Source organism: Polyodon spathula, chromosome 19, assembly GCF_017654505.1.
Source record: "Polyodon spathula isolate WHYD16114869_AA chromosome 19, ASM1765450v1, whole genome shotgun sequence".
Lineage (NCBI taxonomy): Eukaryota > Metazoa > Chordata > Actinopteri > Acipenseriformes > Polyodontidae > Polyodon > Polyodon spathula.
Window position 1 is genome coordinate 27,190,907 of NC_054552.1, and position 109,094 is coordinate 27,300,000.

Below are 109,094 nucleotides of genomic sequence, written 5' to 3' on the forward strand. Positions count from 1 at the left end.
ACTAATCATTAAAACTGATTAACTAATCATTAAAACTGATTCCTTCCAATCTTTAATCAGCTTGCTTATTTAAACCCTTAAGCCAGTCATTCTTTATTTTTCATGTGCCCCATTACCATCTCTGCAACTACATCTCCTTATATGTATGTGGTTGGCATTCAGAGCTTCCCCACTTGCAGGACAAGTCACCCAGCTCAGCTCTTCCAGGGTCACTCTCAGCGAATGGAGGAGGAACCCCAAATCCATCCAAACCATTGAAAGTACAAAAGCACTACAACACAATCCTATCTGACTTTTGCAGACATTGCTCCAGTCCACTGAATGCATGCATGTAAATGTTGACATAATAAGTAAGTAACTGTTCATTCACACATGTTAATTGAATTATATGCAGTCATTTAAAACATGCTTTACAATAAAACAAAACATTCTTTGACCGATTCACAGAAAGGCAACGCAGGAGTAGTTTCATTAATATGGAAAACCCCAGGTTTTGTGTGGGACTATACTCAAAATCATCCATTGCTAAAACATACCAGGAAACTTTGACTGTAGCTTATTCATGTCATAGAATTTCAGCGCTAGAAATAATACAACAAGCTCACTATAAAGATTCACTATAAAGATGTCTGATTGAACAAAATAAATTCCTAGACCATAGTGTAGGAGTGAAGTGAAATCACAAAATGAATACTGATTAAATGTGAGGCCAAGCACTTCTAGTTTTACAACGTGCTTTTGTAAAACACATAGGAAAATCTTCACAGGTTTGAACATTTGATTTTAAAATCAGTGGCATTGTTGGCATTATGATAGCACAACATACAGTATAAAAACACAGCTGTAAACTTCTCACATGTCTGCAGTTTTATCAAGTTTGGGTTTCTTTTAACAATTCTAAATGCTTCCTTCAAGACGTTCTGTCAGGAAGCTCAGTAAGTATGGTTTAAGCCAGCAAACCTTTCAGTAAGGCTAGTTCTTCAAATTCCCTAATATTCAGGTAGGCGTTTCAACCAGATCTATTTTGTCTTTTATGCTTGTATCGTACTCCGTTGATGAGTCTACAGCAATATTATTTGATTCTGCTAAAATGTCACATCAAGCATGTCAGCAACTGTGTTTTGTATTTTATTTTGTTGTACAATTATTTTTGTTAGAGGAGGCCAAACAGCAATGTGATAGGAGCAGAATAAAAATGTGCTCTACTGCGCCATCTGGTGGTCTGACTAAAGAATATCTTACTAGTTCAACACACTGATGTCATCTCTGCTGTGCGTCTTATTATGGAGATCATGATCCTAGTTCTCCGCAATAAAAAGAACAATTCTTAGATAAATAAATATATAAAATCCGCGTTATTCCGCAATTAAAATAAAGGGTTAAAATCTCCCGTCCGTCCGTTACATTATAAAATACGCAAAGTAATATTGAATAACGAGTATTTATTGGTACACTTAGCAATTTTAAGGACGTTGCATCAGTGGAAATTGGAGAAACATCATTAATAGTCGGAGAAACACCAGATCCCCAAGACCACAACAAAGTAATAAAGAACAAGGATGGGGCTCGTCTATTCGGTATAGGAGGTAATTTATAACACTGTGTACCTATCAACTTAGAACTGCCATAACTTAATAAACACATGGTCATTATTAGTGATAGTGAACAGCGAATTTTAAAATATCAGACTAATGTTACTGTAATTCAATAAGCAGCGGCATAAACAGAAAACATTAAGAAATTAATGTGCTGGGAAAACAGAGATCATTAAGATCATTAAGAAAAAATACAATTGCGTGCGCATGGGTAAATCATAATTCGCACCTGTCAGTTAAACTAATTGTGTGTGTCGGCTATTCGATGACATCACAGCTGCAACATTAAATACAGTAGCCTAATAAAAACATCCTAATCAGTGAACAATTTAAAGTAATTGCACAATAACTAAACCATCATGTGCGTATTTATGTGAGCGATTAAGTTCAATTATAAATAAGGCATTTTAAAAAGTTACATAGTAACGAGACAAAAGCCACCTTGTTGGCCTGCCATTTGACGATGCTGTTGCAGCAAAGGTTCTCACGGGCTCACTGCTAATAAACAATAAATGTCGCAAAATTGCACCTCACGCGGTTTCGAAAGGTCATTCTGATGGCAATTCCTCCGTTAAGTCTATCAGCAGAGTACATGATCACAAATATAGAGCTTTTTTTTTTTTCAATTTTATTTGCAACTTTATTAGAATCTTTCAAAATAAAATTTAAGAAATGCGTTAAGATAGATATTCGATTAAACGTCAGGAATTTCAATCTTCACTATTTCCGGTTTTTGAAATTATTCTAAATTTGACCAAAACAACAACTTGCAGATATCTGGTATTTTATTGTTTAAGTATTTAAATAAAAATCACTGAATTGTATTAAATGAAAAATTGCCATGGTTAAACAAATGAAAACACGTAGTGGCAATCTTGGAAATGTTTATGAGAATGGCCAAAAGTACTACGAAATATATCAGCAAAGGCATTTAACCTAGAAATTCTCATTAGTGTGGTGTTTGTTCTAGGTTTTGCCTGAAACACAAACAACATTAGAAGTCTTTAGTGAAAATGGCTCAGTCAGTAGTACAAGGCCATTCATCTATTCTTGAACACACTGCTTCTGGAATGTCAGTCTGCTATAACACACCTGTTTCACAAACTGTAGAGTCAAGAATTGATGCAAAAGAGGGCATAGATGTGAGTATATCAAATGCATACTAAGACTTACAAATAATGTACTTTTAGTACATCAAGTCACCCATCTAGAGTCATAGCGACTTTAGCCAATTCAAAATAAGGGCTGGGCTATAACAACTTACTTTTTATATATATACAGCGCAGAACACTTACCTAAATTCTAGGCTATTGTTAGAACTATTCCAAATGTTGGAATGCCATTGTTCTTGTTTTTAAGAAACCAAGGAACTCTAACTTGAGATTAAAACAGCATTTGTAAAATCATTGTAGATTAAGAAAAATAACTAGTCAAAAAGTAGGAGTGTGTACTTAAAGGCAATGTGTGCTTGTAAAGTTGTAAACATCAATATTAAGAATGTTATGAAATAGAAAAAACATTCTTAACCCCCTTTAAAGCATGTGAAATGGATGTGATTACTGACCCTTAATTATTTCAAAACAGTTCTTAATTAAGGATTCCTTAAATAAATAACGTCCGTTAAAGTTTGGGAAGTTTTCATGAGTATAATTCATGAGTATCCATTTAGTGGCTTTACTATTTATACTCAGGTTTCTAATAAAGTGTACTTTCTAATTATTTTTTTTTTTTACATTTCATCACTGCAGAACTTTTACAAAAATGTGCCTGCTATTCTGCCCAGAAGTTTGTGAATGAGCTGATGCATGGCACCACAGAATATATGTGGAGACACAGTGCAACTGGAGGGCGGGCATCACAGTGCGGCGTGTAAGCAAATATTAAAACAAGTATTCCGAAGAATTATTTGCTTGCATTCATTTGTCAGTTGCAATATAACTGATTGACAATTTCAGTATTTAATGTTGTATAGTGAGATAACATGATTTAAGTAAGGAATATGACTGGCATTGCAAGTGTTTATAAACAGTTAAGTTAGTTGTTTTATTTTCTTTGCATTTCATAAACATTTCCTTTTTCAGTAGATGTATTTTTTGTCATAAGCATACACTCCATTAAACCTTCTAAAGGGCCCCAAAAGATTAGCTTTAAAATTTTGAAATTACGCATGTTCAATAATGTGCATTTTCAATTGGCATTTCGTTTTCAGTGTGACATGGATTAATTAAGTCGATTGCCTTTATATTTTTATAGATGCAGTAAAAGGGGAATTACTTGACAAGGAAGTTTCAGTAAAAAGTTTAATATGGCAAAACTTAAAACAACTGTACAAAGGTGGTGCAGAGGCAGCAGATGGATGGAACTGTCCACCCTGAGTACTGAATAAAAAACACAATACAATGTATATGTTAAATTTAATAAAACGAATTTATGATTTGTGTTTTACTATTTTGCCTCATGTCTTTTTCATGTAACAATAGAAAAAAATGGTTCAAAGTAATTTTGTCTGTATTTAGGTGTTTAATAGATTTAAATAACTGAAAACTGATACATTGTCTTGTGTAGTAAAACATATATTGTAAGTGATTTTCTGCTTAATTGTGTTCATGGCCGTGATTCAGAAGAATAGTGTAGTATTAAACAACAACAACCCCTTATAAAGAATACAATCATTCATTTTAAGAAATGCAAAACAGCCACAGAACCAGTACCTTCTGCAGTAGGACCAGCTTTACAAAGGTATTTTAAAGCAGTACTCGGAAAGTACTAGAGTACACAGAAGTACTATAGTATTCTATAGAATCTGTCAACAATCCTTTAGGACCTTTACTGTAGTGTTCTATAGTAATTCTACTGTTGAATTCTATAGAAACATTTCACATGGGCAGGAGGGCAGACAGGTGCATTGTACAAAGTCTTAGTAAAGAGGACACGCTTTAGAATCCCTGGGAAATCGAGCAGTATTCCGGCTTGGTTTCCCCGACTACAAGGAAACAGTCGTTGTGTGTCTCTCCAAATCTTTTGTTTGTTTGTACAAAAAGCCGAACCAATGCTAAGCCAAGGGCTTTATTAACTGTGGGTACAAGGGGCATAGCCTTTAAATATCAGCTTTCCTTTAAATAAATAGGTGGGCAGCGATTTAGTTCAAAATATGCACCATGTACTACAGCCCTTTATCTGTCTAGGATGTAGAAATACTTCCCCATAATAATCTACGTGTCTAACAAAAAATACAAGACTTATGCCATGTAAAGCACATGCTTCAGTGCAAACGGGCGGTCATGCACAAGTAATGTCTAGTTTGTTATACATGTCAGGGATTGAATTTGCACTGTCAATATATAAAATCTTCATCTCCCTTGTTTAAAGTTTCAGTCATGATGGGCAAGACAGCATATCTGACAGATTATTGGCTGGCAGATGCTTCCAAACCCAATAAATCAAAAATGACTGATGTAGAACAGATTGTGTTATTTTTTTCACTGGCATATACAAAAGCTGCAGGATTTCCCAAAAACAAAGCAGCAAACAGAAAAAAAAAATGCCTTGAAGTAATTATTCATATTAATTTAATTAAAAATTAAAGACTCTGTTTTTTCTACATTATTACAAGACTCCTTGTAACGATTTACCCGTGGAATAGGAAGAAGGGCTGAGAGGTACGTTTTAAATCACAGCATGCACAATGTTCACTTATGAAATCATTGTTATCCGAGGATAATGAGTGCTTTTCTACTGTCAAACCCAGCAGTGAAGTTAGACTGCCCCTAAATTGAGACACAGCACTCTAATTTCCAAAGCTTTTTTCTTCTTCTTCAAATCACTTTATTCAGCATCAGTGCATCATTGTTCAAATTAAAAAGAGGCTTTCGTGCAAAATGTGGGAGAGCAAAGCTCTATTTCTGACAGTAATGGCCCTTGTACCTACGATTTACTGCAGTATCTAGGCAACCAGTAAATTAGCAACCGAGCACACTTTTATAAATAGCAGCAGAATAGGTAGAAGGAAAAAAGTTGTTCAGCAGTAAGAAAAACAGTTAGGCCGCCTTGAATAAAGATCTAAATAAAACAAGACATACAACAATCTTCTGCAGCTAAGCAGGACGACCAGTGTAACACCAGCCAGGTCGGTATTCTGAAATGTTTTTTTTGTTTTCTTAATTACTTGTATAGACAGGGTAGACTATTTGGAAACAGGCAGTGGAATTAGTTTCTCTGTATTTAAGGATTAGCTGTTTCTTTTTATAGACTGCTTTTTACATGTCTGCTGTTTCACTGTATTGAAACAGTGTTTCAGTACAGTGCGAACTGAACCCAATAGAAACGTTATGTCTGTATGGAAATGTTTCGGTTAACTATGCTTTCCTCGTGTGTGTGTGTGTGTACTCCATTCATTCACCAAGTGTCATTCATCTTTTCTGTGATTTTGCTACAGTAAACAGTTTTTTTGTTTGTTTGTTTAATTCATACTACTCATTTTATTACAAATTTCAATTTGGGGGCATAGACAGTATGAGCGAAGCATACAGTATATGAAAATATGAATTGGGGCAACACACTGTAACTGCATTATCAAACAAACAACAAAAACAAGTGACTTTTGCTTTTAAGTGTGATAGCCAATATCGTTTTGCTCTTGGGTTAATGTTTTCAGCTCTTGGTTAACCCAGCTTTGCTGATACAACCCTACTGTATATATCTCTAGTCAGGGTCTTACTACAGTGCCTGTAACAGAGAGTTAATACAGAGAGAGAACCACAGTGGATAAATTGGTTTCCCCAGAAAATACGGTCTGAAAATCAACTTGTGTTACATATAGGTCTATTCTCTTTACCAAAGATTCAGACACCGTGCCTCAGTATTAAACTGAACAGATGAACGTAACGATTAGAAGGTAACAATAAACATCAACATTGTGTTCATTTTTATTCAAGCATTTCCAAAACATCTGAGAAAACAAGCATTCAGTACAGCAAATCCATGTAGTGGCATCTTTCATGGCTTAAACAATATTTAGCTTTTATGGTGGCACTTGCTGAAACGATATCTAGTGTGTGTTTGGGTTTTTTTTTTTTTTTTTTTTTTTTTTTTTTTTTTGTATTTTGCAGCATGAGCATTTTGAAGGTCATTGTTTACCAAGGTTTGGTATTGCATGTTGCACAAGTCTAGTTTTGTTTTGCCCTTTTGAAATCTTAATGTCTCTTCCTTATTTTATGTCTCTACTTTATTGGCACACTGTACGACAACAGAGGAGTCTTTACAAAAAATAAAAAAAAATTAACTCTTCTCAATTTTAAAAGGATTCTTAAACATCAGTGAAGAGGTTTTGTTTATTTTGGGCTCTGCTAAATTGATGCCAGTATTAAATATGTTTAATAATATTTGGGTAAGGCACTAAAAGATATAAGCATGATAAAAATCACATTATGCTGAAAGACGATTGTTTAACTTGGTTCGTATAGTTTACACTTTTATTACAGGAAGAAGCTGAAAAAGATGCATCCAGGCTGAAAACACAATCAAGCAACAGGATTTTTTTTTATATAAAGCTGGAGTCAGTTATGTGTACAATAAAAACTGAAACTTGTGCTTTAAAAACAGCTGTAAAAAAAAGTACAGGTCCAAGACCAAATTCAAAACCTTTCATTTGGTATGTTTTGGTTACACATTTAACATTGTGTACTTATCGTCTCATCATTTGATCCTCAAGGACATGATAAAAAATTGTTGTGGGTAAGTCAGTGGTACTTAACATCAAGGTTACTTAAGGACTGGTTCAAGGGGAGAAGTAAACTATCTTTATTTTTGTTTTGACTTTTAAGTCACTTTGCCTTGTCTAATAACCGTAACCTGCGAGTATATAAGAGAAACCTACTGCCGAGACAACTAGACTTTGTTTGCGCAGTGGAAAGGAAATGCACAACCAGCTTTAAACATCTATCCTTAAAACAAATTCTCCACACAATGAAACAGATCCAGGTGGAGGAGCGGATTTTGAAGATGCTCGTTCCAGTTCATCACAACATCACTGACATTGTGCCAGAATGCATGTGTGGAACTACAGTGATTCTTTCGCTCCTGTTGTGTCTCTTCATGCTGGTGTGGAACTGTAAGGCTAAAGCATCTATACCAGGTGAATATTATTCTTTAAACTAAAAGCAAATGCCTGTTTGAATACACTGGAAAAATCGCATGTTTTGTTTAAATATATGTAACAAAGTTTGATTTTCATAAAATGTTCAATACCAGTGTTTTTAAAGAAGCCAACAACAATCTAGAACATTACATTCATATCCAATGATATTTCATTCAAAACCATGAGTAGGACACAGTCATTTAGCACTACATGTACAACACAAAATCGGTGAGGATAGAGGAATTGAGATTTAAAATGTGATAAAAGGAGGATACTGTACATATACACAGCACACCCCAACAGTGAATTGCTAAGGACCAAAAGTCATTTAGAAAACCGTGGCTGGTATATTCAATCTTTTTACCTTTATTTTGATGATTTGTGCTATGTTCTGCAGGTCCCATTTTCTGTATGGGTATTGGTGCACTCCTTTCATATGGCAGATTTCTATGGACAGGAATAGGAAATGCAAGCAACTACTACAATGAAAAATACGGAGATATGGTCAGGGTATGGATTGGTGGAAAAGAAACTCTCATCTTAAGCACCAAAAAAATGTGAATTTTTTTTTCACATAGGTAATATATATAGATATATATATATAATATATATATATATCATGTCCAATTATTAGCACGCAAAGTGCAGTTCGGAATAATGACCATATCATTTCCAATAATGGGTCCCCCCAATTAAATCTCATAAGTGAACATTAACAAATTCATACAACTTCTCATACTCAATGATTGGTATAATTCATCATTATCTAAATGAACACTATATGTTATGTTAACACTAACATATATTTAAAAAGGTCCTATGCAATGTACTGTGGATTCTTAAAACTCCAAATCACTTTTTCAGAAAGAAAAAACCTCAAGACATTTCATTAAAGGTCTTGCAGGTTTTTTCTCATTTGTTTTAAGTAAATTATGATAATCTGACAGATGAGTTTGAAATAACTGTACTGCATTTTCTTTTTTCTTTTTTTTTTTTAACTCCAGATCCTCTGCTGTGCATCACGTACTGAAACATGGAAAGTATGCCACGCGATTCGGAAACAAGCGTGGTCTGCAGTGTCTTGGCATGAATGACGGTGTTATTTTTAACTGTGATGTTACTCTTTGGAAGAAGTTACGCTCCTATTTTGCTAAAGGTAAGTTGTTCATTTTTTTATTAATAAAAACACAGATAGCAACATGTGATGCTGGTAGCTTTTTAGTTGCTAGGGAAAGCTAATCTTATTGCCTTGTTTTGCACCTTGCTCTAGCTCTTACAGGTCCAACATTGCAGAAAGCTGTAGCAGCCTGTATTGATTCCACTACCCTATTCTTGAACAAGCTCCCTGAGATGACCAATCACTATGGCCAGGTGGATGTCTTAATGCTACTCAGACTGATCACTGTGGATGTCTCCAACAGGCTATTTCTGAATGTTCCGATGGATGGTGTGTGTTTCATTTTAAAACGATATCCACTTTCTTAAATATATACAACTTACATTTTTTGATGGGAAAATAAAATGCAATACACTATCTTGAATGCGGTGGCTATAAAGACAATTCTACCTACTTGGTCCATGGTCAATACAATTGCATTTAAAAATCACTTTTGTAAGTCTTGCTGTATACCTCTGCCCCTCAAAAAAAAAAAAGTGTTTCTTGGAGCTGTACTTTTCTCCTCTAGAGCAATGTACAAAGACTAATGCAATGGTATTTTACGCCTCACATGGTCCAGGATGGGCTGTTGCATATTGAACTCTCACTGATTTTCTTTTCATTCATTTCAGAAAAGGAAGTGGTGTCTAAAATACAGCAGTACTTTAACACCTGGCAAGCACTACTTTTAAAGCCAGACATTTTCTTCATGTTCAAATGGATGTATCAAAGACATGAGGCTGCTGCGTAAGTAATGAATCATGTCTTGCAAAACATAAGAAATCTAATGGCTAGTACTTTAAATGAAAACTAAATAAAAATGGGCATAAATACATGTTTCCAATACTTGAGCTGTCTGCAGTTGAGTGGAGTTATCTTTCCTATATGACTAGAGCTGTCTGCAGTTTTGGGTGGAGTTATCTTTCCTATACTACTAGTGGTCTGTAGTTTTGCTATTTAATGGAATATGGGAGGAGACCCATCCAAATTTTTACTTTATGGGTTTAGCTGGCATCTGTGTAGCTTTTGCCTTCACATACTGAACCTAATTATATTTTCTTACAAGAAGTGTATGCATTGCACTTACAGCATATGGTCTTCATTTCCAGACAGGAATTACCAAAAGCTATTGATAAGCTCATTGAGAAAAAGCGAAAGGCACTTCTAGAAGCTGAGAAATTGGACGATTACATTGATTTCACGTCAGAATTAATATTTGCTCAGGTGAGTAGACCTTACAGTAAACAAAAATATATTACAAGTATTTGTGAAGCATTTTTAATGCTTATTGTACAGTGGCATGGCAATACATTTTACATACCAATCTATTACACATCTATAAAAGTGTAATATGATTTTTTACAAATGGCACTTTATGGGGACGGTGTAAGTCATTAGATTGGTTGTAATGTATGACCGGATGTTGTCTTCTGTTCTTGTAGAGTCATGGGGAGCTGTCTGCTGACAATGTGAAGCAATGTGTGCTAGAGATGCTGATAGCTGCACCTGACACCATGTCGGTCACTTTGTTGTACATGCTAATGCTTATTACCCAACACCCCGAGGTTGAGAGGAAACTGATGGAGGAAATTGACACTGTTATAGGTAAAATTTTAAAATCTTCACCAGTAAAACAGCTTAGTGTGTGTAGATTCAAAACTATCCAGACTGCTGAAAACAGCACTAAACCTTGCCAAATGTGGGATTCATTTGAAATATTTGTTGTTTATTTTGTTTATATCTGAAGAGAGATTTTTCTGTCCATGTTGCTGGAGCACGTGGGTGTGAGCCTTGTGGACCTCAGCAACACCCCTGATTGGCCAGTGCTCACAGTGTCATTTTGTTCCCCAGTGCTTTTTCTAGCACTCCAGGTCAGGTAAATACACCACACGTGATTGTACCCAATCGACTACTCTAACCCTGTATATACAAAACAGGAGTACAATGATGTATTGGGTATTTTGTTGGGCAAATCTTTTTAAAATAAGTGACTTCTCCTGCTTCTTTCCTGTTAATTACTTTTTTATATATCAAGTGGTCTCCTGGTACATTTAGAACTTGGTCTGTTTTTAGTATAGCTATTTAAATAGAAAAAACACTTCATTGTGACACAAATTCCATCAGCTTCTCCGTTTTCAGTATTGACAATTCTCATACGAAAAATTAGACACTACGATCAACACAGTCAGTACTGATTTATCACCATGACCAATTTACAAATGCAAGCTTGCCGCAATATAGTTGAATCATCCAGATACTGCTGTGTTTTGACTTTATATTAATACCCTTGGCTCTTATCATCACTAAGTATGATAGCAGAGTTTACCGGTTTAAAAATTACTTTTCACTTATTCTTTCCCACCACACTATTTCTGATGTATTTCAGATGACTTTTGCCTGATAAGCTGATGTTAAAAAAATATTTCTTGTAAAATATATCAGGAGTTGATCCTCTTCAAATCTTATTTTGCTTTCCTAAAAATGGCATTTTAAAACTCCACACAGCTGCAAGTAGTAACTGGAACATGTCTATTGAGGGCAGAGGGATGCAATAGCTATTAGATTTCACTGAGGAGTGCTAAAACATCTTAAACTCATTTGTTTTAGGGGAAAATGAAATACAAAACAAAGACTTGCAAAATTTAAAGGTCTTGGAAAACTTCATCAATGAGAGCCTGAGATTCCATCCAGTGGTGGAATTCTCCATGCGCAGAGCCATTGAAGATGATGTCATTGAAGGCTACACTGTGAGAAAGGGAACAAACATCATCCTGAACATGGGTTGGATGCATAAAATGGAATTCTTTCTCAAACCACATGAGTTCAGCCTGGATAACTTTAAAAAAACTGTAAGTAATAAATATCTACAGAACAAATATTACCCAGGTTCTTGTAAAAGTCCTTTCCTTTCCCCTCACCCCTTCTCTTTGTCCTCTGCTAGGCATCAGCTGAAAAGGTTTATCTGCAAGTTTTTTTTTTACAATTATAAAATTACAGCCTGTAGTATAAGAGTTTAGCACATACCACCTAGGAAGCACGGCTGCCACGTTAACATGGTACCTGATGTAACTGCACAGTGGGTGGGTCCTTTTAAAACAAACGGTTATGTAGTAGATTATTATAATAAGCAAATAAATACCTTTCAATTGGGCGTTACACATTATTTCACATTTACTAGAGTACTAAACCATATGTAATACACACACTACAGTAGAAAAATAAAATTAGACACAAGTTATTTGTACACATGTGCTTCTGTGTTGTAATATAGAGCATTGGGACAACCTCAGGGCAAATTAACATAAAGTACGATCTGAAGCACACCCCAACTGCTAGTTAAGCTTCACTTTTATTGAACATTCTGTAAATCTACAGGTAACATACACAACTAATACTACAAATCTTATTTTTGCCAACAAAATTGCTTTTTAGAAAAAAGTGTGCTTGCTTAAATATTATTAGCGTTGGAGGTTGGCTACATATCGTCATTTGAAACTCTTAATTGAACTTCACTTTTTTTTCCTTATACAGTCAAATTTTTCACATAATTTTTTTAATGAACAGGATTGCCATTGAGTCGGTATGCGATTGCAATAGAATACAAAAGTATATATCGGAGAAATGTGATACAGACAATGTTAGTTCATGGATTTTTTTTGTATTAAACTAAACAGGTGCTTACACCTTTAAAAGGTGTCAGACTTACTAGGAAGACATTATGCTTGTGTCTTCTAACTCAACACCTCTGATGTGTATTATTACCCAACAGCTCATAATTACACTGTAAATGCTGCTTGTGAATTGTATCAAATCTGTGTTGGTCACAGGTTCCCAGTCGGTTCTTCCAACCGTTCGGGTCTGGCCCTCGGTCCTGTATAGGGAAGCACGCAGCTCTGGTGATGATGAAAGTGATCCTGGTTACCCTTCTGAAGAGATACACTGTCCAGCTTCAGAAAGGGTGCTCTTTAAAAACCATGGAAACCAGCAACGATCTGTCTCAGCACCCCATCGAGACTCGAAACAAGCTGGACATGATTTTTATTCCGAGACAAAAAACACAGTAATGTTACTGTATGTTAAACTGAAAATTGCAAGACACAATCTTTTATTTTCCTACTGTTTGTTTGATATCACACTTTAATCTAGGAATGAGGTGTAGCACTAGTTAATCTGGCTGTGCAGAGTGTTGGGTTTGCTCAATTACAATAATGACAACAAATAAAACATTTCATAAGGAGAATAAAATATACATTGTTATTATTCAATCCATATAAATTACACCATTAAAATAGTTACACACAATATGATAATTCCACATACAACAATGTCCTATAGCTAATATTTATGCTGCATATTATGTTTTATTTTATATTAATATTTTATTACGTCCTACAATAAATTATACATCTCAAAAACAGTGTATAGCAGATCTTGTAAAAAAGTTTAAAAAAATAATGTTAAAGCTTTATAAAAAGGTATAGTGTGTATCTTTCTAACATACAAATCGTGATTCATCCTCATTTGAGTTTCTCATAAGACTCTACAGTAGGATTGCCTAAAGAGTTATGTCTTTGTTAATGTTCCTCCATAACAGCAGAATATTGATGCACATGAATTCGAATGAATTATGGTGATGGATATCCTTCTGGACTTGTTTGTCATTATGGAGTTTTGTAAGTGTTTTGTTTTTTGTTTTTTTTACATGTTTTGGTTTTGAATATTACATAAATCCTGTTTGACTACTGCTCAACAAATCTTAAATCAATCATTTCTTGTATTTTCTGGTGACACATGTTTTCAAAAGATCACACCTCACTGTAACTGTAGTCCAAGTGGACTAATGCAATATTAACAGAAGGCCATTGTACAAATACAAATTGCTAACAGTACTTATTAAACATGAATACATTGTCAAAAACCTAAAAACAAACAAGATCAGTTTGGATGGATTTATTTACTTATTTATTTTTGGGAAGGGGGTGGGGTCACTCTACTGGGCCCAGTTTTAAGTTCTGCCACACCTGTGTTTGCTTCTCTGTGCCAATGTGTTTCATTCTAGTGTCCAGGATGAGATGCATCATAATGCTGCATTACAAAAACAACGCACTGGGTTCTACTGATCTGAACAGAAGCAGAGAGAAATACTGCCCAGCATCTCTAACACTTCCTGAGTCTCAGTTGTCGTTAAACGTTACAAATTGCCAGGGTTGGTTCCATCATTCTATCATTTAGATCCCTCTCAGTTTAGATCCATTACTGAATTGACCCCACTGCCTTTTGGATTACATGAGATGCTATTCTCTCATTCAGACATCACCCTATAGAATTAACTCATTTTGCTTCATAAAGCTGAATAGAAACATGCAGAATAATGCTATGTCAACATACTGAATTACATATCGCTTTGTAGTTTTCCATAAACTTAACGAAAAACTGATGACTGAACAACAAGACATTTCAAAAATCTAACATTAAATACCGTACTACTATTATGGCTTCCGGTAGAAGGTTGCAATATCGTGTTGTACTTTCTTTGATTACATAACGTTAAATACAATACCTAAATTATGTTTATAAATGATCTCTCAATCCTAAAAATCTAGGTGATGCAAAACATTTGGCCATATGTAGGGTTATATGCACCCATTCAGAAATACAATAAAAAGTGATTTATTCTATATTACAGTATATACATTTATATTTTAATTTTCATTTACTGTAGATGGTTGTGAAAAACAAGTGTAAAAGAATGCTGTAATGTGTAACGTGGCACAGCAGGGGGAGTAATGTTCTACTGTAGCATTGGAAAGGCTATTTCTAGGGCAGACCAGTAAGAACATTAGGGAAGCCATCAATGCAAGATCTTAATAAAAGCACCCTTTTTAGAAACTGGTCTGTGATTTAATAAGAGTGAACAGGTCATTTTCTGAATAACTCTTGGGGGGGCCTGACACTTTGATACACAAAACTTTGCTGCTGCTGTCTCGGCTTGCATTCGGTCCCTAGTATTGCTTCCCTTGATGGTACTGGTCATCTTTTATAAAGTAAAGAGTTGGACCACCACAAAGCTTTAGAACCAGTGCAACTAACCTCCAATTAAAATTACAAAACAAGAGAATGGGTATTTGAAAATATTATACTTTCTGTACAAGACAAGATTTAAATCCTGGTGTTGTTAAAATAGAAATTGCTATTTTTTTTATCATTGCTATTTTAATACACCAATAATTGCTTATGATAGGGACATGACATCAACTAAACAGAATTTGTCCACCCATATTGCAGGTATATGCCAAGTAGTATAAATCCTAAAGGTATGGATTATGATAGCAAACAACTGATTTTGCATCATACTTGGTTACCAAGCAATGGTGAGAAGCAATGCTTTCTGCAGATTCTCCGAACCTTTGTGTTAACGTATTTTAGGATAGTAAAGTAGGTGGTGTAACCATGTGCATATGCACAAAGTTCCCTGCCTGTTGTGCTTTAAAATGTCAAACGGATTGGGTTTCCTAATGGGAGAGACAACCGCTAGAAATAAACATTAAAAAGAAATATAAATAAAAACATTTACAGAATATCCACTTTTATCAAAACCCAGAGCGCACCCAACTGAACCATGAACGTACCTTTGGAAATGCAGAGAGGGTCCTCAGGAGTTATTTGTTTTCACGTTTTGCATTTTAGATGGAACCAGAACAATTATTTCTGTGAATCAGGTGTTCCAACAGATGAACACCCCTCTGGTTTTCATTCATCTAATTGAGTGTTGCCTCTGCAGAATAAACAATAAACCCTAAATGATTGAAACTGCAATTTCTAAAATGGTTATTTCCTCATTCAACACAATTACACAAAATGATGTATAGTATATTTCCACTGTACTGTGATAATACAGTAAAGTATGACTGGTTTAGCTTAGTAAATGCAGAAAACGGTACTGTAATTACATGTTTCAAATGTCCCTTTCACTTATTACAATTATTCTGCATTTGCCTTATACTAGGATACACAGTTTAAATAAAGGGGCAATTTCAACATTTAATAAAGAAAAGTGGAAAATCCTTTACAAAATTGTTTGAATTTTAGACAATCAACACTGAAAGTTAATATAACGATATGCATTTTACTGTATCTTTTGCCCACAACCCCACAGTATATACAGTAAGAACCTATCATGTATATTCCTATCCAAAATAATTACATTTACTATATTTAAACACATTTTTCATACGCAGGTTTTAATAAAATAATTAAACCAGGTTTATATTAAGCTCGACCTCAAGAAGCACCAGAATTGTATTAGCTAGTATTACTAGCCAGGAAAGAGAACATTCTGTCTTTTTCTGTGTTTCATTTGGATAGGACAGAGTAAAACTCCTTTAACCTAAGGCTTACCATTACATATGAATAGGTGGCAAGAGTGCTGCTTTTAAATTCTCCCACTTCCTAAGTTATGAGGTGCAGAGTGAAAAATACAATACTGAACAACTCTGGCAATCAAAAAGGAATTTTGGTAGAATGCACACACAGTACTTGGAACCTTTCTGATTATAAAAGGCTAGAGATAGTGGAAGAATCCATATATAGTAATTGCATAAGAGAGACAGGGCCCTTAGATGTTATTAAAACATTGCCAGACACTGTACAGTGCAGTGCTTAAAACAACCCCATTATCACTGATAATGCCTTATGTGATGTATGCATCTTTTCCATACTAAATCACCATTACCTTGGTATCTATTATTCAACTGAACAGAGACACCTGCATAAACTTATAAAAACTCAGCCAAAACTAGAGAACTCTTCAGCTAAAAGTCATTTCACTGGTGTTTTCAAATAACAGTTACGCCTTACAACCATGCTGGGGCTGTGTAGGCTAGGATGTGAAAGGGAAATGGGGTTCTGAAATATACAAATAACATGACTGCCCTATATAACCAATAGACTTCACACGAGTTGTTAGGTCCCACTCTTTCCTTACCGAAAGACTGCTTTCATTTTACAATACCAGTACTGTGTATGTGTGGTCAAGATAACTGAGATCTAGAGATCTGGAGAAGAAAAAAAGGGAGATGGAGAAATCAAGACAGGTATGAGTCAGAACATGATTAAATGTAAACAGATGATGACTGGTATTAACATGCAAAACTAGCTTACACTAAAAGAAGCTTATATTTAATAATGAATATCTCTATTGAAAAATGCCAGTGCCCACCTTGGACTGTAGCATTAGTCAACACCACTAGTGCTTTGTTTGTGGGATGAATAAAATATGTTATACCTGAATAATAAAGATAAAAAGAGCAATTTCTTACAATCAGATAACCTTCAGCTCTGGTAATGAGTGTCACTGGATAACCAAATAATATTTTAAGTCATTATCTGAACTTCACAATTAACAACTGTTCTCCAATGAAAAACCACCTGCTTCTTGACGTGAATGCCTATATTATTCAGAGCAGGATGCATCACTGAAATTCTAGGTATTGCTTCATCTCACAGCTCTTCTTGTGAGATGAAGAAATACCTAGTGACGCCAGTGCCAGATACATAATAAATCCTTTAAAGTACAAAAGTCTGCTAAGGATTAAGGTGTCAGTGCTGTAGGGCAATGCTCTGTATGCAAACTGCAAAGATCCAGTTTCTAAATTTGGCTCAAGTGCTCTTTTCAAACTGCAGTATGGTTCAGAGTTGGAATGTCTAAACATAGTATTGGATTCTCTTCAAATACATGCAAAACACCAGTACCCCCAAAAAGCAGTCCTTTTCCAGGCATACCGAATGGGTTTATCTTTGGCAATTGCCCCATCTTCAAATGCATGTATTTCTGTCACGTCTGCAGTAGTACCCCCGAGCACTTCATTTACTGCTGATGCAGAACAACTCGTGTTGTCATGTTACCCCCAAAAATGTATTTTGTTTGCAATTGAAAACCAACACTGAAATGACAGTCAGTTTTATACCAGCATTGAAATGAAGGAAAGTTAGCAGCAGCAATGAAGTAAATACATTTCAGACTAACTGTTCAGTGGCTTCTGACTGCAAGCTGGATCCCTACCCCAACAGAACTCAACCATTCTGATGGGCACTAGGTAGGTATGCAGTTAAGTAGCTTTGACAGGTAAGGTCAGAGATAGCCGGGGGCCCTCGACAAAAACGCTGTGAAGTTTAACAATGCCAAGAGTTAAAAAATGTAACAATGTTATATATATATATATATATATATATATATATAATATATATATATATATATATATATATATACATTACACACACACACACACACACACACACACACACACACACACACACACTGAGTGTACAAAACATTTGGAACACCTGCTCTTTCCATGAAATAGATTGACAAGGTGAATCGAGGTGAAAGCTATGATCCCTTATTGATGTAAATCCACTTCAATCAGTGTAGATGAAGGGGAGACAGGTTAAAGAAGGATTTTTAAGCCTTGACACAATTAAGACATGGATTGTGTATGTGTGCCATTCAGAGGGTAAATGGGCAAGACAAAAGATTTAAGTGCCTTTGAACAGGGTATGGTAGTAGGTGCCAGGCACGTCGGTTTGAGTGTGTCAAGAACTGCAATGCTGCTGGGTTTTTCACGCTCAACAGTTTCCTGTGTGTATCAAGGATGTTCCACCACCCAAAGGATATCCAGCCAACGACAGGCCAGTGGTCGAAAACGGCTTATTGATGAAAGAGGCCAAAGGAGGCTGACACAAATTGTGCAGAGCAACAGACGGGCTACAGTTAATCAGCTGACAGTCCAGTACAACATTGGTGCCGAAAGACCCATAAAAGAATGCACAACTCGTCGTACCTTGACACGAATGGGGTATTGCAGCCAATGACCTAACAGAGTTCCACTTCTTTCAGCAAAACACAAGAAACTGCATTTGCAGTGGGGTAAGGAACAAAAACACTGGAGGACTGGAAAAACATTGCCTGGTCTGATTAATCCCAGTTCCTGCTGTTTCACGTTGATGGGAGGATTAGGGTATGAAGAAAACAACATGAGTACATGCATCCATCATGCCGCGTGTGAACATTGCAGGCTGGTGGTGGTGGTGTGATGGTGTGGGGTGTGTTTTGGCACACATTGGGTCCCTTGATAAAAGTGGAGCAACGTTTGAATGCCACAGGATATCAAAACATCATTGCCAATCAGGTGCATCCCTTCATGGCAACAGTGTATCAATCTGCTAATGGATTTTTTTCAGCAGGATAATGCCCTATGCCACAAGACTTGGATTGTCCAGGAATCCACGAGCATGACAGTGAATTCAGCTTACTGCAGTGGCCTGCCCAGTCACCAGATCTCAATCTGTGGGATGAGATGGAATGAGCTATTCGGAGTAGAGATCCACTACCAGCCAACTTGACACAGCTGTGGGAAGCATTGCAAACATGGGCCAGAATCCCTGTGGAACGCTTTCGACACCTTGTAGAGTCCATGCCCCGATGAATTCAGGCTGTTCTGAGGGCAAAAGGGGGTGTAACTCAATATTAGGAAGGTGTTCCTAATGTTTTGTACACTCAGTGTGTGTACATATATTATACATACACTGCATGTTTTGCGCTCCTATGCAACTTTTTTGTACAATATTCTGTATTTTAGACAGTTTCTATAATTAAATGAATGCATCAAATCCACAAAAAAAAAAAAAACATTGTGATTTAATGTCTACTTTTTTCTTTCTAAATAAAGTATGATGAGGACAGTTTAATCTGAGCATTGGACACCATATGAGAACTGGAGTTCATAACAAATCTGAACAAGAAAATCAGGTTCAGGTCTATTACAAAACCTCACATTAAAACACAAAGGTCCCTTGAGAGGTATACTTGGGAGGAATAAGTATTGTGGCTAATACACATTTTCCTGATGAAAGACAGTTCCAAAGAGCTTTTCTGAGGGGAAATATATGAATTAGAAAAAAAGTTTAGCTTAATTTACTTATTTCCTTTTTTACATCAGCAACTATTACTTTAGCAATTAACTGGAACAGCTAGTGATATTACTTACAATTGTGCTTATAGTGATACTAACAATAGACAGCAAATCCTTGAGTGATGGTCACACAATAGATTTGGTACTGTACATGTTTACAGTTTAGCCCTTTATGCATTCTACTTTAAACGACAAAGGTTGTTTGAGGTGCAGCGACACAAACTGTATCTTGTCTTAGAATCTGTTTTCCCTTATATGACTCTCTCATCCTAGAATACTTTATCAAACTTAAACTACTATCGTTAGCAGAAGGTTATAAAATGACACATTTAAGTCAAGCAATAACACAAACAGTGGAATAAAAACAAAACTCTGACACAGCTCTATAAAGGGAACAACATTTCCAAATATTTATGTTTGTTTAGTTTAGTTTCCTCTTTCAAATAAAACATATTGGCTTATTACTCACAAAAAATACCCCCCTGCTTCATTTCTTATTAAAACTCCATTGCTATATCTTCAAAGGATTCATTTTTAGGACCAAATTGTTATATACCGGACTAATATGTAGAACCAGCATTACATTATCATGCTGGGGAATAACAGTTGAAAGAAAGCTTTTAAAAAAAGGGAATTTTAAAGGGACTGACCTACAATTCAGGTTGTAGCTTCATTTAATTAAATGAAGCGAACGGGAAAATGAATTCAAAGCGTTTATAAGCCTCACCCTTTCAAAATCTCAAACAATACAACTTTAAACTCATTAGCTATTGGGACAGATTGAAGTACTAAAAAACAAATTGATGTGTAATCATCCCAATCAATATGCAATCCTGATCTGTATACTTGTTTGTAATAAAAGAGTATAATAAATTAACCTAGTCAGGTCCATGACTTCCTGGCCCACTGATAAAGTGTGGCACTGTAATTATGTGTATGTTTGCAGTTTAGCAGACAGTCCTGGAAATGATATATAAATAAAAGGCACAGATAACACCGTGTAACAATTTTGTTTTTGTTTTTTTTTTTGTTCCTGGGTAGTAAGTGTTATTTCCTAAGTGAGTAGTTTTTCGAGATTTACGATTATACTGTATTTACAGTATAATCGTAAATCTCAAAAAACTACTCGCTTCTAAATCTTCTGTAGTCATTTTTGTATTACTTTAGTATAAATACACGTTAATTTGGATTCATATGTTGTTTTTTTCTGACTTTGTGTGAACAAAAAGACACACATTTGCCAGTTTTCCCATTGGAAATAGTGATATTTCAAAATATCACTGTCCTGGTCACAAAAGCAAAGTTTGTGGGGAATAATAGCCATTTTCTATACTTTTGAGGCATAAGCAATTAGGAAATAACACTTACTACCCAGGAACCAAAATTGTGTTACATAGTGTAATCAATGGAAATACAAGAGTAATCTCTCGATCTTTAGGGGGAGGGGTGCTTAATTATTTAAAAGGTGCAGTGTGTCCCAGCCAGCTCTGATACAACTGCTGCATGTTATTCCAAGTGATTTCTCAAACCTAACCAATAAAAGACATAACAAAAAACATTGTGGGATAACCCTCCAATCATATCAAATACGTTCAGAACAACTGGCATACACGGTGTTGGACTAGCAAAACTAGCCCCTGAAACAGAAGCTACAGCTCCGTGAAATCAGTAAACTTACTAAACAAGTACCACATGTGCATTACAATATCATTCAGCAACTGTTTAGAGTCCTTAGTTTAGTAAACTGTGTTTGACGACGTTCTTTTGGAAGTGAAAGACAGTCTGAACTTTGACATAACAAACAATCCAGATAGCACACTTAAATCAAGTCGTAATCCCTGTAGAATCCAAAACTTCAGCCTGACAATTCTGTAGATTATGTACAGGATCTGTGCTGATGCATGTAATCAATACATGATTGAGAAGCAGAGGTTATCTGTGCAATGCCAAACAGAAGGACCAATTTCTGGCTTGAAAGAGGGTCTTTTGATGAAAGTTTAACCTGTCCTTTTCCCGTTCAAGTTGTATGTATGCCTTTTCACATTATTCAAGTCTGCATTCATGTATTTTCACTGCACTTTTTAGCACATAAGAAATAAAATTAGGTTACACAAGAAAAAGGTGAATAATAAACAAACTGTATTATAGTTCAGGAACAACGGTTACTAGAACACAATTCACACACACACACACACACACAGGTCACCATCAAAATAAACAACAATGGCCAAATTACAAATTATCTCTTGGGAAGACCAGACAAAATTCAACAAGGAGTAAAATAACATGAAGAGCTGAGCACAAACGTTAGCCGACAAGTCATTCCTGTTATGGGTTTCTTTATTTATGAAACAGCTGACATTGACGTCTCCAGATATACTGAACCATAGTTATTTGTAATTGGCAAACAGAAAAGCTTTGGCGTTTACATATGCTCATAAGAACCAGGGAAAACTGGCTAAAAGCCTAAGGACATATGGTCGCCATGCCATATGTCCACCGAAAAGACCTTGGTTTAGGAAACTAATTATATGAAACCTTCAAGGAGATCGACATGGATTTAAACTGACAGGAAAAGCAACTAAAGCAATGATGAGACAAACAGTCATCGCCAGGTACGGTTCCAATTCACATCATGTTCACATGTGAGTTCTAGCAATGGGGGATAAAACAAACAATTAAATGTGACCTTCACCTTAGCTCCAAATTTCTGATACATACAAAACAAAAAATACAGGTGTAACCAGATTAGCTGATTTTTAAATAATCAACAAAATTGCTAAAAGAGCAGTTCTATAAATTACGGAGTCAGAACTTTCTGCTTCACTAATAATGTCTCTGAGCTCATTGTTATTATTTATTCATTTTTTAATTAGATTATGTATGGATAAAGGGATGCGGGTTCAGTTCCGTTTTCATTTCAGGGGCTGCAAATTACATTACCATAAATACAGGAAAAACCTCCCACAGAATTTGGTCAACATGACAGGAATTACCCATATTTAACCCTGTGATTTCACTTTTGATAGTGGTAAATGCTTTGTGACTATGGATATTCTTTAAACGCATTTTATCCTCTTGCAACTCCTGGGTCTATAGAATCCATAGTTCCCCAATTATTTTGGAGTCACATCTGATTTCTTTCACTCACTTGTATCTACATGCATTTCATGGAGTATGTGCAGCTTTGGGTATCAGCACAAATAAAAGCACCAATGAATCTGTTTCTAGTATAGCCAATACAGCTATATTAACTAATCTGCTATTGTGTTCATTTTCAAGGATAGGAACAAACCATTCCCCCATTCATCAACCTCTACTGGGTCCAAAACACCTCCATTATCACTTCAATTCCCCCAGAGTGATAAATACAGTTCAATAAGTGCGAAACGAGTTATCAGGAAGGTATTTCATGACCACTTAAGCTCAAGCTGAAATACTGGGTCAATGGATAATAACTATTTTATAATAGTTTTACAAAAGCTTGTCTTTCTTACAACTGTTAAAGCCATCAAATAAAAAACACATTTCTAGAACAGAATTCCTACATTGCTCTCTGCCCTACAAGGTCAAAGGAAATTGTACAGATTTTTGTACAGCAACTAAATTCTGCTTTTAGATCATGTGCTGTATACATAGGTTATATGATTTGGAGTCTATAATTATCCTCCACAGTTGATATTTCAGATGTATTTGTCTGTGTCACTTTTCCATTTTGAGGTTATGTTTAATTATTAGCTTGCATGCTTTAATAAGCACATTTCTGCCTTATATAATTATAAATATCAGGTCACCTGGAGCGGAATAGCAAAGCCTCCTCTTCAAAGAAAGCTTTAGCTCCTGTCCCAGCTGCTAGTTGGTATTATCTAGGTATTTAAATTATGAAATACTGTAAATGTCAGAAGACATATTAAGTTATTTTCTTATATACGGAGCAGGAGGCATAAGCCTCCTGTTTAAAACAAGTACACAAAAAGTAATCTTAAAAGGTGGAGTACTTATCAACAAGAAATAAAAATAAATAGTTTTTATTGCAAAAGTTTTACATAAAAACTTTATTTGGAGGAGCACTTTCTCAGGCTCGTCTTCCAACTCATCAATAGAATGTTGGGATCATCCAACCAAACCTTTTAATTGATCTTTCAATGTCACATGCTAGGATGCTTTTACTTATTATCATCACTGACTAACATCCCCCTTAATTTTCTTAAACACTCAAAGTCCATAGCATTGCAATGGGGAGGATGGTCTTTGATGCTGTAGGATACTATACAGCAGCTTTTAACATCATAGGAATCCACATTAGGACTCCTGGCACCTCTACAACTGATCTGAGAGATATGCTTAATGCACCATAAAGTTTCAGTTATGCACCTCATTCCTGTTTTAATGATGGCTAAATATTAGATATTTTTACATATGAAAGCCCCCCCCCCCCAGTTTTGGAAAGTAATTGTCAGTGTAACTTTATTGTCCTTTCTTATTCCACATATCCTTCTTGTCATCATTTATGTTTTGTGGTCTATTAAAACAAAGAATTAATAAAACATTAGACAACATACCATAACTTAATGAAAAATATCTCTTTCTTTTGTCCAGAATAGCCCAACATCACCATACTTGACACTTGCTGTTTATTACAGGAGATCACTAGCCATAATTTCCATTACACCAGAAAAGGCACACAATTCACTGTAAATCACACTAAAAACCCCATTTATATATTAATATTAATATATATTAATATTTTTACTTGTATTTGAGTATTACGATCAGAGGACGGTTTTCAAATATTTGCTGCCAAACTTTGCTAATAAGACTGGGAAGAATGGTAGGTCTAGTTACCATTAATTTGATCCCTATTGAGCTTAACAAGTGTCCTGGGCCATGCACTTCAAGTCCAGACATTTTTTTTTAATTGGTTAAGATTAAAAATGTTTTCAATGTGAATCAAGGTTACTACCTCATTTTTGTGTTCACTGAAATCAATACCACAGTTTTTGTTGATATTAAACCCAATACCTTTGCATTTTTCCACAATCACAACTGGATTATCAAAGGTACCAAGTTTCTTATTGACAGTGATGTTTAATGCAGGAAGAGATTTAATTATTCCTTAAGAGACAGAAACTTTAGACTTCTAGGGTAAACAATAACATTCAATATGCACTGGGAAGGTTATTCTCAACTATATTTATATACAAAAACAAATTAAAACACACACACAAATAACCCTGCAATTCAGCATTCACTGGACATTTCACACACTAATTTCAGTAGCAGTAAAATCTGACTGATTACTGAATAGTATTAAAATACTATTCTGGAGTTTTGGTGCAATCATAAATGGGAGAAAAAAACTCAAGACGGCCACCAGGCAGCCATATTGAATAGGACCACAACATATACCCCTGGGGTGTGAAATACATCCAGAATGTTTAAAGCTAGTAGAATAAATAGACCCAGAGACATAAGCAAGCAGAAGCGGTGGTCTATCAACATGATAACTATCATCATGTTACTGCAACGTCTTCAATATTAGTTGTGCCACTCCATTGTAAAAATGGGATGGGACTTCATCAATGCTGACTAAAATGACTTACTGCACGTGGGAACTTGTCAGAAATGACATTGTGGGGGGGGGGGGGGGGGGCGGAGGGGGGGGGGGGGGGGGTGATCCTAGGACTGGATGCGAAAGAAGCGACTCCTTTTTGATGGCTTAAGAAGTTTTCTCCTTTTTTATGGCAAATGCTCTCATGCAAAAAAAAAAGTTATGAAATGTATTCCACCCAAATGATTTATGACCCACACTGTTTGAATAAAAAAAAACATCCAAACAATAACAGGATTATGTTTTAAAAATACAGTGTTGTTATACCGAGAACACATGATAGCCGTTTCATTTCATTCTCCAAGAACATTTGTGACATCGCAGCGTGTCAGTTCAGTGACTTGAATTTAGTAATTTTTACATATATAATATAATATAGATACATACATATATATATATATATCTCGTCCTATCATATCTCAATCCTGTCTCTCTCTCTCTCTCTCTCTCTCTCTCTCTCTCTCTCTCTCTCTCTCTCTCTCTCTCACAGACTGGCACTGTGAAAAAGACAAAAATGTGCCAACTTTACATTTTCTTCAAGTTTCTGCATCGAGTCCAAACAGTGACTTTGTTGTGTAAACAGCGTCATATGTCAGGGTTACTGGCCAGTGAGCATCTTGCATGGATGCAGTTCAATGACAAAATATGCTGTCAATCTTCCTCATGAAAAATAGACCATTACCACCTTTCATGTTAAAATCGGGGACAGCACTAAAGAGCTAATGCACTTAACAACAGTGTGCACTCTCAGACAACAATTTATCAAGGCAGAAAGCTGTGTAAAGAAGCTGAGAATATGCCAAGCCATCTTGCTGGCCAGTGACTGCCAAGATCTGCACAAAATAAGGAAAGAAAAAAAAATTTGGCAAGAAGATCACAAAGTCAACAGTACTATTCCCCTGCCTACACAGCGGAGTGTCTGGGGGAAAAAAAAAAGCAAGACAAACATATACTGTAGCAATAATGGCAACATTGTCTCATTAGACAGTGACTTTGAGGTTGCATGATCAGATTGAATTGATTTTTTTTTTGAGGCATTGACTAAACCCCAGGGTCTATAAAGAACCTTTGTCTCATTTTCCAGGTGGAAGTCTCCTTGCTCAATAAGCAAGCCTCCAGCATGGTAGCAGATGGTAAGCATTGATAGAGCCATCTGCGGTAAATATCACACAATTTTATATCCTTCCCTCTCCTGTGCTTAATTTCATCAAAATATATTGGTTAATGTATGAAGCCGTTGGATATGAATTCTACTAGCAATTCATTCATCTAACAGTCACTTTTTTTCTCTGCCAAGCATTCAGTATGTCTTATTTTTACTAATAGAATAGATCTCAGGCATCAAGATTTCAGTAATGTGTTACAAACATTCAGATTTGGTTTTCTGCATGCATTTCAATTGAAAGCAAGGCTGGAGTTTGGTAAATGTTTGTACAATGCAGGAGAGAAGTGTCTCTTTGCTTTGTCCTTCCATCCTCGGTTTGGCAATTTATTACAATTGAGCAATTGTGCATTTAGTAACAGGGTCAGCATTTCCTCCAATCTATTCTCAATCGTGTTGCTAGAAACTAGTATATCTCATTGTCTACAGAAACAGACCGTCAGATCACTAGTTCCTAAAGTGAAAATGTGTTTACCCATCACTGGTGCCACTCAGCCTTGGCAGAATACAGTGCAACATTATTTTAGGCTACTCTTAAAAAACCCCAAGGGAATTCAAACTAAATACAGCCATTTGGAAAAATGTAATGTAGTGGGAACTGTTGGGTTGATGTGAATATTAAAAGCAGATGAGGCAGTCAATAATTAGCTCATGTGAAAGTGTTCAATAGGGAAACATATCCTTAAAAACAGATGTCGAAGATTCCAGAAGTTTTATTTGAATTATATCAAATGTATGTCACTTATTTACATTTTTTAAGCAAGTAATAATCTGTAATATCGCTAAGCACTGTCTGCTTACAACAACCATTTAACAAAATTTTCAGACATTTGGCAAGAGTGCTTAGGCAGTTTGTTAAACTGAAGTTTGTTTTAAAAAAGACAGACTATTTTAAAACAAAGTTTAATCCATATCTAGCCAAGGAATATGTGTTAAATAAAACATGTTTTTGTGTCTTTTATTCAGTACAGTCCAATCATTTACCACTCAAAGTAGCCAATGGTAGAGTACTGTATACAGTAGCAGGCCAGCCTCTGCAGTGACCCTCAGAGTTGTTGCCAATGAGGAAGTGCAAGAAAGAGAGAGAGAGAGAGAAAGAGAGAAAGAGAGACAGAGAGCGAGCTACAGTCAGAGATCCGATCAAATAGCAGACTGCCTCACTGCCAGCACTGTTCTACACACAGCTACTGCTTCTCAACTAGTTCAGATTCAAGTCTACAGAAAAAAAGGTCCAACTGACAACATGGACACAGATTCTGGAGAGCTGAGTGAAGGGGAGCTTTCTCCAGGTAAGGCTTGGAATTTAAAAATCTCTGCTGTAACATTAGCTAAAGTCATCTTCACTGTGCATTGCATAGTGGTGTATAAAAGGTCTGCATGTGGTACTGTACAAGATTTTGCAAGTTCAGGCAAATGCTGTTGGGTCCTATATCAACATCTTACATTTCAAGGGAATCAGTAAGACTTGGTTAAATATAGAACACACAAAAAAATATATAATCATAGCAAGTGAATGGCTGGGAGATTGTAAATGTTTGCACTATGTGTTGCTCAACTCAAAGATAAGATGTACTGATTTGCTAGAATCCATAATCCAAAGGTTTACAATATTTCAATATAAGCTTATTAATCTTTCGACTTACTTTGGGGGGTTATGTGCAGTCATGTTGACTTTGTTTGAATAATTTTCACATAATCCATGGTATGTTATCTATTAAAGTGAACTGGTAATGGATTAATAAAATACTTCTAAAATGCTTAAACATCTTTCAAATCAAATATGTTTTGAACTTATTTCTCGGTCAGTGTTACTTGGAAACTAAAGGTCCCATAAGACATGAATACCTGTACCAAGTTCAACATTTTGATCCTGCTCTCCTTTGAGGGAGGCAGTGTTGGTGTGTCATTAATCCGTTTGAGGATAGGCTACTTTAATCATTTGGAGGATTTTTAAGTGGCATCTACCTCTTATTTTAATTCTCTCCAACTATATTGTTTGAAAATTACTCTAATTTTGTTAACCGCAAACATTAACTCTAAATGTAATGTATCAAGTAACATCAATAGAGCTTGTGTTCTGATTTTTTTTCACAGAAACGTGTTTGGTAATGAACAGGTTAATACTAAAAAATATATAAAAATATATTTTCTATTAATGAATAACTTGAGAGGAACTCCAGTCCAGCATAGCAGGTCACTCTGAAGCACACATGCAAAACGGCACAGATTTCACTAAATCAATTCAGCCAAGCAGGTTATTGTTAGAATTGTTGAACTATAGGGTATTTTACTTGGTACTGTACAGCACAATATCAGAATGATATGCAGTGTGATACCAGTTCACATTCTGGAGTGTTAAGGTTTGCCTGAAAGGAAGCTGAGATTCTGTGCCCAATGCAGTTCTTGTAAAAATTATCCTTAGATGATAGATAACAGAAGCCATTAACCCGTGCAATAGCCATACCCTTTGTACATGATCTACCCATTGAAGTCAGGAAGTTCACAAAGTCTAACAAACTCAATTTAGTACATGGAGACACGCCCCATTTAACCAAAAGGTCATATACTGTATTTCAGAAGTAAAAGTGTGCCTCTCTAGTAGTGTGTGTAATGTAGAACAGACTCGCTTACCTGGAATCTCTCCCGCCTCCCTAACTAAAACATTATACTGGTAAACTAGAATTCCTTTAAATTGTTTTGATCAACCAGAATAATACAGGAAAGTACATAATGTCTGTATACAATTTGACCAAATCTGCCATGCAGTCTTAAGCACATGGAGTGGTTGCTGTGTAACTGCAAAAATTGCAACATTTATTAATTATAAATGTTCATGCTTTTGGTCTTATTCCAAGAAAATAAAACCCTGTCTCAGTGCCTTTACCATCTCATAAGTGCAGTATTTAGCCAGTGATGTCATTGTAATGACAGATTAAGTATAATGTTATAATGTGGCCTCTGTGCTTGTTAGTTTGGAAATCTGTTATTAAATAGCTGCCTGGTGCAACTGTAACCACGTTTTGTAAGTACTTAACCAGTTGTTATTGGGCTGCTGTTATTATGGCCAGTGTAGACCATTTTCAAATGTTTTAATGTTATTTTTAAATACACGTTTGTTTTTATTAGAAGTGTCCCTCAGCCAAATCAGTTTGCCCCTTTTACTTTTGTAAAGGGGGATCCTCGTACAATCCTAAGAAAGAAGAAAACCTTAAAGAGCACTAAAAAAAAAAAAAAACTTATAAATAAGAATAACTACCTTAACCCATTTGATCAAATAGTCAGGGGAAACAGATATATTTGCAGCTGTTTTGCGGTTTCATCTGGTCCACAGATGTAGTCGTGCACCCTAGGGATCTACTGCAAATGTAACCAAAAGCAAAATCTTGAAAGACTGTTGAAACCTTAAAAAAAAAATAATAATAATAATCTGTTCAGGGGTTGGAGGGAGGAGGAGCGGGGGGTAGTGCATGGCTCCATAACAGTTCAATTAAATAACGATAACCCCAAAGATTATGCCTCCAAAACAGGCTCCAACAGTTACTAGGATTTCTGTCTGTAATGTGCGAGGCATTCAGTGAAAGTGGTGTGTAGTGCATGACTTACTTTTTTTTTTTTTTAAGTTCTTTACTGATACATTGAAATGGCAAAATTTTAAATGCAGAGCCATATGTTATCAGACTTTTAGCAGGATACATACAGTTCTTTATACTGCAATGGTGCCATTAACCCGTGTTTTATTGAGCCTATTTTTACACTGATGTTTGCAGTTAAAACCACAGTCATTTCCTCTGTAAAGCCTGGCTTTATTTTGCGAGGGAGGAGGCAGCATTGTTTAGAACTCCGATCATAGCTAAAGCTCTCAGAGATTCAAGGGTGATTTATCATATTATACCAGGAAAAAAAATCTTGAGTTGCAGCATCTCATTTAAAATGGAGTGCCTTGGGACAAGACTGGAACATACATGACAGGTACACAGGAGATCTTTGGTCAGATCTTTGCTGTTTAGTAGGTTTCACACTAACTGGGGTGATATGTTCTCAGTGACCCCACTTAAATCAGCAAGATTAGAGTGGCTCCCTTGGCAAGACATCAGATAAAGAGGGTATATGCTCAGCTTTTCTAGAAACTTGCCTTTTATTCAAGCTCCAATTGTGAATTGCAACAAGGGTGCTCTATGCACACTACTACTGCTTCCATATAAAAACATAGATGTTATTTCTGGAAAAGAAAAGGCTAATAATTATTTTTCCTTGTATTCTCATCCCAAAGTATGTTCCTTTTTTGTCTTTAACATTCTTCCTGTGATCTTCTCAAAGTCACTGGTCAGCATACCCAAGTCACACTTCTAGGGAGCTGGTCATCCAATTGTGTCCAAATATCACTCAAGTTCTTCAGGCGAACAACTTATTTTTGCTTGCGATATCTTAAAAACCAGTCACCTACATTTCATGAAATTAATACCATTCATACATGTTTACCTGTATGTTCAAAACCACATGTAGGATGGTCAACAGACTAGGTATCAAATAATTGATGTCAGTGGTCTGCAAGCCAGTCACTTAGCGATGGGGTTTCTGACAGCACTGCCTCAACCAGACAGGGGAGCATTGGGCCGCTCTCCAAAGTATTAATCGACTTAAAGCTATTTTCTGTAGCCAGTGTATAGTCTTAGACTGGGAAATTCTCAGGACTGTAGAACGAGTGTGAAGTTTCGAGCAAACAGATCTACATAATAATAATGTATTGAAAATGACTAAATATCAAGAGCTTAGCAGCTCATAACTCTACTGTATAGGAACACAAATATTTTGTGCTTTTGCCCACAAAAGCAGTCAACAATCACTCTCGTGGTCAATCATTACTGCCTTCTGATGTCACACAGTAAATAACTTGCTGTATGATATTACAGATAATTACTGGAGTTTAACATTGTATAAAAATTATATATATATATATATATATATATATTGGTTCTTGGGCTGAAAAAGTGACCTCCAGTAGGAAATATAATGCACTGTTCCACTCCTAGGACAAATGTATAGCTATTAAAAGTACGCTGCCTAGACCTTTCATAGGTTATGATAGGGACATGATTTCCACACAACTATTAAAAAGTATGGTCTTGCAGTCCTTGATGGATGTTCATGGGTGTTACTGTACAATGGCATTCATGGGATCCATCTTATATAGTAGGGGCCTTCATAAAGTTTGTCATCTCAGCTAGCCATAGCTACTACATAGCTAAAATACTAACACACAGTCACAGAAAGAAGGTATTTCATATGGTTGTCTCACTAGAGAAGGAGTATATTCTTTCAGCCTCTAAAAAACACAGTACCTGCTACTTAATATTGACTCATAATATGATCTCATGTTATAGTTGGGTTGTTTCTGCCATTATCTCTTTTTTCCTAGCAAGTGGAACAATGGTCCTTGTGTCATATGTTGGCTTCTCTTAATCTGCTCAATGACAGCCAGCAGATTGCAAACATAAGTTCAAAGGGCATCAGGGAGATCCTTTTGATAAAGTAGCACTTTTTACAACAGAAACCAGTGATTCGCAATATGCAACCCACATGGAATTGTATGACACTTTATAACCTTGATTCACAAGGACTTTCAAGATTAAATGATGGTTATCATGTGAGACAATGGATTGTATTCATTCACATGGATATTGAACATATTTTGAACATACAGAGAGCTTCTTCAAAGTTACATGTAGGTCAAAGACAAATCCTGAGATAACTGTAAGGACTTCCAGGAGAACCAGGCATCACCTGTAGATTTTAACAAAATAAACATTAGCCTCTGAAAGGGAAGCCACTGCAAATTTGCACTTTTTGTGATTTTTTTATTATTATTTTTTTTAAAGCTACTGAAGGTTATTGGAAGGACCTAATTTCTCGTTCATTCTGTAGCATTACCATTTTGTTTTGTTTTCTAATTTTGGGATAAACAGCGGCCACAGTTGCCAAAGCTATAAAACATGTAGATAAAGACGTTCTTTAGAACAAAGCATAAAGGGAAAGGAACAGAAGGTCAGATTGTAAGTTTAGATAACACGGTCATGAAGGAACATATTAAAAGAAGTCAGCTATGGCAGTAGAGACTGTTTTTATGCATTGGACTTGAGCCTATTGTAATAGAGAACAGTTAAACAACGTAGTGTTGCAGAAATTTACAAACACAATGAAGTCCAGTTGTTACAGGCCGTTTTGTTTAGAGAAATGCCAATCTCTAGTTCATTTTTACCAGTGGAGCTCCCCAGAAACAATTTCCCCTATTCTGATTTGAAGAAAGTTGTTTTGGCAGTGCTCCAATTATATAACGAAAAACTGACAAATTGAAAAATGTGACATTTCAAAATCCAAGATGAAATACTGTACTACTATTACGGCTTCCGGTAGACTTTTGTGACATCATTTTGTAGTTTCTCAATCCTAAAATTCTAGGTGATGTTAAATTTTTGGCCAGAGCCTTACTGTGCACAGCCTGTCCAGACGGGTTGGTTTTCCTCACCATGGTTATGGGATAAATAGTGCCTTCTCAGTTGGAAAATATGAAGCCTAACAGCTTCCCTCTGCCAAGCCAGAAACACGGAAACCCTTGCCTGCTCCAAATCTTTCTGAGAGATCACTGTATCTCTCCCATTACTGTTTAACTTGAAAGAGAACCTACTAGAACCATCGCCTTTAATGAACTTACCAGTAAGAATTACAAAGTAAAATGAGTAGATGTAAAGTATTGCTTGAAAACCCCAAAACAAGCAGGCAGCCCATTTTCTAAATGCATTCTGTAATACAGCAAAACTAAACCATGCAAGTAGTCCTGGTTACTTTGTGGAGGTGACACCCCACATGACAAACCAAGACCATGCCACTTATTTGTGGCTTAACAGTTTAATTTACCACTCAAGATATAACTGGATGTTCCAAATGAGCCGTTGCAGATAAATAAAATTGCTGCTTCTGGGTTTAAACTAAACTAATTTAGAATAATCCGATTGTGTTAAAAGCATATTTCTTATTGGGGCTTACAAAGATTTAATGAATGTTATTTCAGATTAGCAGAGCTGTTTTACAGCAAAAGAAGGATGTTATTACATTTATCTATTATCATTTTGAGTCTCACAGCCTTAGAAGAAAGTACATAATAAAAACAAGCGCATTTCCATGTGTTGCGCAGGATGGAAAACACTTTTTTTTTTACTCATAAATACAAATGCAATAGTAAAAAAGAAAAATATACAGACAACAGGTTCGGTTTAAGATGATGTCATTCGAGTAGATATTTAGTAATTAGTAAGATACATTTAGTAGGACTGCTTTGAAGTTGTGCCTCTTGCTGACTCTTCTTTAGACCATAAAGAAATACTCAGAATAAATAAAATACATCAAGCCGACATGTAACTTAAAACGTATTCAAAAGCATCTAGCATACAGTGGGAACAATTCAGCTTTTAATGTCCGAAAATAAACCACTAACATGACATGCATGTGTGAACAAGAGTATGGTAATAACACTTGTACGTTTTTTTTTTTGTTAATAGCATGGGCAAGTAGCCAGTTTTCTGAATCAAACATAGCTGAATGTTCAACATTTGAACTCTTCCAGGTTCCAGTGATTTAGAATTAAACATCTTGACCAGAATGCTCATTTAACCATTTGATTTTCATAATGCCTTTAAAATGAAGACAAAACTTAAGAACTGGGAAAGAGAAAGGTATGTAATTATCAGATTGCAGTATGGAATCGCAGGGCCAGCAGTAGAACTCAGGTGAACTAAAACATCTCAAAACCGATCTCTGGGTAGGCTAACAATAGGGATAGCTTAGAATCGTCGGGCTGCATTTACACTATCAACAAAAGCTGTCTTACAACCTGAAAGTGGCATATGTAAATGAATTTGTCAACTTGGAAACTGCTATTGTCCCACAAAATGCAACGGCACCGATAATGGCAACGTAACAGTTGAAGTGATCATTAAAAGTGCATGTTATCTGGTCTTGTAAATGAATTGGCTTGGCAGCAGACACGGGACTGAAGTCACACGTGTCCAACCCTTTTCTACTGAATGGTACATTGCCAAAACAAGATCTGTTGTACGAATAACACTTACTGTACAACGAACACCAATAGGGCTACTATTTTCAACACAAGCTTACAAGGTAAACAGGCTTTTAATATAAGAAATATGTTTAAACTGCATCAAAAGCACTACAACTTTAAAGTTTCAATGGACAAGTAGCAGAACATTTTAAATGCACAAAAAGTGCATTATTTTTCATAGCAGTGTACATGTAGGTAAACAAAGCAAATTCCATTTCTTTCTTTTATTTTTATCCACCAGAATTTGCAATCAACATCAACTAAAAAACTGACATTTATTTGACATTGTTGACTAATGCAATCACTATAAAGGCTGCAGAGTATTTTTAGATGCCTAACATTCACATGGGAGGGGGTCACTATGCATTTGTATAACAATACCATGCTATTTTAGTTATGTCTTGTAAATATTTACAAGAGTTCTGGAATGTGAACGCAGTGCCTTTAGAAAACCCATACATTTGTTATTTTCTCTAAGTTGGGACTGTTTTTGTATTCAATACAGTTCTTAGCCTGACAGGAGCCACTCCTTTACACAGCCTGTTAGCCAGTGCATCTCAGTGTTTAGGGACCACCAACACGCAAGTTTTTGGTTTTAAAATACACAAGCTTATGAACTTAAAATAACTACGTGAAAAGACCTCTGGTTATCAGTAGTCCAATAGTAGAACTGGGCCATTTCACTGGCTCACTCAGGCACTGACAATCCCAGAGCACGGGAATGGCTGAGCCTAGATCTGTCTTTGAAAAGCAGGGACAGGGTCAGTGGTTGTGCTTGAAGCAATGAAAAAAAAAAAAAAAAAAAAAAAAAACATAACTTACTTCATATCCTTTCCTGCCAGTCTCGGTTATTGATTTGCAAAGAACATGGTAGCTTCCTTATAACTCTCCAAGGAAACATAAAGAAAGATTCAGCTTACTGCATATTAGGTCAAGCGGAAATTGTCCAAATTAAGATTTAAACTTCAATACTGTTAGTTTGTTTGAAATGCTAATAAGCTTGTTTGATTTTATGCCACTTCCATCCTAAAAGACATTTAATTAAAGCTAGCAACTTTGGCCTGCGATATATAGACGTTATGTAAAGGCTCAGCTATGACATTTAAAACAAAGGACTCCAATCATTTTTTTTTCTTCAACTATGAGCACATCTTGAATCAAAAGCAGAACCAAAACATTAGAAAGACCAATTATTTTTTAAAAACACTTTGAATTAAATACGGATCAGTGTCTTTAATACTTATTTTAAAATTGCCTTTAGTTGTACCGACACACACACACACACACACACAACCCACATTAATTGGTCTAAGGTTTAATGAGGGAAGAAAGAGCTATAATCTTCAAGCAAATTGAATAAAGCAATAATGATATAACTATGTCAGAACTTTGACCCTCTACTAACAGCGATTAAAAAGGGAAGACTAACATGGCTAGTAAGGGTTCAGGACTCCTACGCTGAATGTATCTGTGTATTTTATTTACATGTACAGGTATTTACAGTAAAGAAAAAAAAACACACATACCAGATTTCACACCACTGGAGTAAAACAAAGTCGGACTTAAAAGCACAGTTTACACAGAACACCCAAATTCAATATTTTTAATTGCAGCTACTATTTAAACTCTAGCTAGTTAATGTTCCCAATCCAATACTGACTTTTACATTCCACAGCTATATTAAAAAATGAATGGTGACTGAACGCAGGAATTTCTTAATACTGTAGTGAGGGTACTTTTAACGCATGGGTCCACCACTTGCCTCTGCTTGTTCCAAAGTAAGTATGCCAATAAAATCATACACCCCAGACACAGACTTTACAAATGCCTTGAAGAATTACAACAGTTTACAAAACCTTGTTTGAGCACCACATTACCATTTTCTGGTGATTTTTCATTGCAAAAGAATATTTGAAAATCTAGGTGATATGAATCTAGATTCTAAACCCTTTTTTTCTGGATAGGACTATATATGGACAGCCACCATACCCACAACATAGAGCACTGTGTCAGGTTAACAGGAGATGTGTACTCCATACACACTGTTCAGCAAAATACATATTTCTCTGAATACATAAAGTTTATCCACAAATAACATATACCAGTGCACAATGTTTACTGTCAATATTGGTTTGTGTATATGATTCAAAAAAAGGTCATTCTAATAATTTCTAAATTCACAATAACCTCAGAATGAAAAAACATGTTTATTTATATTCATTTATGAACCTACTGTACAGCTTTGATCCAAGGGGAATAGGAATGCCATATAAACCATTAAAACAGGATCCTCCGCCTCAATGTATTACAGGATTTAAAGACACTGATGGTCACACAATTTTTAAATATAAAAAAGTCAGTGTGTAGATGTTGTTTAACCCAACTGAGGAGACTGCACCAGCTCTTAAACCAGTAGTAATAATGAGTTAATACATTTGTATGATTGCTACACACAAATGCACAAGTTACAGCATGAAACAGATGACAAATACATGACACCAAAAAAAATTCAGGGTGTAGCTGGTTTGTTCGCAGTGTATTATGATATTACATTGCAAGACAACAGACAGACTGTGCAGCAGGCTGTTGTATTTCTTAACAGCTGGACTTAAATGTAGAATTACATTGTGGTATAAAGTCATAGGCTCTAGTTAAGGGATCATACCCATCAACCTATTCATAAGCATGAAGGCATTTATAAAATGCAGCCTTGGCTCATCTGCAAGCCCTGTAATTACAACGCTCGCTATATATCTGCCTTATGAAATTAACAGCAGGTGCTTCATAACCACTTTCGGTTAAGTGATTCTAACTGAAGTTTTTTTTTGTTTTGTTTTTTTGTATACCCTAACCCTAAATAAAATAGATTTCAAACAGAATACTACTGTTCAAATGTTTCTACAAAAATTCAACAAGTTGCTATTTTATTCAGTTAAACTTTCCAGGAAATCCATTTTTATGTGGGATCAGTTCTCAGCATTCAGTGCAAGGTGAATTTAGTTGGAAATCAGAATATTAAAACTACAAAAAAAAACTCTGGCGACATTCCAAACATTACTGTGAAAAACAGAGATATTGAATTAAACTAGTCAGACCTTATGGTTTTAGTACCGAAACTTTACAACATGGTATTATGAATACATAGTTGATAAAAGTCCAGATTTCTGAAGGCATAGGTTGCCCCTATAACTTTTAATATAATATAATATATTACTTTTATATGTAATTGTGGGATTTAATTAATATGGGGAAAAAAAAACCTTCAACCACTACATCAATAAAACGGGGTATCAGATTAAAAATGATTAAAAAATGTTTTTAATTATTTTTTTTTTTTTTTTTGTGGGGGAAGGTTGGGGTTTTTTTCAATTGGGCGGAAACATCCTGATGAAAAAGCCTTGCCAGGTTTAGACTGATGTGAAGTGACAATGCTTCCATTGATACAGCAGTGCCTAGTCCCGGCTTTCCTGAGCCGTCACTTCTGCTAAAATGCCATGCTGGAAGCGGATGCAGTTTTATAAACCAAAAAGCAAGAATAACTTTTAGGCTCATGCAGGGTTGTTTCCAAGGAAATGAAGGAAAAATCCCTGGTTTGTTGACTTTTGGGGTGATCCTCACTTATATTACAAGATGATCTCTCTAAATCAGGAATAATGTCCCGTTTGTTTTGACGTGTCACTACTGCTTTATTAAAATACTTCTAATATTCTTTACCTTGGGCCCTTATACCTGCCCATCATATTACTATTACTTTGTGAGGTTTCTTCCAAAGAACAAGTCTATGTTACTCTGTGATATACACTCTCCATTAGTTTGAAATTAGCCTGATTGACAGAGGCGAGTCCATTTGGTTGTGGGCAGGTGTATTTCACATACTAACCCGCTGTGGTGGGGAATCGACATGTACTTGGTTTTTGGTGCTTACTTTTCTAGTGGACAGTGTAATAGATGAGTCTTGGTTTAAATTAGAGAGCCTGTACTATGGAAATATCCTTAGTCAAGCTGTTGGGTGTATGACATAATAAAATACAACGCAGTCACCAGATTATGGTGGATTTTCCCTAGAAACTATTTCTTACGGTTTTAAAAACTATTAATGAATCTTTTTAGTACTGTATAATAAACACAGAATTTACAACCTTGGACAAGTGCAGACAACTACTGTACACCCACCTCAGTACAGTATATCTTACACAGGCTGAAATCTGGTGAATAAAAATGAAACTACCAGAATCAGCCAAAACTAGTCAAAAGACCCATCTTATTCATTGCATATTTCTACTGCAGAAATAAGGACTAGGACACCAGTTGAACAAAACAGAGTTCAAACACCTCCCAACAAATAAAAATGACTGTAAAAGGAGGCATAAATTAACCAATTGATTAAATAAATGATCCCTAGTTGGTGTGCTGAATTACAAAAAATTAAAATAAAAATAATGTCCAACTTCAAGACCCTAAATCAATACTGCTTTCAGTTTGTGCTTGAGCAGAAATAACTGCTCTCCACTAAAGCCTCATTTGACTTATACAGCATGGATGTTCTAGCCTTGAACAAATCATCTACTAACTGACAAAACATGTCAGTAGAGAGTCAGATACTGTAGATATACTGACACCAATTGCATATAAGGAAGTGCTAGCAGACACTTTTCAGGGTCAGAATTCACTTTGCTTCAATCATTTCTTAACTTATAGTAAATGATTAGAGAGAATTGACATTGCTGTCACTCAGTGCTGTTGTTTGTTTAATAAACTCAGATACTTTTCCCCTAACTTCACTCACTGCCACAGTTTACAGTTACTGTAAACATGCATCATTCACAGGAGATAGGAGAATTGTATCAAGCACAATTTAGCTGTTGTGTAGTTTCCTCAAAGCCTTGCAACAGTACAGATTCAGGTTCCTGGGTTGTCTGGCTGTATTATTAATGAATATATAACCCATAGAAGGGAAAGCAAATACAAAACTGTCGGGAGACATATGTAATTAACACTCAGGGACATACATGATATATATATATATATATATATATATATATATATATATATATATATATATATATATATATATATATATATATATATATATTATAACACACACACACAGTGGTCCCTCACTATAAGGATCTCTTGGTTATAACGCTCCTACAGCATGTCCCCCTATTCCCTATACTAGTGATTCATGCAATATTTCTACAGTAAATACAGTACTGGTGTTGTTCAAACTATAAACAACTTCTCAGTCTAAATTCGGTTTCTGTCTTTCACTTTTGATACAGTATCTGAACTGAAGAAATGCTGTGCAGGCACTTTATAACACAGACATCTTACTCAGCATTCATTTTATAACTAAATAAATAGTAGGCCTATTACGTGGTTATCTTTCCTGATGTATTTACTTTTTTGCTGCGAGAGGAGCTGCGGTTTTCTCTGGGAGACTAGATGCTTCAGCCCAGCTCTGGCAGCCGAACCTGGAGCGAGCCCATTCCCTCTTCCCCTCGCTCTACCCGCTCTCCTTCTCGCACTTGGTTTGCTTGTCTGTCACATTCAACTGAACTCCTGACCACCACTTAGGTGGGCTATTTATAGTATAAAAACTGCTAATTAAAATGATTCACGAGTGAGAATAAAAAGGCACAGAAACAGTGTACACTCCTAATGCAAACACTACTATTTGTATGAAAACTGTTTATAAGTAGTTTCACGTTCCCTTGCTATTTGTCATAATTCACAAATGTGGCTATTTCATGGTGACAGTGAATTGCACTGTACTATATAAAGGCCCTTCACTAGCGCACTGTTTTTTATGTAAGACAGCAAAGGGGGCTAACTGTGGATTTAGCAGTTTATTACTCCCCTTTCTCAACTCTTGAATGTTATTAAGTTCTGATATGAAGGCTTACCCTGTCCAGGAATGCATTCTTTAAAAATAATCACACTAGATAAATTCTTCAAAATAGACTAAACAGCCATGGGCAGCAGTCACGTTAAGATAAACAGCTCTAGCCATTCTGCACGTAAAGTACAGATGAAGAGTCAAATATTGTGTGTGATGTAAATCCTCTGTAATCACAATTTTACTTCTTCATAAATCATAAGCATTATGGAAACAATTTCTTTTTCATTGTACTGAATAAGTACTTTATTTGGCAATTCCTTAATTAACTGTTACTAATTCAGCCCCCGAGCACAATCAAATAAAATTAATTAAAACCAGCCAGGTCAAGTTGAAAAAACAGAAATCAGTCCTAGACAGAGCGTATCTACTAAAAATTCAATCTGACATGAAGACGATGACTTAGCCAGGCAGCTGGAAGGATAGACCACTGCCACAATTTCCAGAAAACCAAACTAGCAAATGAAAGTAAATGAGAATACAATAGCTCTCTTTATTAAAACAAACAAGTGGAATGGTAATCAACAAAGCCAGATATTTTTACACATGAAAAACTGACAACACTGCATCTGCTCACCCTGTCAACTAGCGCGTTCTGCCAAAACAAAAAACAGCACAAAGTCAATGAGGAAGAATTAGCAATCCAAATGATTAAGTAAAGAACAAAAGACCCCTTTGATACACAGAACTTGCTAACATTTCAGCCTGATTGGAGAATATGGCACAGACAATCTCAAAGCTAATTTCATGTGTGGATTAATACTGATTCGGATTAAGGATTAAATGCAGACAAAAACCTCATGGCAGTTTTATGTAAACCTCATTAAAAATCAAAAGGAATGAACTCTTTCGTGTAAATGAGAATGACCTTTGGTTTTTGCATTCTTAAGAGGTAAAGAAAGAGCTTTTTAAATGATCGTTATCTCCAGCATGTGTTGAGTAGGGAAGGATGCAATGCCAGCAACTTGTCTTTTTGTTCTGCTCTTTTCACATGATAAACACTGAAGCGCCTAAATTAATATATTTAAATAAAACAACACACTGGTGGTGTTGTACCATATAATTAGTAAACATTACACTATTTCTTCTGAACCTCCAGAAGGTTACAGAGAATAAATGAATTATTTATCACAAACGTTAGAAGAGACCTATAGGATCCAGGATCCCATAGGTGTGCTTGTATTTATATTTAGAGTATAGCATTAAACATTAAAACTGTTGGATACTGCTGCTTTAAAAGTCAAAATCTTGGCCCTGCATATGCTTATTGTGGAACGCCCATTTCTTTGTTAACATTTCCTACCTACTGTACGGTACTTATGTTTCAAAACAACTGCAAGTCTTTCAGGTCAAGGCTCAGGTGGGAGAGCCAGCACATTGTTTTGAAGACTGAAATTTGCTAGAAATAATTATAGCAACTTTCAGGTTGAAAAAAAAGGTTGCATGCTATGTTTTGTAGAAGTTCATTCTTTATAACCTGGACCCTTTACCTTCAGCAGCTGAAAGTTATTTTGATATAATAAGACTGTCACGCAATGCCATCCTAGATGCTGCACACTGCAACTCGCCTCAGGGCTGGAAACTCACCATAACTCTACAGGTGAATCATATACTTAAACTCTACTGTTTAAGATCCATCCACAATTTAAGGTCAAACCAAGTTAAGTAGACAAATGCCTCACTGTGAGGAAGGCTCCAGCCAAAATATTAACAGGCACGCTTCTGTGAATGTATGAAGCAGCAGGAGGTTATAACCCAAAAGCTCACCTAAGAAGTGCTTAATTATGCATAACATCTAAAAGAAACAGTGTACGGTATATGCAATACAGGAACAGCCTGGTAGACAGGATAGTAACCCATTAAGCTTTCAAATCACAATTTTACCCCCAAACCTTTAACTAAATCCTAACCTGAAAGTCAATGCAAAACTGTATCTCATATCCCCAACAAGATTACACCATGTAACAAATTTTTTTTTTTTTTTTTGTTCCTGGGTAGTAAGTGTTATTTCCTAATTGCTTATGCCTCAAAAGTATAGAAAATGGCTATTATTCCCCACAAACTTTGCTTTTGTGACCAGGACAGTGATATTTCAAAATATCACTATTTCCAATGGGAAAACGGGCAAATGTGTGTCTTTTCATTCACATAAAGTCAGAAAAAAACAACATATGAATCCAAATTAACATGTATTTATACTAAAGTAACTTGACTACAAAAGATTTAGAAGTGAGTAGTTTTTCGAGATTTATGATTATACTGTAAATACTCATATGTAAAGATTCATATGTTGTTTTTTTCTGACTTTATGTGAACGAAAAGACACACATTTGCCCGTTTTCCCATTGGAAATAGTGATATTTTGAAATATCACTGTCCTGGTCACAAAAGCAAAGTTTGTGGGAAATAATAGCCATTTTCTATACTTTTGAGGCATAAGCAATTAGGAAATAACACTTACTACCCAGGAACAAAAATTGTTACATAGTGTTATCAAAAATATAATTCTCCAACAGATGCTATTCAATGTGGATTGTGGAACTCTTGATTGTTGATGTTGGTATGTGTGCTCCTCTTCTTGGGTGGGATGTCACATAGCCAGTGAGAGTTGAAGTACCGGTAACAGTAAATTTAATTAACTAAGGGTTTATTTACAGGAGTGACTTCAGACAACATTCTGTCTTCATTTAAAAATATAGCTTTCAGAGGTTTTACATTTTTCTAGTGCTTTAAACTTTTAATTTATTTTGTTTTTAATGACCACAAAGCAGAAGTTTAAAAGCTTTACACATACTGTATTAATTATCACTCGTTTATCGGTTTACTTAATAAGCAATGTGTTAATGCTTATATTGATTATAATCACATTTGCCTAGCTGCGTTATTTTCTTCAATATGGGGTTCAACTGCAATAACTTGTGAAATGTCTACAGTTTGGGGGGGGGGGGGGGGGGGGGGGGGGGGGGGGGGTGTACAAGGTAGGATAATTTTGAATAAGGCATTTAAATCTCCTGCAGTACAACAGACAAATACACTCTGATGCTGAATTAAGAAATGTGCTTAACTTGGAACTCTGTACACCATCTGGCTTGTCTCTCATGCCTCCAGATCAACTTTATTCTATTTAATTGACTTCAGCTGGAAGGAAACATTTTGAAAATTATAAAATCATATGAATAAAGGAACAGATGTAGAGCATGCATTAAATGTATATTTAAAAATGTAGTTCCATATTAGCTCCAGTACAAAAGAGTAGACTGGACCAAAACAGACCTTAAACCTGCATAAGAAAATGTACCAAACTGTAGCTGAATTGTATTCAGTTTAATAATGGCAACTGTGTCCTAATCAAATTGTTATGTTTGACATTATCACAGCAACAATAAGGTTTAAGATACTGGTGCTGCAAGCATTTCAAGCATCATTATTTCCAATGGGGCATGTCAGCACCAAAGCTCTAAAAAGTGAATTATTTAAATATGTATGATATATCTCAAACTATATTACACTTCTGAGCAGCACATTAATCAATGTGTTCTCCAGTCTGTATCTTGGAACCTCACCAAGTGATGTGGCCAGCACACTAAGAGATGAAAAAAGCCCCCACTTTCATCAGAACAGTACTGGCAGGAAGCTGCTCTACAGCAACCCTGCCACTGCTGAATTATAGATTTGTCCTCTGTGATTTCCTTTGGCAGCATGTATAAACAAAGTAATAGCAATGCCACCTGCATTTGCACATTCTTCTTACTCTATTGAAATCAAGTCTGGGATTGTATTCATTAAATCTTAAAGCATGGGCACCAGATTAAAATAGGTATGTTTTGAAGCAACAAGAGCTAATACTGTGCTTTTTATTTTTTATTCAGAAGATAAAATCAATCTCATAGGTTATTAAGGACTGTGCATCCGTCATTTTGAAGGACTAAGAACTCCATTTTTACTACAGATAAAATGTTTTTAAGCTAAAATAACCTGATATCTTATTTCCAGAGATGTGTATTTTTAATCTTAACTTCCTATGTTTAAGTAGCTTTTATCGTTCCATAAGAACAGTAATAATCATTTACTTTTCATTTATATTAATAACGTATTAATGAAAGAATTTAAAAGATTTAAAACAAAACATTGAATAAAGAGAAAAGAACCCAAATATCTTCAACACAATAGTGCTGGATAAATCGATGATTTCCAAACTCTGGTTAGCCTTCTTCAAATCACAAAACAACAGCTTACTGGCTGTCAATTCTGAATTAAATCATAGGCTTACTGGCTTAATTTATCCGTTGATCACTTTACAAAGGCTATGATTTACTCACAATGATTGCAGATTCTTTCAAATCAATCAGATTTATTTTCAAGTGCTTTTTAACTTAAAAGCAAATTAGATGGTTCTATTTTCACGCACTACAGCAGCTGTATCTGTTGTAAACCAACAGTGTGGGACTCCAAGTCCATTTGAATGCCAGTGTAATATGTATGTCTTATTTATTTAGGGTATTCAGGGATTTTAGTTGCCTTCTTGCAAAGATCATCGAACCTTAACCTACTGGTGTCAAATAATAAATATGTGCTTTTAAATAATGTAATAAAGCACTGCATAGTGATGTCCATCAAAGATGAAGGTACCATGGACAGCAGACCTTTTGGACAATTATGTAAAAGCTAAAGAAAAAGAGTGTTTTTCAGGATAGGAGGATTCAATTTTACATTCATAATGAAAGTTTCATAATACTGACATGTGAATGATCTACAGCCAATAACCATAAAGTACGTATTTACCTTGAACTAAATATCAGTCACTTGTCTACATATAAAAAATAAGGGTGTGCTAATGCTGTTCTTTTTTATGTTGCTGTTCAATATTAATATATTATGCAACTGTTAATCTCTTTCTATTTGTGTTTTTGTTTTATGCTATGCAGTCCCAGAGATCTTCAACTCTAAAAGCCTGGCTCTTCAAGCTCAGAAAAAGATCTTGAGCAAGATGGCAACGATGGCGGTGGCCAACCTGCTCATCGATGACACCAGCAGCGAGATCCTGGACGAGCTGTACAAAGTTAGTCGAGAGTACACCAAGAACAAGAAGGAGGCAATCAAAATCATGAAAAACGTGATCAAAATCGCCTTGAAAATCGGGATCCTCTACAGGAACCATCACTTCAGTCCAGACGAGCTGGAGACGGTGGAGAAGTTCAAGAAGAAAATGAATCAGAGCGCCATGACCGCGGTCAGCTTTTACGAGGTGGATTACACCTTCGACCGCAACATTCTTTCGGAACTCCTCAATGAGTGCAAGGACCTTCTGCATGAACTCGTGGAGCACCACTTGACTGCAAAATCCCACAGGCGCATCGACCATGTTTTTGATCATTTTGCTGATGCAGAGTTTCTTTCTGTCCTTTACAGTCCTAGTGAAGAATACAGACTATACTTGAAAAAGATCTGCGAGGGTATTACCAAACTACTAGACGAGGGAATTCTTTAACCTGCTCCTTTACATGCCGGGCTGTCTTTTATAAACTGTACTTTTATTTGTGGGATGGATGTGTTTTCACAATATATGACTGGCTATACTAGTAAATCACCCTGATCTGTACATCCTAGGGGCAGCAATTTTGACAGTTAATATGTTTGTAATTGGAGAGGACCTTAAATTCTATTTCACTTAGTGGAATGCCCCACACCTTCTCACCAATGATCTAAATTCTTAATGATTGAAAGGCAGCAAATGGATTCGGATACTATGATGTCATCCAAACACTCAAATTCATTGGTTGAAATCACCTTTTAAAGAAATAAATCAGGTGGCTACACTCATTTTCCCCTTAAGTTGTTTTTTTTTCTTTCTTTTTCTTGATTTAAAATCTACATATGACTATATCTAGTGACCAAGAGTTGTAACTGCAGTATAGTTTGGGCATATGTTTAAAGCTTTCTCTTGTCTGAAATTACTCCTAGATTTTGAAAGGAGAAACAAAAATCAATGAGACAAAACTACAGTAAGTGGTATTATTTAATATCTCTTATTGTGTAACATTTACATTTCTCCTTTTAAAAAAACTGGAGTAAATCAAAGATTAAGATACAATTACAGCAAAATGACAGTTCAAGATCAAAATCTATCAGATATTTTTACCTCTGAAATCTTGCACCAACCCAAATGAAGAAATAAATTTTAAAAAAAAACGCTACATTTAAAAAAATACAAATTTACCACACTTCTGTTAGATGACTAATGCTTCAAGTTATAAAACATTTATCTTCAAATTCAATATAATTGGTCCTAATAGATAACCTGTGACTGTATGGATGTTTTTACAATGGTGTCAAGCTGAGGTGTAGTAACTAGCTTTTACTAGAGAATAATTATAAAACACATACCTGTGTTGTGTTCTTTCTTCCTTCTTGGAGCATACAAAACAAAACAAGCAGTTATCTGTGGTAATAACAGCTCTACAGTTCTCCAATGCATTGTGTTAGTAAGCTTTTTGTATACTACAGTTAAAATTGCAGCGGTCCAATTCGATCTTCAGAACATTCAGGTTGTGTTCAATGACATTTAGTAAAGGCTTAAAAGAAATAACACTACTGTCTAAATGAGCACCTCGAAAACCCACAGTAGATTACACATTCTTCTAAATGAAACCTAAACCAGCTAGTTATGAATTAATAGCAAAAATGTACTTTCAGCTCTCTGTTTTCTGGGCAGCTGATACAAACGTCTGAAAGCAACGGGCTTCAAGTAGCATTACAACCCAACATTGCTTGTCCACCTAAAATTATTTTAGTAAAGTTAAATCAAAGAAAGTATTATTATTATTATTATTATTATTATTATTATTATTATTATTATTATTATTATTATTGCTGCGATTACTTTGTAAACAAAAAAAGGACCTGCCTCAATCATACAAATCTATGTTTAACAAAGGTGTAGGTAACGGTCTAAGTATACCAATACATTTGATTCAAAAGTTAACCCACACCATACATTTTGGGTTAGAAATTTTACACGCATTCAACAGTAAAAATGTGTTGTTGTTGTTGCTGTTGTTGTTTTACACCAAAGCAACTGTGCATCAAAAACAAATTGTCAATTTGTCAAACGCATGACCGATTTACATCAATCTTCCCATCAACTAAATCCACCCGTAATCCCTCACATGACACAATTGCTGCGTCAAACACAGCTGCAGCTAGTTAAACGCTAACAAAATAATTGTATTCAGTTAACGCACCTGTTTCTGGTGGTCTCCAGTTGGTGTCTTTCTCTTTTGAAGCACAGGAAAACGGAGGCTTTGTTGGCTATTATTGCTTCCTCCTCTAGATGACGAAATACACTGTGGACTTTTTAAAAAGCCAAGCCTGGCAAGGATTTCATGATACAAATATGTGAACTAATACATCTAAAACAGACACAAAAGTAGAACAAACAACACCTGCAAACCAGTTTACACAGCACAGATGTATTATGACGTGATAGCTATTCATTTTTCCACCTGTAATCTAAACTGAGCCACGTGCCTTAAAGCAACAGCAACACTTAAACTGAAACAAACATTAAAACGCTGCAAAAGTCAGAGATGACACAGAGCAGTAACCAATAAATGTGCAAGTAAATGCCTAATATATTTGCTTGGAAAGATAGTGCCACTCAGTCAAATACATTAATTCAACAGGAACACAACAGGGCAGGAATAGCAGGTAATGCATTGCAATTCACATACACGTGTGGTCAATATTTTAACTAAACAAAATAGTTGTTTGTGTAATTAGGCAATTTGTGCTGATGTTTTGTTACAAAAAGCTAACCCCGTTGACTTCAACTCGTGCTAACAATTCACAGGAATGCATGCTTGCTGGGGAATTGATTTAATGGACCTGTATAATCCACAGCTAGAGCATTGTAAGCCCAATGAGAATCCCTAGATAATGAATATGTGTTTAATGTAATCCAGGGTGAATCCCCAGTGTTGTACATATCAGTTAAATGAGACAGACGCCTTAGCCCCAGTAGCACTTCCAATTAGTGTTTAAGTTTCCAGACTGTTCATGTAGGCCTTATATGAGCAAACACATCTGATTTTGTTCTTTTCTTTTTTTATTCATCACTAGAAATGTTGGCCTCTGAAATTGGTCTCAATGAAATGATTTGTGCGTGTGTGTGTGTGTGTGTGTGTGTGGGAGGCGGTTGTTGACACTATAAGTATATTGTCTGAAATCACCTATGCAGTTACAAGTTTGTCCCATGCATTTTAAAATACTGTTTCCTTAAAACCTTATGTTGAAAATATTAGCTTTAACTTTCTTTATGTTACCATCATAAATAAATAATCTTTCTGAGATGTTATCACAACCTCCTACTGCTGCAAGGACAAATGCAGTGAAATAGTTCAAAGAAAACTAAGCACACTGGTCAGCAAGGTCTGCTTTCTGGTGATATAATTCACACTGCTGACTATTTAGGCAATAATAATAATATACTGTAATGTATGGACCGACCATTTTTAGCATTCATCGACAACTGTTTCAAGAATTCTCCTGGTTGCTTCAATGAGTCAAAGTGGCTCAAATAACTGTCTACTGTTTACTTGGATGGATATTCTTAGTGTCGGTACATGATGCAGGACACTCATTAGTCTCCTGATGCTTTAACCTCCAACACGGTTATTATATACAAAAGATAAATCCTTTAGTACAAATATTCAAAGTGGCTGAACATGTCATGTATTTATTGCCAGGCCTGTAGCACTCAAAATGTGTCCTGTCATAGACAGCAGCTCTAAGGACTGCACTATGTACTAAAAAACAACTGGTGCTGCCCTCGTGTGGTCTGGCTAACGAGGAGGCTGTTCAACATTAGGCACTGTACAGCAGTGTCCCGTCTCGTCCCCCCCCCTCCCCAACGGTTACACTAAGTTACGTATTCTGCTATTGTTTTAATACAGCAGGTTATTTCATTCATGATTTAAAGCTTTGTGACTAGGACTTTGTGTTCTGTTTAATTTTCTGTTGAAATTGCCACTCTGTACAGAATATAAAATAATATATAATACATGTAAACGGTTTACAGCAGATTACAATGAAAAGACGATTTTATTAAGCATACCATATTTATTACATTCTGAAATAATTAGAACTGCATGACAGGCATCAGTTAGTAAATTGATCATCTGTACCACAGGCACAAGTTAACACCCCATCATGTTTTATAAACATAAGGCTTTTGGTTACCTTTAAGACTAGTGTTGGAATACATACTTAGTTCAACTTTTGTCACCCATGCCATGTAAAATGTTTTCTACTTTCAAGGCATATGTGAATATATGTAAATGCATATTCAGAAAAAAATAATGTTCCAACCAGTAAGGCTATGTGTAAAAAAAACTGATGACATTTTCACTTGTACCAAAATATCAGTAAAACATCCCAGTAATACTTCACTTACAAGATTTCATTTTTGGGGTATCATACATTTGACTTCAGTAGTTATGAGCACATACACAATAATGTCTTTATCTCAGCAACATCTTAGCATTAACGAGACATAACAAAAACATATATATTATGGTGTCTTGTCAGTAATATTCAATCAGTGCAAGCACATGTTATCTTAAGATACAAGGCTTGTGATCAAGCTGCTTAAACAGGTATTAAACCCCTCTGAACTATATTTATGGTACTTTGTCAAAGCAAGAATCTCTTCACTTTTAATCACATGGAAACTTGAAACATTTTCTTTTTCAGTCTAGAAAGCTGGGACTTATTAAGCACTTGCACTGATGGCTTTAAATAACTGAAATTATAAGGGAAACTTCAAATTAGCAAAGTTAAAATGAAGCCTGATAACAAAACAAGTCTCTTCATAACAATCAAGTCAGTTCACTGCCCCATGCAAACATTTTTCACTTATTCAGTTGCAGATAAAAATGATAGGTAAAATAATATCATAAGAAAATCTGTGAATTTAAAACAGCACACTTGAAAATCTACAAGTAATATATTAACATAAACAACACGTTTATGGTTAACGTGAAAACTTTTGAATATATTCAGAATGTATATACTGTACTTTTGTTCCTTATAAGTGCAAGAAAATGGCAAAACTACATACTTAACTTTTGCTTGACAAATGTGCATGCAGAAAGAGTGGACTGTTGGCTCAAAGCCTGTTAGAAAGCCATACATGTGTATACACTTGTTTGTAACACACATAAGCAATATTTCTTAATTATATAATATTCATGCTTATCGTACTATTTTATATATATATATATATATATATATATATATATATATATATATATATATATATATATATATATATATATATATATATATGGTTCTGGGAACTAATAATGGGTGATCAGGGTGTATTATTCTTAATCGTTTTCTCTACTCAAGCAACATGCTGTACTGCCTCATTGTGATCTTTGGTATGGTATGAGACAGTATATGCTTAATTTAGAGTAGCTGCTGTCTGACACTACGGCATACTATCATATCATGAGTGCATAGTTTCTGCACGGCACATACAGTAACTTGCCATCATGGGTGATCTTCAGTTTACCCTTCTTTTGAAAACATCCCAGATATGCTCAATGAGATTTAGGTTTGGTGTCAATACAACTCATTACAGGGTCTAACTGTACAAGTGTGTCCTGGGGTTTGCGTCAATCAAGTCACATTGCACCCTATAGATGGAGCACTTACTACTTCAGTAGTGGAGCTGGAGCCAACTACACAGAGACAAGACACATAGGTATCCCCACAGTCCAATGCTTCTCTCTGACTATGAACTAGACTCCCATTCTACCCACTGCTTTCCCTGAGTGACATAGAATGCATATTAAAAAAAAAATTACAAAAAAAAATGCTTTAAAAAAAAAAAAAAAAAAAAAGAAAAAAAAAGGAAAACATATGAAATTCTATTTTAAAACTGCAGCAGAATACTTAAAATGTCAGGTTAATTTAATATATGGGGGGGCGTGATGAAAAAAATCGATTTTAATATTTAAGATCACATATGGTACATAAGTAAACCATAACAGATTGAAATCGGGTATGAAGATGTACCTCACACGTCACTTTAATGGTTTATCCATATTATTTGACAATTACAATGAGATACGAGTAAGGTGACCATATGGCTCTGTGTTCAGTGGGAAAGTTTGGGACAGTTCAGGCTTTTCAACTCAACCGAGTGCATTCGGGTAAGCGCAGTCCAGCTTCTCTTAAAGGAAAGAATGGTATCTGAGACAGGTACAATGTCCCAAAATGCACTGGGTTGTGAGTTGAAAAGCCTGAACTGTCCCAAACTGCCCCCCCTGGTCACCTTAGATATGATTTACACACACACACACACACACACACACACACACACACACACACACTAATATATAATACAATACATAACAAATATTGCACACAAAAAGACACATTCTCAATTTCAATCACAATTCCTGTATGGCCTTTTGGCAGCAATACAGTAAACAGTCAGGGAGGTCAGGTGAAGGGGATCGGAGCCACACAGCCAACATTCCAGCGTTGATTCGGCAATGCAGCAGACAGGGGGTGGCTGGAAGCAGCTGACATGCTACTATACCTTCCATGCCTGTTGAAAAACATTAAATGTACACTAGAACTGCTTTTATCCAAACTCATTCATTGAATTAAAAACACGCACACACATACACTGATAAGCCAATTACATTAGACTAATAGTAAAGTCAAAATTGAAATAGTGGTGGATAAGCCAGAGGTCTATTGTTATGCCTGACATTGCACATTTGTTTTCTTGGAAAGGTTTAACTCAGTTCCTGGAACATAGAATGTATTATACATTAGGAGGCTGAGTTTGCAAAGACGTTTAAAAAATACTTGAACACATTAGCTGGAAAAGATTGATTTTTCTATTTTTTTTTTTGTTGGATGATAAACCAAACCTGCATGAATTAAATAATTATATAATAAATTCTAAATACAAAAAAACAGCACTTTAGTAAAATCTCTCTAGTTTGCAAAAAACGTATGAATGTATTTACTAAAACAATTGGCATACGTGGTATTTTGGAGATTAATGTTACTGCATTTCACTGACCTTGCAGCTATTACTACAATTTCATATCATATGAAAATTGTAACTAACTGATCGTTCACATGCTCCGATTGATTGTTTAACACTAGAAAGCACAGTACAGTGTCCCACTGAACTGAAGAGTAAAATGAACAATACCTACCTATAATGTCAACAATATGAAGCTGTAATGTTTCCTTCAAAGCATTCAGTGTTGCAGTAAGAGGATCCTTTGCATCTGACAATAACTTGAGATTCTGCTTCACATCGTTGGAGAAGGCCAGCCAAAGCTTGCCATACTCTTCTGTGGATATTGTCAGGGGCCTGTGTGTCAAAACAGAACACGGTACTCAGTAATTCTGAACTGTGATCACCACACTTTCCAAATGGAGCTTAGGAACTACCTATTCTACCCACCAAAAATAAAGACACTTTGGAAAAAAATAAAATAAAGAGGACACTGACAGATTTTTGAAAAACAAGAAAAAATGAAAATATGTAAACTATCATTAAGTAAAATATACAACATCTTGCAATAACTGCATAATGATTAACCCATTTTAAAGCCAGTTTGTTTCAGTGCAGTGCTTCAGGTTTATTACTTTCTTTTTCCCTCAAGCAGTGCATTTCCCCATCCAAAAGGCATTACTGCTGATGAAGCTTTCTAGCCAGAGGCATTGTCATGACTGCAGACTGTTTTTAATTAAGAGAATAGGTTCAGATGTCAGTTAAGCTTTATGGTAGGCTAGCTTTGCCATTATGTATTCTGAGACATGTCTTAAGTGCCTCACTTTCAAGGCCAGGAATCTTACAGGTCAAATTATAGAAGCATCTTCATCAAATGATGCCCTCTAGTGTCAAAATGTTTTTCTCCTTGCAAAGTTTTACTGATTACACTGCAGTGCTTCCTGCTGGTCACAGCACAAAGAACTTCATGGTAATTACACCTGCTTATAAGTCAATGCGAACAGTACTGCACCTGATAAAATCTGCCAATGCAAAGGCGAGTGAAAATTGTAGTTCTGATGATTTCTCAGATTCTGTCTGGTAAGCGACGCTGCCAACAAGTGCTCCTTCTGCACAGGGCTTCTCCATCAAGACAGAGCACTGACAGTTTGCTGTATTTTGGCCTTCAAGCAATGGAAACCCATGGCTTGTGCTTTCAGAAACCTGCAAGACATTGTGGAAGAGGGGCTATTGGCATCTCACAAACCACTTTCAATGAACCAAATCTCTAAAATACAGTCTGGTCAAATCAATTGATCTAAATAGTGGCGATTTAAGAATATGCATATTTTTACTGACATAAATGTGTCCATATACAATGTTAGAAGAGATCTGTATACACTTTGGGTACACAAACAGCCCCTTTGGACCCAGTACATTGTGAATGAGGTATCTTACCTTCAGTTTCTTAGGTGCAAATCTAACCATAATGTCTTTAATGGCTGAGGTGCTTTGATTTGTTATAAAAACAACTAATACTACAGAGTCATTTTTGTAAATTTTACAGGCTGAAACAGCTATACTTTCATTAGAACAAAGTCCTTGAACTCCTGAATAAGCCAGCTGAGATAGTTCTGTTGGGAGAGAAGGAGGGGGCCTGGTAGCTGGAGGTTGTTTGTTTTTGGCAGCAGCGCAGGAGGGCTGTAAGATTACCATGTCGCCACCTGTAAACAATGAAGGAGCCAGCCCTGAGGGATCTGAAGGCATATCCAGCTTCTCCTGCTCTCCCCCAGACAATAAACCATCAGGTTGTGTGGAGTCCTGAAATTCAGAAGCTTTGCTTGATGACTGTTTTAGCGTTATCAGTTCTGTTTCTTGCTCACTGTTAGTGTTTTCCAAAATGTTATTATCCATAAGGCTCTCTACTGTACTCCGGGAAGAAATAGAGGAATCTGAGAATTTCTCACTGGCATTTGAAGATTCTTGTATTTTGTTTGTTTTCCTTCTGAACCTTTGTGAAGTGTTTTCAGACTTTCCCATCTGTGTAGGAAATAAATAGTTTATTTTTTTGTAGACCTCCCATATGAAACTATTAAACATTTTACTGTAAATATTATTAGATGTGGATAAGAGAAATAGATGCACATTAGAATTATAGGTACAAAAAAGCTTCCTTGTGTCTAGAACACATATGAAAAACACTAATGGAAGCATTGTCCATATGAGCTTACAAGACAGGACTGACAAATAACAATTTACATGGAAAAAAATTAGTTTGGCCCCAAAGCTCTTTTCATTACGGGTTAAATTGTGGCTTGGCCACATTTTCAAAAAGAAAGTAATAAGAATACAATAATTGCTTCCACTCACTCCACACTGAACAGTTAATTATGTCTATAGACAGAAAAACAAAAGAGCAGTAATTCACCAGGCAGATGGTGTTGTGTGATCCCAGTCCTACGAAGAGTGATGATGCCAGCTGCTGCTTTTCCTGGTCTTCCTCTGGTATGTTTGGAGATGCCAGGTCCGGCTGCAGCGATGCATTCTCCACAGCACTCTCTTGGGTGCTGGGTCCCTCATGACTGGATAAGACCTGCAAGGTGCCTTCCGCTGTGGTTTCCTTCTGAGGCAGGTAGCCCTCTGTACCCCACACATTCCTCACACCTTCAAGCTTAAGGCTGTTTGATCTGGAAAAGAAGAGAATCGATTTCAGTTTCAATCTTTGCTATGAAAACAAATTGGTGCCTCAAAGCAGGTACATTTTATTGATTAATCGAGCAATGACTGGAAATCACAGTTCTTTGCCTTGTTTATTTTAAATCCATACGATGCAAAAAAATATGCCGAGTCAAGGTTCACTGACTAACAAAACACAACAAAGAAAATCTAGATTTGTGAATGTGTGATTCTACTTCGTCACAAAATAAAGTACATTTAAAGACAAATGAATATCCTCTAAAGGGTTAATGTAATAAAAAAAAAAAACTAGAAGACATTCAGCAGTCAGAGATTAAAAAGAGGATATTCTTTCCATCAGTGCTAAATGTCAGATGGTGAAGATCAGTCCCTTTGGTTTAGCCTTGAAAAACCTGGCATATGCACCTTTAAAAGATATCTGCAATGCCTGGCTCGGTAACAGAAAGCAGAGAGAACGTACCCTTCTTTTGGCCCCATTTCTGTGTTGTTCCCCGACAGTCCAGAGCTTAGCGAGAGGCCTGTAGGAGACTGTCTCCTAGTGATGATGCAAGATGACAGGCTGACAGGTAAGGACAGTCCATAGGGCTCAAAATGCAGGGCTAGAATATAACACAAGGAAAAAGCATGATGAGAAATTTGCTATCCTACCCGAACCCTCCTCACCGGTTAAATTTACAGTATTTAAAGTATTATCTATACTGGAAAGTGTCTGCAACCTGCTAATTTACACCATTCAGGAACGAAGATTTACAACAGTACCAGGATTATGTAGTAACAACAACAACAACAACAACAACAACAACAACAATACATGTTTTTAATGGCATTGAACTTGCACATTTGATCTTGAAATGAGCATAGGCATTAACAGAAACCAATGGTTGGCTCTCAGAGATATTCTGTTACATTTGGCTTGACAGTACACTTCAAGGCGTGTTTTTTCTAGTTTTCTTCCAAAATGCCATAAGCCACAAATTGATTTATGTAGAGGTCTCCAAATGTCTGCTAAATAAACAGACTGAAAATTAAAATATCTAACAGAAAAGGCAAAGGAAAATGTCTGCCCTAACGGAAGCAGTTTTTTTTTTTTTTTTCCAGACAGGCAGTTTGAACTGTATCACCTCCTTAAAGTTACTGGTAAGTACCGCCTTTTGAGCAGAGCCAGCCTATGTCCCATTCCTAACACACGATGGCGCTGTGTACTCAAAACTAAAGGATACAATGGGAACATGTTATATAACCTTTGAAAATGTAAAGGTTAGCTCTGCATACCTTGTACAGAACACATGTATTGTATCACTTATATCCTTGCAGTCTTTTGTCAAATAAGGTTATTTGGGGTTGTCACAGACCAATTAATATCCATAGAACACTGTTTTGAAAAATAATTCCTTTTACATGTGAAAAATTTCATTGCAATGCTTCGCCTTGTTTTTTGCACTTTTGCATTAATTGTGTTTTTATGTTTTCTATGTACATTCTAATATTTTGAGCCACACTATGTTGGTTCAACTCTCAATTGGCTTCGGGTTAACCTTGCTTCTTTTGGTGTGCAGTGAACTCAATATCTTAGAGACTCCTTAAGTAACTCCAAGATTACTTACAAAATACATACACTGCATCACATTTCCATTAGGCACATTCTCCCTGCTATATTTTGGTTCTTTTCTCCCAGACAAAAATATTTTGAAGCTAAAACAGAACAGATTTCCATTGGTTGTATCAGTAAAATAGGAACTGATGTTCACAAAAAATACTACCCTTTCTAAAACATGTCAATAAGCAGTAGAAGCGCCAAAAGTACAGTATTTTGTATTATCAGTCAAGCCCTTGAAGAGGAGCTTTTCTGATGCTGGGGAGGTGGAATCAATGTGGCGCTTATTAGTGGTGCTTTTTATAAACTTGGGATAAACCATGTGATAGCAGCTAGCATTTGTTCCAGCAAATTAACCTGACAAACTAAATTGCTGTGTACAACCTTTTCTTTCAAGATACTGCTGTCAGGTGTTATAATAATAATAATAATAATAATAATAATAATAATATAATAATAATAATAATAATAATAATAATAATAATAAACTATTATTTAAAAAAACAATATTGGAGATTTTTATTGAGAACTTTCTGTTTTTGTGTCTGACTACAACTTTATTCACTATAAAAAAAAAAGGATTCACACTTCCTGAACACTAAGTTATATAACACCACATTGACACACATTGCCAACTGTTTTCAACACGTCTAGCGCACAGAACTGATTTTTCAATGTGAAAACTGGAAACATGCTGAAGCAGAGAAAATGGAAATAACTTGCTGCCAGCAGCCATTGCCTTCAAGTTTGTCAAAAGGGTTTACAATGTGAAATAGACAGAAAAGCTGATGAGAGGGCGACTCTGATGCAGGTGGTGTATTGAGTTGCCTGTAACCTTAGAAACAACAGAGTACATTAAGGTAAAAGCTGCTCCACCAACAGGGACAGGAATAGATTACTTCACTCTTCAGCACAGTGTGTTGTAACTGTTTTACAGATTTTTTAAGTACAGGGAGTTCTGGAAAGTGCACAGTGATAATTTCACACCAGCTGTTAGTCACCTTTCTCCTGTGAGAGGTCCTCTTGTCTTTGATGGTGAGGTTTATAAGGAGCAGCACCGCGACCCAAAGCATCAGCCACAAATCCATCCAGAAAAGACAGTGAAGTGTCCACCTAAATAAATAAAAACAACGGGTGTGATTACCACAAAAAAAACCAATATATTCTGAAGTGTAATGGCCAAACGGTTCAGTAAACAACCTCTTACAGCAATAACATCTTCAGTGGTTTGAAAATCTGTTACACCATCCCTTGCTGCTCCTCTGCTAACTGACCAGCTCAAATGATCCATGCCCTGTGTGGTTGGATAAACTCTTGACATAACCCGCTAGAGATTATACACACTAGACTGTAATCTGACTTTGGGGGTGCAATATAAATGTGAATCCATGCTTTTAACCTAGTTGGATATATTTAGAAATTGTGATCACAAAATCTTACATTACTTACGCCTTTTTCAATATTATTTTGTATCATATGAATATGTTTAGTTAATAATCCTTTTTTTGACAGCTGCTAATACATATGGATTATATCAGAAAATACTTCATAAAACCATTTTATTATGAACCAAGAAATGTATTACTGTACCTCTATATCTTCACAACTAGCATCCAGTGGTAAAACTCTTCTGATGAGATCTCGGTCCTCATTCAGATGCTTCAGCTCAAAGGCATGTTGTCTCAGAACTGTATCCAGACATGTGCTGTATTTCTGTGCTATTTCAGCCACTGTGTTTGGACACACTGTATGAGACGAAATCTTTGTGATTGCAGCCATGATCCAGCCTTTAGTTTCAGAAGTGACAGAGCTTTGATCAAGCAATCTTCCTAGTTTATCAAGCACCACTTCTGGCTTGGTGTCTGCTTTAAGAAAAAAATACTCTCCTAGAACCTGGGGAAGACACAATTGCATTTAAATGGAAAAATAAGCAATATAACAATAAACAATGCACTTTACTTTTAATTTAAAAATGTGCAGACATTTGGCTTCAGTCAAACCCATTTTCCATAGCAGCCAACACAACTGTTATCAGATTTATTTTTTAGCATTCCCTGAAAAGATTAAAGCAAGTTATATATTTTCTGTTGCTCTGGAGAAACAAAGCAAATCTCTTTGTACTGGGTGAAGGTTGAGTGAAAACAGATGTTGTATGTGGATAACTGGGATAAGCTTTCATGTAGCTAACACTATGATAAAAGTCCAAATTCAGACTGTGTGGAATACTTTGGACCAGGATCATGGCTGTAATTAAGAGGGAGAAAAAGCCATGCTCCTTACCCAGCTTATAACCTGTAGAAAACGCTGGGGAAAATGAACATTGTCTTTCTGTAGAAGTGAAAGATAGGAGTTCACGGCATGCAGCCTTAATTGATGGTCTTCAGCTTCATTTTCAAAACCTGGAGGAAAAACAAAGTATACATATTTACTAAACTGAGCCTAAACACAGCCTAAATAATCAGTGACAAGAACACTTGTGAGAATCACATTTAACCAAATAGTAAGACAACTGAAAATGAAAAGGCACTAGATGTTCCCTGGGAAGTACATTAAGCAACAACACTTGGCTGTTGTAGCAGTGCAAGTAAAGCAAAGATATGAATATGAAAACAAGCAAGTCACTTGGGTTTGCTTACATTCTTTGGTGTACAATAGCAATATGTCCACTTATAGTTAATATGGTAATAAAACATATGTATCTCATGGTATGGAGTCAGTACAGTATGAATAATAGTGTACAGTGAATGACTGTGGTAAACGACTGTACATCAGCAAAGTGCTGCATCTTCATAACAGAAAATCACACAAACAAGGTTAAAAGAGGTTACAAGTTCAGTTAGTATTATTAACTGCACATCCACCTTAATGAAACACAATTACCATTGAAGCATAACATATGCATGCTTCTTGTTTATGACTACAAGCTAAAGATAAAATTGCTGGGGGACCAGCGTCACAAGGCAGTTGTTACTGACAACATCAATTTCATTCATGGCCGAAAACACAGACATCCTATATTATCTGCTGTGGTATCGACAGACTGAATACAAGCAGAAAATTGACGTGAACCATTTCAAATTTCTGCCAGCAAATGAGCCACTGACACAAAGTACAGCCCCAGTCTCAGGTTTTCAGGATATTGTGCATTTCTGTTTATCAAGCACATCCTTTACAAAAAACTGTAGTAATATTCCTACGCCCCAACCGCCACTGTACGCTTGTCCTGTACTATGACTTTTTGGTCTTTTTAAATGCAGCACTAACCTTCCGCAAGTAGCCTCAGGAAGTTGTTGGGGATATCGGGTTGCATCACGTCACCTCCCACTGAAAGCACAGTGTTCATGGTCTGGATGAACCACTCGTTGTCTGGGGCATACGTACAAACACTGATAGGAAAAACGGTGGCTTTTTTTTTCTAAATTGCAGTTACTTATTAATAATGAAGAAGCATTTTTTTGTAATCTATTATTCTAAATTATATAAAGCCATTATGACAAATCGCATACAAGTTTTATTAATCAAGTACAAATTATATTATCTGTTGTTCATGTACTGTAGGATGAATCATCCACTTACTGTTCTAGTTTTTATAACTGTTGGCAAGTACAATACTTATCTTTAGGTTTCTTGTTTGTATATTTGATCTCGGGATACATTAGGAGCTCTCTGTTTATTTACTGTCAGCGAAAGGATATTTCTCAGCTAGCTCTGCAACTTTTCCAGCCAGGTCAATAGTTGTGTATTCGTCTTTACTTTGCCTTAGAAAATCAAGCATCTTTTCCACAATGACCGTCACATTCTGGCCATTGGTTATTCGATACAGCAGCTCCAGTGTCTGCAAAGAAAAGAAAAGATTTGATAACAATAATTCATCAAAATGATTATAAAATAATCTCAAACATGCCACAGAAGTGTCACATCAACAGCATGGAACACAGAAACAACCCTGACACACAAACAGCTTCAGAGGAGTGAAGTACTGTATCAGCCAATAGGTATATTCTAATAAAATCTAGTAATTAAATACTGTTTACAGTATTTGTACAGTACTCCATTTACTCATGTATACTAATATTGTCTTGATAAGGTATTATCTCTATGTAATCAGTGCAACAGACATGTGAGATACATATTTACAATGTTCCTGCCTGTACTTCACCTACACATTATTTTCTTCACTCTCAAGCACTGTCACCTGAAATCTTAAATGAGCATACACATGTTGTGCAAACATTTAAGGGAAAACAAAAAACATGTTTTACCTCTCGCTTGATAATTGGGTCAGAATGATCCAAGCACTCAATAATTGTCATTTGATGCTGAAGAGCTAGGTTAGGATCCTGCTGGATTACATAGGTCAGTGCTTTTAATCCTAACAAAACAAGAGGTGATTATTATTAGTCACACAAAGAATGAGTTTCAGTATTTTTCAACAAACACGAATCCCAACAGAATCAACAATGTATTAAAAGGAACTATTTTAAATTAGGCTTTAAATGAGGAGCAAATATTACTGGATGGTTTCACAGACCCTGACTACCACTAATCTAATTGCCTAATATTAGTTTAGGAAAGGACATTGATTAATGCTAATCTTGGTCTGTAAAAACAGTCCTTAAAGTAAAATGATTTGCATACATGAACTGGAGTCCTAGGTTTATATATCTAAACTAAAATACAACTAACAACAGACTATAATTTAAAGAAATAATTGAAAAAGTAAACTTTAGAATGGACGAAAGCTTTAGGTCAATGGAATAATCTTTACTACTGTATTTTAAGTGTCAAAATAGTATCAAGATAATATAGACAGACACCTCCATACACCCCAAGATTCTCATGCTTTGAAAAACTAATATATAATAAATAGTCAAGCCATATAACTTATCTAAACATTTCAACACAAACACACTCCTTACCTAGGTACTTAAGGTTAATTTTGGGTGACAAAATAAACTTCCCAATACATTTTGCCGCTTTCTCCAGTAAATCTGATTTGGGGTAAATTGTATAGACAGTCTTCACACACTCAAATAATATAGCTGAAAAACAATCAAATAAAACAAGGTATGTAATACATATACAAACTGTGCCAAAGACATGAAACACACACATAACTTTCATCATTCCACACACAGGCCAGAACACTGCAACCTAGAATGCTGTTTCTCTTCCCATCTTTCATTACAATAGGGTTAGAGGTTAGCTAAAAAAATGTAAGCCATGGTCTGTATCCAAGTACAAGCGCTATCCCTGTTAGGGGGTATTATAGCTTGAAGGGGAACTGTATTGAAAATAACAAGGCTCTCTAAATGCTCTGTATACATAACAAATGCATCTTGCTGCACCAATTTTTGGGTTAGCTGGAAATGCAGGCCACCGCCATATTGGAACCTTTCTGGCGTCGCTGTCATGTCATATCGTTGACAGCCACCCACACCAGAGAACGCCGGCAGGTGAGTTAGGAAAAACAGTAACAAAAAGTACTTTTGTGTGCCTAAGCCTTTAAACCAACAAAGGGCCATAACAAAACAATGGCTACATAATATAGGAACGGGATATCCACTCAATAGAATACTACGTGTAACTATAGAGCGAATCAACGACAGGACGTCACACAAAGAGCGACGGAAGAGAGCTCCAATACAATGTTAATTTGTTTTAATGGTTTATATACCTTATATTGCTCAAGGAGAGGCTGAAAATGCCTCAAAAGCTTTAGTTAACATGTTTTCTATTTAAATGATTATATATTCATTTGCATTACATATCCCTTTAATAGCTTACAGTATTGTAAAGGAAGAAATTCACACATCCCCTCCTGCTTCACACCTACCATACGTCATGTTGTGACTAATTTCTGCTCTTCTTATAGATTCAACCAAAACATCAGACATGAGTTCACTTGTACTGTAAACCAAGAAGAAAAACCTGTTACACGTCCCTTCATTAAAAGTATCCACTGTCAGTATGTTGAATTCTTGGTGGTTTCCATATGGCTTTTGGTTTTGGTATTTCCAACATCCATTTCATATCATCTATAAAGAAAATGTTGACTTCAACTTACATGAAATATAAAATATTCAAAACTCAACATTTTTTAGCTTTGAATCATCAGTGCTCAAAATACCTATTGTATCTCAAAATTAATTCTAAAGATAGAAACAAAATTCAGTATGCTACTTTAAAAAGTGAGTTACCTTTGATCGTCTTTCCCTAGTAATGCCAGAATTCTAAGCAGTTGAATCTGTAACCATGGTGCTGGTACACTGTGGTAATTGAAGTCCACAGGGAGTTTTCCTCCTACAACTTGTTTTAGAATAGTTACAAAGCTTTCTGTCAAATCTTTATAGCCTTCTGGGTTTTCCTGAAACAACAAGATAATGAATAGGTCAAAATAAGTGCTTATCCTAGTCAACACAGATATCAAGATCAATTTTAACAAGTTTACAGGGTTCAAAACTCTAGTTTTTATATAAGCACACACCAAATAGATCCATGTTATTTTATTGTTTCCAAATATAAAATCTGGGAAGAAATGTACAGATTTAGTAGCAGCAATTCCCACATGTTTTTTTTTAACTTAAAAGATAAAATATGCAGAGTTAAATAACTTCCAGGATCTTTTTTGATTGTTTTGCAATGGTTTAGAGGACATTTATTGCAATGCCTTCTAACTAATCACTACGCATTAAATGACTCTTCAAATACTAAAATCTATTTTATATATGAATCTGACCTTTGTCTGACCAACGTTTTTAAAACTGTTTAGAGCACTAATGCTGAGTTTCACCTGAACCAACCTGGATCATTTGTCCGTAAATGTGCAACGAAGCAGCCATGACATCAGGGTCCTTATCGCACAGTGCTTTTCGAAACTTGTCATGTATGTGCTGGACCTGATTAGGAGCAATCAGGTAAAACTTGTACAGTGCAAGAACTGCCTTCCTTCTGATTATTTCTCTGAAGATAAATATAAAAATAAAATAAAAATAAATAAAAAACAACTATAAAATACTATATAAAAAACTAAAACAGAAAGAAAGATATCCATCTTTCATTTTCCACAAAGTCTCTTCTTAACAAACAATGGAATGACAGCCAGCAAAAGGGCATACATATCTGATTTTGGTATTAAGATCCACAGTCTTAAGATGATTAAAAAAGACCTCAATGTTTATTGGAATAGCTTAGAAAGATGCCACAGTTTTATAGTTTTGAATCACAAGCACACCTCACAACAAGCAAAGTCAATGTTTAATTTCAGTTTGTTTTTGGTCATCCTTTTTTCCCTTTTAACATATATCGTATTCCAATAATAATAATTTAAAAAATCATACTTTGAATGCTGGAGCTTGTCCTCTACTAGTGGGAGAACTGCTGGGATCATGTCTTTTGGAAAAATCTGACTGGCAACAGTTAATGCCATGCAAACATAAATAAGGTTGGTACTTTGCAAATCCTAAAACAAAACGGGAAAAAAAAAAAAAAAAAATTAATAAAAATAAAACATTGATGTTCCAAATAGTTTGACTATATCTTTCTTACTATACCTTTAATACTGTGTTCACAAGGAGAAGTAGTAGCTCATGACTTTCATTTAAAAACAAAGAAACAGCCAGATAGCCTGTCAAGAAACACAAGTTACTCTTTTTGCATTTAGTTACCAGTAAGCGAATACTATTAAGTATAAAATAACGTTTATCTACTAAGACGGTCCTGTCATGAGAAATGTAAGTGTGTAAAATAACATACCAACTCTTTTTTCCAAGAGACTCCCCTGCTGAGCAAGTTTAATGGCGTGTATATAGCCAAAGGAAGCTTCATATCCCAACATTTCACAATAGATCATTCTCACCATAACTTCTTTCATCTGTCTCTGAAATAAATAACATTGTGTCAACATTTTTTGTCAGAAATACATCACTTAGTACAATAGTACAAAAATATCCTTTCGCTGACACTACTTTTTTATATCTAGCAGATGCCATCTGGCAACAAAAAAATATATATATATAGTAGAGTATGACGCATCAGGGATGGAAATAAGATTCATATTGTATAGCACTTTGATCTGTTCCAAGTTTTACAATACTATGGGTTTAATAAGACACACCTGAGATTGTTCAAGCTTCTAATAATACCTGGAATGGATGAAACTGCTATGCAATAGAAGTCTTATTTTAATCCCTGTGCCTTAACCTGTGTTTTTATGTCAGAAATATTTTAAGTAGAGGAAAGTAAAAAGTTATAAAGACTACTGTGCCTTGGTTTCTTAAAATGTATCAGATTGTCTTACATTAATTAAACATCTATACATAAGAGGTTGAAGTCAAATAGATTATTGTTGAAAACAATGTTTCAAACTATTTCTTATTAAAGAACACACACATGTACAATTTGGACAGCCCATTTGAAAATCTAAAACAGAATGGATGGGTGGATAAACCATGATCTTACCAATGTCGTGTTAGGAGAAGAAACATGTTCTTTAATTGCAGCTAGTTCCTTCTTTATTAGTTTTTCTTCATCCTAAAATAAAATGAGCACAATAATTAGACACACGCACATATTAGATTTCGAAATGTCATTTTTCAAACTGTGTCTGTTTTTGTTAAGTATATGGCAAACTATAACGCGGTATGTAATTCAACATGTGACTGGTGATGCAAAACGTGTGGTCATAGCTGTTCTTCCATGGCACAACTAAATGGGTTATAATATCCGAATTTAACATTCTTTCATAAGAATTGTTCGCTATGTATCGTTTAACAAAATGACAAATTCAAACGAAAACTCACGCAGGTAGCTTACATGTCTAGATGTCAGTTCTGTAATATTCCGGATAAGATTTCCTAATTGTGAAGTGACAGGAAGTTTCCCTGTCCCGGGCTGCGAATCCAGCGACAGGAGATTCGGAAGGGCAGTTAGTGTCCTTTCAACAACATCACTCATTTCAACTCCGTGACATTCAAACAAATTCTCCGGAAAGCAGCTAATATTGATAAACACAAAATATAGAATCTTGTCATCATACGCCGCTGAACGCCATATTCAAAGAGGTCACTTCCTCTTAGTTTGAAATGAAAACTTTATTAAATCTGTCTGAAAATAACATTGCGCTTACAGTGCTATCGGCTGTATCATGTGATGAGCACTAGAGGGCATCAGGACGCGCTACACGTGGGAAGCAGACTTTTTGCAGTAGCCCACATACTGTGTACGTTATAAAGAAAGACAGGCTTTTCAAATATTCTTTGTCTAGGCTGACCTAAAGTACAGCGTCGTCTTCCTGATTAAATAATATTGTTGCCAAGGTTTTATTCACCCTTGTCTAAATAACTGGAAACTCACAATAATGGATCACGTTCCTAAGAATGAACCACAAAAACAAACACCATCCATACAGAATAAAACTTGGCTATTCTATTGCATACAAATAAATTGTGGAAATAATTTTGAATAACTATATTTAGAAGTCCATTTACACCTCCCAGTATCTGTAAAAAAAATTAAAAAATGGAGTTGTAACATTAAAATAAGACTCACTATATAGCATTGCAACAGCTTACTGCTTGCATTGTTGTTCTTGAATAAAACTACAATACAAAACTGCAGGTGATATTTCCTGTTGTTTCCTAACACATTAAACACCTACAGACAAGAATTCTTTCAACTTCGCCATCAGGATGTCTTGTTGATCAATAGGAAATCCGAGATCCCTTCAGCAGCGGCTAACTCCAGTGTTTGACTGACGCAGTTTGGTGGGAGCTGACGCAAATGGGCGGGTCTTTACTAGAGTCCACCTCTTCCACTGGGCTGTCACGGACACAACCAACACATCTATTTCTTCCAGATGCCATAGCCATCGGACAAACAGTAGACTCATACGGGGCTTTGAACCTGAGAGCATACTAGCTGATCTGGTTATAGCTGGCGACCTGATTTCAGCACCACTGAGACTGAACAGCTCCACACAGTGGATTTGAAATCTGCTTTGGCGCCACTGAAGCTTAACCTCTGCGAACTGGACAACTAATCTAGAAAGTCACTGACAAAGAACAAGGTTAAAAGGAGCTGTCCAACAGTTCAGCAGCTACTCGGGGTATACCCAGTTGGATTGTAAAGTATCAGAGAATCGCACAGCTGACCAGGAGCTGCCCTCACATACCACCGGCATTAACTGCGGTTTATTTAAGGATGGCGTCTAAAAGCATGGGTTTGTTTTTCTTTGTTCAGGTTTTCGCTGTAATCCTGTACCAAATCAACACATTCCCCACACCGCAGGAAGCAAGTGGTAAGTGAGAAAAACCAATTCAAAACCCAAACTTCTTTTCTCTTTAATATTTCTGTGCTATGTAAATCCGAAAGTCAACACATTGGTTTAATCTGCTTTATAGGGATTTATCCTTCACAGATACCTGTAAGATTAAAGTGTTTCTAAATACATTACTTATATAAAGGGATGAAATCTACAATTTATAATTTAGACTGTGTATTTGTGTTATTGTTTAGGTTTAAAAAAAAAAGTATGTGTCAATTTCCTTTTGTAAAGTCTAGCGCGTTCTATTTCCAATGCTGTTTAATCTCTTGATTGTCAAAATCCGATTATCATCGGTGTTGCGGACATACTGAATCGGACAACGGAGTTGCCATACATCTATATAAATATATAACTCTAGAGACATCAATATAATTCCACCTGCACCCATGTTGTTTAAAGATCTATACAGTTCAATGAAAAGCCAATTCTCATTCTCCCAATGTCCCATTTGTTTGTTTTCATTGTGTTTGTTAGGAGTGACGTACAGTACTTATTGTTAACGCATTGTAATGGTACTAGGGTCGTTTCCAAACTGACGTTATCAAGTTCCAAAACCATTTAACGTTCTTTTTTCCAGATAAAGCTGTGTACAACAGAGCACTAACCCAGGAGAGACCTTTACAAGAGCAGGTATACAAGTAAATTAGAAACATCGTATACAATGAGTTACTATGCTTATAAGACTTACATTCTGCGATATATCATGTGAGAGTTGCTGCTTGTGTCTGAAACACGAATACACTATTACACCTTAGTTCTAGATACATGTATATAACATGTCATGAAGCACAATCTGTCATAAGTATTAATATTAAAATAAAAAACAGCACTCTGCTACTGAGTGCCTGGTTAAAAAAAAGGGAAAATGCACCTTAAACTGTTTACAGAAATCTAAAGCTTTGTGCGCAGAGCATAACACTTCAGTAGCGTACAATATGCCTCGTGCATTATTTCACCATTTGTATTCAGTGTGGTTTTGACAAAATGCAACACTACAGGCATTCTGTAGATTTACACAATTTAACGTATTAATTAACCCAGACCGATCATTCAGTGTAGACAGTACAAAATAAAATGCAATTGAAAATGTGAAATATGTGGAGGACCTATTCACACCGTAACCCACCTAAGACTGTATCAGGTAAATTGAATGCATGTGAGTATGATTAGTCTAAATGGAGTCAATATTGACATAACTAACGTTTATGCTTTTGATTTATCATTGCAATAGATTGCAGAAGCAGACAGTATCAGTAAATCAGAGCCAAAAGGTAGGGACATTACTTTCTTCTTATATAATTACCCTTCGTTATGTGAATATATATATATATATATATATATATATATATATATATATATATATATATATATATATATATATATATATATATATATATATATATATATATGAAATATGTCCCTATTGCCTTTCACTCATAGATAACCAAAATGAATCGGACAGCGATGATTTCAGTCTCCTCAGATCGTTGGCAGAACAAGTTAATAAGGACGAGACCAGCGAGCCCCAAACAACCACCTCCACTGACTATCCATATTTCCTTGGTGACGCTGACTCCACAAAGAGCCGGAGACTGGCTGAAGATTATGACTCCACCAAAAATGGAATGGAATACAAATTTCAAGGTATTTCCGTTACCTGGTTTTATATTTTCGGTTAAGCTAAACCAGTATGCATTTTAGGCACTGTTCTCTTTCAGAAGCTCATTTAAGTGTGCGCACATTTTTTATTTTTGTTTTGTGAAAAATATGCTATGCCTTGAAACTTTTTTGTGTTATGTGATATTTTGTTTATAGACTGTATGTTAGGAGAAAAACACAGTCGTTTTTCAATATTCTTAGCTACAGGAGTATATGCTGTATTCATTACTCTTTTATACACATCAATAGGAACAAGGCAAATGCACATTTTTACCATTTAATGGAGTTTAATTAACCTGATTTGTCATTGATAGAGATGCTTTCTAAACGTTTATATACTACACTAAAGGCCACTGTCAGAAATACAGTGCTCACTTCAATGTGAAATTTCAATGACAGAGATTTAGAATTTAGTTTTACAGTAATTTGGTTCTAATTGAAAGATGTTGTATAATAATACTATTGCAGTTTACATGGGTAGTTAAAACAGTAAACCTGTAGTAATTACACCTTGAAATTCCATTAACTGTTTGTTATTGTTTCTAGAAACAAATATCATCACATTCACAGTGTAGTTGGCTATAGGTCATTTTAATTTAAAAGCACACTATACTGACATTGTATTAATTCCCTCTGATTCTTTATTGGGCATTTCATGTGTGAGGAGATGCCAGCAATAAACTTGAAGAATGCTATCTGATTACCTGTAGTACATGTTACAAAGATTGAAGACAATTATGGACAGGGGCAGAAAATGATGAAATTAGTCTTCAAAGGTTTACAGCATTCTTGCATATCTAGAAATGAGCAATGCTATTAAAAACATCTCATTGACATTTGGCTAAACTCAAATTGTATATAGCGTTTTTGTCCTCATCTATGCAATTTTAATATGAAAGACCCACCATGTGAATGAATCATTGTCCTCGATACATTTACATGCAGTTGAATCTCTGAAAGCATTAATTTAGGCTGCTAGTGTATCAGAAAGCCTTTTTTACAGCTTACCCAGCTGTCATTGGTGTACATCTTCTATTCAGAGAGTATCATTTTTATAGGAACACATTGGTGTTTTAATTTTAAACAGTCCCTTACTTGTTAACTGTAGTACATTATTGGAGTACTTAACACCAAATGTGTTTTTCCCATTTTTCATTTCTTAGTTGTTTAATATCCTGTAATGTGCATTATGTATGGTTTGCTATTGTTGTTTTGTCTTAGATCATTATTTGTCTTGCTTACTAATTGTTCCAGCAAAGACTGCTATTGAAAAGACTCCCAAGTGTGAAGTGAGGTTTAAATATCAGTGTTGCACAGACTTCAATGGACAGTGCATATCAGTGTTGTATATCGCTGCTATAGTTCCTCACAATCACCCTTTAGGAGTCATTTCAAAAGCAATCCATGAAGCTGGTAGATAATGCTCCGAACAGAAAGAACAATAGAGAATCATAGCAAGTGCAAATAATGTAATATGTAGTATTAGGAAAATGTGCATGCTATAAAGTTGAGATGGTAATAAAACAGAAAACTAGTATATCCTTATATTTCTGAAATGCATGTCACCTTCATATATGGAACCGTCCTGCAGGTTTTTTTTTTTTCAAGAATGACAGACCATAAAGACACTTGTTTATTTGGTAATGAGATTAGAGACCTGGTGAAGGGGTGTGTGACACCATTATATTGCAATAGATTGTGAAGGTGGCTTCTTGGCAATGGTGCAAAGCCTGTCTGATTTCTCTGAGTAACAGTTACCTTAATTATTCTGCGAAAATAAGTACCCGCTGAGAGCAAGGCAATGGAAACATGTTTCCTGAAGAAAAGAGATTATCTGAGCTCCTTCTGTCAGTGTCAAAGTCTGGCCGTTACAAATCCTGGGTTAAAGCTGCTTCTTCTTTTCTGTTTCCATCCACCTGCCCTCAGTAAAGCACAACTCCCCTTCTTTCCTTCAGCACTTCATTTACTTTACTGATAACTGCCATGCCTGACCCGATTGCCTCCGAGTACATTCTTTATGTTTTGCTTAAAAGAAAAGGCTAGTGTTGAGGAATAGTAACAGAAACTCAATACAATTACATTGAAAGGAAACAGATTCCTTTAAAGACAGTAAACTCAGTAAACATCCCTATTATATTTATATTAGCTACCAATTGCCATAAAATTAATACAGAACTTTACACTATTGAAATGAAAGAGTTAAAAGTTAGTAATAAAAAGTCATGCAACAAAGTGTACCTCTGTGAAGACAAATTTTTATTTGAATTGGATTTCCATTGGCAGGTCTATAATTAATAACTACTACAAATATGTTACAAAGTATACCTGCTATTGCAAATGTTGAAAAAGTGAATGTCAGAATCATGACCCTTACCTGAATACCTTGTCTCACAATCCACCTTGCAATGACCTGCTCTCTTCTAACACTTAGTTGCTGAGTGTGCCTTTCCACTGATGTGAGGGTGTCCACACTTACTGTTATCAGACTAACAAATACTCTACCTACTGTAACACAGAGCAGTAATACAACTGCACATTCAAGTGTTTTATGAGCTGCAAACAGACAAAATGTGTGATCATAACTGAGATTGTGTTTACTGTAAGGAAGCATATGTGTTGTAAAGACCTGTTATAAAACCATAACAGCTCTTAAAGGAGTGTCAACCAAGGTTTTAAATACATTGTCTTATCTTTTGTTAGTACTAGCAATAATAAGTGAATCTCTTTTTCTTCTGTATATTATCTTTTTTTCTGTGCTTGTATTAAATATTGTAAGCTATGCTGTGGTGTTCAGTTGATGTGACTTACCACAAAACATTCCATGCTAACTTGCATTTAAAAAGTTCTTCTAAACATTTTTACAACAGCGCAGACTATATAAAAGCACATTTTCTAAAGTTTGCTGAATTTAATTATTTTAGATGACCCTGATGGTCTTCGCCAGCTGGACGGGACACCACTGACGGCAGAAGACATTGTCCAGAAGATAGCTACAAAAATATATGAGGAGAATGACAGGGGAGTGTTTGACAGAATTGTGTACAAGCTGCTAAATCTAGGACTGGTATGTCACTTCCTTTAAGGGGCCATGCTTTTAAAAGCACAGTTTGAATTATGCATGGCTTTAGTGAAAAATGCAACATGTTGAAATCCGCTTAAGATTTCCCTAAAGGAATAAAAAAAATAAATAAATAAATAGAAAGATTGGCACAAGCACTTGAGAAACAAAAAATAACGTTTGAACTCATACAAAATGACTGGTATAAAAACAGCAGCAGTGTAATCGTAACATCTTTTTAAAACTGTATATAAAAACAAATGCAATAACGTGTAACATGTTGAAAAGCAAAGTAACAGGGGCACCCACATATGAAAACTGGCAAAACCTGTATGAATTGATTTCAATTATAATTATGGCAGCTTTATCTGTTGCAATAGTCAGTTCTAGGTGAAAAACAACAGCTATCATATATCACGGATGACAGAAGTCATAAGCACTTCTGAGACAGTTTACCTTAATGAAAGATTTATTTCAGCGGTTTGTCTACTGATAGGTTCCCCTCAGGATTCATGATTCTGTTGAAGTTGAATTGTAACATGCATTTTTGAGTTATGAAAAAAATAATGGACCAAAACACAGCTTCTAAATGTCGTCTGATAGGCGTTTCTAGACTCACATAAAGGTTTGCTTTACTGTACAAAAACAAAACTGTTATTTGTATCAGTGGTTAGGCAACAGTTAAACAATTTGAAAGTCTTATTTAAAGAAATTGTGTTACAATCAATTCTCTCTTCCAGATCACAGAAAGTCAGGCTTATACATTGGAGGATGAGGTTGCAGAAACTCTACAGAAACTAATAGCCAGTCAAGCCAAAAACAATGAGATACAGGGCGTCAACATCGACTACCCAGTTGCGAGGTCTGAGGATGATTCAGAACTGAAGATGGTGGAGCAAATGGTATGTGAAGGTCATTGCACCACTGCCTACAGATTTCTCTGTTGGTCAGTGTAATACTTTCCTAAGCTTTTGGTTGAAAATGGAAATGTTAGAATGCTTTGTGCGGAATAAATGCTGACAGTTAACCATTAACTCTGCTCCAAAGCAAAAGAGAAACAAAAATTAATATTCACAGTGAAGGCTCTATCAAAGCGCTAAGTTTATGTTGTTAAAAGCAAGCTTTTTCTAGGATTTTTAATCAGAGAGGTAACAGGGAGTGCCAAGCTAGCCCTAGCAAGGAGTGTCTGCAAATTTATTAATGACTAGCAGTAAAGGATTATCTGCAGGTGACCAATCATATTAATTGTAAGTCATATTACATTGATAACAATAATAGAGATTCATAGTGCCTCTCATTTTACGCATTGCCTGTTCATATTCATTCGTGAACAATGTGCATACTATAATAAACATCAGCAGGCATCTTTCCTAACCGCATCACATATTTACAAGCCAAATTGTATTACCGCCTGAAAACATTTAGCATAAACACATATACAAATTGAAAGTGTGACCAAAGTGCTGCCTTGTCTTAAAAGCGAACTGAGAAATCCCACGATAAGAACACGGATGAGCGTATGATTGATGATGACAAGACGGAGGTTGATGACACTGTGGGCAACACCTGGATTCCTCCCACAGAGATGGAGCGGAGGAATAAACTGTCCTCTGAGGACGGCATGGACAGCCTGGAGGACCTGCAGTACTTTCCCAACTTCTACAACCTCCTGAAAAACCTCGATTCAGGTCAGTCTCTTCATCACCCATATATATCATATCATTGAACTATCACTATAACCAAAGGCATATCAATAAATATCAATACTAACTCCAAAAGGGACACTGTCCGACAGTGCATAGGGGAACACTGATACTGCATATGCACACTAACTTAATGGAGAGAGCTGCTGTAGGGTTGAGGTGTTCAATGTTAAAAAAACTAAAGGTTCAAAGAACAAAAAAGAAGAGGAGCTAAAGAAAAAGGAATTATGAAACCTTAGTAGCAGTGCCTGGTGAAATCGTGTTAATTTAATATGAATTTCATATATACATTTAATATATAAATCCTTGCTTTGGGCTACTGGTACATTTCAAAAGAGAAGCTTTTATAGACGCAGCCATGGCATTTCCAGACTTCTCAATAGTTTAGAAGCAAAACCCCCCCAAAAGTCAACCTTCATTCATACACTCTCCCCCCAGGCAGCTCTCCCGGATCTAGGTAGCGTGTTCGTCAATAACAATGGTAATGAATGTGGCTTTTCTAATTTCACAGAACAAGATGCAAAGGAAAAAGAAACATTGATCACCATCATGAAAACACTGATCGACTTTGTAAAGATGATGGTCAAATATGGCACAATTACACCAGATGAAGGAGTGTCTTATCTGGGTAAGGATCATTTTTGTGAAACTCATGGGTTCTGTGTCATTTTTAGAAATGCATTGCTGGTCATGATTCAGTAATGTAGATCTCTCTGGCATTTTAAGTATTTCATCTTTTCTCTTTTGGGACTGACATGTTGAAGTTGACTGCTTGGTTTAGGATTCTCCTACTACCTTTGCCTGACTCTCATTGACTTGCTGAGGCTAATTGTCTTGTTCAAGGTTGAGTGGTTTCATTTGTGGCGTGCTGTTGACATTCTCTTTGAATGATTTAATTACCTAATATCTGCATTGCTATTAGATTTGTGTGTGACTATTTTAGAGGCGTCTATATATATATATATATTTTTTTATTATCTTGTTGATGTTTTGAGCAATAGCAATACCAGTGTTGGTTTAATAAATGATTGGTTTTGATAAGGGGATTGTCGGTCACATGAAAAGCTCCCTCAGTGCTTTTGATTGACTAGCATGCTCTTAATGAATGCATGTCTAATTAAAATATTGAAATGATGATTTTGATACCTGCCAGCATATTCTAATTGCTTATTCATCACCTCCACAGGCATTGCATGTATTCTACTTTGTACCATATTGCTGGTGTTAAACTGGGAGTAATGTATAATTCCTGAATTGAATCCCCACATAGGCAGTTTCAATTATTAATATCTGACTCTGAGGCATGTATACCCTACTAGTATTATACTGCAGTTTGCTATTGTCCACTTGCAATTAGTCGTTATATCTATCTTTGTGTTCCTGGGGGTTGAAGATGCAATCACACCTTGATTTAAATAATATATTTTAAAAACAAACTTTTTGATGTAATGATTTTTGCTATTTAAGTAGGTTGGGTTCTATCAAAGACAGTTGAGTGTCATTACCTCTCTATAAATCCCGACTTGTCATTATGATCAGTTTTATCTGTCTTTTTAGAAGATTTATTGATGGCAAATTATTCTGAGCCCGACCTCCATTACTCATGCAAGGGCAGGCAATAATGACGCCAATTGCAAAATAAAGAAGAGATGGATTCCATTATCGGATCAATATCATTTTCATGCCAAGTAAAATAGCTCAATCCAAAAACAGGACGTTTTAGATAACGTTAAATAGGGTGCCAATGAAAAGTCTTCATCAAATGTTACATTCCACAATGTATAGATTGCAATGCTTACAGAATATATTTTCTATTAGCAGTGGAAACATTGTCACTGCTCTTACTTTTCTTGTTTTGTTGTATTCTCTGCTTGTTTTATGCAGATATGCATATTTATAATACAGAACTCTAGATTAAAAGACAAAATTGCCATGATCCACTGGGGGTGGTCCTATAGACGTAGTACTAGAAAAAAAAATCTGCATATCCTTCATTAAAGTAAAGAGCAACAGGAAACCGTTGGTACAGCGATATTGGCACCATTGATAATTTCCCTTGTGCTAATAAGAGACAATAGATCACTCTTTTGAAATGAATTATCCACATCACAATGATAAAGAACAAAGTGATAAAACACTTGGGTTATCATTTATTGTGAAGGATAAATCAGGTTTATCGTGGTTTGACCATATTAAGCGAATAAAGAAATATATAAGGAACTGTACAACCAGAAAAATGTATGTTCACACCTGATAAGAAGGTTAATAGAGAATTGTTTCTCGACAATGGACAATGAGGTATTTACTGGCCATTTGTATATGTGTTTTGCTTTGCCCTAAACCTTTCGCTGTGTTTATGATGTGCAGCTGGATCAAGGCGTGGAGTCACAAAGATTAAAGCCCTCTTTGAATTCTTGCTGAGTAGGATGCAGGTTTCCATGGAAACCCCTATGGCAGGATGGCATGGTACTAAGGAAATCAGCAGATAGAATTGTTAGTTGCCTAGCTACTAGGTCTTTGCTTGTGCTATACTACATGGGTGACTGTCTTGGATGACTCCCTTCTATCTAAGTCTTCCGATAGGACGTAATTAGACAGCTCTGCAGTACAGACAGGCCAAAGGAAACTAATTTACTTTTGGTCCTGGCTTTAAACCAAAATAATGTAAATTAAAAGAAAGTCTAGCTCTCATTTAGTCTACTGCAGGTCATTATTTTAATTGATCTACATTACCACAAAATGCACACTATGCTGGTTGTGATATTTTAATTCCCTCATACCCATATCCATATGGTGTTCCCAATAAATATTTAGTTTAAACTGCATTTAACCTATAGCATTAAGAAAACATATGTTTTACTTTATTTCCACAGAAAATCTTGATGCAATGATTGCTCTTCAAACAAAGAATAAACTTGGAAAGTCGCTGGTTTATTCTGACATCAAACAATCAACAGGTAAATAGAGAGCTCCAGGCTGTGTGTTACTTTTAAACCCATAGGAGTCTGGCTAATGTTCAAATCTAATGTCTCTGTAGCTTGTCGAGGGTTACTATTCTATGGGTCCTTGAGCAAGTAAGTGGTGATATTGTATAGTGTGTGTGTGTGTGTGTATATATATATATATATATCCACTATTTCAAATTTAACTAAACAGTCTGTCTTCTTGTGCGATAGAGATTTAAAAAAAAAAAAAAATCACTGCATGTTTAGAGTTCAAGACTTTTTAAAACAGTAAACGTCAAAATAATCAGGAATTGTAATGCGATTCCATATAATGCTTTGTTCTGCATAGATTGCTAGTTTATTTTAATGTGTGCTGCACCGTGTCTTTGTATCAGGGAGGACCAGTGATGAGATTGACAACACCAAGGAGGAAGCTGCCAAGATGGAAAAGGAATATGAGACTCTAAAGGATTCCACCAAGAAAGAAGAGCAGCAAGAACCTGACATGGGTGAGCCTTCAGACTCTGGCTCATTAAATAAGCGGCTTCTTGTTTTGAATTGTGATGTACATACAGGATAATGAAGTACCTCGTCAATGACAAAGACAATGCTCCCAGTCACAATACAGCTTACATGACTCCAGTTGGAAACCAGTTGTCACATAATAGGTATAATTAGATGATGCATCAAGCGTTCTTGCAGACAACTGCCTACCTCACCAGTATAAAAGCCTTGACCGTTTAGTTCCATTGACTGTTTAATTCCAGTAAGCTCTTATATATCGAGTGTCCTACAGGTGGCGCAGATGTATATACTTATAGTTAGGTCTGAGTGTATCCAAGGGCTGTAGGCGGGTAGATTCTTCAAGTGGTGACAGTGAAAGACTAAAGGCCAGGAAATCTAAGTTGACAGCAGGTTTTGTGTTTAACAAGAGAATTCTGTGGAATGACATCTTCAGGGAACACATGTACAGATTAAAGTAAAGGAGCTGTGATAACAGTGTGCTTATTAATGGGGAATTGTGCGCATCTGAATGATATTTCTGACTCAAGCTGTTTTACCCAGAATGGTATGTGGGTCAGGGGAGTTTTTCTCATTTAGATCTATAATTTTAATACTGTGTAACTGTAGCTGGAGCCAGATTTTTACTGCAGAAACCAATCCTTGGGATACTCCCCAGAGAGCTTTGCTTGCAGTGTAGTGAACTAAATATATCTGCAGTAGCACCAGAGTGGAACCAGGGCATTTCAATAACATATAGAGGAAAAACAATGAGGACACCAGGTACTGCATCATGATAATACACCAGGACTCATATTCAATAATCTGCACACTCTTCCATTGAACTAGGAACTATGACAGCACTGATAAATATATAGTAGATAACATGGTATATAGTATATTTCAGGAATAATCTATATACAGCCAAGGCATTTGATTATATTATATGTAAACTGAAGATGCTCCTGTAAATGTAAGTAAAGAAATCCAAGATTAGAATAGTCTGTGAAGCCAGGCGAATAGGTCTAAATACTAATAGAAGGTGAATTAGATTATTCTTTTTGCTTAAGATCTAGATGTTCTTTGAATCTAGGTTTGTCTGACATTTTCACATAAAGTCAAATTGTCCTAATGCAAATATGTAGTGCACATGCAAACACATAGTTTAGAGGTTTAGTTACAGAACAATTACCATTAAAATACCATAGTAATACCAGTCCATTACCAGGGAATAGTAGTTCTGCAATAGATTACCAGTCTGCATTGGAACACCATTCCATTGTTATTACAGAAACGGTACCATTATACCAATGGATCATGCCATTGCTCTGTATATGCTCCGCTGTTAAACATCAGAACTGATGGTTGTCATTGTACTGTACTGCATTGCCATTCAAGATCATTTATTAAGTTGTTTATATGTTTTAATGTATACTGACATTCAAACTGCAGAAGAGAGAATAAGAGTCCTAGTTTGTTCACTAACCACTGTAATTGAACAGACATTGGAGAAAAGGGGCGCTGTCTCCTCCTGTAATTGAATTTGCTAAACACATCGATCACTGTTGACTGGAGCTCTTTGCCTTTCACAGGACCGAATGGGAAGACTGAAATCTATTTGGAAGCAATCAGAAAGAATATTGAGTGGCTGAAGAAGCATAACAAGCAAGGGAACAAGGAAGGTAAGGAACAAGTGCTATTCCAGTTCAGTGAAGGTTGAAGACACCAGGCCAGGTTTTAGCATTCGCTCCAGTGCAAAGTTTTCACCAGTGTATTCCAAAATGGTAACACGTCAAAGCAAGACATGCAGAAATACTAAAAGAAACGCAACACATTTGATGCCAGTTTCTTGTATTTCTAAATGTAACTGTTGAGTGTTTAACAGTTATTGATGGCAAAGCTAGAAATACTCATTTAAGCAGTTTTATTATATGTGCAAAATCTGCATTTGTCTTTAGATTTCTCTGCAGTTTGAATTACTGCATACTACAGCTGCAAAGCTCACCACATTCTCCCTCGATCGTTCAGTGTCACACGTTCCTTGCAAAAGCAGACATTGCTAAGATGTGCCCAAATAGGCTGTTAAAATCCCAGAATAACTACATTAAAGCCCCTTTTGTCTGCCTCTAATTTGCAATTTAAAGAAGTAGAGGGAGAACTGGGAACTGTTGGTTAATGAATATTTATCAGTTACTTGATGAGTTTGTTCTAATTACTGGGTTGCAAGCTTACAAAAGCTTGTTCATGTCTTTCTTCCCACCTGCATTTCACATTCGTGTTGGCTCTGTTTCAATGCCTTTACCAGGTTAAAATGCAATCAACCAACCTAAAGCTAATCCCATCAATAGCCTTCAGGTTCAGGGCTATCAAACATTTTGATTCCCACACTACAAGTTATAATAAAAATAATACATTTTAGTTCTCACACTAATTAACCACCTCCCCCCCACCTCATTTTTTAAAATACAAATAAACCCATGAAATGAAAATGACATAGTTTTCAGTGTAGGGACACAATGCTTTCTTGCCCCTTGAAGCCTGCTTTTCACTACGACACTACTTGAAATGTATAGCGTTCAAAGCTGCTTTGTTATGGTGTCTTGGAAAGATAACACAGATCAAAACCACACACCAGTAAACTCTAAGATGCGTTTATGTATACCTGTGTCCATTTTTTATGTATTTTCAGTACAAGACACTGAAACTATTGAATATGTTATGCTAGGATAATTTTTAGGGTAGTCACTTAGCACTAAAACAGCTAGTGCTTGAGAAAAGAAGTCAGGACCAGCACCACTCCTTCAAGGTTGTGTTAAAACACAAGGAGCACAGACAAAACTTAATTGCCAGAACAATGCTGGTATTATTAATGCTGCATATTTACTAACTTGTCTTGTTAATTGGTGTTGATCCTTCCTGCCAGAACCACACCATTATATCTCTGATGGAAATGTCTTGTGGACCTGACTGTACAAACAGATTCATTTAGTAGGGGAATGAATAGAAATTAGACAGGAGCGAGACAAGCCTTTTTACAGTGTACAGTAGCATTTCAATTAGACACATCAGTCTAGCAGTTTTTTTTCTAGTATTTTTTTTTTTATTTTCTCAGGCCTTTCTGTTTTGTTTCCTTCTTCATGTGTTTGAAGCCATTGCCATTATGCAGCATTTCCCACCAGGAGAGGCAGCTGATATTATTGCAGCTTTTCATTTCACTGTAGCTCAAGCAAAAGAGTGGTGGGAAACGGGCCAACTCCAAAAACAGATCGACATGGCCTGGAAATACAATGCATTTTTAATAAAAAGGCAATTCTTTGACCTCAAATCATTGGTATTGCTGAGTTTCAAAGTGAAAAGAAAGAAAATGCTGGCGTTGGCGATAACATGGAATTGTGTTTCCGCTCCAAAATGCTGTTTCCACAACCTTATCAAGGAGGACAAATCCCCCAATGCGATACATCAGAGGCCCTGCATCTGTGTATCCTATTTAAAATGGTTGTGAACCTCTAATGTAAATGTATTGCTAAGGGCATTGTGGAATAAGTTTTCCCTGCCACATTTAATTTATCTTTAGAAACTGCAAAAATAAATTAAATTGCACAATGATTTTTAATTTCCATTCTTATTGTTCTTGACGTTGTAACACATTACTTCTGCAACTAGTATTCTTGTTAGTCTGATCTCATACAATGGTTTGGGTTCAGTCTAAAAGTACAGTGTCTGCGTAAATTCTGCCATACATTTGCATTTTAAAAATTAGGGGGGGGGGGGGGGGGGGGGGGGGGGGGGGGGGGTTATCTAAGGCTACGTTTTTTGTGTTTTTCTAGTTAAAGTAGATGTTTTTGAGGCATTTCGTCCTGTCAGGGAGTTTGATTACAGCAATAAAGAATAGTAATGCTGGTCATGAGGGGCAGTATTTATTGATGAAATCCTTCTATTAAGCCCCATTTAAAAGGTAACTCTTTGTCATCTTTCAGATTATGATCTTTCAAAGCTGAGAGACTTCATGGACCAGCAGGTGGATTCTTACATTGACCAGGGGATCCTGCAGAAAGATGAAGGAGAAGTTATCAAGAGGCCTAAATGTCGTCGTACATCAGAAGGTCAGCCCTGTCGTTTCCAGAGTCTTTTAAAAAAAAAAAAAAAAAATACATACATATATATATATATATATATATATATATATATATATATATATATATATATATATATATATATACACACACACACACAAAATGCAAAATTTAAAATTGAATTTCAGCTCACGCTTCAACATGGTTGGCCCATGTACGCAAATTATACAAAGTCAAGCTAATTTGGGAAGTACTGCAATAATTTTATAGCTGTTTTAGTTTTGTTAATTCCCAAAAGCAATAGATTCTGAAATTGTTAGATTACATTTTTTCCACAGTGCTTCGACAATAATGCCATATTATAACAAAGAAACCCACAGCTTTTTGCTCTTGGCAAATCATTAATAGCACACAGTAAAAGTTTAATAAAATGTACACTGGAACTATACCCTGGAAGTGAGTTGCAAAGGCTTTAGTAGAAAATAAAAGGCGGCTTCTAGTTTTGCTCACTTTGAATACTTTGTATTCTTTTGTGAAAGATAACAAATGTACTGTAACATGTCAGAGGTTTGTCAAATAACAACCATATTCTGTACCATTGTGAAAACCTATGGCTTTTAAATCTAGCATGTGTTTTGTGTCTCCAGTGTCCTCTCACTCACCTTGTCATGTGATTTGTTTCAGCCAGACCTGGTAGTTCAGGCAACAGTCTACTGAGCCCAGTTTGTATCAGTCAATAGCCTCATGACTTAGGTCTTGTCCTTTTTCATTCTGCATGTAAAAAAATCAGTTGCATCCTGATGTTGTGTTGAGTAAAGCACAAACAAAGTATTTTTAAGTGTAAATATTTGTGAATTTTTCAGAACACTGTAAAAGCAATTAAAAATTATGCCTTTCTCTAAGGAAGTACTTGGTTACAGAAACACAGCAGTGTTTCTATTGTTCTAACTTCATGACCTCAAACCTGCTGCTTATCTGTAGAAAAAAAACAAACAGACTGTACAAGTGCAGTGTTATAAAGCTCTGATAGAAGCCCAATACTGGGAGCAGAATTATAATGAAGACATAGTGTATTTAACAGTTATATTAGGTTCCTTTACCTGGATAGCTTTTAATTGAATTATTTCAATACCCAGAGCATTACCTTGCTCTATAGCCAATACTTACAAAGAGGTTTGGTGGATAATGTACAGTTAATGAAGATAAATGAAGTAATAGGCAAACATTAAAAATAAAACTATATTGTCCTTTCATATGCTGTAACTGATGTCGCTAAAGGCTTAATTTTCAAACCAATTACTAATCAGTTCTAATTTAAAATCACAAGCTTTCATCATCCAGCATGCTGTTAATGATTGAGGAACTTTGATCTATTAAGATTTTATATAAGGTGCAGGCCTGTAAAAACAAAACAAACATTTATATTAATATTCCTCTAGTTAATATTGAAATATGTGGTCTCCCAAGAATAACACATTACAAATACAGTCACTCCTGGTTTTTAGAAGTGTGATGTGAAAATAGGTGGGGCAGCAATATCAAGCCACACCCAGACTGGACCCTGCATTGTGTTACTAGATCATTCAAGAGCAAACAACAAAGAGTAAATGAAAGCTAACTAAAAAATAAAAACAGAACAAAAGTACATCCTTAAGATTTAAAACCCCTGTTACTGAAAGCAGCTGGTAAGAAAGAGGTTCAGAAAAACACAAGTACATTTGTCATAGAATTGTTTAATGTATTTAAAACCATAAGTTACAATAAAAGCACAATAAAACACAATCAAAGCCATAATAGTTCAAACTTCACTCACCACACAACCGAAACATGGATGCTTCTAAACAGAATAATCCCTTTCGGAAAACATTCAGTAGCATCGAACAGGCAAACAAGAATAACACGCTTCCACGCACCCACAGCTTATGTACAGTGAGAGATTTCCATAGTTTGCATTTGTAATACAAAAGAATATAGTTATAGGAATGCTTTTATAGGCGTATCGTGATAGTCTCAGTTTCTTGACATGCGGACATATTTTGCAAGTTTATTTGAACCTCAGCTGGGTTAAAAGGTCACACAGTTGACCAACTGTAGTCTAATGAAATGAGTGTCTGTGCTTGTGTGACATGTGGGTGCAATGACAGCCATGGTTGCCTGAAGCCTCAACACACTCTCACCATTATCACTATAATAGTAAGGACCTTGGATTTAAAACAATAAATAAAATACAATCAAAAAGGCAAGGTCAATTTCCACAGTACTGTTGAAGCAAAAAGCGGTACAACAATCTGAATTAAAAATAAAGCTATTGTGGTGAAAGTGTTTAATTATTTGATGCCAATGCCTTTGGAAACAATATTTGTCCATTAAGTGATTCACACAACAACCATGTAATATCTAGTGATCAGTGCCCGCTCATTCCTGTCTTTAAAGTAAATGCACATAAAAAGAAATGAGCACTGTATGTCTTTTTTTTCCCTTGTTAAGTTAGCTGAGATCTTGATTTGTAACCATGCTGCTCTGAATAGCTTGGTTTCAGCACCAGTATTAGCATGGTAAATGACTGATGTAAAATCTCTTACCCACACTCTGGTCCAGTGTTAATATTCACATGGGTATTTGTTACCACAGTACTGTGGCAATAGACAGTTCCATAAAACAAGGCAAAGAGTAACTGTTCAGTTTTAGTGCAAATAACACAAGTCAAAAGTACCTGTTTGATGGTCTGGTAAAAGCATAAGAAAAACAACAACAAAAAATAAACTAAAAATAAAAACAAACAAAAAACTGCCAAAACAACAAAAGAAAAAAGTGTCCATGTTCTTGGAAATGTCTTTGCCTCTCCAAAAACAAAGAAAGTTTTTACAGCTTGAGGCCCCATCACGACTCCATTCAGCGGGTTCAGTGAGTATGGTATGAAGAGGATGCATGCTCATGGTCTTCCCCCTCCAGTCTGTAAAACAAATGGGATTATTTATTATAGGATGTACACGCAAAACAAAAATTCCCCTATTATACAATTTATTTGCCAAGCAATGATAAAGATCTTGGGTCAATTGATTTCACCTAAGATCTAAGTTTAGATCTTTAGAATACAGTCCTCTGTACCCAGGTGCAAGCAGGTTTCTGTTGTTAAGTCCTCTGTTAAAAAGGTAAGAGACTCATGCATTAAGAGATGTAGGCGTCCTGCCCTTAGGTCCTACAGTCAAGTACGTTGTTTTTAAAACCAGGTGTTTAACGGGACTACTGTTTCTTTTTTTTTTTTTTTTTTTTTTTTTTTTTTTTTTTAAGATGGCCATAACAATTGCATACTTTTCTTTGAATGATACCTAATAACCCCCAAAACATTTGCATCCATTTTTTTTATAACCATTTTTTTTTATTGGCATGGCTCCACATTGAAGGTATTGTGTGGATTCTTCCTAAACTTACATTTCCCTTCATAAATAATATAATCCTACTGCACTACAGCTTTCACCCTGGAGACTGATCCCTTTTCCAGTAGAAAGAAGTTTGGGAGCTCTGTGCAATATTTCTAAACCCCCAGTTTTAATCAGTCATCTTCTGCAGGTAAAGCTCAACTAAGTTGAGAGTTCATTGTGAACACATTAGCAATGATAGTTGCCAACGTAGAGGTGTTCGTTTGTGTCATCGATATTGACCCAAACTTTTACTAAGCGCTTCAAGTTAATTGGAAACACTGGAAATTCTCAAATTAATCCTCTGTGAATTCCAGCTGAAAGCTACACATAATGACACTTGTACATGGTTTCATAAACCATTATAGGCAAACACTTTACAGAAGCTAATGTACACGTCTTGTCTTTTCGCTTTATCAGTCTTCTCCTGCAGTGTGAAATCAATCTGAAATACGATAATCAAAGAACGACAGAAGCAAATGTCAGTACAATGCATTAAGCTGACTACTAGACTACTAACTAAAAGACACTGTCGTTACGAATTAATACTTTGTAGTAATAGTTTGCTGCTTTATTGTGGACAGTGAAGATGGAATTCTTTCTCTTCATAAATAGATTTTAATTTAGTCTTCAGAAAACACCAGTGCGACTACACTGACCACACACACACACACACACGTAGATGTTCTTTACTTATGTTAACAGTCACTGTTTAGACAAACTGAACGGACCCCTTTCGGATCCCTCTAAATTACCCTGGTCCTAATGTAGGGAGATCTTAAGGGTGTTCTGGTAATTATATGAACTAGTAACAAGGCAGGGAGTTTAGTGTACTATGTATTAATTAAGAAAAAATCTACATATATGACCTTGTTCAAATTCATTATTATAACAGAATTATATCATGCTAAAGAAACCAATGTTAAAAAAAAAAAAAAAAAAAACATTTTCTACTGTACAGAACTGTGTTTCTCTCCTTTGTTTTTGATGTGGTTTGATGGGGTACTGGGCTTATTTTACTCCTAATGGAGATTTCTTTAGTGAAATACAGTTTTCAGATGATTTAAAACAAAAGAATATTCAAATATTTGCTGAATTTTTAATGAACTTCTTTGTCCCAAAGCAGTGAGTGTATAAATTATTCAGGCACAATCACATGGTTTTGAGTTGAATGCAATCTTCTGTTGCTTCTCAGTCTGTCATGAGACTATATGATTTAAAAGTGTGTTTATGTGCAGTAGGGAAGTATTCTTAACATCATGATGGGTCAGCAGATGCCCAGGCTACTCGGATTAGAAATTTCCATATCAGCTGACAGTGAGAGAAAACTTACGTTAAAAATTCACAAAAGCATAAATATTTTGATTGAAGATTTGAGTGAAGATTTCATGAGCAGATTAATTTTTTCCTCTCTTCACTAAAAAAATAAATGGACTGCACTGCTCCACAGTTATGGAAGTAGACAATATGCCTTGTTGGAAATGCAGCGCAGGAATTCTTTTCTGTGCCAGAAATCCAGATGGTTCGGACTGCTTATTTGCTCGACAGAGTGCAAGAACATAAATGTGTCAATTGATTCCTTTCCCATAACCAAAATCCTGGAAAGCACTGACAGCAACAAGAAAACATAAAAAAACATTGGTGGTTTAAACTGCTCTGTGACATGCTGGAACTAGTTTCAATGCACTTTTACATTATTTCAAAGCACAGCAATCACAAAACAGCCCAAGAATGTATTTAACAATGCAATCCCCTATATCAATCAGTCCGTTTACATGAGCAAAAGAAATCCGATATTTTTTGGAAAACAAATTCCAATATCAAAAGTCATGTAAACACAGTTTTCGGAAAATGTATCGGAATATTCTGAAAGTCAGTTTTTGGAAAACAGCACCTAGAAATTTCTGAATAAATTCCAAAAACTAACAAAATGTATATCATGTAAACACACTTTTCGGAAAACTTACTGAAATAGCACACTGCGTAGGAAAGACCGATTGCACATTGTGGGGAATCTGACTAGAGGTATAGGATAGTAATCTTTGAATTTAAGACCTGACACTTCGATAATGCACTTGAGTTATTGGACTGGTCTCCTATCTGTCGTAGAAATGTCCGGTCTTCAAATTTTACTTAGGCTACTACAGTATTTTGCATCCGAAAATATCCTGCGTTTTCCGAAAACTTCAATCCATGTATACAGTTGAATTCTTAGAAGATTTTCTATTGTTAAATCATGCAAACACAGAAAAGTAACGTTTTAAAAAAATCAATTTTCAGATTCAGTTTTCGGAAAACGCTTTGTCATGTAAACATACTGAATGATGTGCACATACTACGCACTGCATGAATACAGAAATCTGCCCTTACCATGGAAATATAACAGTACATACCCTCAACCATGCAGTTATAGTGACACCAACATACAACGTTTAAAAGTACCTGGATTTTTAAGAAACCGCACCATGGAAGTGGTATGTTGTGAAAGATCAGCATCTTAGTAGTTCAATGCTGATGGGTAAGGCCCCCATATAAAACTACAACAGCAGCTTATGCTCTGATTGCCCTAAGTTAGATGCATCTTCCTCCAGGTTTCACCAATACATAGTAAATCCGACAGCAATAAAGAATGGCTGAAATAAGTTTGGCTTTCACACTTTCAGCCTTCCTGTCACTCTGGCACTCTTTGAACGAAACAGGTACAGTATTCTCCTGCTCCAACCTGTAGTAAATCCGTCAGGAGGTTATACGTGTCAGTTGCAAGGTTAGCTGTTTCCACAGAAGCAAAACCAAAATATAAACAGCGAAGTCAGCTTCTGCTTTATTATCTAGCTTCTAGATTAGAGAATGTTAATAAATCTGAACTGCAAGAGTCTGTGAGTATAAATGAATTAATACCAGGACAACATTTTAGATTTGTTTGGTTTACAAAATGTAGAAACCCTAATCATCCCATTTTTGGTATTAGACATATTTAAGGCAAAATGTGATTCTTCACTGGTCTGGTAATTTTGTAAGATTATCCATGGCCATTTCAGCATGTTTCAAAACATGTGTCCTACAATATGCCACACTCACAGGGGAAATACACTACAGGGGTTAAAAGTGTCCTGGGGGTGATCTTCCATAAACCTATTTCTTCAAGCATGAGCAACTATATGTTAAAGCTATTTTCTGGAAGCAGTGAGGTGAGGAGAAGGCATTACACAGGAAACAGCTATTCAAAGCAGTATCTAGTCTGAAACATATCAAGCTGGAATAAACAAATAACCTTGCCAACTGAAACGATCCATTAGTTACAAAAGGGTGTGCATTTTGTAAAAGCAACCTAATACTTCTGCAAACACAAATATTTTCTTGAATTACTATGAACAGTGCTATCTGTCTATGAGAACTATACTGCACACAGGAAAATCAATTCTACCATCTTACAATGAATGTTCAGCATCACTTATGTTTCACCTAGTTGTGCATCTTTAGGGATTTTCTTGACAACTTCTGCAATTTAATACAGTGCTAACTTAACAAAATCGGTCTCACTGTGTGCTTAAAACAAGCTGGAATCCAGTGTTTTTTGTTAGAGAAAGACGCCCTCCCCCTCTCAGTGTAGACGATGAGGGATACTGCTAGTCCAGTAGAGTGGAAATGTTTGCTGTTTTAAAATGCAGCCCACAGTGCATTTCAATTAAAATTGTTTCTCAAGATACATGCTTTACCAGTATAACATGTCAGTGTTTTAAACTATGGAAGGTAAATACTGCATTGTGCCAAGGGATTCTACACAGCATAGTTAAAACACATTCAGAGAACAAAACTACACAATCTACAACAGTGAAGAAAATAGTTGACTAACAAGTCTGTCTATTTAATACTGCATTAAGAGTCGTGCAAACAGACTGTTCCACAGTAATGCACAAGCTTTAAAGAAATACAAAGCAACAGACGAATCTCATAAATGGACACCAAATAAACCAGCAAAACTAAGTTACCTGTGAAAAGTTTAATTTAATCAGCATGGGAATACCTACACAACACCAACTTCCATCACTGTACTATTGTCAATAAAAATAAAGCTTCATGCTTAAGCAACACAGAATAAAAGCCTTCCAAACAGGCTGTTCATATTCAATGCAATCTGATTTGTGCACAATACTGCATTGGGGGTGAGGGCCTATCTCATCATTCCCAGCTTCCACCTTGGTCTATAGAGAAAAAAATTTAAGATTTATCTTTTTTTCACAATGCAGATACATTCCCTCATCATAGCCAATCACAATTCTTTGATCTTATCCCTGCATCGTCACTTGATAACCAAATGTATCCACTAATCTATGTCTTTTGAATTTCCTGTCACATTTCACTCTCCCGAATACAAAAAGAGCTTTCCTTTTTTTTTTTTTTTTACCTAATCATACAGGTAATGCCTGCCATACAACAGCTAGCACACCCTACCATGGTTCACTTTGGAAATACAGGAAAACCAATGTGTCTCCACAATACTTTATAATCTGTCTATTGAAAACCAGGTTTATTTTCTTATAAACCCACATAGCTTACCTCGATGCACTGATCAGACCTAGGCATTAAAACCACTTGAAGCCACTCTCACTTGCGAGGAGGTCTAATGCAATTTCATAGGTTAGTTTTGCTGTCAAAGAGGTTTCCCCCTGTAGTGTATAATCTCAGCATGGCACAGTGCTGATCCCACCAGCCAGCTGACAAGGAGAAACTGATTACCTTTCTGGGTACTTCAGTTCTGACCAGCTAAAATGTTCAAGGTCTGTCTGGCAGGCCGATTGATGGATTAAGTTAAAAGAACAACAATAATGAGAAAGAAGCACTGAAGGAGTAATGCTGTTTCTTAAAGAGTGTACATCACTGCATTCTCATAGTATCACAATGCATTTAGACATGTGGTCACCTTTAGGGGTGTTTGTCAAGGAAATTCATGGTTAAATTCATTTTAATATGCATTTTCCAGATATTTAATTCAGTCTCTTGTCTGTAGTGACATGCTGTGTGGATTGGGTTGTTAACACCGATTCCAGAACACTCTTTGCCAAATCTACTTCAAAGGTTGTAGATAAGCCACAGAACACAAACTGTGTTAACTCTTTGAAGCTTGCCTTCCAAAATGCTTTCCGATTGTCTAATCTTCTAAAGTGTCATAAAACTTGCCAAACTACGGTGCAGTTTTACTATTATTGTGTTAAAAGTTAGTTAAAATGCTTTAAGAATAATTTTTAATTGCATAACTTGTGGACACTAGTTTAATAGTTATTTTAAGTAAGTTTCCCAATAAATCTGAAGTGTTTATAGTGTTTAAAATTAATATTATAAACTAATAACTATTTTTAGATATTATCCTTTGGTTCTACTGTGATGTGTTTCAGATACTTGTAATTGTAATTTTGTATAGAGAATGAAACTTATATTTGTATGCTTCTCCAATGAATGTAACTAAAGTTATATTGAATAGAAGGTTTAAATGATAAATGTAAAATCTTTTGATAACAAAATAGGCGGATACATTCCATTTCTAACCACCCTTTTTGTGTGACATGCAACTGTCTACCCAATACTGTGAACCAATTGAAGGACCGACAAGAATTTGTTTACAGTACAAGGAAACGCCTATACATTGTGTTATTTAAAGTCAAAACAAGGATTTTCACTCTCTTCTTCTCTCTGGACTCTCTGGGCTCTCTCTGGATTCGCTCTTTCTTCAATATCATCACTCTCAAATCATCAAATGCCAAAGTTTTTCAATGAAGACGCAATGATGTATTCTTCAAAGCTGCCCTGGAGAAGATGGGCTGCCTCTGGAACGACGAAAGCTTTTGCCTACAGTGCAGTCTTCACAGAGATACTGCACTGCGTTACTGCCCAACAAACTTCTACAGAGAGGACTACCATGTTAAGAAGACTTTGTTTTAAACATCGCACCAACAGAATAAGTATCAAACTTATATTGTGCGTTTACAAGTAACTGAACTGAAGCCACGCTTTTGATAGTATCACAATACGTAACGTGCGTCTATCCAAATAGACGCTGAACATTGCACATGCGTACTTAGCCACGTGGAAGCTGGCGCATGTATACGTAATGCGTGATTGAACCAAACAATGCATGATGAACTATTCAGACTGCTTCATTATGCAGAACTATGACCAGAGAGCACATCAAGGATTTATTATGAACATTTAACAATGCATTACTTTTCATTGAATGTTTTAATTTGTTTCTTCTTTATACATATGTTTTTAACTATGAAGCCTAACCTTTAATCTTCTTCCTTTGAGAATATGAATAAATGTAATAATAATTTGGATTGTTAGGTTTATATTTGTCTTATAACAAATACACATTTATAATTGATTTGAAATACTTAAACATACATAATATTAATAGTTAATCTCTTTTCATCATGAATCTAGGGATAATTAAGCCAGAGTCGCTAGTTCTTATTAAGATATTGTGTTTATTATGGTCAATAATTACAATTATGAGCTATAATGGGTATTTTCTTTAATGGTAATTGGCGACTACACAGTTGGGGCAAAAACCCTAGATATACAACGTAAACAGACACGACATGTTTAAATGTTTTAGACATGATTAAGCATTTAGAATTTTGCCTAAATGTTTCAAATTATGCTTGCAAAACTATATTGGCAAGTATAGGTGTGTTTTTACACCTAAAAACTATATAGTGTAAGGTTATTGATTTATCATTGGTTTATTCATTATATACAATGATACGGTAGTCATTTCAAACTCTGTTGGAGTACTTCTGCTACTGCTTCCTGCAATAGTTACCTACATTCCAAAAAGTTTAAATGTTTAGGAAATTAACTAGAATCTAACAACAACACACGACTTTATTCAATCCACTTTCCTAACCACTTGTGCCTCGCAAACTATTATTTCTTCATTTGTTTACGATGTTGGCAATAAAATACTGAATATTGAGAAGCCAAGTAAATGGGACTCATTCCCATCAGGTTTATGATTAGAAGGGATTTCTTTGTTTTATTTTATTTTCAATGACAGAACTGTTACACTAACCAAGGCGATTTTCTTCAGCACACAGAGAAATCGCTTTACACATTCAAAGCAATTACCAAGTTACTTATTTTCTTAATTATTTTACACCACACCCCCACATTTCCAAACTCTGGCTGTAAGACTGGATGAGACAAGAACACTTATTAAAGTGACATTTTATATAGTCTCACAGCACGGTATTGCTGCTACCACCAGACGCAATGCGACAAGCAAAACTGTGCAGTGATGCAATAAAATGAATAGAACCTATACTTTTCAGAAGTATCTTCCACACCGCAGATGACATGACAGGCAATGCAGGAGCGACCACAGGGCGAAGAAAAATAAATAGGATTGAATCCTATTTTTTGAGATTTGTCAAGCGACAACTAGAGAATTGACCCATCAGAGAACAGATTCAATACACGTGGTTCAGCAGGGTGAAGCAGTCTCCAGAATGATGGAGGAAAAAATAACACTTGCCATTGAAAAAATACCCAGAGCTTTGTGACAAAGGTCATCACAATTATAAAGATACAGATTTGAAAGACAATATATGGGAGTTATTTCGAAGGAATGGGATAAGCCTGATGTTTTATTGCTTTATGTTGAAATATCGTCAGAGAAGACACTTATAATTCCCACATCATGTTGACGGATATGTACCAATCTGGATCATAGTTTTGTCAATAGCAATTTTGAATAGTTGTATAGATCTGGCAGTTTTCAAACCTGTCAAACGACCGCCTCTGTGCCGCTTCTGGTGTGTATGGTCATGTCACCTAGTGAAAAATGTATGGAGGTCTTTAGAGAGTTTCAAGAGATACAAAAAAACAATGCTATTTTCAATTTTGCTGTAAACAAAACTGAGCCATTTTAGTTCATTTTAGTTGAGTTCATGTTAAAAACAGAAAAAAAAATGTTGAACAGCTTCTTACTAGTGTATAAGTTAGCCTGTATGGGTGTATCTCGTTAGAAGAGATTTCATACAAGTGACTTCCTAAACACAATGTATTAACCTTTACACTGACGCATATTAAGGGTGAATTCGTAAAATCAATCTGACACTCTGAAAGAGCAATATCTTTGGAGTGCTTCAGACAGTGAATTTTCTCTTTAGTTTTCGAACGGCCTAAAACAGTTTAATACTTATAGTACTATTATTAACTATGCAGTTGTGCCATTTAATGGCTTTTTCGTAGACCGATATAATCTATTTTTACATGAGTTTTCATTTTTCTTGTGCCGAGGCACTGTTTGTGGAATTTATTTATTTTTTTTTTTTTTCTGTCAAAAACACTAAAATGACAAAATATAGAAAAATAATTAAAAAAATAATTTTAAAGTGTTTAGAATATACCCGCATCCACCACAGCGAGCCATTAGCTATTTTGAAAGTGAACGCTCCGAGAATCCAGCTCCGGAGCTGGAGCGGCCAGCATGTACTCAGCGGGCTCCGAAATTCCTATTGTCTGAGTTTTCGAGCGACACCACTGAGCACTCCAAAATCTACAAATGGTCAGAGTGCGCTCTGACACTCCGAGATTGAGTTTACGAACGCATCCTCAGTCAGCTTTAAATACATTAACTTCCACATATAAATTTTCCTGGTTGAATTTTAACTTAAAAACAGAAAGCGACACTTCAGATATTTTGTGAGAATACGGACAACGGTAGCAGCACTAAACCATAACAATGGAAGCGTACAAATAATTGGAAGCGAGGAAATACAAAATCTAAGCTGTTATGCAAAAACTGAACAGGCACTATTTTTTCAATACCACAACAATTTAGTTTAAATATGGTTATGTCATCACAATCGTTGCATCTATCCTAATATTTTCAAATCCCCTTCTATGTCAGTAGTTGTCATTCCCTCTCTATATTGGTTTCTATTTGTGAACGCATTGCTCATACAGATTGCAGTCTTAAGTAAGTCAGACAATACGCAGTCTGGAAAGAAGAAGATTACACTGGCCTAAAGCAATACTTGGGATGCAGGAGTGAGGTATATTGTAAGATTGAATTTAACACCAATCCAGGAGCATGCCCAGGAATAAAAATGTGACCGCTATTGGGGGGGGGGGGGGGGGGGGGGGGGGGGGGGGGGGGGGGGGGGCACATTAAACAAAATATACAATATAAACATTAAGGGGGACACAGGTGCCAGTCCTTAACTGCAGGTTATAAGGGAATATGTTCAGTTTGTGAGTGTCAGTGTCAGAAAAGGCAAATGCAAAACACTGATAAGCAGAAATCAATATTTTGAGGATGATTACTGGATGTGGTGTTGGTTGGTGCAATGCCCCCCTCCCTGTTCACTCCCCTGCACCAACCAACACTACAGCCGACCGTTCATATTTTAATATTGATGCTGGCCAAGGGTGTATTTTTGGAATTGTCAACCAAGTATTTTTGTTCAGGAAAGTAATTTATTTGATGACCCCCAAGACAGAGATAAATGACTACGTGTGGGTGGGGTGATCAGACGCTATTCTGCATCTTCAGGTTAGAAGAGCAACCTATTCATATAATGTCACCCCTTGGCCATTTCAATCACTGCAGTAAACCTGTCTGTTTATAAGTTTATCTCAGATCTTTTACACTTTTGGATTTCATCTTTCTAACGCCTCATGAGACTAGGTACAAACTGTGTTACTTATGCAATACTAGGCTATGTGAACATAGCTGTAACGCATCAGAAATTGATATAAAGTCATATGTTTTCTATCAAATTGATATTGATATTCCTGAAATCACAGACTTCTTGAACAACAAACAGTTTCACTAATACTGTATTAATCCATAAACCAAGACAGAAATCTTTCACAGCCGTGTTAAACTCTCTGGGAATGCATAAATATTTAAATCATGCCCCATGCACTTTGCAAGTGCCTCTTACCTGATGTCCTCCTCTTTTAGTTTCCTAGCAGCCTGTTTGGAGAGTTGAATTTTCAAGTCCAGTCTCTGTAAGTAATCTTTGGCGGACAGCTCCGCTGGCTGAGTGGGCTGGCTGTCAGGTTCCTGAGTGTTGGGAGAAGGAGACGCGGTAGAAGAAGAAGGAGAAGTGTCATCCTCTGCCACGGTCACGCTGGCCTCGCTGTCTGGCGATTCTAATGAGTTTAGTCCATTAAACGATGTACATTTCTCTGAGATCACTGGAATATTTAGGCTTGTCTTCAGAAATATACAATCGTTGCTAAAGAGTTTGTTTGCCCTCTTGATGTGTTCCATCTTAAAGAAAAGAATAAAAAAAAGAAATTAGTTCACTTTGAATGAACAGGTTAATGACTATCATACCGTAACATGATGTATTACAACTGATAAAAATGAATGCAGACTGCCTCCTACTGACCATAATGCTCATTATCAGCACTATTACCAAACACATCCTTGACATAACAGGCAAAATAATTGGAGAATGTTATATAACATTAAACATTCCCCTATGCTGAAATGTAGTCCGATGATATGCCATGTGATCTGCTTGACCTACATAAGCTGTGCGAGAGTTCAGTGCAACTATTAGGCAACATATCATGGGAAAGCAGTACAATCTCAGGGACTTCACATGGGGCATGGCAGTACTGACCAACTTGTTCAATAAAACAAGTAACCTATATATAATGCTGCTCATCCAAATGTTGGTCTAATTAGCTTAAGTTTATTTTTAGTAGTACTTGTACTGCTGATACATCTATCATAATATGGGTTTTTTCATGGGGATTTGTAATAAATAATTCTATATCTATAATATATATAATCTATATATTATATAATATATATATAGATATTGTGTGGGTGTGGTGTGCCGAATAAACGTAGCACTCGGTAAGGTTTTTTATTTATTTTATTTTGTAAAATTTTTTCAATCTTATGGTGTCATCACTACAGTTTTTTCACTATTTAAGGAGATTTATATGAACCTGAACCTGGTAAGCTGAGGAAAGTTAAGTTTGTGTTGTACAAAAAGTAATAGTTAGTGACTTCAATCACTCGACAACACCCACAGTACAGAAATGTTCATCAATGATCAACAAAATGAGAATGCGTAAAAAAAAAAAAAAAAAAAAAAAAAGTAAAGCTGGTACATTCGTATCTCAGAGAAACGGATAATGACACAGAGCGTCTGTACAGCACTGAAACACTACGTTTAAAAAAAAAAAAACTGTACTGCTGAACATCGGCTTCTTTAATATTAGCATCACACGGGTATTATAAAAAATAATAGATTGGCCTCTTCAGTGAGTTACAGGTAAACAATTCCACCTCGGGTTTCTGTGACAGTTTATAAATTACTCGTCCTTCGGGCTCGTTAATTATGACGTCACAGAAACCCTAGAAGAAATTATTTTTCTGCAACTCACTGAAGCCCATCTATTATTCACACACACACACACTGTACTGAATATTAAGTTTTACTCAATCTCTAATTCAATCTGCGTTTAACTGGAATTTCAGTTCATTTAATGCTACTGTTGATTTCTCAGTAATATGTATTTAATTTCCTCATTCCAAAATAATATACAGTGAAATTTAAATATTTGTTTTGCCATTTTCAGAATACGTGTGTGCGACCTTGTAGAACGCAATGGAAACACGTTCAATATCGATGTGCAACACTGTTGTCTCACTCCTCTTCCCCTCTCCCTCCCTATGCATTCCCCGCAGCCCTTCTATTTTTCACTTACCCAGTGCACAAGTTTTGTCAGATGTAATACTAGGAAAATAGGTAACGTGTTTTATTTATTAGCATACTGCATAGTGTTATTAACTTGTGTCGTCACATTTTCACAGTCAACATTGTTGCTACCGAGAGCTCAAAAGTACACAGAAGTACTTCCGGGAATCCTGGTGGTCTAGGTTCCTCAATGGATGCTTTATTGTGCAGCGTTTGTGTGTTTAACGGTGCCTGCTTTCCCCTGTTCCCCCACGTCATTGGCAAACAAGTGCATCTGAATCCCAATTAAAAATTTCCATTGCTAATATAAGTACCATATGAGTGTATTGGCTACATTATAACTGCGCTCACAGTCGTTAAGAATGAAACATGAGGGTGTACCTGGCCTTAGGCTACACATTTTCAGAAGATAAGTTAATGGTTTAGGTATTTGCGACTGCTTCCGTCAGAGGGAATCTCCCAGGTTTATGTCTTATAGATTTATACATTCACATAAAAAGACAGGCTTGCATTTTGTATAGTTTCTTACCGTGACTCCGTATTTGAGAGCGATTCCCTGCAGAGTATCACTCGCACTGACCCGGTGCTCGATGTATTTCTCTGTCAGCGGTGCGGTTACACTGGCGGTGCTGCCGTACGAGCGGGTCTTGGTCAGGGCCAGGCTCTGGGACAGTTCGGCTTCAGACTCCGAACCGGAGCGGGACCTGGGGAAGACTGGTTGTCCGAACCGACCGCCTCCATCCCTTAGTGGCAGCACTGGGGAGAACTCCGCCATCTTCTTTTTAAATAATGAAACAGGAGGCTTCTCTAGGATACTGCAGCACTGTAGTACAAGGTTCAAGGTTTCGCCCGTAAATTCAAACTAGCAAAAGGTGGACAGAATTGCGTGTTTGTTTAGCAGTAGGGCTATTCAAATATCCTAACTACGTATCCCTATAGTTTTCAAAGGCCTGTAAAACAACCCACACTAAATATAACGGAGCTGTAATAAGCAAACAACGTGGCACCAGTGTGTTGTAACTTGATACCGCAGCTCCAGTGAATGGTTCTTTTTGACAAGGGAGCAATGGGCCAATTAGGTTAAACACATGATTAAAACTTTTAGAAATGTTCATACATTTAACTATTTTAAACAAAAGCGCATTTCAATACGTTCGAAGAATACATGAGGAACGCACAACTGTCAGAAGTTGACCTAAGCCTGACAATAATAATGCATACTATAGTAAACTAACTCTAAGCAGCAGTCAAAACGTTTCTACTGTACAGTGCTGCTGTTAGTTTGACTTCCTGTGCTGTAAAACAGAAACAGAAACGTAGTGATTAGAGTTGTTAGGAAAACTGAAGTGAAACCTGAGATTACTAATAAAAAAAAAAAAAAAAAAAAAAAAAAAAAAAAAAAACAGCAGCTTGGAACTTTGGAATTTTTTTATTATTATTTTTTTTAACCCACAGTAGTATCTGCATGGTCCAACGATTTTATTCATATAAGTACTTGTGTCAATGAATGTCCTTACCAAGTTCCAACACAACTGCATTAGTGGTTTTCTTGGCACAGTAAATAGGTGTGAAATATGCAAACCATGATCAGTATGGAAGCAATATACAGTTATTTTTGTTTGTTTGTTTTGTTTTGTTTGTTAAACAGGCCTTCTCAACAAGTAATAGTTTGAAAATAGTTCCCAAAACCGAGGATGTAAATATGTTTGCAAATAAAATGCCTCTATATTTTACAAATTAAATCAAATCAGTCAGTTAAAATTGAGATACAAATACCCACATAAATTCCAAGGAACACTTTTATACCTTTCAATGTCAAATTTGTGATTAATATATTTCTCAATTGATTATTGTAAAAATGTTTTTTTTTTTTTTTTTTTTTTTTTTAAAGAATTAATAATTCTCAATGGAACCCAAATTAATTGGCTGATAATTAATGTACATTTATAGATACTGTGAAACAACAATTCCAGGACATAAGTTTGCATGTTCTAAATTACTTGATATATGCCAGCTATTCTTTAATTATTTTACATATTGTATTTTAAATAATGAACTTTAAATCAGGAGATTAAAACAATGTATTCCATTTCATGCAACTTTACCATTCTCTTACAAAGAGGTCTAAATGACTTTGATCACAGACAGCCTATAAAACACATTTTGTCATTAGGAATAGCATACACTTCTTCAAAGAAAGCAATGTAATTATTTCGCAAAGGTAAAGTATTCAGTATCATGCTACACTCCACATATTTATTTGAATTTATAATGCAATTACTGTGCATAGGAATATCACAATCATTAAATCTAATTGAAGTTTGAATGGTGTAACTGTATCCCTAATTTAACTTTCGCATTATGTGATACAAAGGCTGTTATTAAATAAAAATATGTATAGTGTCTAGAATATTTATACATTAACCAGCTGCTTAAAATAATTGCTTTTTTTGTACTGTAGATAAGGACTGTTCAGCACAGGTGATCTTTACTGCAACAGGTGTTTCACGTCCAATAATTTAATAAACTGACATTTTAAACAATTAGAATATGAAAGGTTCCTAGTTTAAGCCATTCTAATATTTTTACATTATGATGAATATTTATCAGTTGTGTGCTCTTTCACCAGTTTGAAAGGTCAGCTTTAAAATGATTGCTTTCCCAGCCTCTTTGTCAATAATGGAAAAATAAATTGCCTATGAAAATAAGTAAGTGTTATCTTTTGACATCTGCTCTGTTTACGCAGAAACTCAATTGTAGCTGAAAATGGGTTACCACTTTAGTTTAGGTATCCATTATAAGTAATTATAAACAATAGCAAAAAACCCTATGGAAAAAGTATATAATAACTGTATTGCAAAATCAAAACAGCTCTATATAGTTGGTGAGGCAGACCTATGAAGGCATATAAACAGACTGAGAGACAGGCAGACAGGTTTAGAAAGACAAACAGACCTGAAAAGACAGGCAGACAGACTATATGTGTATTATTATTTTTAGTCATATTCTATAATTGTTAATAGCATAATTAATAAGATGTTTATTGATTGTTTATAATTGCTTAGTTATAACATGTATCTAAACTAGTATTACCCAAAGTGGTTGTCTAAAATGGTAAAGTGGTTACACAGCACAACATATATGAGAGATAGAATTCTCAAACTGAACGCAGTTGGGATTCAAGGAAACACATGTACATGGATTAGGGAGTGGTTAACATGTAGAAAACAGAAAGTACTGATTAGAGGAGAAACCTCAGAATGGAGTGTGGTAACCAGTGGTGTACCACGGGGATCAGTATTAGGTCCTCTGCTATTCCTAATCTACATTAATGATTTAGATTCTGGTATAGTAAGTAAACTTGTTAAATTTGCAGACAACACAAAAGTAGGAGGAGTGGCAAACACTGTTGTAGCAGCAAAGGTCATTCAAAATGATCTAGACAAGATTCAGAACTGGGCAGACACATGGCAAATGACATTTAATAGAGAAAAGTGTAAGGTACTGCACGCAGAAAATAAAAATGTACATTATAAATATCATATGGGAGATACTGAAATCAGAGAAGGAATCTATGAAAAAGACCTAGGAGTTTTTGTTGACTCAGAAATGTCTTCATCTAGACAATGTGGGGAAGCTATAAAAAAGGCTAACAAGATTCTCGGATACATTGTAAAAAGTGTTGAATTTAAATCAAGGGAAGTAATGTTAAAACTGTACAATGCACTAGTAAGACCTCATCTTGAATATTGTGTGCAGTTCTGGTCACCTCGCTATAAAAAAGATATTGCTGCTCTAGAAAGAGTGCAAAGAAGAGCGACCAGAATTATTCCGGGCTTAAGAGGCATGTCATATGCAGACAGGTTAAAAGAATTGAATCTGTTCAGTCTTGAACAAAGAAGACTACGTGGCGACCTAATTCAAGCATTCAAAATTCTAAAAGGTATTGACAGTGTCGACCGAAGGGACTTTTTCAGCCTGAAAAAAGAAACAAGGACCAGGGGTCACAAATGAAGATTAGACAAAGGCGCATTCAGAACAGAAAATAGGAGGCACTTTTTTACACAGAGAATTGTGAGGGTCTGGAATCAACTCCCCAGTAATGTTGTTGAAGCTGACACCCTGGGATCCTTCAAGAAGCTGCTTGATGAGATTCTGGGATCAATAAGCTACTAACAACCAAACGAGCAAGATGGGCCGAATGGCCTCCTCTCATTTGTAAACTTTCTTATGTTCTTATGTTCTAATTGTGAAATACATTTAATTTGCTTAAAATAGTTTTTATTATTTTTTAATTACACCAGAGCATATTTTACATTTAATCCTTTAATCACTGGAGTCCATTCTAATGAGGGTTTTAATGGATTTTATTTTAATTTATGGCGATATATAATGTGATTTGTGAGCTCTTCTTTGATATGAATTCATAATTCAGTGAACTATGGAGCATCACCTGGGATAAGCCTCTAAGAATTCTATAGAGTGAAAGACATCTTAGACCTGCTGCTTAAAGGTGCCCTCTACTTTCTGAACAGAGCTCCAAAAAGTTCATTCCGAAATGGTGTAGAAGAATTCTAAAACAGAACCAATTATTTCTATAAGGCAATACAGTTTTCCATCTTACAAATCCATTATAGCTATGTTCTTGCCTTGTCCTATCAATCAACAAAACCACAGTTACAAAATGTTACTAAAACATCTTATTAATACATATTTAAACATGCAGAAAACACCCGATATCAATTGCATACTGTAAGTGTTGAAAGCCACTGTGGATGGGTTAGACGACTCTCAATATCAGTGAATTGTAATTTCTAGTCAAATAGAGATTATTCAGGTTAATCCATGCATAAACCTGTTTCGACATTTGATTTCACAGTGACATCTCATTAAATGATTTATTAAAGATTAAGTAGTTTTAAAATACATTTTCATATTTAATTTTGCTCCTCTCTTACCCCACTCTATATCCTCTATATCACTATGTGTGCTTCAAATTGCAATTACCCACTTATTGTATTGGATACCATTTTTTATATATTTAGTGTTAAGGCACTTTGACCTGAATCCAGGATAAGCGCAAAGGCTGTTGTTGCCAGATTGTCTTTCACCATAGACATCGTCTTGTAGTCCAGATCAGCAAAGTGTCTGTATAGTTGTAAGAGCCAGCGCCATCTAGTGAGCAGACATTGTGTACAGGCACAGCAACAATAAAAGGAAACCAGATTCACTAGACTAGGCTCATAATTCTAAACAGAGACGTTACTGGTATATCATGTTGTATGTGAATGGAGAAATGCAATTTGACACAATATTTAAGTAGTTGCCATGGGAACCACTCAGGATAATTGGAAACACCTTAATAAGGGTAAGAGGACAGTAAATACGCTTAGCCCAGGATGTTAAAGGGTTAATGGTGGAGTCATAGCAAGAAAATAGCACCTGAGTTATACAGTAGCTGTGTGAGTTCACAGGGATTGGAAGAATTTTCCAGCTCAGTGTGTCCTGCATAGGAACACATCATGTGAAAAACAGCACAGTATCACCAGTTAATATCACTTTTTTTGTTATAAGGCTAAAAAAAAAAAAAAAAACCTTTTGAATTTAAAAACGTGTGGGTAGCTTTGGTTCAGATGCTTTTGAAAACAAAATTCGTCATCTCAAGAGGTTTATTTTCCTAGTAAAAGATTTCAAGTAAGTACAATAAATTATAGTTAAAATGATTAAGATAACATAATCCACCCCTTTAAGACCTTTACATGTTTTGCAGCTGTATGAGTCATACAGTGTATGTTCAGATACACACTGTATTGTTAATTGTTGTTAGTGTGCGTGTGTCTTTGTGAAGTGCACAGGTATAGGTTTGCTATGTGTGTGATGTCCCAGTGGGAGCTCTTGAAAACGCCAGGCTTAATCTGGTGAAATATTTTTCAAATGAATAAATGCATAACTGAATAAATCTACAAGCATTTGCATTGGCATAAATAATGGGCCATCACTCAGCTACGGTTCAGTACCTGCGCCTTCTTAATTTGACTGATACAGTCAAAACTTCACAGCATTAAAAGCAACTGATCTTCTTTGACCTTCCTTTGGATAAGCTGCCCTAGCAATTGTATTGCTTGAGAGAAGCACAGGATTTTTGCTTGTGGAGTAGGACCAGTTTTCCCCTCGGGCTATTGTGTGTTAATAAGCCATGCTGCTTTTCAGAAAAGGGGCCCTGATATTCTTTCCCAGTGTGGCATGCTGTTTAAATCTACCCTTCTTAGTGATTCATCATTAAGCCTAATGCCATCTTAGCCTGACTGCAAACTACATGATTATTTCTTTGTATCGGAAGATCTTTCCAGTAACTGCTGCCTGGTTCAAGTACTGCTTTGCTGTCTCTGTGACATCTGGTTCAATTTATTTGTTGCAACACTTCAGCTACAGGTTAAAACCTGTTTTGTCAAAGATTCAGTGAATTGTTTCATTTACTAGAACTAAAAACGTGTTGCTTCTATATATTTTAGTAGTGTTTTTTTTTTTTTTTAATGCAGATCTAAAGCTAATTCGCAGGGTTTGCATGGTTTATATAACTGTGCATTAGTAACCTCTTAATAATTTCTGGAATTCTTATGACAATCAAATGCTTTGATATAAGTTTGTGAAAAGCTGTGAATTAATAACCTGTACACAACAAAAAATAAAATTAATTAAAAACAATTGCTGTATTTCTACTGTGTGGAGAAGAGAGGCTGAGGAGCAGGTTAGCATGCTAATAAAAATTAGATATTTACGGTAACTAATTTTCTGTCATGCCTGGCTTTTGACAGATACAGGGGATAATTTTCCACATTTGCTGCATGCTGGTTACTTACATTAATGAATAAGTGACTCACTCCTTGAAGTAAAAGGGATCCCATAGCAACCACATGTCCTAAGTCGGCTAACCAGGCTTATCAGGTAAACATGAACCCCATTTTATATTCACTAGAGTAAACAGACCTTTAATTGCTACAGAAAAGGAAAGGTAAAAGCATTCGTAAATGGTTGTGTAATGGCAACGTACAGTGTTATAATAACTTGCTTGTCAGATATTTTTTTTTCTGATTGTATACATAAATCTGAAGAAGAATTGTCTCAATGATTTTTAGCATGGAGTCAAAATAAATTGACAGCTGGAGATCAGTAAGTAGTCTTATGGAGAAACGCTTTTTAAGGTAAATAGTTTTCAAAAAAAAGGTGTAGAAACCTCCTTAGGTTTTTACATGGCTCAGATACACTTCTCATGGATTGGTTAGCTTAGCCAGACCCCTAGTGGAGCTTCTAGATATTACAGGTAAGTTTAGAGTGTTGTCAAAGGCAGGAGATTCCAACCAATTTCAGCTCCATATGTACTATATGTTTTATATTAAGTGTTAGGGAGTGTAGAAGGCAACCCCCACTCAAAACTGGTACTTAACTATAGCGAGTAGATAAATCAAACCAACCCATAAGGCCCACATGGCCCCCTTCCAGCACCATCCATCTTACAGGCTAGCAGTTTGCAGTCATGCAGGTATTGATTGGTCTCAGAAACTAAGTGTTCCCTGAGGTGCACAGCAACAGTAAATCAGTTGTTTTCTTGAGAACAAAAAGCCTAATTCCAGTTGCAGTTATTGCAAGCCTTTCAAATCAACAGAGGAGGAGGAGGGTCAGACCCAGAGGTCTGAAAGGGACCCCTCTGCCAGTTTATATGCACTAAAATGAGTCAATTCACTGTGTAATTTCTTTATATGTAGTTACAATCCAGGATTTCAAAGCTGCCCTGCTTGGAAGCCTCAGCATCCTCAAGTGCAACTGCAATGCAAAAAGCTGTGCAGTTTAGCATGTACATGTTCAGCTAGCCAGCTAACAAAATACATGAGCACATTTCAAGCTTTCCTGTCCACTGTGAAGCATTAGAGATAAGTATAGTCAATATATTTTTATAGTCTTAAAGTGAATGAGAACGATGCAATCCTAACTCCAGTTTTTGGTCATCAACACATATGTTTTGAATCTTATTGAAAAGGACTTGTTTTCAACCAGATGGCTCTTTGCGTACCAGGTGCACCCAAAAGCAGTCAAGAAAGGGCTGCCTGCAGTGAGCAGAGAGAGCTGCCTCAGTAAAGGTCCTGTTCTATTGAATTATGCTCGCTGAGGATCACATTACAGTCCCATGGCCCTGGAGAGTCCAGCAAGGCCTGTAAACAGGTTATTGTGACATCGCTCTCGAAACAGAGTCACTGCTTAAGTTCTTCTGCAACTACATCTCCTCATGAAAGATAAGCTAGCTTAGTCTCAAAAATCTACAAGAGAATATCTCATAGATATTTTACATTGAAATGTTTGAATGAGCGCAGAGCCTTGCTTGAGCGTGCCTTAGAAACGTTCCTTTCGTAATTAATTGAACAGGTTTTTTAGTCTCAGAAAATAAAAATAAAAGATACATGCATTGATTTGCCTTAGTAGGCAAAATTAATGTATTAATTACATCAATAAAATGACATCAGTGCAAGTTGTTAAAAACTGGCAAATAGGGTTTTAGGCATTAAGCTAGTCTATCGTGACACACGATAGACAGATACACTGCCACTAATGTTGATTTTATAGAGATTGTTATAGGCGCAGCACTGCATGTCCAGATGGGCAATAAAAATATACATAACAATTATAGTAGTAATATCACCTGCCACAGTTGAGTATCAGTAATATGGAAAGATGTATCCCAAGACTTTTACTCAAAAGGCACCAAAAGAACAACATTCCTGGTGCAATATGTATAAAACATTCAAAACAGTCACTTAAAAACAACAGCAAAGAGTCATCACAGGTTCACAGTAAATAACAGATATGTGAATGCTGTCGACTTTAAAAGAATAAAAACACAGTAAAATGCTATTCATTGTATATGCCATGTCTTTTATCTTCATAACATCCTAAAACGTTGCTTTATATAAGGATTATCCACTCTGTGCAAGGTTCACTGAAGTGCACTTAGCAGCTGCAGAGCATTTCATGTCCTTTCCTTGCCCCAGTAAAACGATACAAAAAGATAATTAATGAAATGTCACTCTGATGAATAAGCACTAACTGCAACACACACAATAATTAAGTTGCTCTGAATCTAAAAGGGCTGTTGTTATGACAGTTCCACCCACAGTAATGCATGAATCATCGCCTTTGTACCGGTGTCTTGTCCTGGTCTGTTTGTTCTCTAAAGCCAGTGAGCAAATGTACATGAAATCGAATCCCCGGTCTCTCTGACCTTTACAAGCAGGCTCACCAGACTGTAGGTGCTGTGATAAAGTAACCAGTTCCTGACTGGCCTCATATTAATATGGAATCTCAGCTACTCTATCTGAAATCAATAGAAACTTGAAGGCTGTTCTTCAGACATGTTCCTGACAATCTGGGAAATGGAATCAGCATTTGCATGGCTTAAACCACCAGGGTAATGCTATATACATTGACTACAGCTCATCAGCAGTCATTTAAACTGAGTCACAGCAGTCATGGCAACAGAACAAACAAACAAACAAAATGATAGGAACAGGTGGGTCTGAAAATATATATTTCTCTCTTTTATTTTGATGGCCTTTATTTAGCAGTTTTGATTGCAACAAGCACCTGATTCAATTAACCAGGAATTCGAGTGTATCCGTTGTACAATTCGCTTTTGTAGTTATTTCAAAGCTGCTGGAAATCTTTTGTGGTAATTACCATTGTTGTATGTATATTGTGTTTGTTCTTCGATCCTAATTAATCTAATATTTTCATACCTCCAGTGTGTCTTCATATGCCTGGCTCTTAACTGTGTGTTTGTGATTCTCCCCTCCAGACACTCTAAACCCTTCTAACTGATTCATACCTGCCAACACCTGAAAACATGTGGAAGCCAAGATGGATGCATTCGAGGTTAAGAATATCATTACAGTGTATATTCACCTGTACTAGCAGTGACTGTCTCAATGAACACATACATAAATTATTTAGAGAGATTCATTTAGGGAGAATTTAACTGCGGGAAACACTTGTGCCTAGAAGTGTGAAGTACATTAACCAGGCTATCAAGTTGAAGCTCACTTTGGTGAGGTATAGGACAGTTCCGTCACTCGTCGCTTCTGAAAATAAAACTGATTACATTTAAAAGCAAACCAATGTAATGAATACGTTGAAGACGAGGGGAAAAAAAGGTTTCTGCTGCCCTCTGCTGGAAACACGTAGCACTTCTACTGGTTTGTTTTGTTACTCTCACCATATGACAAACGTTTGACAAGATGTGTTCCTCAGAGAGTCTTCACTTTAAAAACAAATGTTATAAGGATAAATTACAGTAGTGTTAGCCTTTAACTGTTAACAGGCATCTTTGTCTGGGATATAGGCAGTTAAGCATAACTAAGCACGTGAATGTGCACAGTCGCCCTCATTACTTTAGTTCATTCAGATTGCTGATGGTAGGACGAGAAGAACGTCTCTTGAGCCGCGCCTATGCTGGGAAGTTTGAATGGACTTACCCAACGTTATGTGCATCTGTTGGCTTTCTAAGTGTTTCGTGAGCTTTAAAGGACGCTTTTAAGTAGTCACTGTACTTTTTTTAACTGTTGAGAATTGCTGTACCGAGGTACTTAAATGTAATCTTTATCATATTTGACTCATTTCTTTTTAACCAGCAAATTGACTTGCTTATCCTCAGTTCTTCATCGTTTAATACAATTTGGCTCATTCCCAACGCGTTGTGGGTTTCTCTCCACACACTGGTGAGACCACACTGTCCCGTTGTGTTCCTAATATGTTTACCTCATTTAAAACAAAACAAAAAAGAAACTAAAATGCATCTAGGTTAGTTAACATTTTACCATCAAACAAGTCACACCTCCTCCGGTCAATTTCCAGATACGTTTTTGTTTTTTTTGTTTGTTTTTTTCCTGTTTTAAACAAACAATTATTCTGCATAGATGTGTTCTTCCTTTTATAAAAAAATATATATATATATATATATTTTACCAAAAACAAAAATCTTGTTGAACGAAGCGTCTTTAATTTGATTGGCTCTGATCTTATGTTATAAAACTACCAGAAAACTATGTAAGTTTAGGTAGAAGCACTTACATATCAAAGTTAATAAACATGTAGGCTAATCAAATGTCTCATTAGTGTTCAATAGAAAGACTGCAATTCTATCCTATGCCACATGGTGGTGCTCCAGAATACATGTACTGTATTTCCTGCTTGGCCATCTATCCCCAAGACTACCTCATTTAGGCTTGGGCCCTACAGTATGTTTTTGTAAATTGTGATGAATGTTATAAAATCTCAAGCCTTGCTTTAGCAGTCCCTACACATGCATTGTATGCCAACAGGCTTAAGCACAGACATAATTACCAGGGAATTATATTTAAACATTCAAAATTTGCTCACACTGACTAAGAACAGGGGTCTATATTTTCCATAGGAAATCTATTATGTGCAATTTGACCACAGCGGAAAATCACCTTGAAAACTCTTTATTGAGCAGTGTGCAGTGCAGCATAACTGACTACAGCGACAACCTCACTCAGACACTGCTTCAGGAGTTAAATGTGGTGTATTTTAACATCAGTTTCACTTTATTTTCACAGTGCTTTCAGTCTTTTCAAACCAATTACAAACCTTCAATGGGAGACTTCAAAAGAGCCACATATGACTCAAGACCTATTCGCTGGACAGCCCTAGTACAGATTATAGGGGTGCATTAAAGTATCATTGCTAGTCTGCACTGCCTCATTGCCACAAAATACAAATTAATATAGCTAGTGTATTTGAGTTATGAATAGACAAACTGTGATCTTCAATGTTACTACTATACGCTTTGCCTGTACTTAACATTAGATGTACAGGTTTATAGAGGACATGTTGCTGAACAGAACTTTGATTATCCACCTAGAGCAAAGCAGGTTTTAATTAAATGCAGCCACATGATGCAACTACCATATGTCACACTGTATTCCTGCTTCCAAGACATTCTGGCCAGAACAGTAAAAATCTCAAGCTAATAATACACATCTCAGTATTACTCTGTATGTAGTTGAAGTTATTCTACAGCTTTTCTTGTTGCACATCTTGCTAGAGTAAGGTATATTCCCTTTGGATAAAGGCAGTTCGGTTACCCTTAAAAGTAAAATATGAAACACTGACAGAGAAGAGGAAAGTCTGTTTTGGGTTAAGCTTAAAATCCATGCAGAATAACCATCTTGGACAAAGCTGGAGTTGCCAAGCAGAGTTTTAGAACAGATAGACTTACTCAGCTTTCACAAGTCTGGATTTAATTATTCCATAGCATTAAAAGCAAGGAGTTAAGCAACATAATGTTTGCTTTTTGAAGTCAGGATTTTAGTTCTGTTGCTCCAGGACTACACTAACCCCACATAGGCATAATTATATATTATATATATATATATTTTCCCCCATATCTTTAAAGACTGAATCTTAAATGGTGGGGGGAGGGAGGAGGTGAATCTTGTTCAAAATCTTCTTCATGAATACTTGAAAGTAGATCGATCCCCCGTGGCCTCTGCTACTTTATAGAAATGTCATCACCATAGTATAGTAGGACTGTCTCCCTAAACATTGTATACGAGTTAAATACATTTTTTTTAACGTAATAATAAAGAAAAAAAAAAAACACTTTTAGTTTACATGCCAATGTTCTGACAATAAAAATGTGGCTGGATACAAGTCCC

At 35.9% G+C, this 109,094-nt stretch overlaps 5 protein-coding genes across 7 annotated transcripts; 3 read left to right on the forward strand and 2 right to left on the reverse strand.

Moving 5' to 3' along the window:
- The first annotated feature begins 5,448 nt into the window (after positions 1-5,448).
- On the forward strand, positions 5,449-14,374 carry LOC121294903 (aromatase-like). Of its 2 annotated transcripts, XM_041219082.1 has the most exons (10): positions 5,449-5,721; positions 7,569-7,728; positions 8,129-8,276; positions 8,733-8,887; positions 9,002-9,178; positions 9,520-9,634; positions 9,997-10,111; positions 10,330-10,492; positions 11,495-11,736; positions 12,715-14,373. In XM_041219082.1, the coding sequence occupies exons 2-10, from the start codon at positions 7,596-7,598 to the stop codon at positions 12,949-12,951; spliced, it is 1,485 nt and encodes a 494-aa protein (XP_041075016.1). In that variant the 5' UTR covers positions 5,449-5,721; positions 7,569-7,595; the 3' UTR covers positions 12,952-14,373. The 2 variants fall into 2 exon arrangements, with proteins under 2 accessions (XP_041075016.1, XP_041075017.1); XM_041219083.1 differs by lacking the exon at positions 5,449-5,721 and having other exon boundaries at positions 7,417-7,728; positions 12,715-14,374.
- Positions 14,375-27,726: 13,352 nt separating this feature from the next.
- Positions 27,727-46,460, forward strand: LOC121294437 (tumor necrosis factor alpha-induced protein 8-like protein 3). Its single transcript, XM_041218119.1, has 2 exons — positions 27,727-27,919; positions 45,568-46,460. The coding sequence occupies exons 1-2, from the start codon at positions 27,874-27,876 to the stop codon at positions 46,128-46,130; spliced, it is 609 nt and encodes a 202-aa protein (XP_041074053.1). The 5' UTR covers positions 27,727-27,873; the 3' UTR covers positions 46,131-46,460.
- Positions 46,461-50,968: 4,508 nt separating this feature from the next.
- Positions 50,969-66,014, reverse strand: LOC121294925 (AP-4 complex subunit epsilon-1-like). Of its 2 annotated transcripts, none has more exons than XM_041219133.1 (21): positions 65,773-66,014; positions 65,419-65,490; positions 64,714-64,837; positions 64,512-64,585; positions 64,299-64,420; positions 63,762-63,921; positions 63,159-63,325; positions 62,795-62,868; positions 61,878-62,000; positions 61,221-61,330; positions 60,654-60,793; positions 60,223-60,335; positions 59,239-59,357; positions 58,549-58,851; positions 57,960-58,071; positions 55,825-55,963; positions 55,096-55,354; positions 54,126-54,707; positions 53,701-53,891; positions 52,885-53,045; positions 50,969-52,259 (listed from the first exon to the last, which is right to left on the reverse strand). In XM_041219133.1, exons 1-21 carry the CDS (start codon positions 65,911-65,913, stop codon positions 52,099-52,101), a joined length of 3,447 nt encoding a protein of 1,148 aa, XP_041075067.1. In that variant the 5' UTR covers positions 65,914-66,014; the 3' UTR covers positions 50,969-52,098. The 2 variants fall into 2 exon arrangements, with proteins under 2 accessions (XP_041075067.1, XP_041075068.1); XM_041219134.1 differs by having other exon boundaries at positions 65,760-65,835.
- Positions 66,015-66,790: 776 nt separating this feature from the next.
- LOC121294537 (secretogranin-3-like) lies at positions 66,791-81,573 on the forward strand. The gene is made up of 13 exons (XM_041218325.1): positions 66,791-67,255; positions 67,860-67,912; positions 68,514-68,553; positions 68,723-68,926; positions 71,863-72,005; positions 72,740-72,901; positions 73,480-73,687; positions 74,214-74,330; positions 76,576-76,659; positions 77,043-77,156; positions 78,741-78,830; positions 81,126-81,251; positions 81,560-81,573. Exons 1-13 carry the CDS (start codon positions 67,159-67,161, stop codon positions 81,571-81,573), a joined length of 1,452 nt encoding a protein of 483 aa, XP_041074259.1. The 5' UTR covers positions 66,791-67,158.
- Positions 81,346-97,411, reverse strand: LOC121294268 (lysM and putative peptidoglycan-binding domain-containing protein 2-like). Its single transcript, XM_041217831.1, has 3 exons — positions 96,899-97,411; positions 94,591-94,922; positions 81,346-84,174 (listed from the first exon to the last, which is right to left on the reverse strand). Exons 1-3 carry the CDS (start codon positions 97,142-97,144, stop codon positions 84,123-84,125), a joined length of 630 nt encoding a protein of 209 aa, XP_041073765.1. The 5' UTR covers positions 97,145-97,411; the 3' UTR covers positions 81,346-84,122.
- Positions 97,412-109,094: the final 11,683 nt, after the last annotated feature.

What these genes read in the sequence shown, in the direction of transcription:
- LOC121294903 (XM_041219083.1), top strand. Translation starts at nt 7,560, where the DNA reads ATGAAACAGATCCAGGTGGAGGAGCGGATTTTGAAGATGCTCGTTCCA. An exon ending in CAGAATTAATATTTGCTCAG is followed by an intron (nt 10,112 to 10,329) that starts GTGAGTAGACCT and finishes CTGTTCTTGTAG; the next exon opens with AGTCATGGGGAGCTGTCTGC. An exon ending in TGGATAACTTTAAAAAAACT is followed by an intron (nt 11,737 to 12,714) that starts GTAAGTAATAAA and finishes TGTTGGTCACAG; the next exon opens with GTTCCCAGTCGGTTCTTCCA.
- LOC121294437 (XM_041218119.1), top strand. Translation starts at nt 27,874, where the DNA reads ATGGACACAGATTCTGGAGAGCTGAGTGAAGGGGAGCTTTCTCCAG. An exon ending in TGAAGGGGAGCTTTCTCCAG is followed by an intron (nt 27,920 to 45,567) that starts GTAAGGCTTGGA and finishes TATGCTATGCAG; the next exon opens with TCCCAGAGATCTTCAACTCT.
- LOC121294925 (XM_041219133.1), bottom strand. Translation starts at nt 65,913, where the DNA reads ATGAGTGATGTTGTTGAAAGGACACTAACTGCCCTTCCGAATCTCCTG. An exon ending in CTAGGGAAAGACGATCAAAG is followed by an intron (nt 62,869 to 63,158) that starts GTAACTCACTTT and finishes CTTGGTTTACAG; the next exon opens with TACAAGTGAACTCATGTCTG. An exon ending in TAGTCACAACATGACGTATG is followed by an intron (nt 62,001 to 62,794) that starts GTAGGTGTGAAG and finishes ATTGTTTTTCAG; the next exon opens with CTATATTATTTGAGTGTGTG.
- LOC121294537 (XM_041218325.1), top strand. Translation starts at nt 67,159, where the DNA reads ATGGCGTCTAAAAGCATGGGTTTGTTTTTCTTTGTTCAGGTTTTCGCT. An exon ending in TGAAGGAGTGTCTTATCTGG is followed by an intron (nt 74,331 to 76,575) that starts GTAAGGATCATT and finishes TTATTTCCACAG; the next exon opens with AAAATCTTGATGCAATGATT. An exon ending in GCAGCAAGAACCTGACATGG is followed by an intron (nt 77,157 to 78,740) that starts GTGAGCCTTCAG and finishes TGCCTTTCACAG; the next exon opens with GACCGAATGGGAAGACTGAA.
- LOC121294268 (XM_041217831.1), bottom strand. Translation starts at nt 97,144, where the DNA reads ATGGCGGAGTTCTCCCCAGTGCTGCCACTAAGGGATGGAGGCGGTCGG. An exon ending in CTCTCAAATACGGAGTCACG is followed by an intron (nt 94,923 to 96,898) that starts GTAAGAAACTAT and finishes CTTTTCTTTAAG; the next exon opens with ATGGAACACATCAAGAGGGC. An exon ending in CTAAAAGAGGAGGACATCAG is followed by an intron (nt 84,175 to 94,590) that starts GTAAGAGGCACT and finishes TTTGTTTTACAG; the next exon opens with ACTGGAGGGGGAAGACCATG.